We start from the raw sequence: 138,298 nt of genomic DNA, 5'->3' as shown, positions 1-138,298 counted from the left end.
AACAACATAAATTCTGCAGTGTAACATCCAACAAAAACCATTTCACAATTGTTTGTAATATTATTCACCAACATAATAACCAAGACAAGACAACCATTATAATAACTTGATTTATTAATACCAAAATACAACTGGTCTATTTGTCATGCTACATTTAGGACATAACAGAATAAAATGACAACAAGCAACTGTTGGTAACTTCCTTTGCTAGCCTCTAAGCTATGCCCTCAAGAGGGCGTTCCCTACTGTGTAATTTCCTTTAACCTTAGCTTTGAGGGTGTTTCCTAACATGACATTTTCTTTGGCTTTGCAACTAGCTTAAAGTGATAGAAGGAAAACACAGAGTTATTCATTCTCAACAAAAGTCAAAGTAAAATGTTATTTTCATTTCATTAAGTTAATTTAAAATAGTTCAATGTAACTTTTAAGTTATTGAACACAAAAAGTAAGTTGTCATCACTAAACTACATGAATTAAGTGGGATTAATGTAAATAAGTTCATAAGATGAACTACAGCCAAAATCACTTTTTGGCAGAGTGCAGAGCTCCAAGTTAGCGTTTTATTGGACCTGGTAGTAACGGGACTTAATTTGCAGGAAGCCGTCCAGTACCTGCAGTCAGTCCGCTGTCTGCACCTACAAGCTGTCTGACATCCAGCAAGTTTTCAGAGGAAACTTTATGACTGAGACTGATTCTGGCCCCTGGGTGAGGTTCACAGGATCATATACTTCCCCTTATCCTCGTACAGTAAGCACCAAGACCAGAACAATATAAGATGGTAGTGAAGAAAACAATCGACCACACATGATCTCTGATCTGTATTGTCAGTGTATTAATGATGAAATGCGAGCCAAAGGTGTGAGGACTTCTCGGGACGTCCTAGACTCAGACCTGATGTTTGTGAAGAACCACCCTCTGATGGAGCAAGTTGTGACACCGATCACTGGGAAGCCCCTGCTGGTTGGGTCTGCGGCCCAGTTCTCCAGAATTGTTGTTGACAAAGTAACCTCTCTGGATGGACAGCAGCACAACGTCATGTTTATTAGCAACAGTAAGTAACTGGATCATATATAATCACTTAACGCATCTTGGCGTTGTTAGCAGGATCAGACTGGAAAATGGCTGTATTGACCAATGAACAGGAATAAACTGCATGCAGTTTCACTGTGAATGTAAGAGAGATGTGTGTGGTGCTGTTTGTATACTTACACTGTAAAAAAATTACCAAATTACTTTTCTTTTGTTAGCTTGTCATAGAGAAAAAAACAGCCATATTTTTATTAGGTTATTGATACAAAAATGTCATAGTTCCAAATTTAATATTTTAATTCACAGACTAAATATGTAACTTGCAAATCCAATCTTTAATTACATAGCTAAATATTTAGCTAACTAAACCAGAACATTGCTGCTGGTATTCTTTTTAACTTTACAAACATCACCCTGTAGAAACCAGAGTTAACCTCTGGTTCTGTCCTCTAGACTCTGGTTGGGTGCAGAAGGCGGTGTGGTCTGATGATGATGGAGGGCGAATCATTGAGGAGTTGCAGCTGTTTCAGGATCCTCAGCCCATTCGCTTTCTTCAGCTCTCCTCTAGAAGCGTATGTTACAGCTGCATGTCTGTATACTAAATGGACCTGGAGCTAACCTTTGAACTCTGATGATCTGCAGGGTCAGCTGTACAGCACAACTAGAACTGCTGTTGTTCAGCTCAGTGTGAGGGACTGCAGCCGCTACACATCCTGTATTGACTGCCTTATAGCCAGAGATCCATACTGTGGCTGGGACCGTCGCACAGGCCTGTGTGCTGCTGTTGCTGGTGCTTCAAAATTCTCCATGTATGTCACACTAACTAAGACATGTTCATTGTGTGCTACGTTTATAATCAGAGCATTTCATTCATTTGTGGCAGGATCCAAAACCTCATTGATGGTGACGTTGGAATTTGCCCAAGCTCTCATTGCAAGTATTCCCCACATAAAGCTCTTTACACACATTTACCTTAACGAGGAGAGCAGTAGGAGAATTTTTATGGCTGTTTTGGCTTTTCTCACAGTGCCAAAGCAGATTATCGACATCCACCTCACACTTGACGTCGCGCAGTTCCTCCCCTGCACCCCTGATACCAATCTCCCCATCAGCTGGAACTTCTCTGGTAGTATCCTTGAGCCCAGTCCCCGACACATTCTGTTCAGCCAGGGACTCATTTTAACACCTTCCTTCACTGATGAAGGCCTTTACACCTGTGACACAGTGGAAGTAGTTGAAGGCAGAGAGCACAGGAAGGCAGTGATCCAGTACAACGTCAAGATTTTAGAGGGTGAAATCTTGGGTCGGGTAAACTGGTTTCAGGGTGTAGTTGTCTATATTTTAGGTTCTTTTTGTTTGCTGTGTGTAATGCTCATCATCTACATGTACTGGAAGCACAAACCTTAAAACCAGTTGTTGGCAGTACCAGTGTGAGTTATGCTAGCACTGAGCAACCAGCGCAGAAGACAGTGCCCTGCAACTGCTTTAGTGATCCTGATACCAAGAGAAGGCAAAATCTACCATTTAAAACAGATTTATAGTTTGATAACAGCACAACCCACTTCTGTTACACTTTGTGCATCACTGCCATCAACTCTGTAACAATAAAAGACAAAAATGATTCAAGTGTGGTTATATATGTTTGTAGCGAGGGCTGGGAATGAGGGCTGAAACTTTGAGACTGAGCAGCACGTTAAAATTAGCCACTAAGGCTATGGAGATTAGAACAGTGGTGATATGATAGAATTAAAATATAGCATAATGGTGCAGAGTAGCCTTTAACAGTCAGACTGTTTGTAGTAAATGTTCTAGTTTATCTTATGAAACTGTGAATCACGTTGCAGCTGCATATGTTTTTGTTTCCTTCCTTTTTACCCTTTAGAGCTGAATGTAATAGGGACGTCTTCTTCATTAAAAAGAGAGTTGCGGCGGAATGTGTTTTCAGAACGATATGAGATTTGTAACTGGAAACACATCTCTGTCCATTTCTCCTCACAAGTTAAAAGAAACTAACCCTCCCCTGTCTTCCCTTGTGTCTGTATGGTCAGGGGTGGGCAACTCCAGGCCCCGAGGTCCAGTCTCCTGCAACTTTTAGATGCTTCTCTACTTCAACACACCTGAGTCAAATAATGAGGTCATTAGCAGGACTCTGGAGAACCTGACTGCACTGAGGAGGAGATTCAGGTGTGTTGGACCAGGGAGACATCCAAGAGTTGCAGGACACCGAACCCTCCAAGACCAGGACTGCCTACCCCTGGTCAAGGTGCATAAACCTGACACAATATTTAAGAATAAACTCACTTAAGAACACAAAGCAAACAGTTTGTTTGGCAAAGAATGAATAAAGATTAATAAAGGTCTTTCAATTAGCATCTGGAAGTGATTTACAGCTCAACTTAAAACACTTTACCATAAAACATGCATGTCATGGTTTACATATTTTATACCACAAGGGGGCGCCAAGACACCAAAACCATCTCTGCAGGAAATTGAAATGTGGGAAACTAATACATAATTCACAAAAAGTTTCTCATGTTTGAACATTTTTAAAACATTTTTATTTAGACTTAAGCTGCTAATGTTTACAGATAAAACAACTACATGATTTAAACAGCACAAATATGTTTAAGAAGCGTATTATCAAACATAGTTAATTAAGACATTTAACCTTCTACAATAAAACAAGATGTGATTGTTTACCTGTTTTTGGTTGTTTTTTAGAAGCAATTTATTTCCGATGTTGATGAGAAACCAAAATATGTTTATTTTTAAAAACATTATGATTCTTAAAGGTGAATAACTCTTTTTTTAAAGTAATTACAGTTTCATCATGTTCGATCAGCTCAAAGATCTAGAACATCATGAAAACCTCAATATTTCTGTCACTTATTCAAAAAGGTGAAACAGATTTATTACAGGAAAATATTTCAAGCCATTGATCCTCAGAAATGTTTTTATGTTATGGAAAAGTTCTAACACATTCATAGAAAGTTGAGTGGAAGAAAAAAGTGTGAAGGAAAATTAACACAATAACTGTGATAACTGCAGGACCAGCAGGCTTTTCAAGCAGAATCCTTTCAAAAGCCAAAGGGAGTGTATGTGGACTGAGGCCCGAGTTAACAATAAACATTACATGATAATAACAGTTTTGTTTTATTTTCAAACAAAACTGTTTTTTGTTTCAGTAATTTTAATTAAAAATGACTGGTTCAGCAGCTCTGCTGCCTGTTGTTGAGTCTTTGGAGGTACAGATATGATCAGTGGTGGTTTCTGACATGGGCGACGTGGGCAACTGCCCAGGGTAGCATCTTGTAGGGGTGCACTCCCCTATTTTCACCCCACCACACACGACCTGCTGATATAATAGGAGGACCTGAATGCCAACTGGACATCTGTGCTGCTGGGTTCGATTCGACATCGAATCGTGCCTCGTGGCAGGTAGAGACCTGCTTATATGCGGCAGCCAATATTGGCCTTAAAGTGGCAGGGTACCATTTATGCTGCTTCATGTATAAGCAGGTGAGTTTGACATTGTCGGAAAGTGGAAATTCAGAATGAATTAGACGGATCTTACTTGAGATGAAGATAGACTTTTGCTAGATTTTTTTACTGATTTTTTTTCTCAGCATTTCTGTTTCAGTTTCACTGATGGATTTGGGATAAATTTTCTGTTGATCCATGCTTCATATTTTGAACATATTGACTTCATAATACTTTGTTATATAGTGGATCCCCAATTTGGTAATGTGTTATGCAACATTGCACTTCTGTATTTCAGCTTCCCAAACTGCATTTTCTTTTCTTTACCGTAAAGTTTAACAGGAGGGCATGTTGCAAGGCATAGTAGTTAGACTGGGTACCCCATATACAGAGGCTTTATACAGAGGTCAGACATTCATATGGCTGACCTGAGTTCAATTCTCATCCTCGGGTCCTTTGCCACATGTCTCTCCTCCTCCCTCACTGCCCTTTTTCTGTCGGGTTACTGACAAATAAAGGCGACCAGTGCTAAATGATAATAAAAATGAATGGACCTGTAGTAGAATTTTCCAAGAACAAAATGGCATTATGTTTCAATAGAGAATCTCTGAAAACTGAACCTAAATCTATCATAATGGGTCCTACTTTCTTTACCCACGTACAGAACACCACCAGGAGAACAGATTATCAGAAAAATAAGTTTATTGCAAAGCGAGACTGTATAGTTCTTGTCGTTGGGGTTGGAAACCAGGGTTGTCTGTATTCTGAAGAGCAGAGAGACAGAGATGGTGAGTTTGAGGTTGTCGGAAAGTGGAAATTCAGAATGAATTAGACGGATCTTACTTGAGATGAAGATAGACTTCCGCTAGGTTAGTAATACCCTGGTTTCCAGGGTATGGACTCTGGGTGTTCTTGAAGTGATCCAGGTTCCAGTGTGAGATCTTGACAGAATGAGTTCCTTGCAGGTAGATGTAGAGGCTGCGGTGGAGGGCGGACAGGTCAGTTCAGGTGTGGAGGAATGAGGAGCGAACCAACTGCCAGCTGGGAATCCAGGAATGGTTTATTGAAGATGCAGAGGCAAAGAAGGGACTTGGGCAACCAGTGGGTAAGGGTCCACGGCATTACAAGGGAAGAAATCCAGAAAGCCAGGACTCGGGCTTCACAGGGGAATTTCCAAGACATCACAAGGAAACACCTGAGAGAGCGAGGCAACAAGGATTAATTACTAGAAGTAATGTCAGAGAACCAGAGAGCGAGCTTGGAAGGGCACAGAGTAACATAACTGGCAAACACTCAGGCGACGAAGTGTGGGCAGCCTTCTCCTCATTTACTCCTGGATGATTGGGTGATGAGTAACAGGTGTGCCCAACTGTGTCAGCAGGCATGCCCTTCAAGGTGTAGCAGCCTCTAACACCATCTAGTGGATGAAGAGGGGAGCAGCAAGCAACAGAAAATCCTGACAAAGAGCCAAGACCTTAGTTCCTAACAAAATCATTCACTTTCCAACACCGCATTTGACAGTTGGTTTGGGCCTTTGGTATGTTTCATTTCCAGAAGTATGATTCTGCAAACCTCTCTACTCTGGTCTCATCTGTCCACAGCACTTTGTCCTAGAAGTCTTGTCTTTCATTCACATACAACTTTACCAGTCTGGAGAGAAGAAGCTTTCTTTTTTGTCTCCATACATGTTAGGTGTTTTTTTAAGTTTAAAGTTTAAATTTTAATATTTGACTTGCTAATGGAGGTCTGACATGGTGCCCCAGCTTTACTGTGAATTGTCTGGATATTACACATTCAGACTTTTATATACTTTTTTTGGGACATCCTGAAAATTCAGCAGCCAAAAAGGAAGACTGGCTCCTGTCTCAGCCATTAAATATTTCCCACTTGGGAACAATCTTTTTTAGCTCATGCATTGCACACCTGTAAGTGAAGGGTGGAAAGGAGTAGGTTATGGGAGATCTCTAAAGAGCTCTGGCAGGAGTTCAGGGTAAGTTTCTGTATGAATTGGGTAAGCACTGACATATTTTATTCTGATGTGGTAGTCTCTCCAGTATACCAAGTTAATGTTTTATTGGACCTGGCAGTAACAGGACTTAATTTGCAGGAAGATATCCAATGCCTGCAGTCAGTCTGCTGTCTGCGCTTACAAGCTGTCTGACATCCAGCAAGTTTTCAGGGGGAGGTTTATGACCTCTACTGATTCTGGCCACTGGGTGAAGCACCCAGGAGCAATGCTTAACCCTTACCCTGGTTCGGTAAGCATAAACCCCAAACTCATATGAGATGGTGGTAAAGAAAATGACCTCACATGGTCTCTGATCTGTATTGTCAGTGTATTAATGATGAAATGCGAGCCAAAGGTGTGAGGACTTCTCGGAATGTCCCAGACTCAGTCCTGATGTTTGTGAAGACCCACACTCTGATGGAGCAAATTGTGACACCGATCACTGGGAAGCCCCTGCTGCTCCAGGCCATGGCCCAGTTCTCCAGAATTGTTCTTGACAAAGTAACCTCTCTGGATGGACAGCAGCACAACGTCATGTTTATTAGCAACAGTAAGTAACTGGATCATATATACTGACTTAACACATCTTGGCGTTGTTGGCAGGATCAGACTGGAAAATGGCTGTATTGACCAATGAACAGGAAAAAACTTCATGCAGATTCACTGTGCTGTTTGTATTTAGTTAAATACATATTTAGAATATTTAGTTGGGACTTCCGGTTTGAACGTCATCGTGATGGCCGCGCTGTGAACGGGCTCCCTAGAGAACCTAAGAAATTGAAATCCCAACCCCACTTAAACGACGAAAACATACCTATAAAGGTGAAAAAGATCTGGGGTGAGCGAAATACTTCAAAACCGATGCTTTGTAACGCTAATAAGCGGACGTTTAAAGTCGAGAAAATATTGCTAGCATTTTAGCTAATGCCAACTGCTATTCATCTCGAACCTCCGGTCTGGAAAATTACCGCTGCACTTTCTGACTTGAACTAAACAAACAACAGTGATACTATGGCTGAATGGGAGACGGTATTGCAGGAATTAAGAGGCTTCCGACAGGAAAATAATGCGCATCTGGGGGAAATAAAAGAAGAAATTCGAAAGATGAACACCAGACTAGATGAGGCTGAGGATCGGATTGAAAAAGCGGAGGAGAGGATTTTAACCACGGAGGACGCCGTCTCTGAAATAATAAAGCTACAGATAAAGCTGGAGGATAAACTAATGGACCTAGAAAGCAGACACTACGAAGAGAGAATATACGCATTTATGGGCGTACCGAGGCGGCAGAACGGGACTCGGCGTCAATGGGTGACTTTGTGGAGAAGTTGCTCCGTGAGGGCTTGGCGCTGACCCAAGACGAGCTCGACATACACATTGAACGGGCCCACCGCTCTCTAGGCCCTTCGCCTCCAAGCGACGCTCCCCCGCGATCTATTGTTGTGAAATTCCTCAGTTTTAAAACCAAAGAACTTCTCCTTCGCAAAGCATGGCAGAAAAGAGGATTTACCTGGAACGGCAAGCAAGTGAATTTGGACCATGACTATCCCCCTCTGATTTTGAAAAAACGAAGAGAATACGCAGACGCAAGATTCTGAAGGAGCAGCAAATCCCCTTTCAGACTCTCTTTCCTGCCCGGCTGAGGGTGAAATATGGAGATGAAACAAAGATCTACAATACAGTGGTGGAAGCTACTGAAGACATGTCCAGTAGAGGCTACGCTGTGCGGGTCGTTAAGTCACCAGAAACGGCCCTGGAGCATCTGAAGCAGCTGACCTGGACCAGAGTACGCGGCGGATCGGGGAGTGGGCCAGCAAACAAGAGGCGGGACCCCGCAGCCGGTTACAAAGAAAAACTCAGAGCCTTCAAGAGGTCTTCTCCCACGCATAAGGAAAATTAAGGTTTATTCACTCTGTTACTAACAATTAAGATTTGTATTTGGTTTATGAAGTACAATAAGTAAATAAGACAGGTTTCTTACGGTGCTCTCTACACCGAAGCCATAGCCACCAAGGGCCCCTTCATCAACCGATGAAGAAGCTGCCTTCGGAGGTGAAGCAGGGTTCTCATCCGAGACCCCCACCTTGGAAGTCAAGAGTTCAGTTTGAGTTCTGTTTGTTCTTAATGTTGATTTCTTTATATGTTCTATGTTCAGTGTTTTTTAGAGTGAGCGGGGAGCCCAATAATCTTTGTGATATAATTAAGAAATATAAGTTAGATGAGTAGCAGGTTGATAAAATTGGTGTCAAACAACATTAATGGCTTACATAGTCCAGTAAAAAGGCAGAAAGTCCTATCTAAACTTAAGAGAGATAAAGCCCAAATTGTTTTATTGCAGGAAACACATCTACCGGATAGCGAGCATGTTAAGTTAAACAAGATGGGTTTTAAACATGTGTTTTTTTCGTCCCACAAGTCTGGGAGGCGAAGGGGAGTGGCAATTTTGTTATCTGGAATTCTCAACTATCAACACATATCAGAGTACAAAGATAAAGAAGGTCGCTACATAATGATTACGGGCAGGATTGATGGTATCATGACCACCATCCTGAATATATACATTCCACCGGGCAGCAAATGGTCCTTGTATAGACAGATTCTCGAAATTGCAACAACGAGGAGTCAGGGAACTTTAATATGCGGTGGTGACTTCAATATTTTATTAAACACCAAATTTGATTCTTCTAGTGGGAAAGGCGATGGACGAAATATTGGCAAGAGGATGGGACACCTCATGGACGATTTAGGATTAGTGGATGTATGCAGAACATCACCCAACTAATAGAGAATATACCCACTTCTCCCATCCTCATAACTTATATTCTAGGTTAGATTACATTCTTACGTTCAAGAATGATTTGTTTAAAATTAAAACCTGCGAAATCGGTCCATGTACAATCTCTGACCATAATCCAGTTTACGCTGATATTTGTCTGAATGGGAAAAAGAGATCTACATTATGGAGGATGAATACAAATATTTTAAACTATCCAAACATTAAAGAGAAGTTAAAAAAAGAAATAGAAAATTATTTAGCTCAAAATGATAATGAGGAGGTGTCACCAGGAATATTATGGGACGCAATGAAGGCGGTGATTAGAGGGAAAATAATTAGTATATCCACCCACTTAAAAAAGGAAAACATACAAAAACGTAAATACCTGGAAGATAAATTGTTAAAACTGCAACACGAACACTCTGTGAATATGAACGACAGCATTAAATCGGATATAGCAAAATTTAAAAAAGAATTAGACGACTTAAACATGGTTGAAGTACAGAGAAAAATAATTTTTAACAAACAGCAGTACTGTGATGTAGGCGGGAAATCATTAAAACTTCTTTCATATAAACTCAGAAAGCAGCAAGCAGAGAGGACGATACACAAAATAAGAAATCCTTTAGATGGCCAATTAGAAACCGAAGAGGAGAAAATTCAACAATGTTTTCAGAACTATTACAGAAAACTTTACTCCCAAAACCATGTAGATAACAACCAAGATGTTAATATTTTTCTATCTAATTTGGAGCTACCAACAGTGACAGAGGAACAAAATAAATTGTTAGTATCCACAATAACCAGAGAAGAAATTCACTCGGCAATTAAAAGATTAAAAGGGGGTAAAATGGCAGGATCAGATGGATTTGGCCCAGAATGGTATAAAATAATGCAGGATCATTTGACTCCCATCTTGCAGAAAACATTTAATTGGGTAATGAAGGGAAAAATTGTACCCCCGTCATGGAAAGAAGCAATAATCTCTATAATTAAAAAAGAAGGAAAAGATCATCTAAATTGTAGTAACTACCGCCCAATCAGTGTATTAAATATTGATTATAAGTTGTTCACTTCCATCATCTCTAAGAGACTTGAAATTATCCTACCAGGACTAATACATAATGATCAAACAGGCTTTATTAAACATCGACAAACTCAAGATAACATTAGGAAAGTTTTACATATTATGAACCAGGTTCACAGACAAAAATAGAGACTTTAGTGTTAAGTTTAGACGCCGAAAAGGCATTCGATTCCGTGAGGTGGCCCTTTTTATACCAGGTCCTTGAGAGATTTGGATTTGATAAATCTATAATAGATACTATATCTGGGTTGTATGATAAACCAACAGCCAGAATTAAAATTAATGGAGACCTTACTGAATCATTCATACTCGAGCGAGGTACGACAGGGCTGCTGTCTGTCGCCACTCCTCTTCGCCTTGTTTATAGAACCATTGAGCCAATGGATCAGACAAAGACGGGATATAACTGGAATAAGGACCATTGGAGGAGAGCAAAAATTGGCATTGTTTGCTGATGACTTGTTGCTTGTTATATCTCATCCTACTCAGGCTCTCCCCAAGTTAATGAAAATCTTATCAGATTTCGGTCTATACTCAGGGTACAAGGTTAATGTGAACAAAACACAAGCCTTAACTGTGAATTATGACCCACCAGCTGAAATTAAAAATAGCTATAAATGGAAATGGGAGGCAGATAGTATTAGGTACCTGGGGGTGGTGATCCACCGTGACCCTAATGAAATGTTTGAAGCCAATTATGCCCCCTTGAACACAGCCATAAAGTCAGATATCCAAAGATGGAATGCCATACCTTTTTTAGACCTACACTCCAGGATTGAGTCAGTTAATTTAAACATTCTCCCCCGACTTTTGTATTTATTTCAATCCCTACCAGTTCCCGTACCGTCAAAACAATTTGTAGAATGGGATAAGATGCTGTCCAAATACATTTGGAAAGGGAAAAAAGCCAGAGTCAAATACAAAACTCTACAATTAAAAAAGGAAAAAGGGGGTTGTGGGCTTCCATGTTTACGAGAATATTTCTGTGCAGCTCAGTTGAGACCTTTGATATGTTTGTGTTGTCCGGATTACACTGCAGGATGGAAAAATGTGGAAGGGGAAACGGTCAAAACAATGCCGATTAAAGCCATAATAGCTGACACAAAATTACAGAGTAAAATTAATTTGGCAGATGAACCAATATCACAAGTAATGATATCTGCATGGAACGAAGCAATTAGAATTTGTGATTTAGAAAATGCCTCTAAACTCTTAAGATGGTGCGCTTACGATTCGGATTTCCCCCCAAATCAACAGGACGATAGATTCAAGAAGTGGATTTCAAAAGGCCTAACTAATTACTATTCCTTTCTCCATAAAGGGACGTTCCAATGCTTTGAGACCCTGAAAAGAAAACATGATTTATGTGCAGATGACTTTTTTAGATTTTTACAGGTCAGAAATTATTTTAATAAAGAGCTAAAAGTACATTTACATAATTTGAGATTTGTGGAAACGTTTATATTACTAACTAAATCAAAACCAGGTAAAACAATTTCCAGGTTATATGACGCCATCCTGCGGTGTAAGAAGGACAGCACTGTTTACATTAAAATGAAGTGGGAAAAAGAAGCCAGCCTGACAATTTCAGAAGAAGATTGGGGCCACATCTGTAAGATTCCATGGACAACAACAAGATCGAAGGTTTGGCGTGAATTCTGCTGGAAAAATATTATAAGATTTTTTATAACCCCAAAGCAGAAACGATACCAGGGAAGGGGTTCTACCTGCTGGAGATGTGGAAGGGATGACGCCAATCATTTCCATATTTTCTGGGATTGCCAAACCATTCAGCAATATTGGTCTCAAATCCATAATCATTTACAGAACATCTTCACGGCTAATTTTCCTTTAACTTTTGAATGCATATTTTTATGTAACATACCGGTTGACAAACTGAACTACAACGATCAAAAACTTCTGTTCATTTTACTGGCCGGGAGCAAAAAGGCCCTCACAAGAAAATGGCTTAAACGGGAACCTCCAACAACTGAAGACTGGATAAATGTAGTGAAAGAGATCTATATACTGGAGAGACTATCTTTTTCCATTAATGTGCAGAGAGATGCTTTCTACAAGATATGGTCAAAGTGGACAGAATATGTTAAACCTGTTGTGTCTGATTTTTCGTAAACCTTGCTGTCATTCAGATTTATGCTCTAACTTGATATGTCCATTATTGGTCGGTACTCGGGTTGCCCCGCCGCTCCCATTTAAGTTTGTTTTGTTTTTGTTTTTTTGTTTTTTTTTTGTTTTTTTCTTCTTCCTTTTTGTTTTCTTTCTTTCTCTCTTGTCTAAACTTAGAAAATAGAGGAAGCATGTAACAATGTGAATGTATTCGGCGCAATTATATAATTGTATTGTAATGTGCCTTCTCAATAAAAATTGTTAATAATAAAAAAAAAAAGAATATTTAGTTAAAACCTAAAAAATTATATTTGAAATGTAATGTTTGTTAAGCAAGCTAAATATTTGGCTTGCTAGCTATTTAGGAGGCTAACTGAATACTTACTTAGACCGCTTAATATTTAGTTAACAAGCAAAATATGTATGCCCAAACTAAATATTTAGTTTGGAAAGTAACTATTTAATATGTCACTTAATAATTAGTTTTAAATGTGACATTTATAAATGAATGAATCAGATGGTAAAAATGATTTAAAAAATGAACCCCTATTTTCTTTCTCTGACTGGCTAATAAACCAGAACATTGCTGCTAGTATTCTTTTTAACTTTACAAACATCACCCTGTAGAAATCAGAGTTAACCTCTGGTTCTGTCCTCTAGACTCTGGTTGGCTGCAGAAGGCGGTGTGGTCTGATGATGATGGAGGGCGAATCATTGAGGAGTTGCAGCTGTCTCAGGATCCTCAGCCCATTCGCTTCCTTCAGCTCTCCTCTAGAAGCGTAGGTTACAGCTACATGTCTGTAGACTAAATGGACCTGGAGCTAACCTTTGAACTCTGATGATCTGCAGGGTCAGCTGTACAGCACAACTAGAACTGCTGTTGTTCAGCTCAGTGTGAGGGACTGCAGCCGCTACACATCCTGTGCTGACTGCCTTATAGCCAGAGATCCATACTGTGGCTGGGACCGTCGCACAGGCCTGTGTGCTGCTGCTGCTGGTGCTTCAAACCTCTCCATGTATGTCACACTAACTAAGACATGTTCATTGTGTGCTACGTTTATAATCAGAGGATTTAATTCATTTGTGGCAGGATCCAGAACCTCATTGATGGTGACGTTGGAATTTGCCCAAGCTCTCATTGCAAGTATTCCCCACATAAAGCTCTTTACACACATTTACCTTAACGAGGAGAGCAGTAGGAGAATTTTTATGGCTGTTTTGGCTTTTCCCACAGTGTCAAAGCAGATTATCGACATCCACCTCACACTTGACGTTGCGCAGTTCCTCCCCTGCTCCCCTGATACCAATCTCCCCATCAGCTGGAGCTTCTCTGGTAGCATCCTTGAGCCCAGTCCCTGACACACTCTGCTCAGCCAGGGACTCGTTTTAACACCTTCCTTCACTGATGAAGGCCTTTACACCTGTGACACAGTGGAAGTAGTTAAAGGCAGAGAGCACAGGAAGGCAGTGATCTGGTACCGTGTCCAAATTGGAAGACGGGGAGGAAGATACTTCAGTCCACACCTCCACCCCTACACCCTTATCATTGTTTCATTTGGTGCTCTTGGTGTAATTCACATATACAAACACTTGACACAGAAATCTCCAAACCATGTTCAGTCTGACCACTGTGGGAATGATCCTGGTGCTAATAGAACCACAGCATCCAGGGGGTAAGAGAGGGCAGACTCTACCGTTGCAAACAGATTTGTTGTTAAATGAAAGAACAACCCAGTTCTGCTAAACTCTGAGCAGCATTCCATGCAACGCAATGCAAAAATAAATGCCTAAAATGATTAATGTCTGGCTAACTTGCACTTAAGACTTACACCTACTTTATTATCAGAGAATAGAGACGTGACAGTAACATGGCATTAACAGCCAGTTCCCCTTGGGAACAGGACAGAACGCCTGACTCCCAACAAATTATTATAAAACCTCCCGCTAACTTTCCCCAGTGAGTGGAAGTTAAACACCGATATTTTTCAGTCAGGTAATGTCTAAAATGTTTGGTTTACTAAAGTATTTCATTTATTACTCTCACCGGTTCACATTTCATGGACACTACAGAGGATACCATTGGTGTAGCACTGAACCACCTGGAGCAGCCACAGAGCTATGTCCGGACGCATTTGGAAAAGTCTTTAGTCTTTGAATTCAGACAGGCCCTGTTGCCATGCTACGATGCAATCAGCCCACAGATCTGGCCTTCAAAGGATGCAGCCCCTGCTTTTAAAAATAAACATGTTTTGGCTATCAGAAGTAAGTTGCCTCTACATAATCACCCATAACAGGTAAGCCATCACAACTTATATTATTTTGGAAAATGAAATGTTCAAGAATGCCCTTCTTAGACATACATGCTTTTAAAATAATGTAATGCAGAGCTTTACTTGCGTGTTATTGTGAATTGTTTTACTTAAGCTGTAAATAGTTTACCAATGCAAAAGATGATAATCAAAAAACCTGAGGACAATAGGATAATTGAAATGAGATTCATTTCATAAATTATAAATCCGTGATGTTGAGCTGAGATCTTCTAGCTATCAGAAGCTGTGATGTCCAACTATAAAACAGGAAATAAACTGCTGTTTCCATAACATCTGTCATATAAAATATGTTTTTTCTTCATTTCCTGTCTGAGGTCATGATGAAGAGTCAGGTAGCGCTCCTTTATGTCCTGATCATTATGAGCAAAGGATCAGCCCAAAGCATGAAACCCCGCCGGAGCGTTTTCTTCTCAGGTGAGTGTTGCACCTGGACTCTTTTTTTGGAGGGGGATTGTCTCAAATAACCAAAGAAACAGAGTTAAAATCAACAGTCCAATTTATTAAAGCAAAATAAGTATTGACAATGTGTAAAAACAACAGAGAAATAGTTTACCGTTTCGGCGTTAAAGCGGATGCCAAGCATCCTGAAGGCAGCAAACACAAAGTGGCCTGAACAACGGGACTAAACTCCTTTTAGGCACCTAACCAAGTCATGCCCTAAAGAGGACTTTCCCTGAGAAGTCAGCTCCAACATTATGTGTGCATGTCTATGCATAGATAAAAAACAATTTTCAGATAAAAATATTTTAACAATATATCAATAAATGTGATCTGATTAAAATAACATTTAAGAAAGTAAAACCTTAAACATGAAAACACAATCCTATAACATGAGGCAGCTCTGGGATGTCATCCAAATCCAGATGCTTGCTAATTAATAAACTGAGTCCACATGAGTGTCAATGTCAAAAACATTAAGAATAGCATACAGTAACATCACACTGAGGTAAATATCTGTTCTATTTCATCCCTACTGACCGCCAGAGGCGGTGCTTCAAGCACTGAATGATCATTCTTGCGCATGCGCAGGTCGAGTACTACTGACAACAAAGTCACTTGTGACCTGCCGGGGACCCACGTGACTCTATATAGTCACATGGCACCCGGCATTCAATCCCTTTGTTCTTCTCACGCGCGGGTGTGTTGAGTACAGGTGTGTGGTCGTGTGAAGCTGGTTGCTTCTGTGTGTACCTCTATTTTCCTAGCTGCTTGTTATTAGTAGCTCCGTGACCGGGTTTGGTCGGAGCTGCGGCTAAGTCTCACCCTCCAGGGGCTGCACAAGCTGCTTTCACCTTACCAGATCTGCGGTCGCCGCGGCGACTGGTAAGTTTTTGTTCTTTTCTCAGCAGTAGTTTACTGTTGGCTTTGATTTGCCACGTTAATTTTTGTGGCTCTTTTGACTCACGGTAGCGTTTCTGCTCGCGCTGAGTTCATTTTCAGTTTGTTTATCTAAACTCACCAGTAGCATCTCTGCTCGTGTTGAGTTGTTTACCTCAACTCACCAGTAGCGTTTGTGCTCGCGTTGGGTTCTTCTATAGTTTGTTTGCCTAAACTCACCAGTAGCGTTTTCTGCTCATGCTCAGTCCATTTTACTTTGCTGTTATTTATCTGACTCACCAGTGGCATCTCTGCTCGTGCTGAGTTCATCTTTGGTTGATAATCGATTTGTCAGTGGCGTTTCTGCTCACGCTGAGTTTGGAACCTCTACGGGAGTTTTCCTACAATGGAGTCGCCAGTGGCGTTTTCTGCTCGTGTTGACTTCTTGTTGGTGGCGGGCTAATCACGCCTTTCAGCAGTATGATGCTGGATAATTTTTGCTGCTCGACCTGTCTGGCTCCACTTCAGCCCGACGACGGGCATGACTTGTGTCCCTCCTGCCTCCGTGTGGAACATCTCCGGGAGGCACTGTTGGATAACGCTTGCCCCAACTGTTGCGTCATGCCCCAGTCAGTCAGACTGGATCGGTTGGCTGCACTGGGCAGGCGCTGCGCCGCATAGTCAGTTGCCGATGGGGAAGGCGATGTGCAAATGATCTACTGTGGCTGCACCTTCGGTACCGGCAAAGCGAGCCAGACAGACCGATGCAGGGAGGTTGTCCACGAGAGTGGATCATCTCACTACTGAGCTGGCCCAAATGAAAGCCCTCCTCCAGTCCTTTCAGACTGCTGGTGATCGCGGCGCGACTCTCCCTCCCGAGCAGGATGACATGTCAGCCAAAGACGACGATGCTATTTCTGTGGCGGCCTCTGGCACCCATTTCTGTGAGGACCGGGGCCTCTGGGTTGGACTCCATTGCCTCCCAGGAGGATATGGGGGAGTCTGCGACATCCGCTATTCGAACGGCTCTTGCCCGTTTACAGATTAGTGTTCCTCAGGCCCAGCCTACGGCTTCCAGCGCCTTCTTCAAGCGCAGTAGATCAGAGACTGCCTTTGTGGTTCCTCCCTCGGCGGAGTATGTGCGGGAACTACATGCTTGCTGGTCAGACACCAAGGCGCTTTCACGTCTGACAACATATGGCAGGGTCCTGGCAGCTATGCAGGAGGCACCCAGGGTTGGCTTGGGGCAGATGCCAGCAGTGGAACCGGGCATTGCCTCTCTTATTATCCCACCTGATGAGGCTTTGCGGCCCAATGCCCGTTGTCCGCGCCCTCAGTGCCGTATTACCGACGACCTTCTCTGCAAGACCTATGACTCTGGGGCCCACATGGGCCGGATTAGGAACTCTCTCTCCCATCTTATGCTGGCCCTGTCTTCCTCCTTGGAATCTGTTCCACTGGACCATGCCACGCCAGGCCTGGTTGATGCATCTCTGCAGGCCTTTGCTCTTATGATGAGGGAGCTTGGACGCACACTCTCCACACTGGTTCACGCTTGCCGCCAGGTCTGGTTGGCGCAGTCACCACTTACTGAGCCTAGTAGGAGGACCCTACGGGCCCTGCCTGTGGTTCCGGGGGAACTTTTTGGTTCTGCGGCACTGGATGCCTTGGACCGTACAGCTCAGGCCTCTAGAACAAGGCAACAGCTGGCAGGGCTTCACAGATGTGATCGCCAGCCAGTAAGCACCTGGGCTGCTGCGGGTCCTTCACGGAGGTCCTGAGGGCCTTCTTCTTCCACTGAGCCCCAGGGTCTGGTACCAGGTCAGAGATCGGTCCAGAAACCTGCGCCAGATCAGAGAAACAGAGCTCGAGACCAAGCTGGGACAGGGTCCTTCATCCCTTTCGAGCCACACAGTCTGGCCGGTGTCCTCCCAGGCCTTCAAAGGGCTGGGGGGCCCACAGATGATGCCTTAGGGCCGGCCATTGGTTATTTTACCCCGGGACAGCTCAGCTTCTGGGCTGCCCACACCCCGGACTTTTGGGTGTTGTCCACCCTGTCCTGGGGGTACCGTCTTCAATTCTGCCGTCGGCCACCTATCCCCGGCCGGGTCAGGATGACTGTGATCTGCAACCCGGTGAAGGCACAGGCACTGAACCAAGAAATCTGCACCTTGCTGGCCAAGGGTGCTATAGTGCCTGTGGACCCCCTGGTGGATCCAGGGGGCTTTTATTCCATGTATTTTCTGGTTCCGAAGAAGACCGGGGGCCTGCGTCCAGTCTTGGACCTCAGAGGCCTGAATGTGTACTTGAAGGTCATGCCTTTTAATATCCTGACCACCAAGGAAGTGTTGCAGGCGATTTCCCCGGGCGATTGGTTCACTTCCATAGATCTCAGGGATGCTTATTTTCACGTTCCAATCGCTCCGCTCCATTGGCGGTTTCTTCGTTTTGCTTTTCAGGGGAGGCATTTCCAGTTCAGGGTCCTCCCGTTTGGACTTTCACTGTCTCCCAGGGTGTTCACCCAATGTGTTGCGGCGGCCCTCTCTCCTCTGCAGGCACAGGGATTAAGGATCCTCCCATATCCGGACGACTGGCTCATTTGTGCCTCGACACGGGACCAAGCGGTTCGAGATACTCGGTTAGTGCTCCATCATGTGGGATGCTTGGGCTTGCAGGTGAACATGGAGAAGAGCAGTCTGACTCCCTCACAGGAGACTGTCTTCCTGGGCATTGCCATGGATTCCATCTCAATGACTGCTTGCCCATCACCCCAGCGGGTGGACAGTATATTGAGCATGCTCCCGGAATTCAGGTGCAGCATGGCACTGCCTCTTGTGCGGTATCTTCGACTTTTGGGCATGCTTACAGCTGGGTCTGCCGTAGTGCCCTTGGGGCTGCTGTCATTGTGGCCCCTCCAGATGTAGTTGAACAGCTTGAATCTAGATCCCACACGGAATACTCATCGTCTCAGAAGACTTCGGGTGGGGCCTCAGTGTCTTCAGTCTCTGTCCCAATGGAGGGTGAGGTTGTTTATGACCACAGGGGTCCCGCTCGGTTCCTTCCCGTGTCGTCGGGAAGTTGTGTTTACGAATGCATCCTCCATGGGCTGGGGTGCAACCTGGCGGGGTCAAATGGCACAGGGGACATGGTCCCAGCGGCAGAGCTGGGAACACATCAATGTCCTGGAATTACAGGCTGTACTTCTGGCTCTTCAGAGCTTTCTTCCAGGCTTGCAGGGGAAGCATGTGCTGGTGAGGTCAGACAACACCATTGTGGTTTTACACATCAACCACCAGGGGGGAACCAGGTCAAGGAAACTGTTGTGCTTGACTCAATGGCTTCTGACCTGGGCAGCTCCATACATGGCCAGCCTCAGAGCAGCCTACATCCCAGGGCCGGAGAACGTGCCAGCAGATTTTCTATCCCTTCAGAATCCGCTTCGAGGGGAGTGGAAGCTTCACCGAGAGGTTGTGGAGTGCATCTGGAAGGTCTTTGGCAGGGTGGACGTGGACCTCTTTGCCTCAAGGGACGCGTTTCACTGTCCCCTTTGTTTCTCATTGGACAACAGCAGCCCTCTGGGCCACGATGCTCTGGCACACGACTCGCCCCGGACCCTCCTTTATGCCTTTCCACCATTCAGCCTACTTTTTCAGACTCTCCTCAGGGTACATCAGGAGGGGCACAGGGTTCTGCTGGTGGCCCCCTCCTGGCCAGCGAGGACTTGGTTTCCTCTACTGTGCGAGCTCAGCTCCGGCTCGCCAATGCGTCTCCCCTCCAGGAGGGATCTTCTTTCCCAGATGGGGGGTCAGATTTTGCACCCCAAACCGGACCAGCTCCAGCTCTGAATTTGGCCCCTGCAAGGCCGGGGTCCACTTTCTCAAGATACACTGGGTCCATAGGGCATACAATGGCTAATGCATGGGCGCCGTCCATGCGAGCTGTCTATGCTAACAAGTGGACGGTCTTTGCGACCTGGTGCCGTAATAGAGGGCAGGACCCGGTGCACTGTTCAGTTTCTGACATACTGACCTTCCTGCAGGCATTACTGGATCAAGGATGGTCTCCGTCTACCTCAAAGGTGTATGTGGCTGCCATTTCCTGTTGGCATGTCGGGCTGAATGGTTGTTCTGTGGGCCGAGACAAGGACGTTGTGCTGTTTTTAAGGGGTGCTCGGCGTTTGCACTCACCCAACCGCCCTGTGGCACCGGCGTGGGACCTTTCTCTTGTGCTTGAGGCTGTTCGGTCCCTCCCATTTGAGCCCCTGGCATCGGCAGACCTCAAATGGCTCTCACTGAAGACAGCGTTCCTTTTAGCTATGGTTTCCGCAAAACGTGTGGGAGAATTGCAGGCTCTCTCGATAGCCGAGCGGAACCCTGATGGCTCAGGCGTTACACTGTGGTCTGACGTAGCATTTATTCCTAAGGTGTCACTGGCGGCAGGCAGTACCCAGCCGCTCCATCTTGCCCAGTTTGACACTGGAAGCCCCTCTGAACCATTGTGTCCTGTTCGTGCCCTTGAGGCATATATCAATGCCACGTGTAACAGTTATGGGCTAGGCAGCTAACTGCGGCTACTAAAGCAGCATCAGAAGAGTGTTCTTTTAGGAGCCCGAGGTGTGGAGAAAACAGGAGGCAGTGTTTTTAGTTTTGGTGAATATATATTAAGTGATTTGAATAAAACAACAATTACAACAACACAATGAGACAAGACAATTGACCCAGAATAAATTAATTGCAAAATCATTAAGTTCAGAGTTCTTTTCCTTAGCTCGCCATCTTCAAATCCTGATGAGGATCTGATCCAACCGGAAAAAAAAAAACCCGACCTAAAAGGTCAGAAAATCCATTAAGCATTTTATCAAAATAACAATTATGTACAAACATAATACAAAAAAAAAATAATTCAATTTAAACATTTAGTTTGTGCAAATTAAACGTAACAATTAGATTTCTAATAATTAGACAAACATTTCAATAATTAGGTTAAATTAACCATAATTTAAATAAAGTAAAACAAAAAATATCAATCATGATTCAAGTTAATCAATTCAAAGTTAAAGTCAAAGTCAAAGTTAAAGTCAAAGTCAAAGTTAAAGTGCACTTCCAAAATATCAATCAAGGAAAATAATAAATTACTTCTCAAATACTCAAGCAGAGTGAGGGAAAGAAAAAAATAAGTAAATACCTAAGTTTATTGTGCAATATCATATTTAAGTGTAGCTACATTCTGTTCTGATAAATTTTATTTTAAAACTTCATTGCCTCAGCATCAATATAAACGTGTCAGAACATACACAAAATTCAGCAACAGATTACCTTATCAAGAGAGTGGGCACGCCCAGCCACAATCAGCTGTGCCAGAACCCCGGCGACATCCAGGTAACACCGCCAATAATTCTAATAAAACAACGCTCCAATGAGCAATCAAACCAAAGTTTCACATGTAAAAGCAACACTGCTTTCAGATAATAAACTCACCAGGCAATCAAATCAGTGGGCTTAAAGATTTTGATGACTCCGTGAAGAAGACGCCAACAACAAGCCACAGCCACAGTGGAAACAGGTGAGGATCTTTAAACTGCGCTGGAGGCGTGGCTTTAAATAAGCTAGCGGAGTTTGGGGCAAACAGGAAGTGGGCCCGCAAAAATAAAAGTCCATTACTAATTGCAGGTTACAGGTTCCCCCTAAACTCATATGCGGCCTCGTACATGCAACGGCTGGTGACACACCACACTGTCACATGATGTAGAGGTCACAGAGGTCTCATCCAGTTCCAGAGCAGATGTAAAGACTGTACTGAGTCCTTGAAACAGGGTTTGGATGCTCTGCAGAAGTGGATGCCCAAGTGTTGAATACTGCAGACGAGTTGGTGGGTGACGTGTTCTGGTAGAGCGTCTGACAGATGGTTCAGGATCTGGGCTGGAGAGTTTTACAGCAGAAGAATCACTTAACATGCTGGATTGTCCTGGATAGGATGCAGATTCTGGGTGAGGAGAGACAGGTCCTGATTGAGAGGAGGAGTTGTCCCCAAGAGGCTCTGAGTCAGCAGAATCTGTTTCATCTTCAGCTGTTCGTTCCATGTCCAGTTCAGCAATAGGTTCAGGTCCAGACTCCCTTCCTTTCCTCACCAACCTTCTCTTCTAAAGAGCTCTGGGGATGCTGGCCAGGCAAATCCACAGGTATAGGAGCGATGGTAGATGCAGGAGCAGGTAAGTCAACCTCAGTTGTAACTCTGGTGACATAGGAGCTGGAGTAATCAGATAAATCAGGTAAGAACAGTTCTTCATTTTCAGGGTCTAAAAGATCTACATTTTCTGAAGTCACGGGTGCAATCGCTGTTTTCTTCCTCTGTTCTGGTTTAGAGGCTGGGGACAGGTAGCCACAAGGCAACAGCAGATCACGGTGGAGAGTCCTGATGGGACGATCTTTGCCTTCTGGTTTAACGGTGTATACTGGAAGAGTGCCGGCTTTCTTCTGAATAATATACACGTCTGATTCCCACCGGTCTGCGAGCTTGTGCTTGCCTCGTAGTTTGACGTTTCTAACCAGAACTCTATCTCCAACTGAGAGTTCTGCAGCTGTGACTTGCTTGTCAAATCTGAGTTTGTTCTTCCACATGACTTTCTCAGAGTTTTCAGTTGCAATTTTATAACTTTCTTTGAGGTGTGACTTGAGCTTTTCAACATACTGTGAATGAGATGTAGATGGTTTTTCAGACACAGGCAGTCCAAAAGCTAAGTCAACAGGAAGGCGGGGTTGCCGACCAAACATCAGTTCATATGGGGAGTATCCAGTGACATCATTTCGGGTACAGTTGTAAGCGTGTACCAATGGCTTCACAAAATCTTTCCAGTGAATTTTATCTTCTTCTTGCAGAGTACCCAACATGTTTAAAAGGGTTCGGTTGAATCGCTCCACAGGATTTCCACGGGGATGATAAGGTGTGGTCCTAATCTTTTTGATTCCTGTGATCTGACAGAGCTCTTTGATTGTGTGTGATTCAAAATCAGTCCCTTGGTCACTATGGAGACGCTCTGGCATTCCATAATGGACAAGAAAATTCTCCCATAACACTTTTGCTACAGTTTTAGCTCTTTGGTTTGGGGTTGGCACTGCAACAGCATATTTTGTGAAATGATCGGTTATCACTAGAATATTTTTGTGTTGCTCCGGTCTGGTTCTATTGAAAGAAAGTCCATGCAGACAAGTTCGAGTGGTCTTGAAGTTTTAATATTAACAAGTGGTGCAGCTTTCTCAGGTTGTGCTTTTCTTCGAATGCATCTTTCACAGTTCTTGAGTTTGCTACAAACATCACTTGCCATTCGTGGCCAGAAGAACCGTGATCTGATGAGGTCCAGAGTTCTTTCTGTGCCCAAATGGCCCATCTGGTCATGCAGCTGGTTGAGGACCTCAGCCCGCCATTCCTCTGGAAGTACAAGTTGGTAAGTAAGCTCACCTCCAATATTCCTTCTCCTGACGAGAACATTATTATGGAGCTCAAGCGTGTAAGCTCGCAGAAGTAGTGGCAGATCGGGAGCTGTTCCTCAGAAATGGCGGTGGGTTTTCCCCTCGTTCCATTTGAGCGATGATGTGCTGAATGACTGGATCGGCTCTTTGTTTATCAGCAATTTCACCTTCAGAGAAAGATGGCACAACAAGTGAAGAGAACTGTACATCATTAACAAAACTGTCTGGTAAACTGTCAGTGTTAATGGAGAGGGTTTGCACAAGAGCAACAACCTGGTCCAGGTTGGGTGAGCTGTACACCAGTTGTCTGTCACATATTGCTTGGACTGAGTGCTGGTCAATGGAAATACAGGATGGATGTTCCAGATGTTGTTCAGTAAACTTCAATATTCTTTCTTTCTCCTTAACGGATAAAGGATCAGCCACCTGTTCAGCATGAGGTCGACGAGACAGACCATCAGCATCTGCATTTAACCTGCCAGCCCGATAAATGATCTTAAAAGTAAAAGTTGAAAGAGCAGAAAGCCATCTATAGCTTGTAGCATCCAATTTAGCAGAAGTTAGCAGATATGTCAATGGGTTGCTATCGGTAACCACAGTGAAATCAGATCCATACAGGTAGTCATAGAATTTTTCCGTCACTGCCCATTTGAGGGCTAAAAACTCAAGTTTATGGGCAGGATATCGACTTTCACTGCGGGACAGACCTCTGCTAGCATATGCAATCACCCTGTTCCGCCCATCATGTTCTTGGTACAAGACTGCACCAAGGCCAGTAGAGCTAGCATCTGTGTGTAATATGTAGGGTTTACCTGGGTCTGCAAATGCAAGAACTGGTGCTGTACTAAGCTTCTGGATTACTTCTTCAAAGGCCTGCTGGCAAGCAGTTGTCCAACGAGAAGCAAATGGTTCTTTGGGGTCAAGGTAATGTTGCGACTTCATCTGTTTTGAATTTTTCCGACAGGGTGGATATCCAGCTGTTAACTCGTTGAGAGGTTTGACCACTGATGAGAACCCTTCCACAAACCGGCGATAATACCCTGCGAAACCAAGGAATGATCTGAGCTCTTTTAAATTCTGAGGAACTGGCCAAGATGTTAATGTGGAAATCTTGTCTGGATCCGTCTCCACTCCGTCCCTTGAAACTACATGTCCAAGGTAGCGAACAGATGTCTGAAAGAAAACACACTTTTCAACTGACAGCTTCAATCCAAATTCTCTCAAGCGTTGAAGAACTTTCTTCAACCGGAATTCGTGCTCCTCTAGAGTTGGTGCAAACACTATTAAATCGTCAATGAAAACAAGCACTTCTTTTAAATTCATGTCTCCCATGCACCGCTCCATGAGGCGTTGAAAGGTGCTAGGAGCATTGGTTACACCTTGAGGCATGCGGTTAAATTCATAAAATCCAAGTGGACAGACAAATGCAGTTTTATTTTTGTCTGATTCATTCATCTCAATTTGGTAGTAACCAGATTTTAAATCCAAAGTGGAGAACCATGTTGAGCCAGACAGTGCTGAAAATGTGTCCTCCAGCTTTGGCAAAGCATATGCATCCCTGATGGTCTGTGCATTCAACTTCCTGTAATCAATACAGAGCCGCACAGCACCATTTTTCTTCCGCACTACAACTATGGGGAAGCAAAAGGTGAGTTGGATTCACGATAACACCAGACTGCAACAGTTCTTGAATGTGTTTACGTACAGCATCCACATCTAGGGGTGAATGGGTCTTGGTCGCTGTTTAAAAGCAGTGGGATCCGACAGCTTGATCTCATGCTTGACCTTATCTGTACGAAAAAATCAAGATCAAGCTTTGAAAAAACATCTGACATACTGTCGAGCATGATTGTTATACGTTGCTTCCATTCAGTTGAGAGCGGAGAGTCTCCAAAATTGTAGTTCAACTTAGTTGGATTTAGCTCTGAACTATGGGAAGGTTGATGCACACTCTGTTCTTTATAAAGTATGGTTTGGATTGTACTGACTTCAGCGATGGCGGCTCTAGCTGGAATCACAATGTCATGGTCAGATTCATTAGTGATCACCACTGGCAGAGAAGCAGGCTGTACAGGAGGTAGATCAAAAGGCTAGATTTACCATTAAACCACCAGGTAGAGAAAAGGAGGTTGGATGCTGAATAATTACTTCTTTTCACCTTGCAGTAATGGGCATATAAGAAGAGCATCCAACACAGCAGTTCTCTGAGCAGGAACAACCTGGGGATAGATGACTGCATTTTAGAATGCCATGATAGTCATCAGTTGTTAGTTTGTGCCTTATCTCCAAAATTTTATGCACTGCTCTATATCCAAAAGGCACAGGATGGAACTCAGACTGTGACTGACAGCACTGGTTATACACAACATCCAAAGTGTTGGTGCCAATCAGAACAGGGGGTTGAGATGATCGCAGGTCTGGAACAACCAAGGCCAAGGTGTTTATGTCCATCTCTTCTCCTGTGAACTCAGAGGAAATGTCAAACAGAGTTCCACATATCCAATATAAGGCACCCTCTGACCATTTGCACCTTCTACCTCCAAAAGATCATTTATGGGTTTTATTTTATGATCCGATAGATGGGTGTTATAGAAGGAATGTGAAATTGTGGTGACTTGGGAACCTGTGTCTAAGAGGCAATGAAAATTGATCCCTTTAATCTTCACCTCGCCAGTACTCCTTGTGCCCACTAACCCTTTAGGTAATGGAAAATAAGAAGATGAGTCTTGAATGGGGGGACATTCATTGGTTGCAGCTCCCACTTGTCCCTCAGTAAGAACTGCTTCTAGTTTGATGATTTACTTTTCTCCCAGGACTGCTGTTTGTGTTTAAGCTGGCGACGTTTTCTTCAACCAAGCTGGAATTTGGCTGACTGGAACAGTTGGGAGCAATGTGACCATCCTGTCCACACTTAAAGCAGAACCAGGGCTTTGGCCTACTACTAGTTTGGCCAGATTTTAGTTTCTGTTTTTTCAGCTGATTTTCTGGTTTAACAGAATTAGAGTCCTTAGACAGCAAAGCTGACATTTGACTCTGCAGCTTCAGCATTTGCTTTCTCAAGTCTTCAATAGCACCGAGTCTGATGGATGGCCACATGAACATGCACTAGTAGTGTGAGCTTGTACATTGACACGATGCTTGACTGATGGAATATGTTTTTTCATTAACATCTCTTTTGCCAACTGCCTATCTTCTTCTGTTCTAAGTGTTAATAAAAGCTCTGAGAAGGGAGGTGGTTGATCTTTTTTCTTTTCTAGTCGCAGTTTGTTTATCATACTATTATCCCAGCAACCTCTACAAAATTGTTTTAACAAATATTTGTCCATTTCAGTGGCTGGAATCCCACCACGCTTCACCACTGTGCTGAGAGCCAATTGGAGTCTCTGCAGATAAGAAGAAGGTCGTTCTCCATGGTCCTGAAGTGTGTTTAAAAATTTTGCAAACAATTCTTCTCCATCCTCAACAGTAGCATATGCAGAATCGAGTACCTGCAAAAATGTGGCAGGCAGGGCATCAGGCCCCAAACCCTTCACTAGGTCAGCAGCTGGAGGGAGTAAACCTTCCAAAATGCGCCTTGTAACATGTAAGGGTGCAAGACTTGGATCTGCATTTAAAAGTTCTATTTGAGACCTCCAGGATTCATAATCTGCCTCATGCTGAGGTTTTGGAAGTCTTCCTGAAAAGGTACGTAGTCTAAATGAAGACAGAGGTTGAAGATTTACATCATCTCTGCGCACAATGTGTTCCACAACAACCCTTTGGACCCCAGAAGGATTCAGATCATTCCCCGAAAGGAAAATTCTTGGCCCCACATTTGTAGTTGGATTTGGTTGAGTTTGTGGTCCTTGCTGGTAGGTGGTGGACTGATCTGATTGATTTGAGGGAAGAGTAGGTGGCGGAGTCTGACTAGACTCTCTTTCAGTGTTAAGTACTTCAACAATATCCTCCTCCTCATCATCCCCTTCATCATCTTTATCAGGCTTCCCTCCAGTAGCTGCTATTCCTAAATGAGCACTTATTTGTTCAAAAACTCCTTTCAAAACATCATCAAATGATTGTCCACTCTGCTGGGAAATACGTTTCAGTTCATGAAGGTAATCGGGAGGTAGAGTTGTGTCCACTGTGGCTGTGGCAGGGCACTCTCTTGAAAGTAATTTAACAACAAATATAACATCTTCTGTAACCTGAGATGGATAAACATATGGTAAAAGCGATTTTAGCTTTTCCAAATCTGCAGAATTACTGAATTCAACGGCCAGGTTTTTATAAAATGGATTCTCACGTGCAGTAACAGTGAAAACCTTAATTCCACCATAACCACGTAAATAATTGATGATCTCATCATCTGCTTGAGTGTTCGTTACACCACTAATGATGACAGAATTTGCAACATTGACACCAATTTGGTCAAAGAAATCCATATTTCAATACAAACCACAAAACACATCCACCAAAACATTCACAGTATCAGGCTCCTGGCTAGCTCGCCAACAATGTAACAGTTATGGGCTAGGCAGCTAACTGCGGCTACTAAAGCAGCATCAGAAGAGTGTTCTTTTAGGAGCCCGAGGTGTGGAGAAAACAGGAGGCAGTGTTTTTAGTTTTGGTGAATATATATTAAGTGATTTGAATAAAACAACAATTACAACAACACAATGAGACAAGACAATTGACCCAGAATAAATTAATTGCAAAATCATTAAGTTCAGAGTTCTTTTCCTTAGCTCGCCATCTTCAAATCCTGATGAGGATCTGATCCAACCGGAAAAAAAAAAACCCGACCTAAAAGGTCAGAAAATCCATTAAGCATTTTATCAAAATAACAATTATGTACAAACATAATACAAAAAAAAATAATTCAATTTAAACATTTAGTTTGTGCAAATTAAACGTAACAATTAGATTTCTAATAATTAGACAAACATTTCAATAATTAGGTTAAATTAACCATAATTTAAATAAAGTAAAACAAAAAATATCAATCATGATTCAAGTTAATCAATTCAAAGTTAAAGTCAAAGTCAAAGTCAAAGTTAAAGTTAAAGTTAAAGTTAAAGTGCACTTCCAAAATATCAATCAAGGAAAATAATAAATTACTTCTCAAATACTCAAGCAGAGTGAGGGAAAGAAAAAAATAAGTAAATACCTAAGTTTATTGTGCAATATCATATTTAAGTGTAGCTACATTCTGTTCTGATAAATTTTATTTTAAAACTTCATTGCCTCAGCATCAATATAAACGTGTCAGAACATACACAAAATTCAGCAACAGATTACCTTATCAAGAGAGTGGGCACGCCCAGCCACAATCAGCTGTGCCAGAACCCCGGCGACATCCAGGTAACACCGCCAATAATTCTAATAAAACAACGCTCCAATGAGCAATCAAACCAAAGTTTCACATGTAAAAGCAACACTGCTTTCAGATAATAAACTCACCAGGCAATCAAATCAGTGGGCTTAAAGATTTTGATGACTCCGTGAAGAAGACGCCAACAACAAGCCACAGCCACAGTGGAAACAGGTGAGGATCTTTAAACTGCGCGCTGGAGGCGTGGCTTTAAATAAGCTAGCGGAGTTTGGGGCAAACAGGAAGTGGGCCCGCAAAAATAAAAGTCCATTACTAATTACAGGTTACACACGGCATCCTTCCGAAAGACAAATAGCCTTTTTGTTTGCTATGCTGGCTCATGGAAAGGTCAGGCACTTTCTAAGCAGCGACTTGCACACTGGGTTGTGGATTTGATCTCCAAGGCTTATGCCTTGCAGGACCGACCACTGCCAGCAGGAGTGAAGTGCCACTCTACAAGGGGCATGTCGACATCGTTTGCTGCCATGACTGGAGTGCCATTGGATGTTATATGCCGTGCAGCCTCCTGGAAATCACCTAGTACCTTTACTCAGTTCTGCAGGGTGAATGTGGCTGCGTCCATCTGCTTCAAGGAGTCCTGGAGCAGCATACCTCTACATCACATTAGGATGGGTGGTGTAGTCGTTGTCCCTTGAATATTGCTGATTCCTCGTGACCTTGTTGATATGAGTGATCCAGTGCTTGAAGCACCGCCTCTGGCGGTCAGTAGGGATGAAATAGAACGAAAGTTACTACCGTAACTACGGTTCTATGAATCCCAGATGACCGCCAGAGTGCTTGGTCCTTCAGAATCTCTGCTTCTCGTTAGAAGATTGAGGGATTGAATGCCGGGTGCCACGTGACTATATAGAGTCACTTCCAGCAGGTCACAGGTGACTTTGTTGTCATTAGTACTCGACCTGCGCATGCGCAAGAATGATCATTCAGTGCTTGAAGCACCGCCTCTGGCGGTCATCCGGAATTCATAGAACCATAGTTACGGTAGTAACTTTCGATTTCAAAAGTAGCCTGAGGATGCCGGTTGGATTCTTTCCCTAAGATGTTAACCTGAAGCTGTTTAAGGAGCCTGACTTTGATGGTTTGAGCTCCGTGCTGGTCAGAGAAGACATCGGTCAGCTCTTCATCGGAGCCAGAGGAAAGATCATCACACTCAGTTTGGATGACATCACTAAAAAGACCAAAGAGGTAAGAACTGGGCTTGAAATGTCAATGAAATGACATAAAATTTAAAGGAGACTATGGTAGGCCGTTTGTGGAGTTACACAGTCAATAATTAACTGTAAGAATTTGAGTTATTTAGCTTGTCATGGCAGGAAAAAATGGGCATCATCATCATGTGCCTTGATCACAGCCTATCGGTGCCGATCTTTTCCTCATCTCCTCCAATCATCAACCACTGTGCCCTTGATAAGGTCCAGCATCTCGTCTTCTCCCGCTCCTCGGCCGAGCTTCGACCATTCATCGTCTGATTCCATGTCCAAACTTGATTCTGACAATTTCATCTTGGAGGTTCTTATCACAAAGCTTTTGCTTCTAAAGCCACTTGAGTTCAGTGTCAATCTGGTGTTTGCTTAGATTGGTCTGTTCTCAATACCGACAATTCTCCTCATGCTCACCCAAGCTGTCTCCTGTTCCTCCTGCGGCTCTGTTGGCCGTCAAAGTTTATTCTGTTCTCATTCCACTGCTTCCTACTCCTCCTGTCCGACATCAACGTCCGGTCCCTTCTAACCATCAACTCATGAATTGCCGCGGAAGAAGAGTTCAGGTCTTCAATAAAACCTCCATTTATACTAACTTTAATGAAAGCTCCTGTTCATTTCATGTTTTTCTTGTCTGCAGCCTGTTCAAGGAAGAACAACCCAAGTCAGTCTGTCCTTGCCGTCCATCCTGCAAAGGCCGTCCCGGATCCGGGACTTGATTTCCCGTTTTCTGACCCTATTATCATCCCGGAATTAGCTTTTCTCCTCAGGCACCATGGAGATTGTTCCTTTGTTAACTTCCTGCTTCCCTCAGTGTCTCAAGGTTTCAACCTTGGTGTGCCCTCCCCACCTCTGTTGCCCTAGTCTGCCCCAATCTCTAGTCTGTACACCAAAGCTGGAGGTTGTGACTAGATTACTTCAGTGGGAAGTTTCCCAGAGTTATATTATTAGTTCTTTTAAGTTTTTGCCCTTTTCCCTCTTCCATGTTAGCCTGTTACACATCTCTACTCTCAAGTACTCTGGAAAGAAACGCCTCATCCTCATTCCAACCCACATCTGACCATTAACTGTCTCATTCCCAAAGCCCCCATTGTCATTTTACTATGTTTCCATCAATTATGCCATTTCCCTCATAAAAATCACGGGTTGTGGTGCTTGGCTTGCCAAGCCTGATATTACCGATGCCTTGAAGGTCATGGCTGTGCGTCCTTCTCAGTGGGACTGAGAGTCAGGCTCACCTTCGGGGTGCAGGAGTAGTCCTAGCCTCTTCAATAGCCTCTCCGAAGCCCTCTGTTGGATTCTGCTCAATATCTCTAACCTACCCTCAGTCCTGCACCTGCTCGACTTCCTCCTCAATCATCCTCCTGCTGCTTCCCCTAAACCTTTAGGTATTCTCCAATAATTGTATCATCATGTAAGGGTTCCTTTGTCCAAGGAGAAAACCACCGGGTTTTCTAGGCTTCACTCAAGACTCTGAGTTCATGGTAGCCTCACTTCCAGCTGAAAAGCTGTCCTGCATCCGTGAACTCTCAGTCTCAGATCTCTTCTTTGTCATGAACTGTGGTTTTGATGAAGAGCAACCCGAATTTAATCTAGGTCGAGGTAAAATAAGGTCCTTCTTTAATGTCAAACACTAACCAATATTTGAAACCAAGGGTCGAGGACAGGAAACACAGAGAACACCATGTCTGTCAATCAAGGCCTTGCAGTCTCAATCTTTTACTCGTTTCACAGACTCTCGCAGTCCGTTTCTCCTCTTCCACCTAAGCACACAGTTTATACCTAATTCTTACCTCAGCAAGTATGCCCAATCTCACTCTTCTATAAACCTCTGTAGTTTTATTCAGTTCTTAAAGTCAGTAAATAAAGTCCCACTGATGTTATTTACTTTTTTTTATTTATTTATCCTTAAATAGAGCTATTTGTCTGTAAATAAATGCAGATAAATTCTCTAGTCTTCATACAGATCTTCATTCTTTCTGTCAGAGGTTTCTATTGCCACACTTTCCTCCTGGGTCTGAGTGCCAAAGACTTTCATTTGTCAAGTAAAACCTTTTGATACATATTCTTTCTGTGTGTGTTTGTGAGTCTCTCCAGGTTGAATTTATTGGGGCCTGCCATGCAAAACAATGGCAGGAACCTATTGTTATACACCTATTACAGTTAATGCACCTCGAACCGCTGAATGGACCCCTACAAAAGTGGTATCAAAACGTGTGGCTTGATCATAGCATTGGAGCTATTACTTCTGGTGGGATTCTGAGTTAATATGGCGACAAAAAAAGCAAAAAAACGCTTTTTGCCATTGTTGTGTATGGGGACAGATTGAATGAGTCATCACAGCTGCCAATTCATGACTGACAATTAAATACCATAGCAACAGAACGATCAGCACAACAGCTCAGACAGTCCTCTGGTGCGTGTCTCGTGATTGGTTGAGAGAGGAGGAGGAGGGAGGAAGAAGGACAGCACGAGTGGAGAAGAAGTGAAGAAAGCAAGTTTTAGCTCATACGCTCATTTTAACATGCAAGTCCGTGTCAGTTGACGTTGTCGCGATTCTCCTCATACCGTCGATCGCGCTGCAGCTTTCTATGGCATCGACGCTAACTTTCAGCGTTGGAACACCGGGTCCAGACCGATGCGCGCGCTTTGGCAGGCCCCCTTTAAATTTCTTCAGAAATTTTCTAGTTTTTCTTCTTACTGCAGACTAAATAACCCAAATTTTCACTGTCAAACTTTTACCGTGTATCTTTACAAAATGTGCCCCTTATGATAGATATTCCTCTTTTTATATTCATACCTCATGATGGAATTTCACAAACATCTCCCCATAAACATGTTGACTTCCTGATTGGTCTTTTTGTCAGATTAACTGGATTGTGACCTCTAAAGAAAAAGCCCTGTGTCAGATGAAAGGCAAGAGCATCGAGGTACACTATAGCACATTGAAATAAGGAAATGTTATATGTTCTCCCTCATCTTAAAATAGTCTGGAGAAATAGCTGTTCTTCTAACAGGTATGTGACAACTACATCACGTTGATGCACACTCTGAATGATGGCAGAATACTGGTTTGTGGAACCAAAGCATTCGACCCTACCTGCACACACCTGGTACGTTCCTCCCATAAATAAGGCTTGAGTTGTTGTCCTGCATTACCAGAACCATTTACTGGGTATTTATTGTGTAGGAAGAATTAGAAGTATAATTTCTAATTATAAATATTTTTTCAGATGTTTGAAGAAGGAAATGTGACCATGGAAGACAGTTTTGAGAATGGCAGGGGGAAAGTTCCCTTTGACCCCAACGAAAACTTTGCCTCCTTGGTGAATGGTTGGTACAATAACTTTTATCTCCATACTTAAATACGGAGCAGAAAAGGCGAGAATCAGAGAGAAAATCTCTGCCAATATTGATACTCATCACTAGGTTGCTCAGAGAGTTTGGCTTGTTTGACAGTTTGGTGTGAAAATTAATCTCATCAGCTGACGGTCATAAAAAATTTAGCAATTTTGGTCTGCAATCCATCCGAGTTTACCAGGCTGTCAGGTGGGAAAACAGCCTCACTGTGTCCAACTTCTCCAGTGATGGAGATTCCTTGTTTACCAAGACAAGAAGCTTTTTGTCTTCAGGAGGTCCTGACAGCATAATGCTGGATTTATGCAAAGGTTTTCGGTTTCAGGGTTTTAGACTTTTATCCATCCATCCATCCATCTTCTTCCGCTTATCCGGGGTCGGGTCGCGGGGGTAGCAGCTTCAGAAGGGAGGCCCAGACTTCCCTCTCCCCAGCCACTTCTTCCTGCTCCTCCAGAGGAATCCCAAGGTGTTCCCAGACGAGCTGAGAGACATAGTCCCTAAGCACACAGTTTACACGCGACACTTTGTCTGGTCCCTCACCTAGGACCTGTCTGCCTTGTGTGACCCTACCAGGGGCATGAAGCCCCAGACAGAATAGCTCCCAGGATCATTGGGGCACTCAAACCCCTCCACCACGATAAGGTGGCAGCCCTAAAAGTTTTAGACTTTTAATCATCTGATAAACAGTCTGAGTTTAATTCCTTTTACCTCTTGCTCACTTTTTGAAGCTGTTCCTAAACATGGCTCATACTCTCCTGAACAAGATTCGTGATGTCAGTGGATCCCACTCATACTGAAGGAATGTTTTTGTAGTGATTTGCTTCAGAAATAGTCAAACTTTTCCTCTGTTCTCCACAGGAAACACTTTATATACCGCTGGTACCATAAACTTCCTGGGAACAGTAAAATCTTTCCAAAGACATGGAAGGAATTCCTTGATGACTGAACAAATATGGTCTTGGCTCAAAGGTGAGGTGGCCGCTTGACCCAGTTAAAGGTTCTTTATCTTTGAAACCTTCTTGTCAAACCTAACAACATATTTTAAATGATTTGATATCAGGACCCAACATGATTTCCATGAAATTTGCTGAAATTAGCAAACATTCATATAACAACGAGGACGACAGCGTGTTCTTGTTCCTCACAGAGATCGGAATCGAAAATCAACGCAACCACTTGCGACTGTCAAGAGTTGCACGAGTGTGTAAAGTATGTCTCTAAATGTTAAACTTCCCTTAAAACACCACATGAATCAGTATTAAAGTCTGATATGTGTGCGGATTCAGAGCGACATGGGAGGTTTGAGAACTTTGCAGAGAAAGTGGACCTCTTTCCTGAAGGCCTATCTGGACTGCCCGTTTGGAGATGAAGGTTCAACATCTCTGGTGCAGGACGTCTTTTTTCTCCAAGATGAAAAGAATGTGTCCGACAGCATCTTTTACGCAACATTCACCTTGAGCCCGTAAGTCAAGTCAGTATGCAGAATGTAAGGTTGACTTGTGTTAGCAAAACCCAGTACTGGGGCTGTCGTCAATCTGTCAATCAATGTGTCAAAAACAGATTGACACTGTGCAGTCCACCTTTCTTAATGAAAGGTTGCTTTACATTATGGCTTTTTGTTGTGATGGTTGCTTTACTGCTACGTTTAAGGGTAGATATGTACCCTTTCGTTCGGTCATTTAAAGGTTTAGCAATAGCAGCATAGTCATTATTGAATCTACGATAATAACCAGCGAAGCCATGAAATGTTCGTAATTCTTTTAAAGTTTGAGGAACTGGCCAGGATTTTAAAGCACTGATCTTTTCCGGATCTGTTTCAACCCCATGTTCAGAAACTACATGGCCTAAATAACACACAGAAGTTTGGAAAAACTTTCATTTATGTGGGGATAATTTGAACATTTTCAAATGTATCCAATTAAAACAAATCACAATCAACATTTCTGACAACAACATTTCTATTGCTATCAGAAATATTGTCCAGTGACTCTTTACTTTTCCCTGTTGATTTTTTGCAGTCAGAAGATGACATACTTAGTTATACGATTTCATCATGTCCAATTTATTCCTGTTGCACGTGAAGTCATTCCTGTTCTCTCTAAACCAGCAATTAGTTTAGTTAGTAAGTCACATTCCAAGCTGGATGAGACAGTCTACTAACCTGTCTGCATTTCTTAAAAAATAATAATAATTCAATAAATTCCATCTACTTTAAGCCAAGGCTGAATTCTGATTGCTGCTGATCCATTATATTCATTCCCATATTGAAGTAAAATTACCAAATTAATTATAACCTCAACATAATATTTCAATTTAGATTTGAGTCATAAGTTGAATGTTTTGTAACAAATATAATGAACTTTAAATCAGTCTGATGCTGTTTTATAATTTGCTACTTAAATCATAAACCCCATCCTACATGTCTTGTAACCTTCTTTTAAACAACTTAAAATGACAAATTTGATGGAAAAGAAATCTTGTTTTGTTGCTTCCAATTTGGCACATTTATCAGCTTCCTGCAGACATTGCTCACAAAAACAGAAGAAAACAAAAGAATGACACAGTCGTTAAAGTTAATGATGAACATATATGGGATAAAATATATTTACAGTTCTAACATGGTTTTATACAAAACATTTACTCTTCATGCATGGTTTGAAAATAAGAAACGTATCGCTACATCTATTCACTAAAGGTTAGTCAATAAAATGACGTCAAGTTTCCATAGCTCTTCTTATAACCCCTCAAACACTCCCCACAATAAAACCAGTTGACCAAAACTGGTTGGGTTTTACTGACCAGTCAACCACCTAATAAAAGAACACAACTTTCTTCTCAGTGTTTTAAGGTACTTTTCACATCAGTTGATCTTTAATTTTCAAATAATCCATCCAAATTACATCTTCTTAACATCACCCAAAAACATCACCCAAAAACATTAAATCATTTAATTATTTCACACCAGTTTAAAAGATTTGTTTAATTTTTTTTGTCACACTAATGTTGGAGATAAAGATATTTGTTAGCCGTAAATTTAGAGTTTCCACCTGCTGCATCTCTCAGTTGCATCCTGTGGAGGAAAAGAAGAAAAAATTGTAAATTTGTATATTTTTTCCAACACGAAACACAAAATACAAAGATCTTGAAAAACCGGTTTACAACAGTGGTTATTAAAAGAACTCCTAAAGAACTCCTTCAAATGAAATGGTCACTGATTCCCCCGCTTTGCTCTCTACTCTGCCCAGACCTGTGATGACATCCAGGTAATCTGCTGCTGTTATCTGAAGACGGTGGCAAACAAAAGCATTTATTAGTGGCCAAAAAGCAAAGATGCCTGCGCAGGGAAACATCTTTGATCTGTAACCTGAGACAAAGTTATATGGCTCATCCAGTTCCTAGCTTATTGCCTGCTTCCAAATGGCCACCCCTGGTTCATATGCAAAGCAATCTCAAAAGCTATCAAGGGGGAAGGAAAGTCTCCTTTGCCTTGTCCTTCAGAAAGCCATGTGCTCCACAGAACATCCATCCATCCATCTTCTTCCGCTTATCCGGGGTCGGGTCGCGGGGGTAGCAGCTTCAGAAGGGAGGCCCAGATTTCCCTCTCCCCAGCCACTTCCACCAGCTCCTCCAGAGGAATCCCAAGGCGTTCCCAGGCCAGCCGAGAGACATAGTCCCTCCAGCGTGTCCTGGATCTTCCCCGGGGCCTCCTCCCGGTGGGACGTGCCCGGAACACCTCACCAGGGGGCATCCTGACCAGATGCTCCTCAACTGGCCCCTCGATGTGAAGGAGCAGCGGCTCTACTCTGAGTCTCTCCCGGATGACTGAGCTTCTCACCCTATCTCTAAGGGAGAGCCCAGCCACCCTACGGAGAAAACCTATTTCGGCCGCTTGTATCCGTGATCTCGTTCTTTTGGTCATGACCCAAAGCTCATGACCATAGATGAGGGTGGGAACGTAGATCGACCCGTAAATCGAGAGCTTCACTTTTTGGCTCAGCTCTCTCTTCACCACGATGGATCGGTACAGCGCCAGCTTGATGGCAGACGCTGCGCCAATCCGCCTGTCGATCTCCCGCTCCCTTCTTCCCCCATTCGTGAACAAGATCCCGAGATACTTAAACTCCTCCACTTGGGGCAGGACACCCCCCCTGACCCGGAGAAGGCACTCTACCCTTTTCCGGCTCAAGACCATGGCCTCGGATTTGGAGGCACTGATCGCCATCCCAGCTGCTTCACACTCGGCTGCGAACCGCTCCAGCGAGAGCTGCAGATCACTTCCACAGAACAAAGGACTTCATATTTTTCCTGTGACTAACAACATAAATCCAGCAGTGTAACATCCAACAAAAACCATTTCACAATTGTTTGTAATATTATTCACCAACTAAATAACCAAGACAAGACAATCAAACAAATATGTAATAAAGCATATATCACCTCTAAAATCAAACTTTCTCAGACAGAAACTCTGCAGGGGTCCGAGGCCAGGACATACACATGCAGTCTCCTTTCAGACTAAGACACTGAACAGCAGCGCATCCACAGACCACACAAATATATCAACAAAAACTCACAAAATTCACAGCTGGATGCACACATGTTCCTTTCTCTCCATGTACAGACAACAAGCATACAAACCTCAAAGCAAGCTCTGAGGTCACTTCAGAACAAAAAGCAAGCAGTGATGCAGAAAAAAGGCTTCTGCATAAGTTAAAAAAGATTCAGGTTCATGAGGTCAGCACGCTCATGTTGAGTAATGAAATAAGAAATGTGCAAACTGAAACAAGTTGTGCACAGAGGAGATAGATTGGCGGGGTCAGCATTTCCCTTTAACTGATTGGGGTCAGCATCCCACAAAATCAGTATCAGGGCTTCCCAAGAACTCTATAAAACTAGAGGGATGTCGGAGGGACGTCTCTAATACTCTAAGTTGGAGTATTAGAGTGTCCATACTCCACATTAGCCTTGTAGCTGACCGACTCCTCGTCAAGTGTGCCGGTTATGTGAGATGCAAAACTCAGATGCACCTTTTTCCTTTTATTCCATGAAATCCTTACTTCACCATAAACTATACTCTACTCTTCAATTTAGGAGCAGAACACTTCAGACACCAAATCTTCTCAATTTAGTTATGTTCAATTACACAAATAAAAGGTTCTATTTACCTTTGTTTCTGTTGTTTTGTTTTGTTTCTGTTGGTCGACCAAGAGTTTGGCGTCTGCTCAATTTCCCAATCACTAACCTCCATGCCTCTTCACTGGGGCCTCCATTTTGTGGAGAAATATTTGTCTCCTTGCTAAGTTCTTGATGAATGGGGTTGAAGAAGAGTCAGTGAGTTGAATACGTGAATTTGATTTATTAATACCAAAGTACAGCTGGTCAATTTGTCATGCTACGTTTAGGACCTAACAGAATAAAATGACAACAAGCAAATGTTGGTAACTTCTTTTGCTAGCCTCTAAGCTATGCCCTAAAGAGGGCGTTCCCTACTGTGTCATTTCCTTTAACCTTAGCTTTGAGGGTGTTTCCTAACATGACATTTTCTTTGGCTTTGCAACTAGCTTAAAGTGATAGAAGGAAAACACAGAGTTATTCATTCTCAACAAAAGTCAAAGTAAAATGTTATTTTAATGTCATTAAGTTAATTTAAAATAGTTCAATGTAACTTATAAGTTATTAAACACAAAAACTAAGTTGTTATCACTAAACTACATGAATTAAGTGAGATTAATGTAAATAAGTTCATAAAATGAACTACAGCCAAAATCACTTTTTGGCAGAGTGCAGAGCTCCAAGTTAGCGTTTTATTGGACCTCGTAGTAACAGGACTTAATTTGCAGGAAGCCGTCCAGTACCTGCAGTCAGTCCGCTGTCTGCGCCTACAAGCTGTCTGACATCCAGCAAGTTTTCAGAGGAAACTTTATGACTGAGACTGATTCTGGGCCCTGGGTGAGGTTCACAGGATCATATACTTCCCCTTATCCTCGTACAGTAAGCACCAAGACCAGAACAATATAAGATGGTAGTGAAGAAAACAATCGACCACACATGACCTCTGATCTGTATTGTCAGTGTATTAATGATGAAATGCGAGCCAAAGGTGTGAGGACTTCTCGGGACGTCCTAGACTCAGACCTGATGTTTGTGAAGAACCACCCTCTGATGGAGCAAGTTGTGACACCGATCACTGGGAAGCCCCTGCTGGTTGGGTCTGCGGCCCAGTTCTCCAGAATTGTTGTTGACAAAGTAACCTCTCTGGATGGACAGCAGCACAACGTCATGTTTATTAGCAACAGTAAGTAAATGGATCATGTATAATGACTTAACACATCTTGGCGTTGTTAGCAGGATCAGACTGGAAAATGGCTGTATTGACCAATGAACAGGAATAAACTGCATGCAGTTTCACTGTGAATGTAAGAGAGATGTGTGTGGTGCTGTTTGTATACTTACACTGTAAAAAAATTACCAAATTACTTTTCTTTTGTTAGCTTGTCATAGAGAAAAAAAAATATATTTTTATTAGGTTATTGATACAAAAATGTCATGGTTCCAAATTAAATATTTTAATTCACAAACTAAATATGTAACTTGCAAATCCAATCTTTAATTACATAGCTAAATATTTTGCTAACTAAACCAGAACATTGCTGCTGGTATTCTTTTTAACTTTTCAAACATCACCCTGTAGAAACCAGAGTTAACCTCTGGTTCTGTCCTCTAGACTCTGGTTGGGTGCAGAAGGCGGTGTGGTCTGGTGATGATGGAGGGCGAATCATTGAGGAGTTGCAGCTGTCTCAGGATCCTCAGCCCATTCACTTCCTTCAGCTCTCCTCTAGAAGCGTAGGTTACAGCTACATGTCTGCAGACTAAATGGACCTGGAGCTAACCTTTGAACTCTGATGATCTGCAGGGTCAGCTGTACAGCACAACTAGAACTGCTGTTGTTCAGCTCAGTGTGAGGGACTGCAGCCGCTACAGATCCTGTGCTGACTGCCTTATAGCCAGAGATCCATACTGTGGCTGGGACCGTCTCACAGGCCTGTGTGCTGCTGCTGCTGGTGCTTCAAACCTCTCCATGTATGTCACACTAACTAAGACATGTTCATTGTGTGCTACGTTTATAATCAGAGGATTTAATTCATTTGTGGCAGGATCCAGAACCTCATTGATGGTGACGTTGGAACTTGCCCAAGCTCTCATTGCAAGTATTCCCCACATAAAGCTCTTTACACACATTTACCTTAACGAGGAGAGCAGTAGGAGAATTTTTATGGCTGTTTTAGCTTTTCCCACAGTGTCAAAGCAGATTACCGACATCCAGCTCACACTTGACGTCGCGCAGTTCCTCCCCTGCACCCCTGATACCAATCTCCCCATCAGCTGGAGCTTCTCTGGTAGCATCCTTAAGCCAAGTCCCCGACACACTCTGCTCAGCCAGGGACTCGTTTTAACACCTTCCCTCACTGATCAAGGCCTTTACACCTGTGAGACAGTGGAAGTAGTTAAAGGCAGAAAGCACAGGAAGGCAGTGATCCAGTACCATGTCAAGATTTCAAAGGAAGAAATCGTGGGTGGGGTAAACTGGTTTCAGGCTATAGTTATCTATATTTTAGCTTCTGTTTGTGTGCTGTGTGTAATGCTCATCATCTACATGTACTGGAAGCAGAAACCTCAAAACCATGTTGGCAGTACCAGTGTGAGTTATGCTGGCACTGAGCAACCAGCGCAGAAGACAGTGCTCTGCAACTGCTTTAGTGGTCCTGATACCAAGAAAACCACACCAACTAGGGTGGAAGAGAAGGCAAAATCTACCATTTAAAACAGATTTATAGTTTGATAACAGCACAACCCACTTCTGTTACACTTTGTGCATCACTGGCATCAACTCTGTAACAATAAAAGACAAAAATGATTCAAGTGTGGTTATATATGTTTGTAGCGAGGGCTGGGAATGAGGGCTGAAACTTTGAGACTGAGCAGCAGGTTAAAATTAGCCGCTAAGGCTATGGAGATTAGAACAGTGGTGATATGATAGAAGTAAAATATAGCATAATGGTGCAGAGTAGCCTTTTACAGTCAGACTGTTTGTAGTAAATGTTCTAGTTTATCTTATGAAACTGTGAATCACGTTGCAGCTGCATATGTTTTTGTTTCCTTCCTTTTTACCCTTTAGAGCTGAATGTAATAGGGACGTCTTCTTCATTAAAAAGAGAGTTGCGGCGGAATGTGTTTTCAGAACGATATGAGATTTGTAACTGGAAACACATCTCTGTCCATTTCTCCTCACAAGTTAAAAGAAACTAACCCTCTCTTGTCTTCCCTTGTGTCTGTATGGTCAGGGGTGGGCAACTCCAGGCCTCGAGGTCCAGTCTCCTGCAACTTTTAGATGCTTCTCTACTTCAACACACCTGAGTCAAATAATGAGGTCATTAGCAGGACTCTGGAGAACCTGACTGCACTGAGGAGGAGATTCAGGTGTGTTGGACCAGGGAGACATCCAAGAGTTGCAGGACACCGAATCCTCCAGGACCAGGACTGCCTACCCCTGGTCAAGGTGCATAAACCTGACACAATATTTAAGAATAAACTCACTTAAGAACACAAACAAACAGTTTGTTTGGCAAAGAATGAATAAAGATTAATAAAGGTCTTTCAATTAGCATCTGGAAGTGATTTACAGCTCAACTTAAAACACTTTACCATAAAACATGCATGTCATGGTTTACATATTTTATACCACAAGGGGGCGCCAAGACACCAAAACCATCTCTGCAGGAGATTGAAATGTGGGAAACTAATACATAATTCACAAAAAGTTTCTCATGTTGGAACATTTTTAAAACATTTTTATTTAGACTTAAGCTGCTAATGTTTACAGATAAAACAACTACATGATTTAAACAGCACAAATATGTTTAAGAAGCGTATTATCAAACATAGTTAATTAAGACATTTAACCTTCTACAATAAAACAAGATGTGATTGTTTACCTGTTTTTGGTTGTTTTTTAGAAGCAATTTATTTCCGATGTTGATGAGAAACCAAAATATGTTTATTTTTAAAAACATTATGATTCTTAAAGGTGAATAACTCTTTTTTTAAAGTAATTACAGTTTCATCATGTTCGATCAGCTCAAAGATCTAGAACATCATGAAAACCTCAATATTTCTGTCACTTATTCAAAAAGGTGAAACAGATTTATTACAGGAAAATATTTCAAGCCATTGATCCTCAGAAATGTTTTTATGTTATGGAAAAGTTCTAACACATTCATAGAAAGTTGAGTGGAAGAAAAAAGTGTGAAGGAAAATTAACACAATAACTGTGATAACTGCAGGACCAGCAGGCTTTTCAAGCAGAATCCTTTCAAAAGCCAAAGGGAGTGTAAGTGGACTGAGGCCTGAGTTAACAATAAACATTACATGATAATAACAGTTTTGTTTTATTTTCAAACAAAACTGTTTTTTGTTTCAGTAATTTTAATTAAAAATGACTGGTTCAGCAGCTCTGCTGCCTGTTGTTGAGTCTTTGGAGGTACAGATATAATCAGTGGTAGTTTCTGACATGGGCGACGTGGGCAACTGCCCAGGGTAGCATCTTGTAGGGGTGCACTCCCCTATTTGCACCCCACCACACACGACCTGCTGATATAATAGGAGGACCTGAATGCTAACCGGACGTCTGTGTTGCTGCTACATGTTAGCATTCAGGGGCTATTTTAGGCTGGATAGCTTCACTGATAGGCTAAGTGCTTTTAGCACAACTTGCACACAACAATTGTTTTTTCTTGTGGCACTTCAACATCCTGTGGGACCGTTTGACTGTTACAATCATAAGAACATATTTTGGTTTTAATAAAATAAGAATCTTACTGTAAAAAGTTTATATATATCTCGTTATGAGAAACTTTGTTGTTTTAACGAGAAACTGCTCTTGAACTAATTTCCTGTTCCTGGCATTTCAGGGCTTCCGTAGATCAGTGATGCTGGGGTGTTGTTTTGGTTTTCTCTGAATCAGATTAGACCACGCCCCTATAGATGTTTGGCCACGCCTCCTTCATCAGACGCTGTTGTGTTGGTTTCCGGCATCAGGAGGTTGTAGCTGCAGGTTCATTAGTGTGTGTTTGTGTTTGTGTGTGTGTGTGTGTGTGTGTGCGTGTGCGTGTGTGTGTGTGTGTGTGTGTGTTCGTTAACGTGCCAATCTTCGGATACTGTCACCGCTTTGCACCACAGCCGGACCGCCGGGCATTCATGCCAGTTACCGCCGAGGCTCCACGGCCGTTTTCCCAGCGATGACCGAGAGCCCCGAGTCCAAACCTGCCAGCAACGGGGAAGTGTGTCCGCATGCGAGGAACGGGCTGAAACCGGAGCGGAACGGCTTCCTAAAGAGCCTCCACCGGGACCGGGACCGGAACCGGGAAGAGGAAGAGGTGAGGCCCGGGATGGGACGGCGGAAGAACCGCTGGAAGCTGCTGCTGATGCGGTCTGAAGATCCAACTTATGCGGTTTTGTGTCCGTGTGTAACGCAGCAGCTCCAGGAGCCTTTCCCAGTTTTCTGGTTTAAAGTTCGGACCCAAAACTCCATTTGAATTACTCCTGATTATACATTTTGAAGTCATTCTTCAGACAACACCCCAAATTAAAGGCAGACCTGAGTGAGTTTTTATCCCCAAGCGCTGCTGTTTAATTCGGCTTACTTTCTGGACCGGGTCGACCTGCTGGGTGCCGCCCTCCCAGCGGCTTAAGGGAGCGGCTGCCATGAATCTGGACCTGGTAATGAAATCTGGTTCTGTTTAGTGCATACTGTCGGTGCCGAATCAAAATCTGGGCATTTACACATGCTCACACTGGGATCAGCAAAGAAAACCTGTAAGGGAGTATAATATTTAGATTTTAATTAATTAATTAAGTATTGCAGTTCCACTTAAAGACAACAACCGAGTGATTTAAATGGGAAAATAAAGGATTTAAACAATTGAAATGTCCAGTTTAAATGCTTGAATCCAGTCTTGGGTCACATCGACTGCATAGTTAAGCTGTTTATAGTTGACACAGGTGATGGGGCCTCGCTGTGCACCTCTTCATTTTTCTAACTTTTACTCAGACTTCTATCTGTTCAGCTGTAACATAAATTCACAACATTTAAATGGGACAAACATCAGATTAAAGTTTACTGAAATCACTGTAAATTCAAGCCATAAAATGGTTTAAATCAACTTTCTTTTAAAAGGAAAAATATTTTCATAATTTTGTTTTACTCTTGTGTTTTTTTTTTGTCAACTTTAAAGTCTTTGTTTTAATAACACAACTTTTAAAAATGCAATATGACTAAGAAATAAAAATTGTATGTTATTTTTCTATAAGTTTAAGATCGTAGAAATGGAGGTGATGTTCTGCAGGAACACGGAGTGTTTCCTGGCCGATTAGCTTTCATGCACATGACGGGCTTCCAGCGCCCTCAGGTGTTTGATCCACAGAGGCATGACGAGTCACATGCTGCAGAGGAGATCCAGAAGGCAGCAGAAACAAAACGATGTTGTCATAGAGAGCTTTTTTTATTTTAATAAGACGACAGCGAGGAGCGTTTTACGGCCTCAGCAGCTCCTCCCTCCTCTGGCAGCCAAACGGAACCAGAACTCAGTTCTCACAGATTGAACCAGAAATAAAAAAGCTTCTGGTTTTTGTGGCCAGTCAGGCTTTAATTTATCTTTTTTTGCTCCAATTTCAGAAGATAATTGTAGAAATGTTGTCAACATTGTGAGACAAAACAATATTTTTGTGCAGATTTCCCCTGGCAGGTAGAGCTGAGCTTCTAGCTGCAGGTCGACGATTCACTGATAACTTTGGTGAATCAATAGAACAATAAATTACTGAGTAGCTGACGCCCCGGGAGCTTCTGGTTTAACCTGCTATTGTGTGAAATATCTGATGCATTTTATGAGTTCAGTCAGAGCCACTAATGGATTTATACCTTTTGTCACATTTGTATTCTTGACAGCCATGTTCTCACCTCAACAGGCATTACTGGCGACTTCCCAACAGAGCAGGTCCAACGTCCCTCCTGGTTTCCTAACTTCAGTAAGTGACTGTTTACCGGCGAGGTTTTCATTCTGCTGCCATGTTTGAGCTTCAGATACACAGAAGATCTCGTCATCGCTTTGAGTCAGCTGGTTCTGTAACTTGGTAGTGCTCTGACTCTGGTTCTGAACAACCTTTTGGATCGCAGTGACTAAACCTTGTTGCCCTGAAAGCAGAATATTTAATGAGCTTCTATTAATGGGCTCCTGTTTGCCATGAAACAGAGATCTAGTAATTAGGAAAAGGTTATGATGTTTGTTACTCACGGTTTCACTCTGGAGGACGGAGATGATGGAGCTGCTCTCATGAATAACAACAGAGTCTAATCCAATGTTTGCTTAAGTCGCTGAGGATGATGAAGTCTTTGTATTGTCTTGTTGCTGAAAATGTGCTATATAATTAAAATGACCTTCACCTTTGTCTCTGCAGGTCCAAGCAGCGCCGCATCATGGCGGCTTGTACAACCGGCCCTTCCTGGAGTCTTTTGAGGAGACGCCCATGCTGGTGGCCGTCCTCACCTACATGGGCTACGGCATCCTCACCGTCTTCGGCTACCTGCGGGACTTCCTGCGCCACTGGAAGATCGAGAGGTGCCATATCGCCAGGGAGAAGGAGGAGCAGAAGGTGAGGAGGAGCAGGAGAAATTCTCCTGTCCGCCTCGGTTCTGAGGTCCGGATGCCAATTTGCAGAGTCGGGGTTAAAGCGACACGTCCAGCTGTTACTTTGATTCGACCCGATAGTTGAGATTTCTCCGCCCAGACGAGTTCCTCTGTAGATTTGTGTAGCAGCAGTGAAGCTCATGTAGTCGGTGCCTCAGCCTGTTGCGTAGCGTCTCGCGGTGAACGGCGTTGTTTCAGTTGGAAGGTGAGTGGAGACAGGAAGCTGCTGTTGACACAACGTTACTTAAAGGATATGATGTCACCCCATGATTTCCTCTAGAAACCAAGTGGATAAAACTCCAGTTCCTGGTGTTGACCTCCTGCAGGCAGTGGGTCCAGATAAGACCTGGCAGCTTCCAGGTCTTATCTGGACCTGGAAGCTTTGGGACAAAATTGCTTCTGGTCCTCCAACTCCTGCTCCGTCTCTTTCCCTTCCTCAGGACTTTGTGCCGCTCTACCAGGACTTTGAGAACTTTTACACCAGGAACCTCTACATGAGGATAAGGGACAACTGGAACAGGCCCGTCTGCAGCGTCCCAGGACCCAAGATGGACCTGGTGGACCGGGTGTCCCACGACTACAACTGGACCTTCGAGTGAGTGGTTTTGTTCTGCAGTGAGGATGTTTCTGACCCGCGACCTGGTCAACTCTGTGGACGCAGCGCCAAACTGGACATTTATTTTACAAACTGAATGTTTAGCTTGTAAAATAAATATCCAGCTAACTCAGAGTGAGTATTTATTAAGCTCTGAGTTAAATATTTAGTTTCAAATTGCTCATTTGGTTTGTGAACTAAATATTTACTCTGAGTCAGATATTTAGTTTTTAAATCAATATTTAGCTACAGTAAGCTAGCTAAATATTTTCTTTACAAATTAAATACTTAGCACTGGGCTAAATATTTTGGTTTTTAACTCAATATTTAGTTTTTAAAATAAATATTTAGTTTGCTAATTAAGTAGTTTGAAGTTATGATATTTATAAAATAATAACAGTTTTAAAAAATAACCTTCCACGCTACAGGACCCAAATTATTGCTGTTAATTTTTGGCTGTAACCTTTCAGCCTGGCTGCTGTGGCTGAAAGAGAGGCATGACCAGTCACATGTTTGCACCATCAGAGCAAACCGGCTGGAAACAGGAAATAACTCTGAGAGCCCAGTTTGGCCCAGAGAGCGATCCGCCCGTCTGAAAACAAGCCGCATGGCTAATTAGCATAGCTGCAGGAAACTCATGGCTGACGATGCTGGTTTGTCTTCAGGTCAGAGTTCACAGGAGCAACAAGCCGGCGCCTCGTTAGCATTCGATCCAGTTAAGACAACATGGATCAGAAGGAAGAACATTAGGTCCAGTTTGTAAAGGCATTCGGTGGAAAGCATTGAGCTGCAGTCTGATGAGTCTCACATTTTACTGTTTGGACATTTTGACCATTTTTAAATCTGGAGGAGAAACTTGAAGCCTGATAACGTCCCACAGCTCCACTCCTTCCCTCCTTCCCTCCTTGTTCCTTCCTTCCTTCCCTTCACCATCGTGCCCTCCGACCTCCTCAGGATACTTCCTGTCTCTCCTGTTCTGAGGTGTAAGGCGCCCAGTTTCCTTCACCGCCTCCCCTCTGTGTCTGTCTCCTCCCAGATACACGGGCCGGACCGTGAAGGCTGTCATTAACTTGGGCTCGTATAATTACCTGGGCTTCGCTGAGAACACGGGCCACTGTGCTGACGCTGCAGCCGAGGTCAGCATGGCGTACGGCGTTGGAGTGGCGAGCACCCGGCAGGAGATCGGTACAAACACTCCTCCAGAGCAGAGTTTTAACCACGCTGCAGGGAAAACCCTCCAGGTCTGACCAAAGATTTTAAATCCTCGGAAAGCTGCAGCAGAGGTTTCTAAACTAAGACCTGGACGACCTTTGACCTTTTAGTTCCAGCTTTCAGTGGCACGTTTCCTACCTTTCTTTCTTTCCTTTCTGTTTCTGTTTTTCTTTCTTTACAGTTTCCATAGCAACCAGATTCCAGTTGACTTGATGGTGATTTGTGTCAGTTTGGAGTTTTTTTAAACCGTCAGCAGGGTGAGGCGTCTCCTCTGCAGCGGCCAGCTGGTCATTCAGATGCTTTTTAAATGTTTGTGATTCAGGGAACCTGGACATCCATGAGGAGATGGAGAACCTGTTGGCCAGGTTTCTGGGGGTGGAGTCGGCCATGGCGTTCGGGATGGGGTTCGCTACCAACTCCATGAACATCCCGGCTCTGACTGGCAAGGTGAGGCCGCTCTGCTCTTCGTCTTCCACATTTCTTCTCATGTTTACAAGAGGAACGGTGGGTCCTGAACCTCCATGGCTTTAACTCTGCAGGGCTGCCTGATCCTGAGTGACGAGCTGAACCACGCCTCTCTGGTCCTGGGAGCCAGGCTGTCCGGTTCCACCGTCAGGGTCTTCAAACACAACAGTGAGCCACAAATCACAGCTCACATTTAAAGATCTTCCTGTTATCTGCTGAAAGCCTTGCGCTCTCTCCCCATCTAGCAGCTGAAATGATCTGTCAGTCGTCTTCCACAGGGAAGCTGCTAGAGCTTCTGTACCCTTGGGCAAGGCATTTTTCCCCCAGAGTTGCCTGCTGATCTGTGTATTGGTGTGTAAATGTGTCTGAATGCCTGAGCTTTGATTGGCCTAGAAAAGTTCCGTATTAATTCAGTTCTTTCACCGTGTGGTTCATTCACTGAGCAGGAGAAAGTCGGCTTTTCACAGCAGAAAGTGGCACAAAATGGAAGTTAATTGATATTAAAAATAATCTGAGTCTCAATCGCTGCCTGAAGTCCAAACCTTACAGGGTGTAATGATAGATTTGTACCTGCGGGGGGCGACATGGACATCAACATGGTTGAACTCTGATTTAAAATATTTACAATCAGGTGTTTTCATCCTCACCAGAGGAGCTGAATGTCTGGATTTAAAGGGGCAGAACCCTAATTCATCTGATCCGGTCACCGACTCATTTTAACAGCCTCCCGTTCGTACATCAGCTGTCTGCTGGATCCTTCATGCTGATCTGTTTCATTTGGAGCGGTTCTGTCTGACAGATATGCAGAGCCTCGAGAAACTGCTGAGAGAAGCTATAGTTCACGGCCAGCCGAGGACCCACCGGCCCTGGAAGAAGATCCTCATCATGGTGGAAGGCATCTACAGGTGAGGCCGGCCCCTAACACTCCCCTCCTGTAGGGCCCCTAACGCTCCCCTCCTCTCTGGCCCCTAACGCTCCCCTCCTTTAGGGCCCCTAACGCTCCCCTCCTCTCTGGCCCCTAACGTTCCCCTCCTGTAGGGCCCCTAACGTTCCCCCCCTCTCTGGCCCCTAACGCTCCCCTCCTGTAGGGCCCCTAACGCTCCCCTTCTGTAGGGCCCCTAACGCTCCCCTCCTCTCTGGCCCCTAACGCTCCCCTCCTGTAGGGCCCCTAACGCTCCCCTCCTGTCGGGCCCCTAATGAGTGAGAGATGCACTGAATGTGAAATATAAAAGCGGGTCAGAGGTCAGTCCTCGTCTCCAGTTGGTATCACAGTTTGTAGGAAAGGCTGCATTTGGCTCCAGATCATGATTCAGTTTTTCAACTGAGATAATTGTGAGATCTGTGAGATCCACATGTCTGCTGTAGGGGCCTCAGCTGCTGACCGTCTCAGGATTTTACATTTCTTGGCCAGGAAATAAGAGAATTACCAGCAAAGATTTAGTATCTGCATCGAGTGGAGAGTCTGGAGGCTGATCAGTAGGAACCGTTTACCAACCATCTCTGGTATCATCAGATGAACCGATTTCCAGAAAATGTTTATAGAGTTACAAAACCAAAGTAAAGAATAAATGTTCTCCTTTGTATTTTGCTTTTATTCAAAGATGTGAAGCATCGTTCTGTTCATGTAACCGAGGTGCATTTGAGGAAAACCCAGTTACTGGTTTCCTCCCAGTCTGCTGCAGGTCCGGCTCCCACACCAGCTCCAGAACCTGAGGAATCGGAAAATAAACTACAAATATTCAACCCATTTCTGTCGGCTTCATTTTACTCCTTCCTGTTTTTCTGTGTTTGAGCCACTGAAGCTGTTGGTGTTTTGATAACCAGTCATCTGTGTTTGAGTCAGGACTGTTGACCTCTCCTCCTGTTTGCTCCTGCAGCATGGAGGGCAGCATCGTGCGGCTGCCGGAGGTGATCGCCCTGAAGAGGCGCTACCGGGCCTACCTGTACCTGGACGAGGCCCACAGCATCGGCGCCCTGGGCCCCAGGGGCCGAGGCGTGGTGGATCACTTCGGCCTCGACCCGCGAGACGTGGACGTCATGATGGGCACCTTCACCAAGAGCTTCGGAGCCGCAGGGGGTTACATCGCAGGGAAGAGGGTGAGGTTCTGCAGGAGACCCGACCGTCTGAGCAGAACTGGGTCCGGTTAAAGCTGCTTGGTTTGTGCTGCAGGAGCTCATCGACTACCTGCGCTGCCACTCCCACAGCGCCGTGTACGCCACCTCCATGTCTCCTCCTGTGGTGGAGCAAATCATCACTTCTATGAAGTGCATTATGGGAGAAGACGGAACAACGATGGGTACCAATTATTTATGCTTCTCTCCCGTTTACAACGTCATTTATATCATTTTCCTCCTTTCAGTGCAATAAATGTTCATTTTCTAACTCCAATAATAATAATTTTAATATTACAATTATTTTATCACTAATAATTTTCGGAGCTGTCAGAGCTCATAAATTAAAGAAAGAAAGTTTTTTTATTAGGAATGTTTTTCTTCCAGCATCAGCTCCTGCAGTCTCACTAGAGGCCACCAGGGGTCAGTACAGCGCAGTAAAATGAGGAACCATCTTTACTTCACATCTTTTTATCACCTGCCTGGTGGTTTTGTCCTCAGAAGGGTTTTTTTTTTTTTAAATGTGGCCCAGCTGGAGAGTTTTAATGTTTCAGGTCCAAACCAGCTGAATTCACGAACCAGTTCCTTTTACCTGCAGAGCTGAACACAATGACAGACATTTACAGACAACCATCTCCCAGAGCCCGACTCCCAGACAAATAAAATATACTTCCATCAAAGTGGGCGTGGCCAGGTGGCCCTGGGGGGCGTGGCCAGGTGTGTGGATGAGTGCAGGTAGTGGTCAGGAAGACATTGTTACTAATATTTCCACTTTGCTGCTATATTTAGCAACTTTTCAGACTTTTAGCAGCAAGTCTAGTGAAGCTTGGTCACTTTTTACAGATGTATGTAAACATGCATTGAAATCTGGCTTCTGAAGGACGAGTCCAGCAAAAATCTGACAAATATGCCACTTTTTTACTAGTGAAAAAAATTATTTGGGGATTTAGCAAAAAAATTTTTTTACAAATAAAGACACAACATGGAATATAAAAATAGAAAATACACACTTTAAAAATCCATAACCAGCAATACAGAAAACAAAATAACCCAAAACTAAAATCAGCATTTCCCGTGGGGTCAAAGGTCAGGGCAAAGAAGAGTCTTAAGTGATTTAAGTGACATTGGTCCGATCTGCTCTGACCTTTGACCAGAAACCTGGACAGAACCAACCGGACCAGAAGGGTCTCCAGATTTAGCTGCTCTTGTCTGTTCTGCTCCAGGTTCTGACCGGATCCGGCAGCTGGCTGAGAACACCGCCTACTTCCGACGGAGACTTCGGGAAATGGGCTTCATCATCTACGGGAACGACGACTCGCCCGTCGTTCCCATGATGCTCTACATGCCCGCCAAGATAGGGTGAGGCTGCCGCTGCTGACCTTTGACCTCAGGCCGCTGGGCGCTGACGTTTCCCCGCTGTGTGTCCCGTCAGAGCGTTCGGCCGCGAGATGCTGAGCAGAAACATCGGCGTGGTGGTGGTGGGCTTCCCGGCCACGCCCATCATCGAGTCGCGGGCGCGCTTCTGCGTCTCGGCGGCTCACTCCAGAGAGCTGCTGGACCAGGTGAGGAACGGCGGCGGCCGAGTTTCATCCATTCCTACACAGGTTTCAGGTTTCTGAGCAAATCCTCTGAAGTTAAACCTTCGGCTTCCACAGAGTCCAGGTTCAAGAGCAAACCGCTGAAGAGGAAAGTCACATGACTTTACAAACATCTCATTTATTGATTCCACTGAATAGTAGATATGGTTCAGCTGGGTGATTGAAACATAAAAAGATTCAAAAGCTCGTTGAGGTCTCCCACCTCTTTTGGTTTTTGATTCTGTTTGTACTGGGAATTCTTCTCATATTTCACGTTGATTCTGGAGTAGAAGGACGGATGTTCGGACGGCTCTGGGCTTGTTCCAGCTTTAACACTCATTGTCCTTCTGATGCTGAGACCTCACACACAGGTTCAGTCAGATCCTGTGGATCGGGTCGATCTGTTCAGATGGATCTGGAACATGTAAACCGGTATCAAACCCGATTCTTTCTCCCTTGTGAAAACAGCAGAGAAAGACGAGGTGAAGAGGAAGAGCGGCTTCGTCTTCCTCTGCTGAGATCTTCGTTTTCTTGATCCACATGAACACGTGACCCCGAATCCTTTTATCTTCATGCATCTCCTCCTGCTGGCCGCTAAATGTGTTGACCTTCACATGGAGAGGTCGGCTGCTGAGAAGGTGGATGGAGGCTGTAAAACGCAGCAACCTGGCAACATTTTATCTCTTTATTGTATTTTGGGATAAGCTTTATCTTCACGCTGGTTGGAGCTTTTTCCTGTTGCCAAAGAAAGTTAAAGTCAGAGATCAGACCAAACATAAATGTTCTGGTTTGGGCTGGAAGTCGTTGCTAAAGAGGCTCGTTCTTCAGAAAGCTATGGAAAGTTAAGTGGAAGGACAGTGCTGGCTTCTTCTGCAAAAAGAAAGCCTCCTCCACTGGTTATGCAACAGTTTTAAATTTGGTACGACTACCGAGCCACAGCATGCGGGTCGGGTGAACGAGAAGTGATTTCTGATGATGTTCAGTCTGACGGGGAAAACGAAACGATGCGTCTGCAGGTTTTCCTGCTCAGATCCAGAGAAGGAAACTCTTGACTGTGACGTCCTGTTGGTTCCTCTGTGATGACGCGCTGAGCAAATAACAGTCAGTCCAGACAATTTCAATATTTGTATTGAACCAAAAAAATAAAATATTTGGCTTAGATTGAAAAGTAGAAGCTGATGTTTAGATGGTTACATTTCCTGACTGTAACCATGTTTCTGTGTTTGTTGCTTCGCTGTTTTAGGCTAAAAGCTGAAACATTTAGTCATAAATGTCTCCGCAGGCGCTGAGTGCCATCAGCGAGGTTGGTGACCTTCTTCAGCTCAAGTATTTGCGTCACAGGATCCAGCCGTCTGGGGCGCGACCCTTTGATGACGGCGTCTACGAGGACATCGATGACTAACACCAGGTCACAGGTCAAGATGCATCACAAGTCTTCCATGACGACGGAGATGTTGCACAAGTCCCTGGCTCACGATAACACCCCACCCAGCCACATCCTGGCCTCTAACTGTACTCTGCCTTAAAGCTGCAGCATGCTCGAAAGAAGCGCCTCTTCGTCTCATTCTGTGTTTTTATGAGTCTCTGTGAGGCTTCACCTTACAGAAACCAATGATATTATCACTTAACCACTAATGATGGTCTCTTCAGCTGAACGTTCTGGATTTTTTCCAGCTGAGCTTTTTCATCTGTCTGTAAAATATGATGTTTGACCAACAAAATAGTTTCCTGTTGCTTTGTTTTGCTCGATGTTTGACGTGTTCATATCTCCTGTCATCTGGTTGGTCTAAAGTTACATCGTTCAAGATCTGGATGTTTCTTTTCATGGTGGTGCTGAGCTTTTGAAGGATGAAGATACTTGTTCCAAAAAAAAAAAAAAAAAAAACCAGCAGGCAAACATCAGATCAGAACCTGCTCTTAAGGTTCTGCTAAAAAGCAAAGAAATCTCATTTCAGTTTTTGGAGTTTTCATTCTTACACAGTTACTACATCCCACTAACTGATCTGGTCTTTCCCCGATTTACAACAGTTTCAAGATAACTAGAGCAAAACCTTATGTCAGATTAGGATGCTGGAGGGCGCAGGATCACTAAGGGCCTCTAGGGGGCAGTGTTTAGCAGGATGGGACAGTTCAGGTATCTTTTATGTTTTATGCCCTTAATGTCCACATCTGAAGCTTCAGAGGCAGAAACTCTGAAGGCGACCGACTCTCAGACGAGTTGATCGATGGTTTGGGTTCAAACGAGCCCAAACCATCATTCCTCCACCACTGTGCCGGACTGTTGGCCTCTGGTGTTTGTCCTGATTTCCTGTCTGGTTTCCTCCATCTCGGTTCAGATCCAGACATTCTCCTGTGGAATTTAGTGCCTTGAAGTCATTTTTTACAGATTTGGAAAATGTTGAGCATCTTTATTTTTGGTCTTCACCAGAAGTTGTGAGCGCTGGATATGTTTCTGTTGACTAATGCTTTGCATTTCATCATCTAAAACGCTCCACCAGAATCACTGCATCAAGCTGTTAATATAAGAGCTGCCACATTAAAACCATACAGATCTGGAGATGCCTGCGGCCTTTTTATTACAACTGTTCTACTGCATTATTCCCAACATTAATCTGTAACATTGGAAACAGTTTCATGAGATTACAGCATGTTTGATAGATTAACCGTAACTTCACCAAGAACTGCAGCTGGACGTCCTCGTTTACACAAACATTTCCCGAGCTGCTCAGACAAAGAGGACGATTGAAAAATCAGAAATACTTTACCCGACCAGAAGCTTTTTGGACTTTTTCTGAATGCATCGTGTTGTCAGTCTGCGCTGGACAAAGCAACCAACCAGGCAGCCGTTCGTACCAAGAGGACGTTTACAGCAGCTAACTAACCCAACAGTCGGGCTTTTGGTCTGTGGGACGAAGCTGTGCTAACTCTAGCCTTTCACAGACTCCACAGTGGGATTTGAACCCAGAACCATCTTGCTGCAAGGCAGCAGTCCAAATCTAATGAGACACATATAAACATAAATTAAATAGGGAGATAAACTCAAAACGGTTACACAGATGGGGCCCAGATGGGCTTTCCTGCAGGTTCCTCTGGGCAAAACCTGTTTGAGTCGCAGGTTGATGGAGACCCATCAGTGAAGCAGAACCCATATGGGGCCCACAGACACACTGACGAGACATTTTCTTTATATTCACATTTAAAATCCAACCAGTCATGTTTCCATTAACATTTTCATGCATATTTCGAAGCATTGCGTTGGAACAGATGGATAGAAACTCTGTTGGAGTTTTTTGTTCCTTACCAGGGGCACAAAAATAGAAACACAAATTCACATTGTCCTTTTTCTTCTCCTTGCATCATTTTAAAAGTTTGCTCCAAATCTACTGACATCTGGATGGAAATGAAGTCAGTATTTTATGTGATAAAATCAGGTGAATTAAAGTAGGAAGAGATGGGGCGTGCTCCGGTGGCGTAGAGGGCAGCGCGCCCCACGCTTGGAGGCCCTCAGTCCTCTACGCGGCCGTTGTGGGTTCGATTCCCGGACCCAACGACATTTGCCGCATGTCCTTTCCCCTTTCCTGTCAGCCTACTGTGGTATAAGGAACACTAGAGCCCACAAAAAGGACCCCCTGGTGAGAAACAAAAAAAAAAAAAAGTAGGAAGAGATATTCATCAGTCTGGATCAAAGCAGTTAAAATGTTGCAGCAATAGAAAAATGTTTTAAACTCTTTATTTCCATAGTAAAAGTGATGTGGGGTTAAAGGTGAACAGGTGGAAAGAGAAGCAGTTGGAAGGCAGCACATTTGTTATTGTATAAAATAACAAAATTATGCTTTATTTCTCTTATCTTTTCTATAAGTGGTGACTTACAGATTCAATGTGTTGAAAACCATCCAGAGAACCTCCCCCCATCTGCACAGTTGCATAACTTCAGCTTCAGCTGCAGGATTTCAACCCAACTGTTCGTTCCTCCAGCAGCTGGTGCAAACCTCCTGGCTGTTTAACTCTGTACAAATGGCTACAGCTGGTAAGGTAGGTCAGATTTTCACTTTCACAGCACCTCGACATACATCTGCAGTTTTTTCATGTGTAGGATAAACTTATGGTTATGGTTTGCAGTAGAGCAAAAACATTCGATCGGCGACAGAAGTCGACAAATTTCCATCAAACTGCTGAAGATTTTAAATCTTAACGTTTTTCCTGATTTGCAGAGAAAAGAAAATAATGAAACTCATCTGTGGTTTGAGGTATTTTGACTTGGTTTCAAATTATCCTGACAGTTTTACGCAACTGCAGATATTGGCAGGCGTTAAGCAGCGAGAGGCCAGAAAGGGGCGAAGGGAAAAAATGTCAAATATAATGTTGAACGAATGTCCACAAGGAAAAATATTCATTTACTCCGTTTTACTCTGATGATAGAATAAAATATAACTAAACTGTCTTAAAAGAATGGTGTGTACCATGGAAAACATGAACTTTGATCAGTTGTCTCAGTTCATTTTCTCAGAAATGGTTTTATTCTCCCCTGAAAGTGAGATTTAAACATTAACTGCTCAGCAGAGACACTTGAAATTTTACCCGACGGCCTTTCGGTTCCAGTTTGTCAGGAACCTTCCTGAGATTCAATTTGAGAGCAGAAGCTCAATTCCAGCTGATGTCAGTTCTGCTTTAGGTCATCAGGTGCAAGGCAGCGGTGGCCTGGGAGCCCAACAAGCCCCTGGTCATCGAGGAGATTGAGGTTGAACCTCCTCAGGCCAACGAGGTTCGCATCAAGGTGAGTCAGCCACAAACACGAGCCACGCTATTCAGTCAACATCGTGTCGTCTGGGTTCAGATCCCATTTGGGCTCTTTCTGCAGGTGTGTGTCCTCCAGCTTCCTCCCTCCGTCCAAACACATGACAGTCAGGTTCACTGTTTGCTCACAGTTAAACTGTCAAACATTAACAGCAATAATTTGAGTTATTTCGCCTGTCATAAGAGAAAGAAGTCATAAATTTCTAGGTCTTAGTTTGACCATAAAAGTGCCTGGTTGTTTGTCCTGTGTGATGCGTGGCCGACTGTCCAGGGCCCTGCGGCCCTCTGACCAGCCACCACCTGGAAACTTTCCATTTGAAGAAGAAAGAACATCTGAATGTTTCACATCTACAAACTAATGGCATCCCATAATCACTTCCATGGTGTCATAGACGTGCCTTGAAGGGGATTTTCATACGTTCACGCCTCATGTTAATGCCCCACCTGGAGGCACCCATGTGCTTATCCCAGATAAGATCCCATTTAGGGGCTGGTGTCACCTTACTGGTCGGATCCATAGAAACCATGTGTTGCCGTGTGAACAGCTGGAACATCTGCAGCCACTGCTTAGGTCTGACGTTAGCATGGCTAACAACGCAGCCTGGTATCTTCGCCAAACGTCAAATATTGTCAGATTCAGTAATGAATTAAGCTGAGTGATTTCCCCGTTTGCAGATTGTGGCCACAGGAGTCTGCCACACAGACCTGTACCACCTGTTTGAGGGGATGCACAAAGATGGCTTCCCGGTGGTTCTGGGACATGAGGGAGCTGGCATAGTGGAGAGCGTTGGGCCCGGTGTCACCGAATTCCAGCCAGGTGAGTCAAACCCAACTCTGAGAGCTGGTTGCTGCTCTTGGCGCTGTGTGTCAACCAAAGTCTGTACAATGCCACGAAGTTACCTGGAAAAAACCTTTCTGGAAACAAGATGGCAGCAGGACATAAGTCTGGAAACCCAAATCTGGGAGAAGGATAAGACTTCTGGGCCGATGTCCTCTGGACGGACTGGAGTAGAGACCAGCAGGTCTGTACCCACTGTGAAGCACGGTGGTGGAAGGGTGATGCTGCCCCCACAGAACCTGAGCACCTTGCAGGCATTGAAAATAAAACCTTGAACCTGGATCAGTTCATGTTCTCGCTGCATTTTCTCCTCAGAAAACAATAAAATTCTTCACCTGCAATTAGAGTTTCCTCTCTGATCCTGACTGACAAGCCCAAAGAAAGTGTCACATCATTTCATCTTCGTCCCACATTAAAAGGTTTATAATGTCTTCTTTAATATTCAGGGGACAAGGTTATTCCTCTGTTCATCTCCCAGTGTCGAGAGTGTCGCTTTTGTAAAAGCCCAAAGACCAACCAGTGTGTCAAAGGATGGTGGGTTGATTTCTTTACTCATGAATTCATCACATCTTCAATATTTTTACAGTTTACAAGCCAGACAGTCACTTTTGTTCTCAGGGCCGCTGACCGCTACGATGTGATGGCTTTAGAAGAAAGCAGACTGAGCTGTAAGGGAAAGAAGCTGCTGCAGTTTTTGGGGACCAGCACCTTCTCTGAGTTCACGGTTCTTAACCAGATAGCAGTGGCTAAGATCGACCCGGCCGCCCCGCTGGATAAAGTCTGCCTGCTTGGCTGTGGGGTCTGCACCGGGTTCGGCGCAGCAGTCAACACCGCTAAGGTCGTACCTGGAAGTCTTCCTTGGCAGCATGTGGATATCGCAGCACGATGCATTAAGCTAACGTGAGCGTGTCGTCCTGCAGGTGGAAGCGGGCTCCACCTGCGCCGTGTTCGGTCTGGGAGCTGTGGGCCTGGCTGCAGTCATGGGCTGCAAGTTTGCCGGAGCCAAAAGGATCATCGCTGTTGACATCAACCCAGAGAAGTTTGAGAAAGCCAAAGTGTTTGGTGCCACTGAGTTTGTGAACCCCAAAGACCACAGCAGACCCATCAACCAGGTGCTGGCTGAGATGACTGATGGAGGAGTGGACTTCTCCCTGGAGTGTGTTGGAAATGTTGCAGTCATGGTGAGGATCATCTGGTACAAGCTTAAAAATAAATCAAGATGTCTGACGCGCTCTGCTCCTCTGTGCAGCGCAGCGCCCTGGAGTCTTGTGTGAAAGGTTGGGGTGTCAGCGTGCTTGTCGGCTGGACAGATCTGCATGATTTTGCCGCCCGACCCATTCAGCTCATCGCGGGCCGAACATGGAAGGGGACCCTGTTTGGAGGTGAGACCAGAAGAGTCGATCTGAGTGTTTTAAGACCACAGGAAGCTGACCCCAACAGACACTGAAGTCCTGGAGCCATCCTGGCATTGACCCGGCTTCAAGTCAGGCTGCCGGGTCCAAACCAAGATGAGACGTGTGTTTGGGATCCAAACCACGAAGTAAAAGCACAAGCGGGGTCAATGTGACCCTAAAAATGACCAGATTCCTTAAAGGGTTAGGGCAACTGAATCTGGTTCAGTTCTTGAATCTGGATCGGTTCATGAATCTGGATCGGTTTATGAATCTGGATCGCTTTATTAATCTGAATCGGTTCATGAATCTGGATCGGATCATGAATCTGGATCAGTTTATGAATCTGGATCGGTTTATGAATCTGGACCGGTTCATGAATCAGGACCGGTTTGTGAATCTGGATCGCTTTATTAATCTGGATCGGTTCATGAATCTGGATCAGTTTATGAATCTGGATCGGTTCATGAATCTGGATCGGTTCATGAATCTGGATCGGTTCATGAATCTGGATCGGTTCATGAATCTGGATCGGTTCATGAATCTGGATCGGTTCATAAATCTGGATCGGTTCATAAATCTGGATCGGTTCATGAATCTGGTTCGGTTCATGAATCTGGATCGGTTCATGAATCTGGTTCGGTTCATGAATCTGGATCGGTTCATGAATCTGGATCGGTTCATGAATCTGGATCGATTCATAAATCTGGATCCGTTCATGAATCTGGTTCGGTTTGTGAATCTGGTTCGGTTCATTAATCTGGTTCGGTTCATGAATCTGGATCGAGTCATAAATCTGGATCCGTTCATGAATCTGGTTCGATTCGTGAATCTGGATCGGTTCATGTTTGTTTCATGTGCCTCAGGGTTTAAGAGTAAGGACGGAGTTCCTCAGATGGTGAAAGCTTACCTGGACAGGAAGGTGAAGCTGGACGAGTTCATCACTCACAGCATGACTCTGGAGAAAGTGAACGAAGCCGTGGAGCTGATGAAGAACGGCCAGTGGTACGTTCTGACCAACACCAGACAGAATCTCTTCCACTGTTCAAACCTTCCAGTTGTTCTTCTCATCTCTTCTCGTTTTGCTGCAGCATCCGGACGGTCCTGAGAGTTTCTCCTTGAGTCAACAAAGCTCCTTTCCAATGTTGGCGTTTGTTCACAATCTGGAGCAAATAAAATCATTTAACCAGAGTGTCGTATTTGTTAAAGCCAAGAGTTGTTCTTTGTTCTGTCAGCTATTTTTCCTTATCTGAATTTGTTCTATTTGTCCAGCCCTTCACCACTTTCACATCGTTTTCTTTTTATATGCATAGAATATTAAGTAAATAAAACACATCACTCTTCAGCAGACAAATGATGCACAGTCCTCCTGTTTCCCTTCCTTAGTAACAAAAGATGCTTTCTGGTCCAAGTAGCTGAAAGTGTTTATTACATTTCAGCATATATTTAATCTGAAGATGGACCTGTTAGAAAAGGGAATTATTAATCTACATGACTCTATTTCTGCTAATAAGTCTTTGTGTAGCGTGTTGATGTTAACAAGTTGTTGCAACTGATTAACAAGAAACAACCAGACAGATGTCGGCTCAAACAGCAGAGAGGACCTGAAACACAACAGGAAGCTCGTTGTTCCCGTCAGCTGAGGTTGACGTCTGAAGCAGCAACAAAACATCCAGGAAGAGATCAAAGATCCTCAGCAGAAAGGAATCTGGCTTTAAAAAGCCAAATACTCGGGCGTGCTGTGGTGGCGTAGGGCATAGCACGACCCAAAATACACATTTGGAGGCCTTGAGTCCTCGACGCGGCCGTCACGGGTTCGATTCCCAGACCCAATGTTGCCGCATGTCTTCCTTCCTTTCTCTCTCCCCTTTCCTGTCAGCCTGCTGTCATATAAGAGACACTAGAGCCACAAAAAGACCCCCTGGTAGGGAAAAAATAAATAAAATGCAAAATACTCGACAAGAAATCAGAGGCAAATGAGTGGACGGATGGATGGACGGCCTGAAGTGGTGGAGAGCATCGGACCCGGGGTCACAGAGTTCCAGCCGGGTCAGTAGAACCAGCCGGACCGCCTGGTTCCTCAGGCTGAACCTGACGGTGTCCAGGAGACACGGTGATCCGCTGTTCGTGCTTCAGTGCTGTGAATGCTGCTTCTACCAACATGTGTGTCTGCAGGTACGGAGCTCTTCGTTTTCCCTTCACTGCATCATCACGTGTTCATTAGGCTGCAGGAATGAATTCATGTCCTCCTCGGGATTCTGGGGAGATCAGATGTGGACCAGCAGCTTGTCTGAGTTCAGCGTGGTGGAGAAGATTTCTGTGGATCGACCCGGCTGCGCCGCTGGACAAACTGTCTGACTGACGCAGCCTGTTGGTTTTATGGAGAACAGAGAAATGTCAGATTATATCTGATGAGAAATGAAATTGTCACATTTTGACGTGTGTTGATCTTTGTCGCCTGAAGGCCTCCAGCTCTGAACGACTCACTTCTGGCAACGTTTTTATTGTAAAAACCTTTAGACCTTTTGTGTATAATGCAACAGAGATAATCTGAGCAGGTTAAAGTCCCAGCCTCCATCTGAGCCACTGGCATTTCCCTTCAGCAGGACAGATGGCCACAGCTGGAAAGGTAAGCATGGCCTCAAAGTTTGACCATATTTAGGGTCTCAATCATTTTGACAACTAGTTTTAAAGTTTTCAGTAAATATTTTTACGGCTGGGTCAAAGTTTTCATCCTGTTTTGTTACATGATGCAATGTTTGGATAAAACATTTAAAACTGTTTCAAATGTTTTTTAAAGAAGCAAAGTGAGAAATCCTGAAACAAAATGCAGAAGTAAAAAAGCTCAAATCTGCATCCAGTGAAATGATGTTTACTGCTGAAAGCTGCAGCAGTAAAGCTAATATTTGCTCTGATGAGCCAAAGTTAAACTCCAGGTTGAGTCAGAGCTTGTCTCGGGTTCCTGGTGTTTGGAAAATAGATTTTCCATCTAATTTTTTAGTAAATGAGCCAACCTGCCATTGAGGGGAGTTTATAATAAACCTTGAATTTTGCACAAAAATGTGTAAATTTTGTATTTAGTTCAGTTTTACTTTGCTTCTTGTGAATAAAACTGGAATCGTTGCAGCCCCTGTTCAGTTCTTCATCAAGGAAAATGCAAAGAACTAAATCGACTTTAGTGAAATCACTTCAAATCATAAATCCGACATAAAAAAGGACAAAAAAAAATAGCAAACAAAACAATTAATGAAGTTGGATTCAAAGCCAGGGTCACAAGAAAAAGGAATCTGGCTTTTAGATTTTTAGGTCACATATTTACAGGAAGCTGCACAGTGGAGCAGTTGGTAGAGCTGCTGCCCTGCAGCAAGAAGGTCCTGAGTTTGATTCCCAGCCCAGGGTCTTTCTGCATGGAGTTAGCATGAAGTTAGCATGAAATTAGCATGGAGTTAGCATGTTCTTCCTGAGCATGGTGGGTTCTTCCTCCTACAGTCCAAAAACATGACTGTCAGGTTAATTGGTCTCTACAAATTCTCCTTAGCTGTGAGTGTGTGTGAATGGTTGTGTGTCCTGTGTGTCTCTGTGTTGCCCTGGCGATGGACTGGCGACCTGTCCAGGTGACCCCGCCTCTCAGCCTCCTGATGGGATAAGGCTGGAAGATGGATGGAAATTTACAGGATATAAAAGTGTTGAATAAATTAGTTTACTAGTTACTAGTTACTTCACCGCTAGCTGCTGATGCTGCTAACGGCGGTGAGGTTCAGAGGTTTTCGCCTGTCTGCAGGTCATCAGGTGCAAGGCAGCAGTAGCCTGGGAATTCAACCAGCCTTTGGTGATCGAAGAGGTTGAGGTGGCGCCGCCTCAGGAGAAGGAGATCCGGATCAAGGTCAGAGCAAATGAAGCAAAATGTGAATAATAAAGCTAGAATCATCTGAGCCTTAAATGCAAATCAAAGCTCTTTTTGAACTCTGACTGTCGTTACGTTTATTGTGTCGTTTCCTCTGCAGATCGTGGCAACAGGAGTGTGTCAGTCCGATCTGTACTTCCTGTGCAAATGTCTGAATAAGGTGACGCTCCCTGCAGTTTTTGGCCATGAAGCAGCCGGTGTGGTGGAGAGCATCGGACCCGGGGTCACAGAGTTCCAGCCGGGTCAGTAGAACCAGCCGGACCGCCTGGTTCTGCTTTAACTCTGCTGAATCTGACATGTTTGTGATCCAGGAGACACGGTGATCCCGCTGTTCATGCCTCACTGTCGGGAATGCCGCTTCTGCAAAAGTCCCAAGACCAACCTCTGCGTCAACGGGTGTCCGCTCGTCTGCCTGTCATTTCCAGAACTTATTGGTGTTTTTATTAGTTTATAGATCAATATGAAACCAATGGATCATATGTTGTGTTCAGGTCGCTAGGTCAAATCAATGAGCGGAGCTTTGAGCAGTCCAGGATCAGCTGCAGGGGCAGGAAGCTGCTGCAGTTCCTGGGAACCGGCACCTTCTCTGAGTTCACCGTGGTGAAGGAGATTTGTTTGGCCAAGATCGACCCGGCGGCGCCGCTGGACAAAGTCTGTCTGATCGGCTGCGCCATCTGCACCGGGTACGGAGCGGCCATCAATACCGCCAAGGTGCCCCAACACGACACTCACTGTCCAGACCGCTCAGGTTAGAGAGGGAAACCGTCAACGGCTTTAATCCATGGCCTCCAGGTGGAAGCGGGCTCCAGCTGCGCCGTGTTCGGTCTGGGAGCCGTGGGCCTGGCTGCGGTCATGGGCTGCAGGGCGGCAGGAGCCAGCAGGATCATCGCCATCGACATCAACCCGGAGAAGTTTGAGAAAGCCAAAGTGTTGGGAGCCACTGATGTGGTGAACCCCAACGACCACAGCAGACCCATCCAGCAGCTGCTGCAGGAGATGACCGGGGGCGGAGTGGACTTCTCCTTCGAATGCATCGGGAATGTGGAGGTCATGGTGAGGTCATGGTGAGGGTCAAGGTCTCACGGTGTGGGAATGACGCCGGTAATGAATGCGTTCACATGCAGCACAGCGCCTTGGAGTCGTGCGTTCCTGGCTGGGGGGTCAGCGTGATCGTCGGCTGGACGGACATGCAGAACTGCAGCGCCCCGCCCATCCAGCTCATGACCGGACGGAAATGGACGGGAACTCTGTTTGGAGGTGAGGAACGGACCTCGATCAGAACCAGCAGCTCCTGCAGTTAGCATTAGCATTAGCTAACCGCTCCTCACATCAGGTGACACTGATTAACCAATCAGAAACTCCCGAAGCCATGACATCATCACTGTTTTAGTGAATCATAATAATAAACTTCTGCATTAGAAACAATTTAATGCAGAATTTCTCTAATTATTTTTAGCGCTTGGCAACAATAAATCATTTTGTTGAAAAACAGAAAAAGTTTGGAGCTTTGAAGGTGTATGTAAATATGTGGTTTCAGATTTATTTTGGTTATTTCACGGCCCTGTTGGGACGGTACCTGATGATGCTTCCTCTGCTTCAGGGTTTAAAGGGAAGGACGGCATTCCTCAGATGGTCAAAGCTTACCTGGACAGGAAGCTGATGGTGGACGAGTTCATCACCCACAACCTGAGGCTGGACCAGATCAACGAGGCCGTGGAGCTGATGAAGAACGGCCAGTGGTACGACCCGAAGCCACAGATCTGCACTTCATGGGTGAAACTGACCTGACTGCGTGTTTGTGTCTCCGCAGCATCCGGGCCGTGCTGAGCGTCTCTCCTCAGTGACGTCATCGAGCGTCTGAACGGGAACGCCTCCATCCTGTTGCCAGATGTTAGAAAATAAACGAACTGATCTGGATTCTGCCTTGGACTGATTCTATGTTTCTAGTTCTAGTTTGATCTTTTGCAGAACGTATCTAGAAGCTGATTTCTCGTTTTGTCTTCAGACAAATCTTCGATATAATAATCCTGTGAACAGCTCAGTCTGATGATAATAATCTGATGACGACGTCCTAAAAGATGAAATGTACGGAAGAGGAAAACTGAGAAAAAAAAAAAAAAAGAATTCTGAGATTAAAGTCACAAAGTCACAATTTTTTTTTTTTTTTTTCGGTGGCCCTAATCCTCTTCCGTAGAAATGTGATCTTTGTCAAACCAATAATAAAGTAAAACTTCTTTTAATTTTTGATTATTGAATCCAGCTATTTGTTACTTTTTTCTTTTATTATTGCTGCTTTGTTATCATAAAACTGTTGGCTCTCATATTATTTGGACTTTCTGTTGTAAAACTTCATTCTTGTCATTTTATCACTTAATTCTTCTTTCACTTTTTCCAGCATCTGACTTTTTACTCATTACAACTTTATTTTACTTTTTCTTTATATGACTATTATACAACTTTATTCTAGTAACATTATGACTTAATTCTCATATTTTTTTCTTAGTCTTGCCCTCAAACTCTGTTATACTTAATATTAATAACTGCTGTTAATGTGTAATAATATTTTGACAACTTTAGCAAGAGCTGCAGAAATGCCTAAATTATCTTTAAATCAGAAATATATGAAGATGATTTTCCAGCTGTGAAGTTTTTCCAACCAGTTTCTCCTCAGCAGTTGCAAAGTTTGTTTGTGCCTTGGGCCGGCCCAGCCCCTGCTGTGAGGTCATAAAGCAGAGATAAACTTTCCCCTGGCTCAGAAATAAATTATTTACAGACATTTTACTCTGTCAAGCCAAAGTGCATCTCCTCAAACCTGATAAGCAGCAAAGTAAATTAAATCCTCATGTTGATCAGCGGAGAGAAGGATGAAAGTAAAAACTCATTTAAAATCCTTCACATGTAAACAAGATTTATTGTTTTAGAACGGCTTCGTTCCTCACCGAGAGAAAATAAAGATTCACCCAGCAGATCAAATTAAATGTCTTGTTTAAAGAATCACGTTATGACTTTAATAATCTGATGGCCTTGTTATGAAAGTCTGACCTCTCCCCGCCAGGGTTAGATACTGTTTACTGCAGCGGCTCAGGAGCCCGTCTGTTTACTATCTGGTAATAAATTTATATTTTATTATCGTTTTGTTCTCTGAGTCTCACTAAAAGCTTTAATCTTCATGACTTCCTGATCTTGTTTCTTGTTTCATTCTGGTTTTAAACAAACTCCACTGATTTTCTCCAGACTGTGACAGGAACACATTTTCCTCCAAAAGAGTTTTTCTTCCTCTTTCTTCTGCAGCGTCTCGTGTGAAGGTGAGACCCGACCGGACCGGACCGGTCCCGACCCGCCCCGCCTGATAACAGCTGCAGGTTAAAGTCCCTGCTCGTTCCGCTGTGTGCCAGATTGTACAGATCCTCTTCTTTTCCTTCGCTGCTGAAACTCTGGGTTGGGATCAATCCATCATCTCTGCAGGAAAAATGTCCACAGCTGGGAAGGTGAGAGGATTCACACACACAACGCCGTCCGGCGGTCCGTGTGAACAAACGGGTCACGAGCGCTCAGTTTGGATTTTTATGATTTCATTTCTGACAAACGGTCTGACCCGGAAGTTCTCTCTGCCCCGATCACTTTGTTTTTGTAAACTCGTCCTACGCGGTAGGATCATGAAGCCTTCACACAGAAAGCCTCACTCTGGAGATAATGGCTTCTAAATGCAGCTTCAGATTCAGTAAATGACTAAAGGCCTAGTCCGCCCAATTTTTACCAGCCTTTAATCTGCTCTGGTTTGAAAAGACGCTCAAAACATTCTGCCAGTCATTCAACCCTATAGTTTTTCCTTTCTGAATAGCATTAGCATACCAATTATTATCTGGTATGTCATGGACAAGCATGCAGAAAAGGTTAATTATCCAAAATATACAATAAAAATGTATCTATTTCAACCAGGTGGGAAATATTTGAAATAATGTGCCAATTAGATGATTAAAAGCTTAAATAAATAAATGTTTGCTTACGGAAGAGGATTTGTCATCATTCTGATGTTACATATTTAGTTTTTTTAGCTAGCTAACGAAATATTTGGTTTGAAACTAAAAACATTTATAAATTAATAAAAAAAATAGGATTAAAATATGCAGGGCTGCACAGTGGCGCAGTTGGTGGAGCTGTTGCCTTGCAGCAAGAAGGTTCTGGGTTCGATTCCCGGCCCGGGGTCTTTCTGGGTGGAGTTTGCATGTTCTCCCTGTGCATGGTGGGTTCTTCCTCCTACAGTCCAAAAACATGACTCTCAGGTTAATTGGTCTCTCCAAGTTATCCCTAGCTGTGAGTCTGTGGTTGTTCGTCCTGTTTGTCTCTGTGTTCCCCTGCGACAGACTGGTGACCTGTCCAGGTGACCCCGCCTCTCGCCCAGAACGTTAGCCGGAGAGGCAGCAGCGCCTCCCGACCCCCCAAGGGACAAGGGTGTAAGAAAATGGATGGATTAAAATATGCCTGAAAAATGAACCTCCATTATTTCTCTGACAGGCTAAACCGCCCAAACACTTTCTGTAATTTCGGAGAGTTTTTACAATCAGCAGCTCATCTGCACAGGAACACAGAGATGATGCTTCATAACGGATGTTTCTGTTGGGCCGTCAGGTCATCAGGTGCAGGGCGGCGGTGTCCTGGAAACCCAACACGCCGGCCGCCATCGAGGAGATCGAGGTGGCCCCTCCTCAGGCCGGCGAGGTCCGCATCAAGGTGGGAGACGCCTCTGCGTGTCACCAGGAGGTCTTTCGTAACGCTAGCGCCCCCTGACATGGCCGTTGTCATGGTTACTTCCTGGCGCAGATAGTGGCGACCTCGGTGTGCCACTCGGACCTGTACCACCTGCTGGAGAGCATGACTGAAGACGGCTTTCCCACGGTCCTGGGCCACGAGGGCGCCGGCATCGTGGAGAGTGTCGGACCCGGAGTCACAGAGTTTCAGCCCGGTCAGTCCGAACCGTCCACACGGTGGACAGGAAGCTGATGTTTATGTGACAACAGGTCACCTGCTGCTGCCTCAACACGCTGCATGAAGCTTCTTTCCTTTCTCCATCCTGGAGAACCGGCGGGTTTCTGCCCAAAACCCGACGTCCTTCTAGGAGACGCCATTTAAAACTAACAGTCATAAATGTACATCAATAATTTGGGTTATTTAGATCGTCTCGTTTGGCGCCATGTCAATCATTTATTACTGTATAATAGTTCCTAAATAAATGTTAAGTTTGCAAGCTAAATATTTAGTACACAAATTAAATATTTAGCTTGTACCTAAACGTATAGCTTCAAAGTAAATATTTAGGGTCTCCTTTTGGTCTCCTAGGAGACAAGGTGATTCCTCTTTTCCTCTGCCAGTGTAAAGAATGTCGGTTCTGTAAGAGTCCAAGGACCAACCAGTGTGAGAGAGCATGGTGAGACTCCTCATCCTCTTCTGGTGGCATTTTTTTCATTAAAGAACAAACACAGTTCTTTACCTCATAAACTATCTTGACCAGGACCAGAATTCGTCAAGAAATTATGGCCGGAGTGGAATCCAGGTTCACCTGTAAGGGGAAGAGAATCCACCAGTTCATGGGAACCAGCACCTTCTCTGAGTACACCGTCATCAACCAGATTGCTGTGACTAAGATCGACCCCGCGGCTCCTCTGGACAAGGTCTGCCTGCTGGGCTGCGGGATCTGCACCGGCTACGGAGCCGCGGTGAACACCGCCAAGGTGGGAGAGCCGCTAACGGCACAGAGAAACTTTTACTTAGCGCAGTTAGCTTCCCCTAAATTACACTTTCCAGATAAATTCTAAAGTACTAATTAAATCACCTGTTTTTTTTTACTTTCAGTTAAATAAAGTTTAACATTAGTTAAAAAGTTTAATCATCGAAAAATAAAAGTTTTTGTTTCTTGGTTTTAAAGAGTTAAACTGGAACGTCTAACTCTTAAAGTACGTAGACGTCATGCTTTTACTTTGAAGGGAGTCAAGACTTTACATAGCAGGGCGATAATAATGATGCGACATCCTGGATATCAACAAGGTGTAGCTTTAGCTTCTACTAAATATCGTGATAGTATAGTACCTTAGTGTTTGCGTAAGCTAAATATTACGTTGGTATAGTACTTTATCATTAGTTTACACTAGCTTATGCTAATATGTTGGCAGCATAAGCTATTAGCATATTTAGCTTATGCTGAATAATGTACTTGGGCTAAGCTAACACATTAAATTTTAAATGATTGTTTTGTCCAATAACAGACCACGAGATTAACTCTGTTCGGTTTAATCCGCTCCCAGATTGCAGAAGTTTGGGATTACTTTGTGTTTCCGTATTTCAGGGGTTCTCCGTGTGTCCAGGTGGAAGCGGGCTCCAGCTGCGCTGTGTTCGGTCTGGGAGCCGTGGGCCTGGCTGCGGTCATGGGCTGCAGGGCGGCAGGAGCCAGCAGGATCATCGCCGTGGACATCAACCCGGACAAAGCGGAGAAGGCCAAAGAGTTGGGCGCCACCGACTTCCTGAACCCAAACGACCACAGCCAGCCCGTCCATGAGGTGATCTCTGGGATGACCGGAGGAGGAGTGGACTTCTCCCTGGAGTGCGTGGGTAACGTGGAGGTCATGGTGAGGGACCGATGATCTGTGTTGGTCTGGAGAGCGGAACCGGGCCGGTGACCGTGTTCTGCTGGTCCGTCCAGCGCAGCGCCTTGGAGTCCAGCATGGAGGCCTGGGGGGTCAGCGTGGTGGTCGGCTGGACCGACATGTTCGACATCGCCATCCGACCGCGACACCTGATCTGCGGGCGGACCTGGAAGGGCTCCATGTTTGGAGGTGAGCCTGTCGCTCTGCTGCGGTTCTGGTTCTGCTCATGGAGTCATGCTGATCCCAGCAGCTGTTCACGAGTCTTTCACCAAATTACAGTCAGCCTCAGATTAATATCTGGATTGGCCAAAATATCCTCCAACTAAATGAAGATAAAACTGAAGTTTTAGTTTTTGGGCCAAAAGAACCAGTTAAAAACGGTGTGGTTTAAAATGCTTTGACTAAGCCATGAATCTGTGGGGATCAGGATCATAACCTGATTCTTCACAACCAGATCAAATTTATCATAGAGACAGAATATTACCAGTTAAAAATATCACCAGAATTAGACGACTCTCCCAACAAGATTATGAAAATTTACTTCATAGCTTTGTTTTTAGTATTCAATTATCGCAGCATTATTTTAACTGGATTAGCAAAACAAACAAACAAAAAAATGACAATAAAACATCTTTTGTATAATGAGTCCTGACCAAATCAAAGATCAGAATCAGTTCAGATCTTTCCACTTCCTGCTGCTCACAGAACATTTAGTTTTATTAATGGTTTATGAAGCACTCGCTAATAAAAACCCAGAATATATTTCTGATTTTCTTCCATTAACCACTGAGGCCTTTTATAACAGCAGAATGAAACCGAAGCAGAGCTCCCGTTCTGTCAGTAAATCAACTCCGGTTCCATGAGTTCATTAAAACAAAAAACATTTTATTTGCATGTAAAACGTTACTTATGTAAATCTGTTTAAATTGAATCTGTGTTTTATTGTTTTAACTTCTTTCTAATCGCACCTGGAACCGTCTCTGGCTGAAAGCTGCTGTATAAATAAATGTTGCCTGGTGCGGTTCTGATCCATTTGGATGGGATTCTGTGGCTCAGGGTTTAAAGCTAAAGACGGCGTGGCAGAGATGGTGAGAGCCTACCTGGAGAAGAAGGTGAAGCTGGACGAGTTCATCAGCCACAACATGGTTCTGGACCAGGTCAACGACGCCATAGAGCTGATGAGGAACTCCCAATGGTACCGACCCGGTTCAACACAAACATACTCACACAGCAGCAGCTGCTCAGTTATTTCTGTTTGCTCCACAGCGTCCGGGTCGTCATGAAGGTTTCTGCTGAGTAGAACCGGAGCCAGTTCTGATGATTGGTTTAATTCTGGGTTTTTATCTGTCAGGTTTACTCCGACAGACGTCCTCTGATACTGGAAACGTATAAAGTTAGATTAAATTGGACGACGGCAGAAACGTCTCAGAAGAAATGATTCCATTAGAAAATTAATTTAGTCTTTAATCATCAATAATTCACCTGAAATGAACCGTTTCCCAGAGAATGATTACACATTAAAAAGATAAAACATTGAATTTGTGTGTTTGAGTTGGAATTCGTTCATACAACTATGGAGGACTGATCCTGCCACAATTGGCAATAAAAGTAAAAGGCTTGATAATGTAATGTGACAAATACTGCATCCAAAAAAACAAAAAAAATCTCAACTTTGTGCTTGGCTATAGATGTTCACCAATAGGAGAAGCCTACTGGATTGAAAACACAAAATCTAGACAAAACTCAATGTAAAAAAAAAATTAAAACAGAATATTAAGGAAAATAAATCAAGGAAGCCAATTAATAAAACAATATTGGAAATAAAGTGGAAAACTGAGTAATATTGATAATTTAATACTGTTGAAAATGATGTATAATCAAATCATTTATTTCCATTTTGTTTGGCAATTTTGACAGGATTGGTTCTCCATATAAACATTTCACAACGTATACTTATAAGTTGGTAAAGTTTTTATTTATTTATTTGATGCTCTTTATTCCAAATTAGTTGATCTAGTCATTAATTTCTATTTTGTTTGGCAATTTTGACAGGATTGGTCCTCCGTATAAAAAATAAAATTAAAATCTCTTTACGTTACACTGTATAATCGAATTAAGTTGGGAAAGTTAGAAGCTGATGATAAATCCTGGTTATTTCTCCTGGAGCGTCGCCTCCAGCCTGCCGGTCCGGTTCGGATCTCAGGACAAACCGAGCCACACGGAGCTACAGAAGAGTCATTTATTACTCCATCAGAAGTACAGAGTGCAGAGAAACATCGACGGCATCCAGGTGACACAGGATGAAGGTGAGACGAGCAGGTCAGAGGTCACACTTCCACACGTTAAGGCTCGTTCTGCTATGCCAGAGCTCACGGTACCAGAACCTCCGTCATGCAGCAGCTGCATCGTAAGCTAAGCTAGCTCAGGACGGCCGTTTGATGATGGTTTGAGTTAAAGCTGCAGATCTGCGCCGCATTCTGCTCTGGAAATAAAGATTTAAACTCTGCTGATTCGCCAAACCTAAACTCCTTCTTTTGGGACTTTTCCAGAACTTTCCAGGAACTTTTTCTACCTGGAGAAGAACCTCGAGGAAAGTTCTGGCAAAGCGTGGGTGAACTTTATAAATATCTGCTTCCTCCAGACGACTCGGACCAAACTGAGAAAACTTTACAGACACATTCCAGAACATCCACTTCAGGAACCCATTTTAATTCAGAGTTTCCTTTGAGCTGTGAGTGAGTTTGCGGTGCCGGGCGTCTGGTCGGGTCCAGTCCTGGGCGCTGGTTCTGGCGGCGCCTACATCTGGGCCAGGAAGTGAGCTCGGCCGTTGTCCTCCAGGCGGCGCGTCAGAACCTCGCAGCCCGTCTCCGTCACCAGCAGGGTGTGTTCAAACTGGGCCGACCGCTTCCCGTCCCGGGTCACCGCCGTCCAGCCGTCGGGCCACGTCTCGTCCTGCCAGCCGCCTGGACACACACACACACACAGCGGGTGTTAGCCAGAGCCGGACCACCATCCTGAAGGCGACCCGCAGCATCACTCACCCTCGCAGATCATTGGCTCGATGGTGAACACATGACCCGGCTTCATGACCCCGACTGCTTTGTTTTCTGGGGGAAAAATCAGAAATGAGGGTGATGGAAAGAGTCCCGACCAGATTATCTATGGCAGGCCGTTATAACATAAAATCCACTTTATCACACATTCCAGAAATCAAACATGTTAGTTCATTAAAATTAAAACATCTTCTTTTGTATTTTAAAGAACAATCCAGTAACTATGTTACTCTCAGTTATTATAAAAATTATGTAAATATTGAATATAACTTGAAATAAATTTTACTTCCCGATTTAGCACTTTAAATTGGGCCTCTGTCTCAAGGGCGTAAATCCCATCTCATTTTTGGGTGGGACCATAAACAGAAAAGTTTCTTAAGACCAATTTCGGGAGGATCAGCAAAGTTAAAAAAAACATTTATTCTTATTTTTTACTGAGATAAATGACAGATATCGGGGTTTTTTCACCTTTTGCCTTTTCGTAATGATATTATTTAAATGAAATCATTTCTTCAATGATTTTTTGGGGGGGGACAATTTTAGACTTTTTTAAGATTGGGAGGATCCAGATCTGGAGTGGTTGCCATGTAAACAAAAGTATTTCTCAAACATGAAAGAATCAAAGAAACACTGCAGGTTGTTTTTGTTGAGGGAAAAACATTAAAATACGATGGAAAGATCAAAAAGTTGATTTTACATGAGACTAGCCCTTTAAGATGTTTTTAATTCTGGTTAAAACAAGAAGTACAAATGTAATCTTTTTCAGCTCGAGGAACCAGACTTTAAAATCTTGAGAGTGAAATTAGTGATATGAAGGGAGAGACAACATAAAAGCATTCCTCTTGTATCCATCATGTTTTTTACTTCAGTTTCATGATAAACAGGACAGAAAACATCCAGATTTCTGGAGCAGTCTTCAAGTTTCTATATGGTGACATTTTCAGACAATTTTATGCAGAAAACACAAAATTCTGCAGGCAACTGATCGGACATCTCAGTGCCATCACATGGGTTTTTCTTAATTCCTATATAAAATAATCATGGCCGGGCTTTTAAAGTATTGAAGATTTTAGCTCACTCACAACAAAAGTTTTTGAACTGAAGATGTTGCATATTTTGATTAAAACGCGTGTAGTAAAATTCTTTTTCAGATCTGTGGAATATGGTGATTTTATGTTAAACTGGCTTTCCGTAGTTTCCTGCTGCGACTTACTGGCGTAATGTGGGACGTTGGGCGCCGTGTGGAAAAGCCTGTGGATGCCGTGGCCGCAGTAGCTGCGCACCACGGAGAAGCCGTTGGCCTGAGCGTGCTTCTGGATGATGTTCCCCAGCTCCCGGTAGCGCACCCCGGGCTTCACTGTGGGTGGGGGCGACACTGGGGTCAGACGCCATCAGACACCAAACACACGGCGGCGGCGGCACGCCTTCATACCCGAGTCGATGGCTTGCATCAGGCATTCGTACGTCGTCAGCACCAGCCTCTTGGCTTCTTCCTCCACCTCGCCCACGAAGAAGGTCTCATTCAGGTCGCCATGGAAACCGTTATGGTAGATAGTGATGTCCACTGCAGAAGACAAACATCTCTGACTCAATTAGGGCAAAAACAATTAACCAGATCAATCAATTACTGGAATAACTGTCGACTAATTGATCGTTAACTGGAGGATACAGACTGTAAAAACATAGTCAGCATCCTTTGCAACAAATTATTAAATGTTTACTAAAGGAATGCTGTTATAAAATGTTTTTTTCTCATTTAAAAAAGGAATTATTTGTTCATTTGCATCTTTTTATCAGTTCCTCCTGTAGTTTGGGATTGTTGTGATTTTTTCCAGTCAAACTCTCTGATTTTGTGGTTCTACATTTCTACTAAAAGTGAATTTTGTAACTTGTCATTTAAAGTCAGGCTGAGACGGCAGAGTTGTAGATTAAATACTGCCACCTGCAGGTGGGAGTTAGAGTCCATTCAACCCAAACTTTTGCAATAAAGTCAGAATTAATAATTCTGACTTAATAATCATGATTAATCAGAATTAATAATCATGACCTAAAAAATTTAGCCATCAGACTGAATAATATATTTGTTATGTATAAAAAGGCTCAAGAGGAAAGTTAAAAAAAAAAATCTGCAGAATGTGGAAATCTTTTATCTGATTAATCATCAGAAGCTGCAGCTCCAGACTGGAGTTTAGCAGAAACTGTGGGGGGGTCTGACTGAAGGATAATGAAACGATCCGTCTTGTCAGAGCGGAGCAGCGGGAGCCGAGTGGCAGCAGAAAGAGGCTAAAACTGGATAAAACATTCATCATCAGAGAGAAACCGTTCATCATTAATACCCCCCGGCCCCTCTAATGCCCCGCCCAGCAGACCGTTGAGGATGTCTCCGTCCTGCAGAGCTCTCCGGTCCGGGATGCCGTGGCAGATCACCTCGTTGACAGACGTGCAGCAGGACTTGGGGAAGTTGTAGTAGTTGAGAGGAGATGGGTAGCACTTCCTCGCCACGCAGGCCTGGAACACACAGAACCAGCAGCTGGTGGGCGTCGACCCAGAACCAGCAGCAGAACCAGCAGTGGCTGCATCAAAGCAGAGCCACGTAGAACCGATCAGAGCTTTCTTTACAGATCAGCTGTTATGATGACGGCGCTCTGTGAGGCTCTTGGCAAACGGATAATGTGAACATAAAGCCGCTGAGACGTTAGCAGGTTTCCCTCTGGGGAGCCGTCCAGCTGCAGCCTGAAGCCAAACGCTGTGAAAACACCGGGCAGCTGACGCTAATGATGCTAATGAAAGAGTTTAGCTGCTACAGCTGATTCACCTGGTAGCTGGGGAAACGCCTTAGCAGCTTCTCTCTCCCTCTTCATTTCCAGCATGACCTGAAATCTGCTGATAGTTTTCTATGATTCTGTCTTGGTGTGACTCAGCAGAAGGAAATCGTTCTGCTCTGCGTGTTTCTGCTGCCATACCAGATGAACAGCGTGGTCGATCTCTTCCGTCGTGACACCCGGCTTCACCATCATGGCGGCGATGTCCAGGACTTCCCGCGCCAGCTGCAAAGAGGTCAGGGGTCAGAGCACAGCTTCACACATTGAGAGGTCAGAGGTCGGCGGAGTTACCTTGCACACCACTCTCATGGCTTCGATATCCTCAGGAGACAGGATCTTGATCTGAGACGTCCCCTTCAGGAACTGTTCGGACTCGGACATCCCTGTGGGACGGAGACAGCCGCCATCAGTCACATGACCTCTGGACGACCTCTAAGAGCAGCTGCTGGTCGTCCTCACTGACACAGCAGCCCATTAGTAACTCTGACTCCATCACAGCTGAAGGACTCATCATTTACACTGTAAATAGACATTACAATAAAATCTTTACTGAGTTTTACCTTCTGTGGTGTCTGACTCCTGCAGGCTTAGAGAGGTTAAACAGTAATTAGAGACCAAACTACATGAACTACAGCATAAGCAGGAACTACCAGAAAGCAAAGCCAGGATCCCTACAGGCAGATTTCCTACCGGAACCTGAACGCAACACTCTGCAGTTTCAACCTTCCAGGCTCAGATTTTAGTTTAATCTGTTTTTCAGACTGAAATGTTTAACGTCCCCCTGATGAACCAACAGAAGACAAGACGGTTTCTATGAGTTCATCATTCACTGCAGCTCAGTGAATGATGAAGTCCGGTCCGCTTCAAACCAATTCTGGGCATTCTGGGTAAATACAACCAAAACTAACATGCTAGCCTAGCGCTAGCAGCAGAAATGTCTCCTGGTCTTTAGCCAAAGACTAAAGAGAAATCCTCCAACACTAAAATCGACGCCTCCTTCTAGTGAAACAGGAAGTTGCTCTCAGTGTCTTCAGAGGTTTTTGTGTCGTTTCCTTCAGTGGTTCTTGGTGCAGCGCCCCCACAGGCCAGGAGGGGAACAGGTAGGTTTGACTCAGCAGAGAGAAAGAGAACCACAGCAGCTGGAGGTGGAGCAGAGGATGGAGTTCTGGTTCCAGTGGAACCGGATCTACCGGACCATCAGGAGGAAAACAGACCGAGTCCCTGCAGCTTTTCCTGTCTTCCAGCTGTAGATTCAGGAAACGCTGCAGGAACCACGCTTCCTGGGAGCGCTTTGGGATTATCCTGGTAGGACAGGCGGCTGAAGAGAGAGAGGAAAATCTGGAAAGGTGACATGAAAATGAAGTCGGGTCTTTGTGTTCTGGGAGACTTTGAGACGTGGAACTGTTCAAAGACCAAGTTGAAACCCTTCATAAAGCTTCAGCAATTCAGAATGTTATTAATATAATATGAAGCAGGAAAATCAAAAGAACTGTTTCAGTTTATAGTTCAGAGATTGTTGCAGTGTGTTTTCTACAGGGAGAAATAATAATATGTCTTCTAATGAATGCAGAGCCAACAGAAAGCGAGCCTCAGCAGACAGAGCTTATAGCAAGCAAGCGTCTCGTTGTGACAGCTTTTCCAGCCCGAATCCTAAACAGAAGAAGCATGAAAGGTTCCTGGCGGGGCTATGAATAACTGGCTGCTCCTGCAGGGCTGCGCTCAGCTGCAGCTCTAATGACACTCACGCTGCCGAGTCCGACTGCGGCGGGAGGAACAGGAAAACATGAGCAGTTTTACTCACAAAACAGCCGTTTGGCCCAAACGGGCCTCATTAATCATTGATTACGTCCAGCGCCTAGCAGGACGCTGCAGGTTGAGCGGTTGCTTAGGAACAGAGCGCTTCGGAGCACCTGCATGTAAAATACGGCCTCGTAGCGCTCCCGCTGGCTTTCTGAAACGTTAGTCCGCGTTAACAAACAGTCGGCTCCGAAGGGAGACGGTAACCATGGCTACCTGAGTACGGACGGATCTGTGGGTACAAAGGTTGCCACGGCTACGGCTCAGCCAATAAATAAACCCAACATGAGGCGACACAAGATGGTCCGGGCAAGACGAGGAAACCAATCAGAACCACAGGGAGAGGCGCAGTTCACTGTCCTGATGGAGAACACCGACCGGATCCGACCCTCTGATACCAACCCAACTGGACCCAACTAAATCCAACCGGACCAAACCCTCTAATACCAACCCAACTGGACCCAACTAGATCCAACCGGACCAAACCCTCTGATACCAACCCAACTGGACCCAACTAGATCCAACCGGACCAAACCCTCTGATACCAACCCAACTGGACCCAGGACGCTGCAGAGGAACTGTGCAGTTCCATCTGGTCCGCGTATCCGACCAGAACCAGGACAGTTCGGTTAAACTGGTTCGGTTCTGAACCCAAACAAATTACAGCTAACCCCCTTGGCGTGGCCAAGAGTGGGTCCAGTCCGAATGACAGAAGCCCTTTTGCCAACTTAGCAACTTTGTTGCTATACTCAGCAACTTTGTTTTCTTTCAGAAAAGCAACTAGAAAAAAATCTAGCAACTTATCAAAAAATGGGGCCAGTTACAGTTTAGAGTCTGAGCACCAGGTTTTAACAGTCCACTTAGAGCCCAACGGTCACCTTCAGAGGAAAAGACCTCAGTTGGGATGATCAACAACCAGGAGACTCTAATCAACTGGAAACCAGTGGATCTGTCCACAGTAAAACCAGTTATCACCACTGTGGACGGAGGCAGTGCCACTGCTCTGACAAACACCTTAAAGCTGGCCTGATACCTGTTCTGATTGTGTAGAACCATGAGAAAGTTCTGTTACCTCTGGGATGATCCGCATAGTCGGGTCTTTGGATGTCACCAGGAACCGGCCGCATGGGGGTCTGGCAGAGGAACCGAGAACACAAGTTAGATCACAGCAACAACAACCAGTCCGCTTTAATCTAACTCCGGTCCGGTCCAGCCCGACTCCGGTCCGTTTACTTAGAAAGTCCGGTTTGTTTGGAGAAGTGTGAATGCTAAACGAACTCTGGTCCACCTGTAATCTGTTCTGGTTCGGTTCAAATCCATCTGTGACTTTATTCTGTTATATTCCGAATTTCTGTCCAACAACAACTTTAATCTCATATTATGTCTTCATTATTTAGAATATTTTTTTGACTATTATATGACTTTTTTCTTGCAATATTATGACTTTATTCTCATTATTTTTTCTGAGCCTGGTCCTAATACTCCGTCGTAATAAAATCTGCAGATCAAACTTTGTGACGATTTTCTCTTTGCTCTTTTGGAAACAATACAGTAATGAACAGTTTCCACAGAGTTTCCCCCAGTAAACCTCCTCAGCCTGCTGGTCGGCGCGCCGAGGCGTCCATCATGTTTTTGTATTAAAAGATGTTAAGTTGGAAAAGTAAAAATATTACTGGGTAATTATATGTTACTGGAAAACATGGCCAGTGAAACAATATTAAAACCCACAACTAGTCTTAAAACCAACAAATAAAAAAATATAATTAAGATGAATATCAATTATTTGCACTTCTGTTTAATCCAAATTAAGTCAGCGGCTCCATGAGGCCCCCAGGGCTTCAGGGGCCAAAATGATCATATTTTAACACAAACCACAGATACATAAATGTAACATTTGTTTATTGAGATGATCAATGCTGCTGAATTTGATTTAATGGTTTCAGCATTAATTAAAATATTTTAAATTAACATTTAAATGTACGGTTTTGAGGATCTGGCAAGTTTACTTTGTAAAAGTACAAACAACAATCTTCATGGTTAGATTGTTTTGTTACCATAGCAACAATCTGATGCTGTGAGTTTAATCTTTGAGTTTGAGCTGTTTTTCCACAAATACTAATTATAACTGGTTGTTTTTTTAGGTTGGCTGGTTAATCTACTCCCTCTCTCCCAGATTAAATCAACACAGAAGCTGTTAGAGGTGCTGATGTTTTTAGCAGCAAGAGGGGCCCCTAAGTCAGATTCTGCTCCAGGCCTCATGCAGCCTTGGACCGGCCCTGCAGGATGAGTTAAATCCACAGAGATGAGCAACAGGAGATTTAATTCAATGTTGCTAATGTGGTTTTAGCAGCTCTAACATTTCTGTCTGTTGAGTTTTTAATAAGAGTCACAGAAACTGTTTTGGTTGGGTCAGTTTATGGGCGAGTTTTTCAGATCTCTGCGCGCATTAACTCTGTCTAAGTGGACAAAGCATTTGATATGGCCTAATGCTTCATCTAACTGGAAAAATAATACTAAAATAAAACCAGTGTGATGAGCGTGAAAGCTCCTCACCGGCTGAACCTGCATCATGAGTTTAGCGCTGGTTCGTTAACCCCTAACACTCCGACCAATTGGGAACACAGACATGAACTTTACAGGGAGGACAGCGCCACACGCTGGGCAGCATGTTGGAATGGAAACGCCCCATATAATAAATCATTCTCACTGCTCCTCTGAAAGCCACTACAAGTTATTCCTGCATAGAGCTGCACAACCAGAGCTAACATGGTGGGTTTAAACTCCTACCTTGATCAAAAACTCTGGAAAGAAACATAATTCCTCACAAGGGGTTGATGTAAATATCTCTGCAGGTCAGCCTGTGTCCAGTTTGAGTGAAAGGAGGAACGAGGGATCTGTGCTAAAGTTACATAAGGCCTTCAGCTGCTGCACCGCCAGCAGTGTGATTGATCCGGCTTTAAATGCATAAACTATAAAGCTATCTTCTATAAACATATCTTTTAGAAATAATTCTGCTCCGCCAGTGAAACGCTCAGAGCAACAGAGACGTTCGCAATCTGGCTAAAAAAAAAAAAAAAAAAAAAAAGCATTTTTTTATTTTATTTTCATAAAAACATAAACAAGAAAGGCTTAGCCTGGCGGTGGGGCTAGTAAAGCATGGCGGGCCGCCAGACCTAAAATACACTGGAGGAAACCCTGTTCCATTACGGTCGTTTCCATGGAAACACTTTTTGTGTGATTCATCAGGGGACTAATAATCCTGAGCTTAACTGGATGGACGGATCATTTAGACAACGTTAAAGAGAAAAACTGGAGGTAGAGTTTTCCAGATTATTTTGTCCTCCAACAGATGATTCCTAAGTCAACTTCCAAACTTTCCCAGACAGTTGAGGAAGTTTGCATTATTAAAGAGTGAATATTAGAAATGGAGGGAGAGTTCACCAGTGGGTAGTGTGGCCGTAGTTTGCCTGTGTAGCGGTATCCCAGCCAGGGATCTGTGTTGGTGTCCTGCTCCACGCAGTTCTTAGCTTCAGTCTGGTGCTTGTCTTCCTCTGGAAAAACAAAACGGACTCAGGTGACTTCGTCTGGACTTTAACAGGACTCCATGAAGCACAGAGCCGGGGAACATACTTGCTTTTTTGTGGAGCAGCTTGTGAGACGTCCAGCTCCCCTTGAAACATTCCTGCAGAGAGAAACATGTTCAACTGGCTGAAATATGCAAGGATCATATCTCCTACTCCAGCATCTCTCTGCCTGGAAAAGAGGTGGATAAGCAGAGCTGGCTAACAACTGATCCACCCAGGACACATGACTGCAGAATATCATCTCTGCTCAAACCTGTCAAGTTTTGGACTTGAGAATAAATGAAATGTTGCCGTCTGGTGTTACTGTCAGAGCGGAGGGGAAGCGACACAAACGTAAAGGGGACGAGTAACTAACACTACTGTAAACGTGAGGAGGGAGACAAGCTAATGTGAGAGCAGGGGGTGACGCAAGTAATGTGAGCAGGATGGGGATGAGCAAAATACGGGATATTTACAGAAAGATATTAATACGGGAGGTAAAATACGGTACTTTACCGGAAAAATGGGAGACTTGACAGGTACGTCTCTGCTACCTGGATAATGAGCTGCTAGCATGTTGGTCATGAGACCTTACACAGCAACAGTCTGCAGTCAGAGGCCTAAGAGATTGGCTGGAAGACTGACTGCTACTGGAGTCACAGCATCACCATCCACAGCAACTCTTTGAAGAATCTTGGGTGATATGATTTTGATGCACGATAAACTGGCACAGAAATTATTGCAATAAACAACAATATTGTCACTTTCATATTTAAAGGCATATTAATGCAAACACATCCTCTACGATAAAAAATAAATATTTAAAAATGTAACATTGGAAGTGGAAAAAATCTTAGATATCCAACCGAAACGAAAAAGGAGACTTGCACAGGAAAGCAGCAAAAGAGCCGCTTTATTAAAAAAGAAATGCAAATGGAGCACTTCTTATTGGTTGTCAAATCTTTGCAGCATTTTTCAAAATATCGGCTTTTCAATTGTATTTAAAATTGCAAAATTGTATTTTGTAAGAAACATTTCAGCATCTCTTTATGATGGTGATCCAAATTGAAATTATGGAGCTCGTTTTATGTTATCATGCAATTAATGGATTAACAGCTTCTAGTGACAGGCTTAACATTTAATTTCCCTTTGGGGTGAATGGAGCATCTTTTAAGTTTAATTGAACAAACAGCAGGTTCCGGATGAACAGGCTGCGATCAGCAGAGCAAACTCAGGATATTATCAATGAAGCCTAAAATCTGTCCATTTTGGACGATAAAGAACCAAAACAACAGATCCTCATCTGATCGCAGTGATGAAGAGTCCAGTGTTACCAGTAAAACCAGTGACAGCCTCCCTAAAGTTGCATTCACATGTCTGAGAGGGGTTTGGTTTCGGTAGACCAAGCAGTGTGGCTCAGCAGAGAACCCTGTTAAATGCTTTAATGTGTGGTTTTCACACAGCGCGTCTCTTTTAATAAGTAATGCCAGCCTGTTGGCTCTTCCATCACTCACTATAGCGAGTTAGCTCGCCAAACGTCTGTCCTGGGCCTTAAAAATTTAAGAACAACATAATACAACCGCTCACCGGCACACTGAATATAACTGCCAGCCTTTATACAATTAAACAACTAAAATATGTTAACAAACGTTGTCTAAATAAGTTTTTAAGCAACCTGAAGACACGTTAGCAGACTAACAGCTGAGTTAGCAGCCGCGTGATGTGACAGCGGGCCCGGCCGGCCGGGGGTCTGTGGCCCCGGTGAGGGCGTTCCCGACCGGGCAGAGCGGAGAAAAACAGCCGTACCTGCGAGCAGAAATAGGAGCCTTGAATACCGAGCTTGATACATGTGGGACACTGAAGTTTGGCGTCCCTGCTGCAGCCCTCCGTCTCACACTCCCTTCTGGCCTCCGTGCTCGCCATGCCTTCGTCTGCAGGACAGGGGGGAAGAGGCGGAGTGCTGCAGCCCAGTCACGTGGCACAGCTCGGACCAATCAGCGCGCACTTTCCTAACAGAGATTTGTAAGATGGCTACCGCCGAACCGGTGAGTACTTCTCTGTGAGGAACGTTTCAAAGCATATGGAGGGTCTTCTGGTCTAAATTAGAGCCTCAGATTAGACCCAGAGCCGACCTGGAACCTTAAAAAGCGTTTCCACGCTGGGGAATTGAAGTTGCTATGATTAATCGGGTGTTTTGGGGAGTTTTAAAGCTGTTGTCTATGCCACGACCTGCTGGGCGTTGAGGAGGAATGTGGAGATCTACCAACTTTGAGCGAGCGGACGAGCAGCAACATGAGATCCCTTCTGAACATTAATCTCTGCTCAGATGCTGCATGTTGCTTTAAAACGACGCACACTTCGCTGTTCGAACTATTCGCTGATTGAATGCCGTCAAAATGTTCGTGTTGCTTCTTGTTTAAAGTGTAGGAAACATTTCAGCTGTCACAACTGGCCTGCACTGGTCCGAGCTGACCCCGGGATGCTTTCAGCTCCAAATGCCCCCCAACTTAAAGGCTTTTGGCTTAAATTATATGATTTAGGATATATATTTTTTATTTTAAGATAGCTCCTAATTACCTTTAATGTAATTTCACTTTGAATTACTTCCAACCAGGAGTATTTACAATGATGTGGGCCCTTGGGCTGACCTCACTGTTGTTGCCCCATCCACAAAAGAACATCTCTCTTATTAATGCAAATAACAGTAGATTAATAGCTAGAACTATACATCAGCGGCTATGAATTGATGCATGGTTGGTTTAATACATCCCCAGGGAAGGTATCACTATGTTGATCCCAAAATGTGCTATACCTACAGTAAATTACTATTAAATACAATTTTAATACCTAAATATTGTTTATATCCATAAAAATCCCAATATATTACTAGAACTCCTATGAATTTTATATAAATATACATACAATGTTTACAAAACTTTCATTTGTGAAAAAAAGTCATCAGAATCACATTAAAGTAAAAAAAAATTAAAAAACAGAAAAATATAAAGGACAGGACAGTGAGTTATTTTTATAGCACATTTCAACAACAAAGCAGTTAAAAGTGAAAATAAGGGCAAATTTTACAACGTAAGGAAAACAGTACTATACAGTTATTAAAAATATAAAATTAAAGAAATGTTCAACTCTATAGCATATAGGTAAATTTTTAAGAAGCGCATAATTTTTTATAGAAAATATCAACAGACTGCAGGAAATTTAAAGAAACCATAAATATCACCAAGGCTGTAAACCCCTGAAGCAGTGATGGTTGTAGAGTCTGACAGCTGCTGGGAGGAAGGATCTGTGATGACGCGCCGGTGTGCATGTAGGATGCATCCATCTGGCCTTTAGAAATCACACCTGAAACATAGCAGAAACTGAAAGTTTTTATTACCCAGCATGCTTTCAGCCTCCAATATTTATGCAAATCCCATAATAAAAAACCCATAACAGCTGATATAATTCACTGTGGTGACACACAGAGAGATCTGAGTGCTGCTTAGTTAAATTATGTGTAATTTAATAAAATATAAACTGTTAGATAGAAAAGTAGAGATTTTATAATATTAGAACATTTGCATGAATGTACAGAGATATGAAAAAATAGTGTAAATGAAGCAAAAATAGAATATCTGCTTTAACAAACTATTTGCACTTTTTCTATTTCCATACAGCAGCAGACAAACTATTGATCAGTTGATCAAACTCATTGATTAACTGATCGCCACCTCTGAGGAAGCAGGATTTGGTTTTATGTTGTTTGCTGCTCTGAAACTCAAAGGCAGATAACTGCAACCTGGGAAGGGTCAAAGGTCACGTCCATCAGAGAGGAAAATTATTCCCAAGAGGAAAATGTCTCGGACGTTCCAGCAGATTCAGACCAGGAAGTCCATGTCAGACTCAACAGTCCTCAATTAGCAGGTCAAAGGTCAAAGGTCATGACCCTGCAGCAGTAACTACAGCAGTGGCTACAGTTTCTCTGTAGAAACAAGATGGCGGACGGGAAGCTGCTGCTGGGTCAGGGTGTGTAGAGCTGCATAGAGTCCGTTCACTGGTTCTGCCTGTCTGTTGCCTAGGAAACCAATCCGAGTCCGCCCCACGCCGAGGAAGATGGAGCCGAGGATTCTGGGAAGGAGATGGTGAGCCCAGAGGCCTACATCAAACATCCGCTGCAGAACAGGTCAGCTTCTGCTCGTCACACACCCACAGGTTCACAGCCATGATGTCACGGGTTCAAAGGTCACTACAGGGAAGGACGTGACGAGGAGGCAGAAACAGCAGCGACCTTCTATAGAGGAAGAAGAGCTGCGTTTAAATATTCCAGATTTCCTCTGGAATCTGATTTTATTCACAAACACAAGATCAGTTATTATTATTAGTAGTATTAATAATAATAAAGGCTTATTTCACAGAATATAGATCAGTTAGAGCTGCATCATCCAACTGTTCATCCATCTGATCCATATGTAAAAGTCTTCCAGTTATTAATCCGACCTTCTGACCTTTCAGATGTTTTGTCGTGTCTTAAAGGGCCAGTCATCTGGATGTTGAACTGGTTCAGGATCAGTTTCAGAGTAAAGATGGAGGAATTAGCTCAGATTACGGCTTTAATCTGTCCTTCTGTTTGGTGGCCGTTCACTTTGCATCGTCTGACCGTTTCTGCCCGTATTCACCTTCAGTTTCAGCTCTGCTCTCATTTTGACTCCAGTTTCAGTCCTCATTCTTCAGCCTGTCGCCGTCTGGGCTGTAGAGAAGACGCAGCGTCACATTTTATTCAACTAAGAGTGGAAATATGATTCACTGAGCAATTTCCCTCCAAAGCACCCAGCAGATCCATTCAGCAGCTCTCCCCTGTTTTTTATTTCCTGCTCCAACAGATGGTCTCTGTGGTTCTTCAAGAACGACAAGAGCAAAACATGGCAGGCCAACCTGCGCCTCATCTCCAAGTTTGACACGGTGGAAGATTTTTGGGCGTAAGCAGCAATTAATGTCAGCTTCTCCTCCGGTGATGGAGGGATTTCTAACGGCTGCTCTGTGTTTCAGCCTCTACAACCACATCCAGCTGTCCAGCAACCTCATGTCCGGCTGCGACTACTCCCTGTTCAAGGTCTGTGGCTTCACCGCATCATGAGCTGAACCTACAGGCCAGTGGAGCAAAGTTACTAAAGACAGGGAAAGTGATTATGAAGCATTCTCAGTGACTGCATTTGTTTTTCCTTTGATTATGCTCCGTATGTTTTTCAGGTCATAATTCATTCATGTATGAAAATGTTCAGCTTCTTCTCTAGAAGTGCGATATGACTTTTCTTAATTTCAGCTATTACACTTTTAGAAAATTTTATTCACAATGCAGCCGTATTAAAATAATTTGAATATCATTGAAAATTCTACAAAATTCTGCAAAAGTTTTGACAGCTTTCTACTTCTGCCTACAATGCAAAAACACAGAGTCTTACCAAGTCATTTGGATCTAATTTCTATTGCATATATTTTATTTCACTTTAAATGAGGCAAAATTTACTTAAAATAGAGAGGCTTGTTTTAAATAAATAATTTTTTAACATTGATGAAAAAGTTCCATTCCATTTGCAGATTATTTCATTTATAACGAGACATTTTTCCCATTAGTTAATTTATCTGACAATAATCAGTGACAGATTAAAATCTGGGACAATCTGGAATCATCAAACAGAAACTGGATTAAGGAAACCAGTTTTCAGCTGTGATCTGAATGTTTGAACTCGGATCATTGAAATCTGTGCAGCTTTTCTCAGCAGTTTTGCTGATTTTTTCAAAGTTTAACTGAAAATCGTCTCGTTGCTGCTGAGTCTCTGCTGTCAGCTGTAGATGTGTGAGTGGAAACATGCTGATGTTTTGCTGCAGGACGGCATCGAGCCCATGTGGGAGGACGAGCAGAACAAGCGTGGCGGACGCTGGCTGATCACGCTCACCAAGCAGCAGCGGAGATCAGACCTGGACCGCTTCTGGCTGGAGACCGTAGGTGGACCTGGGCCTCCCTGGAGGACGGCAGCCATTACCTGCTGGACTCACTGTTACAAACTGATTCTCTGCCGTTCTACTGGTGGGTGCAGAAATGGATGATTTCCCACGGAGCCACGGATCAGAGGCTTTTAGTGGTGCTGCTTTCAGTCTGATGCATGTCTCTCACAAAGCAGCCGGTTCTGGTTCTGTTTAAAACCAGGGTTGAATATTGTACCTGGATCTCTGGATTAATTTACTTCTTTTAATAGTTTATAAACTGTTCAGAATAATGCTTACAGCAGCAGGTAACATGAGTATTAGACAGAAATCATGATGAGAAAGAAATCCATCAAACCTTCAGACCTGGGAACTCTGACAGCAGCTTTCAGGCACGGCAGAGGCAGCATAATGCTGAGAGGAACTCAGATACGAGAAGCTTGTTGATGGCAGCAAAACTGATTTGATCAAAGTCCAACCAGGGAATTTAACCAAACATTAGGGGGTATACTGATGTCATTAACCCCAGCAGTGAGCACCGCTAACTAAAAAGTTAAGATACGCTAACGCTAAACCGCTATTCATGAAGATTAGTTCAGCTAAAGAGCTAATTATCAGTAACAACTAGTTAACGCTAACCACTATACCAATATGGTATCACTAAAGAGAAGTACCAACGTTATATTTAGCGTGAGCTAAGGCTAACGTGCTACACTAACATGACAATTAGTGGAATCTAATGCTAAACCGCTACATTTATTTATGTTGAAACCATTTCTGCATCTCAGCTGGACAGGAAACAGACCCACTTCAAAATAAGAGCATGAACATAAACCTGTGAATTCTTGAAGAATGTTTTATAGTCGATGACTAAAACTGCAACACAGATGCAAAACTTTATTCAACGGAAAGTTGAAAAAACTGAGTAAATTAAAAGATTAATTTGGGGGAAGCTAAGCGCTAGCACAGACTTAGCGGAGGTTATCTCAGTCAAAAGCGCTGACTCATGGAGTCTTTTCCTTCCTCCAATCAGCTGCTGTGTTTAGTCGGAGAGGCTTTTGACGACTACAGCGACGACGTCTGTGGAGCCGTCGTCAACATCCGCAACAAAGGGGATAAAATCGCCGTGTGGACCTCTGACTTCGAGAACCGGGAGGCTGTGACACACATAGGGTGAGGCGGGCCGCCACACTGAGCATGTGCAGACCTGTTTCCACGCCGCTAACGCTTCCTCTCCCACAGGAGGGTTTACAAGGAGCGGCTGGGGCTCCCCATGAAGATGACGATCGGCTACCAGTCTCACGCCGACACGGCCACCAAGAGCGGTTCCACCACCAAGAACAAATTCGTAGTCTGAGAAAAATGCCTTATGTGCCTTTTTTCATTTTCCTTGTCTTATTTGTTGGTGTTTACTTTGCTACAAAGATTCTGCGAAACGCAATCTGGAGGAGGAGGGAAGTCCAACCTACATGCCAAAATAACCAGAACCGGCCCGTCTGCGGCGGCCATGACACTAACAGAGAGGCATCGAGAGACGCAGAGCTGCACTCTGATCAGTTAATCCTTTGATTTTTAAACATGTTTTGTGTTGAATGGCAGGGAATCCTGAACACGTTCTGGCCTCTGGTTGCTGTAATCCTTAATGACATTAAAACACTTTTAATTTATTATATTAATCCGCCTGCACATTATTACTGACTTAAACCTTTTGATTGTGCTTTTTTGTGCCTTGAATTGTTGAAACCTTTTTAAAGTATTTCATGACTCATATCCATTTGAGTGTTAATATAAATAAAACTGGTTTTGCAATTATTCCCAGCGTGTTTCTGTTTCTGGATGACATCATCGCTCTGAGGAACCAAAGTGAAGCTGCTAGGGCTGCTGCTGCAGCTGCTGCTGCAGCTACTGGAGCTATGATAGAACAGATATTCTCTTTTTTGCCTCTCCTTTGTTTTTTTCCTGAATCAACATCTTGCCTGTATCTGTAGTAAAGCAGGACTGAATCAATCAGCTGATGTGTTTCAGTTCCATGAAGGTTTCAGAGACCTGAGTCATTCTGGAACAGTTCAGCCAAATGTAGTTACACTTCCTCCACAAGAAGTGAAAACCTCATAAAAACAATCTGGTCTATTAAAATGAAGATTTCTGCATATGATAGAATTTCCTCATTTATCTGTGTATCATCAAAATGTTTTAACTTGCCCATCATGAAATCACCCAGATTAACAGAGAGAGATTTTTATTCTTTTTATCTCATTGCTTACAGCTTTAAATCTGCAGCTTCTGATGCCAAAAGGCTGATTTAGCAGCTCACTGTCACACACACACACACCTCTTATGTGAGTGTCTGCTTTATTCCTTACCTGCAGCTTTGATGCTCACAATTCAGTAGGGAGAGAATTTAAGTTATAGCAGAAACAGAATGAATGGATGGATGGATGGATGGATGGATGGACGGATGGATGGATGGATGGATGCAGAGGCCTGGTCCAATCAGAAGCCGGCTCTCCCTGTGGATTAGCCTGTTAGCTCAGATTAGCCGCCCAGGCTAATGTAGCCATTAGCTCCGCGGTTCCTCTCAGAGGGCTGCTCTGGCTCTTCTTAACAGTATTGATCGTTAAATTCCCTGAACAGTTGTTCGAGTCGGACTGCTGACATCCAGCTTAGCAGAAGTAGCGTATTGTCCTCCAGTTAGCCCCCAGCGGAGCGCAGGATTGATTCTAACATTTATTGATCACCGTCTGAGGGCAGCAACTGGTTATTTCTCTAAACTAGATGTGGGACCCAGAGGCAGAGCCGCTCCAGCTCATCAATGCCATGAAATCTCATCAGAGTAAAGGATTGCTCAGGGATCCGCTGCACATATGAAACACTATATATATATTGTTAGTCATCAAATGGCCTTGAGTCTGGCTTCATTCCTCATTCTCTCTGTGGAAATCTGCACCTGGTAACAACATCTCCCTCTGTCCTCCAGCTCTCCGTCTGCTGGCGGCTTCTTCAGGAACATTATAGAGACTCCAGTTTATTTAGTATAGTAGAACTAGATGGTGTAGAACCGGGTGGTGTCTCTATCCTCCTGGTTCTAGTCAGAACTCCAGCAGCAGCGTTCTGGACCGTTGGGTTGTCAATCAGACCTGTGAAGACGCTGCAGGAAACAAAGTCACTAAAGAGAAACTAAAGCCTGGATGAGTTTCTCTGATCTGAGACTTTAGTCCTCTGGTCCTGGAAATGTTCTGCAGCTGTGAGAAGGTCCACTCTGGAACCCAAGGGTCAGGTCAGAGGTCAGAGGTCATGAGATTTTCTGGGTTTTTTTTTTTTTTTTTTTTTGCTGGGTTATTGTCTGCTGCTGTGAAGGACGCAGAAAGTCTGCTGGATTAGTGTTTGGGTTGATTAGCTGTTAGTGAAATATGAATATGTGAATTGTTGCATGAAAGGTTTCATAAAAACAAAACATTGTTACATTTTTAAAGTAGGTGAGGCTCAGTGTGGCTTTTTCCAGATAAATAAACCCACATTTCTTTAATGTTGGAAAATCAGCAATTGGCTGAAACATACCCGTGAAATTTAGCAGCTTCTCAAAAAAAAAATTGGTATGAGTTAAAAATGGGAATCAGAAAGTCACAGAATAAATTATTAATTAATTTGCTAATATAAAGTAAAAAAGCTATTTTTAGGCAGAATTTCTCCTTGGTTTCTAATTGAAAAATCATCACCAGGTCATTAGTTTTGTGGTTGTTTCTTTTCTGTCCTCAGGTTGCCACATGCTGCCACTAATCCCTCATCCTGGTGGCTAATTGCAGCTAATTACGTTCACCTGGCATCCTGGTGTCAATTAGAGGCTGGAAGCCAAACCAGAAGCACAGAAAATAAATGTTGTTTCTCCTCAGACCAGCCGGTCAGTGAATACTTTAAAATAGCCAATCAGTAGGATTTCTCATTAAGCGCAGCTCTGCATTCATGCAGCTTCCAAGGCGAGGTCACAGCTGGCAGAGTTCAGGTAATTAGTGCTTCCTCCTCTGCAGCTCCTGGATAAAAGGGAACGGTTCGCTCTGTCCCGTCCTCCCCGTCCTTCCTGTCCCCGTTCCCCTTCATGTGAGACAAATGAGACTCGGCAGTCACGGTTCATTCGTCTTCTCAGGTTGGTAATGTGAATATTCTCCAGTGAGACGAAGGACAGCCGATGCTTTTTGGGTCAGACGCACTAAAACAGGACAAGAAGAAGAAAAATGTTTTTATTGTGACACATGAACCAAATCTGCAGGTTTATGAAACATTAATTATAACAATTTATCAACATCTCTTAATGATCACTTAGTGATTGTGTTTTGCTAAATGGAGGATCTTTTATTTCCACAGATTATCTGTGAAAACAGTAACATTTTAAACAAAAATAAGATATTCTTAAAGTTCCATGAATGGATTTTAACCACCAACCATCCATGAAGGAGAGGACTTTGTCTGGAAGTTGTGTTGGACTTTCTGACCTGCAGGGCGGCGCTGTCAGAGCTGCTGCTCCCACTCTGAACACCTGACAGGTAAAATAAATCCCAGCTTCATTACATCATCAGCTCTAAAAACAGCAGTAATTAGTTATTTTCAATAACTTTTCACTAACTGCCACAGTTTCAAATCAAACCTTTAATTAACAAGCTAAATATTTGGCTTGAAAACTGTTTATGAATGAACGAATTAACATGGTGAAAATGTGAATTAACATGGTGAAAATGTGAAACATGAACCTCCAGTTTTTCTCTTATAGACCAACTAAATAACTCAAATTGTTGCTGATCATTTTTCACTGCAACATTGCAAATGGCTCCACAAACTAAATCTAAATCTCTTCTTATAGATCTAGATCTAGAATGATGAATCAGTCCTCAATGATGGATCTTTCCAGTGGATCTTCAGCTTTTCGTCAGCAGATCTGGTTCTGACTTTATGACTTATGATGTGTGACTATGACAGCGATCTGCATATTTATGAGCAGGCCTGCAGGGAAACCTTAACCTTACATCGTTGCACTGTGCTCTGTTTGCTTATGCAAACACTCATTCATTTATTCACATGTTTATTCATGATGCTTTTAATTTGGAGAGAGAGAGGTGGATAACAGAAACATGTCTGAGTTTCTTTTAGCTCTCTGCTCCTCATCCAGCTCTCAGACTCACTGTGGCGTGAAGGCACAGCGAGAAGGCAGCTTCCTGTTTTTATTGCTTTAGTTGCTCCAGCCTGACAGAATAATCTGACTGTAACTCAGGAAAACCAGCAGGAACGGATTAGTAATCCACCTCTCTGATTCAACTGGGACAACCTTCATGAATCCACCAATCTGCTCACTCAGCATTAATGTCCCGTTTTTCAGTCTGGAGCAGTGATGGTGATCTGATGATGTTGAGCAGGTTCCTCCTCTTCTCTCTGTTCCCCCCTCTGTTCCTCCTGTTCTTCCTGTTCCCTCTGTTCCATCCATCCACAGTTCATGCAGGTTCAGCTGTCTAAAGGTCAAAGGTCTTCTCTGTATCTGAAGTCGTCTGTTTTTAGGTTCTGTCCCTGTCAAAGTAACGGGTTTAAATCTGTTTCTTCTTCTGTGGTGGACGTTAAAACGTCTCATCGATTCTTTCTCCTTTAAAAGTCAAAGAGAGAAAAGAGAAAAATAAATTGTCTCCCTGAAATGTCAGTGGGACGCAACGTTTTGGCCTTTTGTCAGACTATTTCTCTGAAGCTGTGACCTTTGACCTGCGGCGCTCTGACTCAACCCCTGGAAAGCAGCAGCAGCATCATGGAGCGCCGGCTGTCACAGCCGCTAACGTCTGAGGCTAACGCAGCGATGAGTTTCAGTTGACCTTCATCATCGTCATGGTAACGCTGGTGTTCTCCCAGAGCCAGCTCACTCACAGCGACCTTTGACCTGATGCTGCTGCTCCGTCTGCCTTTCTGCACAGTGTTTCCGTGACAACGGGTGACATTAAGATGGCGGCCAGATGTTTGTGACCCGAGGCTCCTGAGGCAAACTGACCGGCCGACACCTGGCTCTCGGTTCATCCGTTTTCTCTTCAGACCTGCAGAAACATTTCAGAGCAACGCTCAGCGAACCGGCATGCAGCGTCTGGACGTCGTCCTTCCACTCAGTGAAACACGAAGCTGCATCTCAGATTATTTCAGCCTATTTAAAGTGGAGAACTTTTTGTTTTAACATGTTCTGATCCATAATTACAGAGCTAAATTCGGCCATAAAGCATGTTCAAAACATTTTGTCAACTGAAGGAAAGAAAAATTTGTAGTTGAAAAAAATTTTTAAACAAAAAATAAAAGAAATTGGAAATGAAAAAATTAAAACAAAATTAATTGAAACTTTAAAAAATTAAAAACTCTTTTTGAAACTGGAAATGGCTTTAAAACATTAATATTGTGTTTAATCAATAGATTTTCAAAACCTGTCACTGAGGAACATTTTGAACAAATTTATGGCCCCAGTTTAGCTCCATACATTATGGTCCTATGACCACTGCAAAGCATCATGGGTAATAAAGTGACTAGCTGTGCTCATGATGAGGTAGCCGTCTTGTTTTTATGATCTAATCGTTTTAATGCAGAATAAAACATTTTAGTGTCAAACTGGGTTTATTCTGAATCCGCCTCAGATTCCAGTTCATATTTCTCTCGTTTTTTCTGGTTCCTGTTTTCACGTCTTCCTCTCTGGTTTCCCGCAGCTTCGTGGCTCCTTTGCTTTGGTTTCCTAATTTTCCATTAAGTCTCAGTTCCAGTCTCAATAAACATCGGTAAATATATGTTTTATTTACATGCATATATACTAAATGAATGGACCTGTTGTAGTTGGTTATTAGTAAAAATCAGAGGAGATGATTTGCCTCTTAGATAAGTGCTGATGGCTCACCAGATTAAACCTAAATTATTCATAACTTTTATCTCTGTGAGACTCTAATTATGTTAATAATGCAAAGGTGAAAAACATTTTATTTCAGCGCTGATTACTAAATACTGAGATCAGGAGGGACCTCTAAAGGTTTAGGATGTTTTTATTCATTTTCATTTGAAGGAAAGAATTAAAATAATTCAGGAAAATAACACCTTAATTTTCAATGTTTTCACCATTTCATTCATTCATTCATTTATCAATGTCACAGTTGCCAACTAAATATTTAGCTGGCTGACTAAATATTTAGTTTTGAGACTAAATCTTTATCAGGCTAAATAACCAAATTATTGCAGTTAATTCTTGACAGCTGCAGGTTTCCTGTTGTCACAAACATAAAGTGTTTTTTATGGAGCATTTTGATGAATTCATGACTCATCCATTCATTCATCTGCAGTGAGCCCATTAACTGAATTCCCTGATGCCTTGCAGGAAGGTTCCTGGTTCCTGGTTGTTGGTTTGAATCCTCTCTGCAGGGAGTTCTTGTTCTCCCTGTGATGGACTTTAACCGGGACAGATCAGGTTCTGTGACGGTGAACCCGGTGTATACTGAGTTTTATCAGAACCGTTTGGATCAGCAGCACCGCAGTGTTTTTAGGTTTGTCTCCATCATGTTCTGCTCGGCTCGGTCGCCATAGATGCCAGAACAGATTCAGAATCTCTCTGGTCTCCTGATCAGTCTCTGCTGCTATTTTGGTCTGGATCTCAGTCCAACATGTCAGGGAGGGAGGAGGTCCGGTGAAAGGATGAGGACCGGTGAAAGGATGAGGACCGGTGAGAGGGTGAGAGGATGAGGAGGACCGGTGAAAGGATGAGGAGGTCCGGTGAAAGGATGAGGACCGGTGAGAGGATGAGGACCGGTGAGAGGGTGAGAGGATGAGGAGGACCGGTGAAAGGATGAGAACCGGTGAGAGGGTGAGAGGATGAGGAGGACCGGTGAAAGGATGAGGAGGGGACCGGTGAAAGGATGAGGTCCGGTGAAAGGATGAGGTCCGGTGAAAGGATGAGGTCCGGTGAAAGGATGAGGACCGGTGAAAGGATGAGGACCGGTGAGGGGATGAGGAGGACCGGTGAGGGGATGAGGAGGGGACCGGTGAGGGGATGAGGAGGGGACCGGTGAGGGGGATGAGGAGGGGACCAGTGAGGGGATGAGGAGGGGACCGGTGAGGGGGATGAGGAGGGGACCAGTGAGAGAATGAGGACCGGGGAGAGGATGAGAGGGTGAGGAGGGGACCGGCTGCAGAGCAGCGGTGGTCCAGCTGCGCTGCAGAGGGGAAACTGAAGGTCGGCTTGTCTAGTCAGAACCCCACTGAGACGATTCCCTCACAGGTACATGCTAATAAAGACAGGCAATCAATTTTCCTGTCAGCCCTTCCACAGCGACACACACACACACACACACACACACACACACACACACACACACACACACACACACTCTGGCTGGTTTGATCTGTTTTTTGGGTTTTTTGGTTTTAGTCTCCAGATGCTTCATGTTTTCCGTCCTGCTGCTGGTTATTCTTGTTTCTTGTTTCCCAGAAAGATTCATGTTTTTTTCCAATCATTTCTGTTTTTTATTATGGGATTTATTACACTTTCATGCCATTTTTATAAAGTAACTAAACTGAAATTAATGTAAAGAAAACAGAAGAAAAGTACAGAATGAAATTAATATTAAGTCATAAAAATTATGTTTTAACAACACTGATACTTTATCTAGGCTTTAGAGCTGAAGGATTGACAGTTTATTTTATTTATTTGTACATCTGCATTTGTACTTTTTTCATCTTTGGATTTATTTTTTATTTGATCTTTTTAATCTGGATTTTATTTCTGAGTGTTGATTGTAGGGGGGCTGTTCAGTGTTTGAATGTTTTCTATGTTTTCTATTTTTAAAAACATATTTTAATATGCCACCATTTCACTGGAAGGTGAATAAAAGCAGCAGAATGATGAACAGAACCAATCTGAGCCGCTGGTCCAGAAGGGAGCAGGTTCTGGTTCTGGTTCTGGGGAAGAGAGAAAACAACAAACGGTTTATTTTTCACCAATAGAAACCAGCTGTCCATGCTCATGCTTATTATCTTAATGTAAAGCATTTTGGGAGCAGATATGAAGGAAACCTGAACTAGCCTGAAGTTCTGTTAGCACTTCAGGCTAGTTGTTTAGCATCTCAGCCTCTCAGCATCCTGTTTCTCTCTCTCTCTCTCTTCGTGTTGGTACGCCCGGAGCGCCAAGGAGCCGCCAGCTAAACATGGCCTCCTGTTCATTCTCTGAGGGTTAGCATCGTTACTCCTCAGAGACACCAAGACGCATAGGCGGGACATTTTTAACTGAACTGCAGTGGTGAGCACACTAGCACGCTAATTATGGAGCTAATTGTTAGTTTAGTGCTCTTGCTAACTTTGAAAACATTTAGCGCTGTAGCTGAATATTTTAGCTTCCACTAAATAATATTTAGGGTTATTTCTCAAAAACTGCTCCATTGAAAGCATCATCTGCTGTGTGTGGATCCACAGCAGCAGAACCGGAACGTCCGCCCAGACGGCCGTGGGCTGCTCTCTGCCATCTCCAAGTACCTCCACAGGTTCCTGTCTTTCCTGAGGCAGGAACATTTAAAAGATTCCTCACAGTTTGTTCCAACTGCTGCCATCTGGCTGCAGATGCAGGAGCATTGGAGCCAAACAGTTTATACCCTGTAAAGGGCATTAAATACCATCTAGTACTATTTATCACCCAATTTCAATATGATCCATGTAATTTTATTGCATGGTTTCTATAACGGCAATAAACATTACTATTATTCAATAAATTTTTCCAAATAAATTATAAACTATATTTTAATTGGCTGTTTCAGCTGAATAAACTTCAACATCTGTGTTGAGGTTTTGGCTATAAATGTTTATATTCATGCTCTTATTTTGAAATAGGTGAATGGTTTACTCGTCAGTTCAGTTTCCTCTCTTTATGTGGTTTCCCCAAAAACTTTATTTAAAACAAGAAACATTCAGGAACAAAATAAAACACAAAATAAGACAGAAACAAGATATGTTACAGAATAAAATTATAACGTCTAAATGAACTCGGTGCTCCAGGATCATCGCCTTCTAAAGCAGAACTGATTTAATGTTAGCGCTTTAGCGTCAGTATGTGTACTGTATGTCAAACAGCGCTTGAGATCAAAATGTCACATTGGCATTAGTTCAGAGCCCAGCAGGCTGGTGTCTCCTGTGGTTCCAGAGAAACTCATCAGGTCTGAGGATCCGGTCGATATCCGGATGATCCCATCTTTCCCTCCATTCATGGAGCGATAACCTTAATAACCCTGCAGCTCCGCGGATCCTGGTCTCTCCGGCCAGCAGACAGGAGGAATGGCTGTTTGTGTTAAATATTTTTCTGGGTGTGTTGGCAGTAAACTCTGGTTCTTTGGGCTCAGATGTTGTCCGTCACTCTCCGTTCTTCCTCTGCTCTGCCTTTAATCTGTATTCATCCGTTATCCGTCTCCAGCCTTGGCCCTCGTTACTTATGAGCCGTTCCTGTTCTAATCTTCAGCGACCCGCTGCCACCTGTAACCGAGCAGCCGGAGAAGCAGCCGCAGGTCACATAGCAAGATGAGCAGCGAGTTCCTGACTCGTCGCCTTGGGACAAAAAAGACAAAGAGAGGAAGACAAGAAAGACGAGGACGATGGGGAACGAAGGATCAAATGAAGAGGAGACGAAAATCCAAACAGTTCAAACCTGAATCTGCTGGCTTCGAGTTAGCTAACAACTCAGACTGAAACCAGTTTCCTTACAGTGCATGCAGCTTTATTACATACAAATAACAATAGATTATTATTATTATTATTATTATTATTATTATTATTATTATTATTATTATTATTATTATTATTATTATTATTATCATCAAACAGGATTGTCTAGTTTTTATGTTTCATCCCAGATCAGACTTTGTTTAGATCGTTTCCTGTCCTGGGATGCCTCTGCCAGAATTATTTCAGCATCAACTGGCTCAGCTTATACAAACCAGCAGCGCCCTCTAGCCGATGGAGGCCAAACTACAACACGGAAGAAACTAATTTAAACTAATAAATCATTTATCAAGAATTAATCCTCAGTCGATCTGTCTGTGGCTGTGGGTTGTTTAACTGAAGGAGGTAGTCGATGTTTTAGAGGTCAGAGCTTCAGCCCTACAGCATGTCTGAAGACTTTTGGAGGTTTAAATTCTGAAATGAAACCAAATCAGAACTAAAAGTTTAGTTTGATTTAAACTTTGAGCTGAAAGCAAAAAAAACAACAACACATGGATCTTCATCAGCGCCGTGACGAAGACTCTCTTCCTGATTTACTGTAAATCATAAATGATTTCACTGATTTGATTAATTCAGTCTGCAAGCTTAGCTCTTGACTTTGACTAGGCCATCCAAACATATGAATCTCTTCTGACCATATTTATTTTAGAGCTAAAAATTTATCTCGAGAGTAAATGCTCCAGTTTCAAACTAAATATTTAGTTTAAAGCTAAGTGTTTAGTTTGTTAACAAAATATTCAGTTTAGGATGAAGTTATCAAGTTGCAGCTTTTATTTTGACAGTCCATCTACCGGTTAGAAAATTAAATATGTAGCTAGCTCGGAGCTAAATGTTTAGTTTGGAGTTCATATTTTTATTTAACTCACTAATGAAACATTTAGTTTGAAACATTTATAACTAAATTAATAACGTGGTGAAAATATGACTTCATGTTTATTCTCCTAAATATCTGAAATTATTTCTGCTTCTTTCTGATCGCATCAGATGAAACTTTTATTTTGTAACTCTGTACGTTTACGGTCTTTTACTCTGAAGGTTGACTCATCCAGTCTCTGTGAAGCTGCGGGCTTGACGCATCTTCATCCTCCTCCTCCTCCCCCCAGCACCTCTGTCACGTTGCGCGGCTCCGACTCTTCTTTCAACCCGGAGCCGTGAGGCGGGACGCGGCGGCCGCAGAGTGAGCAGAGCCGCGGGTGAAACCTCCAGAGAGGAGCCGACATGTTCATCTGAAGGGTTTGTTTCCATGGAAGAGCGGCTCCGCGGAGGAGAGACCAACCCGGAGAGCAGACTGCGTCCTCAGCCGCCGCTGCGCCTTCCCGCCACAGCGCGCGCCTCGGACTGCCATGTGAAGCCGGAAGGTGGATGTGGGCAGGTGGAGGAGCAGGTAAAGGTAAGAATCTGACCGGCGGGCTCCACCTGCAGCGGGCTTCAGTCCGCGCACTCTTCACCTGATGACACCTGGTTTCATCAGCAGCACAATTAGGCGGAGTCCCTTCATCTGGGAGCGAGAAGGAGGAGAGAGGAGAGAGAGTTTAGATCTGGTTTATTCCTGATTTAGACCTAATTTAAACCAGGTTCAAACCGAGTTTGAATCTGGTCTAAATCAGGTTTTATTCTGGTTGTGTTCTCGTTGTTCTCGGGCCCTGAAGCTGTCCGTGGTGCTGATTGGACATGGAGTCCAGCTGATGCTGTTGAACACTTTGTTTTATGTCTGCTGCTGGAGGTTTGATCAGGATGAGAAAAAAACTCCACAGGTTGGGCAGGGGGGAGGGGGGGATGAATGGGTTGTGTGTGTGTGTGTGTGTGTGTGTGTGCGTGTGTGTGTGTGTGTGTGTGTGTGTGTGCGGGGCGGGGGGGGGGTCTTTTTGAGCTACTTCAAAAAATCCCAGATTTTCCGTCTCATCCTGATCCTCCACTACATGAAATCTACCTGAATTATAAATGACTCCTCTTCCTCCTCCTCTCTGTTGTCTCTCTCTCTCTGTAAATGTATTCTTCCTGGTGGGGAGCAGAGTTGAGGGGGAAACCCTCCTGAGAGCGATTCGAGGCGATGAAGCGACTTGGGTCGTCGAGTTCCGATCGTTTTGAGACTCGAACCGAGTCGACAAGTTCTCCGAGTCTTTTTGTTTTTCTGCGTCGAGCCGTTGGAGGCTGATGGACGGAGGAAGCTGCTGCCGCCACAAAACCCGGAGACTGAAGAGCGTGTGTGTGGGTGCGTGCGTGTGTGTGTGAGGCGTTTCCATGGCAACCTGTTAGGGGTGTGTTTGGTCCCTAGAGGAAAGAAGCAGAGAGAGAAGATGAGAGGCGAGGAGAAAGGAAAGAAAGATAGAAAGTATCTCTCATTAGGGGGGATCATCCCCACCCCGGTACCAGATCAGCTGCATCCAGAACCGACCCAATATGTTCCAGATTTCATCCTGAAATCCAGAAAAATTAAAGAACTTTCGGTTCTGCTCGGTTCAGATCTGCTTGGTTCAGTTCTGCTCGGTTCGGTTCGGTTCTGCTCGGTTCTGTGGTATTAACTGGATCAGAGCGGACAGGACGGCAGCTGATTCCAGAGGAAGCGGCTCCACATGGCAGCAACAAGTGGCACCAGAAGGAGGATTTTATTTTTTCTTTTATTGATCCAGAGATAAAAGCAAAGCTGCTACTGTATAAAAACCGGGCCGGGTTCTGGTTCTGGTCGTGTTGCTTCTGGCGGAGCGTTGGATTCGCCAACGTGACAAATAAAAACTCTTTACATCATTTTCTATAATCGTATTAACACCAGGCTGATTTCACTGATCATATTTAGAATCAATAATCTGCGATATTTACACTGGAGGAAACATCAGAATAAATGTGATTCATCCGCCGCTACGGCAACACCATCAGGCCAAAACTGTGAATCATCACAGCACGTGGTGGGGAGGTTTCTGCTCGGACTGGACTATTAAGCATAGAAATAGTATTTAATTGTTGTTGGCCAACAGTTTGAGTTTTTACATCCTGATGAACCTCAGACTGAGTTCAGTTTGAAATTATATTTTAGTTTTTAATTATTTCCTTTTTGTTCCTTGTTTATAAAACAGAAAAAAAATGGTTGGAGGAGTTTCATTTCCTCCACAACGAGGAAATGAAACTCCTGAACTTTTTATTTATAAAAGGAGGAAATGAAGAGGAAGTGATGACCTCTGGCAGAGAAAAGATCAAACAGTGGCAGCATCATGCTGTGCAGACAGAGGCTGATTTGATCTGGTTTTTATTTTATTCAGTTTTTTGTTTTTTGTTTTTCAGATCATGATCCTACATTGTGCAGCCAGGATTTGACTAGACTGGATATTTAGATCATATCTGACCTTTTTTATTCTTAAATGTTTTATTTTGGTCTCCATGGTAACCCAACATTATAAAACTCCCACATGGAAACTTTAATTACCTTGTTATTCTACAGCATCAATTATGAATAAAATAATATTTATGTGGCTGAATTGACCAGGATTTTAGTGTAAAACATTAGAAACGTTTTGTGTTTCTACAGCAGAGTTTTAATAATCTGGAAGGAGAAAAACAAATCATAACTCCAAAGCAATAAATCAAACCACAGAGGGAATAATTAAGAGTTCAATCTTTGCTCACCTTCTTATTGAAGCTTTATGAGCAGAAATGATTCACATTATTTTCATTTAAAGTTAGAAAATTATTTTCTCAATGAAACAGAGCTAGGAAAATATTATTTAGATTTTATTCATTTGATTTAAAATGGCATTTATTTTTTTATTTCCAGCAGTCAGTAGAAAAAAAAAGAGAAAAGATAATTAAACCTAAATCCATCAGGGTGTGAATACTTTCTGTTTTTGGATCTTTGGCTCTTTAAGACGTTTAATTTTAAATCTGAACATCAGAAACAGATTCAGCTCATTTTTATGAAAAGGTTTCTTTTTATTCATTAAGAAAAAAAAGTTTGAGGTCAAGTAAACGTGACTAAATCCAGTCAGAAGACGATCAAACACCAACATCAGTGATTGGACTCTGAAGTTTAATCTGGATTATTTCAGGATTAATAATAAACAACGTTAAACATCTTAATTTGTTCTGCAGTCAGATGAGAGGAACGGTCAGCTGTAAAGCACGGTGGTGGAAGTATCATGATGTGGGACTAGTTAAAGGAAATAAAGAGTCAGAACACCAATAAACTAAATCAAACAAACAATGATCTGAGATTTCTATCTGTGATCAATCAAGAATTTATCAGCAGAACTGAAAATATCATTCATGATTTTTTTGTTTAATCACATTTTCTCTGATTTTATCTCCATAAAAACACAAATTTATGACATAGAGGAATCAGAAGCAGCGGCCATATCAGAGCGGCTCCACGGATCGGACCGGTCCGGTTCTGATCGGTCCGGTTCTGACCGGTCCGGTTCTGATGCAGCAGACAGTTGCAGATGATTAAACTCAGATTCTGGTTTCTGTAGGCGCCGATCCTAACGGGCTAATATTAGCACTAGCATTGGCATTTCACTGCCCCCACTGCATTAGCATTAGCCTTTCCCTAAAAAACGTTTTTAGCCATTTCTTTTATTTATTAGCTGTGCTGACTGGAGGAGGACAATGTAAGACGACATGCTAGTAATAACCACTGACAGCATTTAGGCTACATTAGCATTTTGGCTAATTTTAGCTTACACACTAATTTTAACATACTAAATGGTGTAAGTCCATATTAGTCAAAATGTTGGTGATTCTCCACATGCTACTGACTACATACTAGCTAAGCTTTTTAGCATCAGAACGCTGGGATCCAACCGACAGGCACACTGTGGCAGGACCCGTTTAAATTTCTTCAGAAATGTTCTGGTTGTTATTAATCTCATATCAGACGTTTCCTCAGTGTGACATCTGCTCCTCAGATTTTGTTGTTTTAAAAATGTTTAACATGATTCAATCTGGAAAAACTGTTCATATGATAAATATCAGAAAAATCTGCCAATATTCAGGAATATTTATGTCAGATTCTCAAAGAACGTCATTGTTTCACAGTTAGTGGAAAACAGTGATGGTAACGAAAGTAGCCTATATCTATAGATATATCTAAAATATATCTTCAATAAGACTTAATTAGAATCTATTTATTTGGTAAGTTATTCAACCTGCTGCTGAATCTTTGAGATGAATTCATAAAAGCATATCGATTTTCCTCTGACGGGAAAAAGACGTTTGTGGCTGAAATGCTGCCGGCTGCCTGTCTGACCGCAGCGTTGGCTCCTCTGATGACGGAAAATAATAAAACTGTTTCTGATCTGCTCTGGATTTAATAAATAAAATCATCACCAGTTCAGTCCTGAGCTGCAGAATCGACCCAGCAGCCGTTTCACGTCTCTCTGATCAAATGATGGGAACTGTGACGACGCGAAGTACGGGACCCGGTCTCAACTCAGCCGGACTGCCATGAAGGTGACATCTTAGAGCAGTGATCGGAACCGTGGAGGGGAAGCCTCTCATTTGAAGGCCTGAACTGGTTCTACTGGTCTGGTTGGGTTTTATTCCAGTATGAAGTTCATTACAGATCAGTCTGTCAAAACAAGCAGGTTGCCATGGTGACATGCAGGAAGCATCGGAAGAGGGAAAGTCAAAGTGTTTGAAGTGACGACAGGAAACGCGCTCAGCTTCCAGCAGAGGGAGGGGCTGAGAACGGCCACGCCCACTGAGCCGCAGCGGGACTAGGATCCGGATCCGGATCAGGACATTTCTGATGCTGGGACCAATGCTTCACTATCAGGGTTCTGCAGAACCGGTCCGGTCAATAATTCAGCTTCATCAGCGCAGAAACATTCATACATTTACAATCTGCTTTCTGCAGCTTCCTGATTTGTCTGACTGGCCGTCATGAAACCAGGACGTTTAGAGTCACTAACTGGATCAGAACGTTTGAGTTTCCTGATGAGGTCAAACACATGAAATGGAAATAAATGAAGATTTGATCATTTGACTGTTGGGATCAACAGATCAGAGAGAAAAAAGGCCAAAACGTTTCAGAAGATTTTTTCCAAACCGGCTGAGATTTTAACTAAAACGGTTTACTTTGGAAAACTTTGAGTCCAGCTGGATAAAGAGTCACTGATGATGCGTCAGCGGCAGCTTCCTTGCAGGAAGTCGGTTACCTTTAAAGATCCGCCATCTTGTTTTCATTTTGGAGTTTTAAAATAAAAAAATCTTTTCAAGAAGAAGATGGAAACATTTTCTTTCATGGGAAAGGTGTTGATGTTTATGTAAAGTCAATTTAAATGGATGTTGCTGGGACTTTTAGTGGCACGCAGTGGTGGTTTAATCAGGGCAGCTGCCCAGGGCGGCATTAGAAAGGGGCAGAGCGCCAAGAACTATAAAATGAAACAAACTGGATCTCATCTGACTGAATATGTTTGGTATAAATGCAGTGGATTCCAATTGACACTGGGAAAAACCTTTTTAAATCTGTATATTAGGAGCTGAATTTTTCTGAAGCAGATTATTGTTTTACCTTGTATTTTTGCAATATAATATCTACTATAATTTTAGCTCTGCAAATTAAGCAAGAAGTTTTAGTGATTTTTGTTCCTTTTACATTGAGTGTTGATATTAGTGTCACTTGTAGAACAGATTTAATCTGTTTTAGTTCCACTTTTAACAGATAAATCTTTCAGCAGTGCAGACTCCGCCTCTTCCCGGCTCAGATGATGAAATGTGACAGAAGCCAAAAGTCAAACTGGATCTGAGCTTCACCTGCTGGCCCAGCCCTGCCCAGAAGCATGCTGGGAGACGAGCAGGATTTGACTAAACCGGAGCGGAGAAACAGGAATGAGGTCAGAAGTCAACAGGATGGTCTTTGTGAAGCCGCTCTGTAAATGGCAGCGGGAAAGAAAAGAGAAGCTGGCAGAAAACTAAAGGTTTAAAATCCGCTGGTTCAGGCTGCAGGATGCGCAGCGGCTCCAGTTTCATCTTAATGAAAATGGAACTTGATGGTGTGATGTCACCGACGCTGAGCGCCGTCTTCCTGAGCTGCAAGTAACTAACAGCCTCATCCAGATATTTAGCAGACGCACTCAGCTGAAGAGCCTCAGATCCGAGCAAATGAGACGTAAACGGACTTCATGGTGGGATTCACTCACAAAATATCCTGCAGCTCCACAAACGTAACATTATCATTTGTTTTGGCAGCAAATGTGCTGCAAACATTCCTGCGATCCAGCAGGCCTGAATAAATCAGAGCGCCTCGCTGATCATTTAACGCAGCGAAGCACAAAAGAATGTCAACGTCATCGTCATGACAACGACGTTTATAACGATACAGAAAAAATCTAACTGAAATAATTTGGGTTATTTAACCTGACAAGAATGACTAACATTATTTTCATCATGTTAGTCATTCTGTCACAAATGTTACAGTTTCAAACTAAATATTTAGATAGTTAGCATCAAACTAAATATGTAGCAAAAATCTACATATTTAGTTAGCAATAAGCTAAGTTTTTAGTTATTAAGACAATTCTTTACCTCCAAGTTAAATATATAGCTCAGAGCTACCTTAACTAGCTCACACTTTGAAAATTGGCTTTCCAATAAGCGGAAGTGGACTATCAAAGTAAAAGCTGTCCTGGTTCACTGTTGCTGCGTTTCAGGTGCTAATCGTCGGTGTTGCCTTTCAAACGGATCGTTTTTTGTTTTAAGCTGAAATGTTGGGAAAGAAAAGAGGAAAAATTATCATAAAGAACAACATGAGATTTTAGTTTTACTTCATCGATAAGTAGATCCGCCTATTAGCTAAATGCTAACTGAATATTTAGTTTGGAACTGCGACATTTAAGGAAAAACACGATGAAAAATGAGTGCCATGTTTTCCTCTTAACCTGTTCTGGTTCTGATGGGCCCAGAACCAGAACAGGTAAAATGACCCAAATTATTGCTGTTAATTTTTAACTTTTAAAACAGAACTGATAGCAGTTTGCATCGAGTCGCTCCTCCTCCGCATAACGGCAGGCTCTGGTCGTCGTGTTCTGGTTTCTGCTTCGGCTGGTCATACTGGACCGGTTCTGGTCCCATCAGAACCGGCTTGCGATGAGGATCCGGCCGCCGGTGGTGGTCTCTGCGCTGCGGTTTGTCTCTGGGGTCGTCGGGGTCGCCCTGCTGCGGGAGGAGCGGCGTCCCGCTAATGGACAGTAATGGACATGTCCTGTTGGACGGCCCGTCTCTGAGGACGCCTCCTGTCAGCGCTGACATGCTCGCCTTCATCCGACTTCATGTCGCCGCACGGCCAGGGCCCGGTGGATTCTGGGAAAATGAGTCAGACGTGGTAGAGCGGAGGACTGCCGTTATTAAAATGTTCTGACCAGAGAACCAGAACCAGAAAACTTCCGATACCACCATAGCAGCAGAACGCTTTGTGTGAAGTACAAAGATATCCTTTAAAGTTTCTGTCCACTTTATTAGGTACACCTTGCCCGCTCTGACACCAGCTTTTTCCTTTATAACTGACATTTAATCATTTATTCTGGAAAAAACTCTTTATGGAACTTTGTTAAAATGTTTAATCCAGTTTATTTCAAGGTCTATAATTGCTAAATTGCATTTAAATGAGAAAATTAGCTACATTTTCAATTCAAAACCAATTTTATCTGCTAAATAATTGAATAAAGTATTAATATGAACATATATATATATATATATATATATATATATATATATATATATATATATATATATATATATATAGTTTTTAATCTTCAGGTTCTTCAACCGTCAGATTGGAGAAAAGTTCATCTTTCCAGAATTTCTCTGATCGTTCATGGAGCTTCTGTAGAAATGTGGACGCTGACATTAGCATTAGCTGCTACATTTTAGCATTGAAATGCTATTTTAACTTCGCTGCTAGGCTAACTGGTTTTAGCACAACTTAAACACAACAACAGTCTTTTCTAGTGTCCAATCAGATCGTTTAAAAACAGAAATGAACCCAGTGGGACCAGAGAAGCAGCTTGTTGTTAGCGGATGTCAGTGTGTGTCAGATTTACCGTTGTATCAGAAACACGTGACTACAAAGTTCTGGTCGGATAAGTAAAAATTGTGATTAACTGTGTTAAAATCTGTGACTGATTAATCGAAATGAAGGCGTTACAGTCAGCAACAGAACCTGTACTTCCAAAGGGAAGGATTATGAAATAAATTAGTTCTGAGATTTATTTTATGGACTCAGTGAGTCAGTAAACACCAGAGATCTGTTGTTCATAATAAACTCTCATTGTTGTAGTTGGGAGGAAATAAAGCGTCTTTCTGTGATTTGGGGATTAAATCTCCGGTTAGCTGGAGCAGCTGCCTCTCTTTGTGTTTCTCTGATGGAAACGAGAATGCTGCTAATGACGTCTGCTAATGAACGCGAGCGGCCCGCTGTCCTCTGGACCGCAGCTGCTTTGTCCGCCGTGACTTCTTATTGATTTTCTGGCACATGCTGTTTTCTCTGAATGCTGTAATTTGTCAGACTTATGACGCGATGCAGCTCTGATGATGCATTCAGTTTGCCATGAAGCAGGTGGCTGAACCTTTCTGTGCTTCCATCTACCAGGTCATTATTTTCTGAATCAAGCGCCGCCTCCCAGAGGATTTCACATGTCAGAGATAAACCTGGAGTTCTCCTCCTATTGTGACTGATTCAGTGGAAAATTTCTATTGTGACTTTACTGAGGCGAATTCGTCTCATGCAGAGTGCGTCTGATTGTCAGTGCATGTGTGTTAATGCGATTTATCGTGGGATTTTACTGCTTAAATGGTCCATATCTGCTCCGGTCCCAGAAGACGCCGTTTCTCTGGCTGGCTGCCGGGTTGCCAGTTGTGCACAGAGCAGGTAAACAGCATGGGGAAGCGTTCAGCTAGCCCACGCAAACATGCTCTGATGTGATGCTGTTTCATCAGCTGTCTGGGTTTACAGCGCGGCGCCTCGGGCTTTCATCAGGACTCGGCTTTAAATGAACACAAACTTCAGTGACTCTGCTGGATAAAAACGTCTTCATAAAGAATAATTCATTCAAACTATTCTAAAGTGATTCACTGTGGATCCTGTGGCTTTCTGCCCAAGGTGACGCGTCACACGGGGAACCATGCAAAAAATTTAAAAAATAGTAAATGCTGTAAGGAAATCTTCCAGCTGATGATCAGGCCTGTTGCAATAAATCAGTTAATTACATTTAAAACAAGATCAATAATTTCTATTTTTCTCTTTCTACCAAAAACTGGACAATAAAAGTTTTCTTTTTGTCTCAACTAGTCATTTTTTTAAGTTTTGTTTAGAGACTTCAGAATTAATTTTACTTGTTGTTTCTGTTTGTTGTTTATTTATTTTGGATATTTAAAATGTCTTCCAGCTCCAGAGTTACATTTTTTTTTAGAATTTAACGTTTATTGACCTTATCAGGTAAAATTTATGATGTCAGAACTACTAATGAGGTTGAAGTTGGTGTCTGATTTGTAGCAGAAAATATATCAAAATATAATTTCTTTCATTGTTTTGATTCTCTGAGAGTTTCTAGTTGAGTTTTGAACACATTCAGACTGATTTGACCAGAAGTTGGTTTATCCTAACTAAAAACTAAACTTTGTGTTGGTTCAATCTGGCTGTGAAAACAAAAACTGGCAGCTTCAGCTTCTTCTATTTTCATCTCCAACCTGGATTACATAAACCGAAGGCTGTAAAATCAGATTATTTTAGTTTGTAATGTTCCTGATAAGTTGGATGATAAAAACTGGGGTTTGTGTTTGAGGTCGGATCTCCTCAGAGGTTCTGTTTGGTTCTGTTCCTTACAGAACCTGTGGTGTTGGTGAGGTCATTTTGACTGCTGCTGGCTTTTCTTTGCAATAACAGAAGAAAGTGTTGAACCTGATTGTGAAGTTAGACGGCCTGATTGGCTCAGAGGTCTGATTCAGGTGTGTGAGTGACGGAGCTGAATCTCTCCAATCCATTAGCATGTTGAGTATCATCTGTGGAGCAACATCTTCTGATCGTTTCTCTCTGAAGGCGCTGATAAAGTGAAACATCCCGTTTGCGTCAGAAGACCAGTCAGACGTTTCATTCTCTCCTACTGGGAGCTGAACTGGTCTTGGTCAATGGGAGGAAACCAAACGCTGAGCTGGTCACAAACTCTTTGACTGACCTCTGACCTCTGGTCCTCCAAACCTCGGCCTGGGTTCGGTTGAAGTAAACTCTGGTTCGGGTTAAATGTGAACCGGAAGCCACTCCAAAAGCAGGAAGTGGACTACAGCGCAGGGCATTCTGGGTAAAAACAATCGAAACAAGGGCTTGTTAGCTTCAGTCTCAATATTTAGTTGGTTTAGTTAGCTAAACTGTTTAGATAAATATTTTGTTATTTAACTAACATTTCTGAGTTAGTTAAATAACGTTTCCATGACGATCCTCTCCTCTGATTGGAGGAACTCCATCAAACTTTAAATGCCTGTAAAGAAAAGCCTCAGTCAGATATCCACGTTTTTAGCCTCTGATCAGTTTAATGTGAAAACACTGCAGAAGGTCGACCTGCTCGGTGTTATCCGGACCGTCGGGCCGCTCGGCGCCGTCAGCAGAACCGACTGTTTCAGCCCAAAGTCACCTTGTTCCTCAGGATGACTGGAGGGGTTTGGAGCTCGTGTGATTCTCCAGAGCGATAGCGGAGATTGCTAATCCGTCAGACTGATTTGGTGACAGGCGGAAGTGCTAATCCTGCGGTTTCATTCAGTTCCAGTGAAGACCGCCTGACTCCCCGCCGAGGGCCCAACAGTTAAAAATACAACTTATTTCCAGGAAAATCATCAGAAAGCTTCTGGTTTGGACCCAAATACCCACAGATCGGCTCTGACTGATGGACGGGATCCAGTCTATTAATAACCTTCATCACATTCAGCAAAACAGGAAAAGTTACACCTTCATATAGAAAACGTTCAGACAGATCAGTAAGAAGAGTTTAAAACATTTTGAGGCAGCGCCGGCCTCGCTCAGCATGGAGCAGAAAACTGAAACATTTCTGAGAATCAAATGTGGCGGCTGGAAATGGACAGACTGTGAATATTATTCCTCCTGATCCTCTGCAGAATAAAACGCTGAGTGCAAGTGAAGCTGCCGCAGCTCGTTTCTCTCCCCGCAGAACCCAACAGAACAGAACCGGAGAACAGGCTGCAGCACCAAACTCACGAGTCCAAACATCTGTCTGATGAAGGAGAACTTGTGATCTCGGTTCCAATTATTGTAAAATAATTAGTTGAGAGGAGAAAAGGTTTGAGTCCAGAACTGACAGAGGAGAATAACAGAACCCAGTTACATAAAAATAAAAAAATGCAGTTTATTTCACTATTTGAGACCAAACCGTTCAGGACCTTAGACTGATTTCACCATCCAGTCGAATCCTTTGAGCTTTTATTACCAGCGTTTTGAATTAGAAGTCATTTTTAGAAGTTGATTCTGTTTTGAATTTCTGAAGCTAATTAGCAGCTGATTCTGAAAGTCCTGCTTTGTTCTGCTCTGCTTTCATGTGGATGAATCATTTCATTCTGAATGAATGAGCTCCACATCACCACAATCATAAAACATTTTCAGCTCGTCTGGTCCAAACCCATAAAATCTGGATGCATCACTTTCAATAAAAATTAAAGTTTATTAGATATTAATTTCTGTGAGCAGATTCCTGCAGGTTTCCCCTCAGATTTCCATCATTTATCTGAGGTAATAATTAGATTTGGAGCTTGGAAGGGCTAATCTTTAACTCCCCACACTCATTCTTTGTCATATTCTCTTTCAGTCGGTACTTGGACTGGGTCAGTACTTCCATTCAGCAGAAACAGCTCTGCTCATCCACCTCCTCTTTAAATGTGTGTAACATAAAGAGCTGTGGCTAATTATGCGGAGATTAAACCAATCAGAAATATATAAATGGTAAACAAAGCCAAACCTAGCTACTTTGCTACCTGCTGTTGTAAAAACAATAGCTTGTTGCCACGGTTACACATCAAGACATCTGCCAGTAAGAAAGACAGCAGGAGGGAAAAATCTAACTAGATGATATAGTGGAGCTAACACAGCTGATCTAGCATAGCTGAGCTAACATAGCGGAGGTAGCATCGCTGAGCTAAAATAGTGGCGCTAACATAGTGGAGCTAGCATAGCTGAGCTAACATAGTGGAGCTAGCATACCGGAGCTAGCAAAGTTGAGCTAACATAGTGGAGGTAGCATAGCTGAGCTAAAATAGTGGAGCTAACAGAGTGGAGCTAGCATAGCTGAGCTAGCAAAGTTGAGCTAACATAGTGGAGGTAGCATAGCTGAGCTAACATAGTGGAGCTAGCATACCGGAGCTAGCAAAGTTGAGCTAACATAGTGGAGGTAGCATAGCTGAGCTAAAATAGTGGAGCTAACAGAGTGGAGCTAGCATAGCTGAGCTAACATAGTGGAGCTAGCATACCGGAACTAGCAAAGCTGAGCTAACATAGAGGTGCTAAGAGCATTATGCTAGCATCAAGTGATTTTATTTTTGTCCTTGTATTTCCAGACAGAAGCTAATATTTCTAAGCTAGTGCTACATTCATTTCATTTTAGTGGTTCTGCTGCTGTTTCCAGATGAAAGCGTCCTCCATCACTCTAATGTGGAGCTCTGGTTCACATCTGATTGTCTTCAAATGGAGAATAACTCCGGATCAATAATCAGATCAATATGGATTCCACATAACAGCAACAGGCTGCTATTAGCACAGAGCAAACGCCTCCCAGCAGCTCAGAGGCATAAAAACCAAAGACGGAACAGCAAGGAAACCCTGCTACCAGAGAGGAGACGGTTCTGGTTCTGGTTCTGGTTTTACAGTGTGCTTCTGAAGTGAAGCAACATCTGTTTGGAAGATTTTATCATTTATGTCAGGCTTTGAGCAAAGCTGGGGATAATCCTGACCTTTGACCCCCTGCTGAGAGTTTAGCTCCATAATAAAGCTGATTTGCTTCAGATTACACAGAAGTAGTTTTATTATTTAAACGTGGCGGAACGAAGCGCTGTGACCAGCCGGGCCGGGGAACCGGTACCATAAAAAATGGATGAGTTCCTGAGACTAAAATTAGACAGAAACTGAAGCCGGTGAGTGACCTTCAGGTAGCAACAGGCAGGAGGAGAACCACCAGAACCAACCGGGTCCTGGAACGGGTCAGAATGTCGCTCCAATCCTCCAGCAGCAGAGATTGATATTCCCTGATAAAACAGAAATTAAACGACTCGTTCATGAATATAAACTTTGATCATAAATCAGTGGTGCGTCTCCCACAGGGGCGCCATTTTAAATCTAAATCTAGTCCAGGTTTGTCGTTTATTGAACGTTCAGAAACTACGGTGGCTGTGATGAGCCACAGCGAAGGTAAACAAAGGTAAAATAACCTGAACAGGTGATCAAATCAAAACCACTCTACCTTTTTACTCTGCCTCTCCTTGTCGTTTTAGCACACCTGTTGCCTTGGCAACCGGCTGCGCTCCGCAAGCCAAGCAGAGTTTATGTTAAAACCATAACATTCACTCCGTTACGATATCAGGTTTCCAGGCTTGATATTTATTTAGCGGTTATTAATAAGCGCTCCCTGAACACAGCGGTGGTTGATTAGCCAATTTAAACTCCTGCTCTGCTCCTCAGTCGATCTTTGAGTCGCCTTTTTATTTTATTTTTTTTTTAACTGAGCCGAAATGCACTGAATTGTGCAGCTCCTTGTTGGAACAATAATTACTGAGATCATAAATTTTAACACATTTTGTAGAATTTTTTTTGTACTTTAATAAAGTTGCAAACATTTTGGATCTTTGAATATTTTGATAAGCGTGTCAGAAGAGCAGGCGCTGGTTTCAGCCTCTTGGCGACGTTCAGTTTATCATCTGCTGCCGAGATCGAGTGAAAACCTTCCGCCATCCACCAGTCTATTGCGATTGACGTATTGATCACCCCGCTCTAGATTGTTCCTCTCTAGAGTCAAAGATAATAACTGCAGATTAGGTTTTAAGCCAATTTATTTTCATAATTTCAATTTGATCGATTCTATGGCTTATGGAAACGCAGCAACTTTTTATCATCCAGACAAAGACATTGTAGCAACCTCCCTGACCAATAAGTCATGCTGGGATGCTGGGGGCTTGATGGGGGCTGTTACTGGGGGTTTGGTGGCAGGGCGCCGCGGCCTCAGAGGCAGCAAGAGCAGCGAAGCAGAAAGCAGCTCTTTAATTGGCAGACAGGAAGCAGAAGCTCTAATTAACCAGCAGGAGCACGGATTCGGATTGAGATTCTGCTGCCAGAAAACTGAAGACATTTGGAGGAGAGAGAGAGAGGAGGTCCTCCATACTGCAGGATTTTGGGTTCTGCTCCATTTGTTCATGTCTCGGTCTCTGTTAGGATGGAGTCCCAACTGCTGGACCCAACAGAATTCTGAGGCTCTGGATGTTTTCTAGTGAGTCCAAATATACGGTTCAGCTCAGAGAGACGGTTCAGGCTGCGGCGGCCGGCGAACGACGGTCATCAATCTGTGATTCCTCCAAAAGCTGCTTCATGGTGAAGTGGTTGGAGCTGGATCCTCCTCTGGATCCACTGGGATCCAGTGACTCCAGCGAATTCACTGTTCCTCTGTAGATGGAAACCTCTTTCTTTTAGATCTGATCCTGTCTATGGCAGAAACCCATAAATAGCCGATAAAACAAAATGGCTTCATTACCCTGATGACTGAAGAAACGTCCAGAAAGTTGAGTAGTTTCTGAAGTTCCAGTCAGAAATGAATAATTTGGATTATTCAACCTGTCATAAAACACAGCAGCTCATTTCTCAAAGTTACATTTCAGCATATTATTCTGTTATTCATTCATAAATGTAGGTTTCAAACTAAACATTTCATTGGTAAACTGTTCAGCACTGATCTAAATATTTACCGTAGTTTGATGCTACATGTTTAGTTAGCAAGCTAAATAGTTAGAAACTATTTAGAAACTTTTTAAATTAAAGTTCTTAGCTTTTATAGATTAACATTTCCAGGTGCATGCTTGTTGTTTTATTGTATCTATATTTAAATTACAATATCACACTTATGCATATATTTTTAAATACTTTTCATGCCACTTGTAGTTATGTTTGTATTTATTATTATTTAACACTTCGTCAACAAATAAGCTATTTCCCCTGAGGATCAGTAAAGTCTGTTCTATTGTGCATGTTTAGCTAGCTCAGAACTAAATGTTTAGCTAACATGCCAGTAAGAGGAAGTGGACTTTCAAAATAAAAGCTGGCTCTTGAGGTTTTGTGTATGAACTCCAGCTGGTGCTTTGCTGACGCGTCTCGGTTGCTGTAAATGTTTCATTCTTTGTCTTAATTGAGTTTTGGTAAAAATTGAAACGTCTGAATAAGATGGAGGAAATGTGAGCGGATCAGACGACCCGTTTCTGCTCCACCAGGCTGGACAAACCACTGCTCCCAGTTTGGTACTGTGTAACTTTGCTGCGCTGCTGGTTCGTGTTTTTGGTCAAACGAGTCTGAGCGTCAGACCTGGAAGATCATCGAGGTTCTGTTAATGTTCTGCTGAACATTATTGGTTCTGGTTCTGCTGATTCTTCAGAACCAAAATATTCTGGGATTTTCCTGAGCACAGGAAACCATCTTCTGGTTTCTCAGAAGCAGATTGTTTTTCTGTCTGAATTATTTGGAGGCAACCATTCCCGGCAACAGCAACCAGCCTGGTTAGACCTGAGCTGCTTTAAGTTCTGTTTATGTTCTGTTAGCGTGTTGCTGCTGGTCATCAGCGAAGCATCCGTAGAGGAAAAGTGACGGCTGAGCCAGCAGCAGATTGGATGGCTGAGGCATCAAGCAGAGCGCTGATGTTCAGACGGATCAAAGCCTCGTCATTTTCAAGGTTACGCTCTCCGACGTCCCTGGGACGGATCTTCAGTCCAAGGACAAGTTTTCCCGTCTTTGGAGAATCAGCCGATCCTTTGAAGTGACTCAGCAGCCGTCAGATCGGCTTCAGTCTCAGAATCCACCAAAACGCTTCTTATCTGCTGCTGCCGTGAAAATAAAAATGTTTCCAACGTCTGACATGTAAGAGCCACGTCTGAAGAGTTAAACAGTCAGAAATGAGCAGCAGCCTGTCATTGGAGAACAATGAGAGTTAATCATTTATGAACTAAACATTTAGCTAAACATTTAGCTAATATAAATGAACTAGCTAACAGAAGTGGATAACCAAAAACAGATGGTACTCTGAGTGGTCAGCAGAGCTGTGACGATGATGGAGGCAGTAAAGAGGGTCATTAGCATCATCGCCATAATCTAACTAACTCACTGTTATGGACGTTACTGTCAGATGAATATTAGGGTCAGTAGTAAATCCTGCAAGATATTCACTGCCAGTAGTTTGCAAAATGAGCTGTTGTCGTTTAATTAGCAGCAACCAGAAATGAGATTCTCTCTGCAGAGCCAACTGCCTCTGCTCACATCAGGAGGTTTTTCTTTAAAATGAGGATTTCAGAGCGAGCCAGGTAAATCTGCTGGCAGTTCCAAGTTCACCACTGCAGCAAACAGGAAGGGACGGGATGGACCGCTGTCAGTCTAAGACCTTATTTGGAAATAGGATGATTGCACTCCAGAAGTGAAGGGGGCGCTATTTTCTACATTATTCGCGGTCTCCCGTTTTTATTTTCTTTTAAAACCTGTGATATATCGTCATCTTTAGGAAGTAGCTGTAGCATTCAGTGATATTTAATAGCATTCAGTATTATTTAATAACATTTAGTAATACTTGATAACACTCATTGATATTTAATAACATTCATTAATATTTAATAACACTCAGTTACATTTAATAACATTCAGTGATATTTAATAACATTCAGTAATATTTAATAACATTCAGTATTATTTAATAACATTTAGTAATACTTGATAACACTCAGTGATATTTAATAACATTCAGTATTATTTAATAACATTTAGTAATACTTGATAACACTCAGTGATATTTAATAACATTCAGTAATATTTAATAACATTCAGTATTATTTAATAACATTTAGTAATACTTGATAACACTCAGTGATATTTAATAACATTCAGTATTATTTAATAACATTTAGTAATACTTGATAACACTCAGTGATATTTAATAACATTCAGTAATATTTAATAACATTCAGTGATACTTGATAACATTCAGTGATATTTAATAACATTCAGTAATATTTAATAACACTCAGTGATATTTAATAACATTCAGTAATGTTTAATAACATTCAGTGACATTTAATAACATTCAGTAATATTTAATAATATTCAGTGATATTTAATAACATTCAGTAATATTTAATAACACTCAGTGATATTTAATAACATTCAGTAATGTTTAATAACATTCAGTGATATTTAATAACATTCAGTAATATTTAATAACATTCAGTGATATTTAATAACATTCAGTAATGTTTAATAACATTCAGTGATATTTAATAACATTCAGTAATATTTAATAACACTCAGTGATATTTAATAACATTCAGTAATGTTTAATAACATTCAGTGATATTTAATAACATTCAGTAATATTTAATAACACTCAGTGATATTTAATAACATTCAGTAATGTTTAATAACATTCAGTGATATTTAATAACATTCAGTGATATTTAATAACATTCAGTAATATTTAATAACACTCAGTGATATTTAATAACATTCAGTAATGTTTAATAACATTCAGTGATATTTAATAACATTCAGTAATATTTAATAACACTCAGTGATATTTAATAACATTCAGTAATGTTTAATAACATTCAGTGATATTTAATAACATTCAGTAATATTTAATAACATTCAGTAATATTTAATAACACTCAGTGATCTTTAATAATAATTCAGTAATGTTCAGTAACATTTAAAGTGTAATCTCCACCCGAACCTCCCGCTGGGTCTGGTTGTAGAAAAGCTAAGTTGCTGAACGTTTAGGTGTTGCGGTTCGGTCCGTAATTATTCATCCGGTGAGGCGGTACCGGTACCGCAGGACCAGACGACAAATGGGTCCGAATGACCCGGTTCGGTTCTGATTTGCTTCTTCGGAGGAGCTGAAACAAACCCGTTACGTCATCCTCCTCCTGGGTTGTTGGTTTTGTTTTTTTTTTGTTTTGTTTTTTCATTAATTTGATTGGCAAGCAGCGGACGGGAGTCTGGGTTTGTGGTTGCCGTGGCAACGGCCTGCTCTTTGTTAAAAGGCTACGTTGCTGGCATCTCATGTGTCTGCGCTGCGATCGATAATAAACCCGTCCAGAACCAGCAGAACCTCCACACCACTCAGCCTGAGAGGAGGAAGAGGATGATGAGAACGATGATGTGGCAACAGGAGGAAGGAGAAATTAGATGGAGATAGGAGGAGGAAGAGGAGCGCTGCTCCTTCTGACTCATCCGGGATCTTTTCTCTGTCATTCACTTTGATATTAAAGTAAGGTGTGTGTTTCTGTGTTTGTGTGTCCGTTACTCTCTCTCTCTCTCTCTCTCTCTCTTTGTCTCTCTGTTCGGCTTCTCCTCCATCAAGATTCTGGTTCGGTTCCGTTCTCCTCGCTGGTCTAATTGGTACCGATGTCCTCCTGCTGAATGTTGATTTTGCGGCTATTGAGATCAGCCCAACAACCTGTGGCTGCTCGGAGGTTTTCCGGCTCCAGAACCGAACCCGAATCCCGAACCCGCCTCTTCCTCACATCTGGTTTAAGAGCCGCAAATTGACAATAAGCTTCCAGCTTTAAGGACTCTGAAGCTCCTGTTAATCTGTGCCGGGCTGCGCGCGCAGCTCGTCATGACGCGCCAATCAGTTTAAATGAGTTTATTATGGGATGGAGACCTGTTGCTGAATCATGAATCATGCTGAAGAGCAGCTGGAGGCTCGTTTCCATCCTGCAACTTCGTTGTCAAAGATGAACAGCAGTAATTTGAATATTATTCTGCATTTGAAACGATAATTGGGTTCATTTTTTTAGTCATTTTTTCACCGTTGTTCATTCATTTAGGATGTAAATATTTAGCTAAATTTTTTTTAAAATCCGCTCCAAACTAAATATTTGATTTAAAATTGTATTTAGCTAAATATTTTTCGTTTGAAGGTTTACAAAATATTTCTTTTAAACTAAAATTGGAAAAACAAACAAACAAGAAAAAAATTAGTTGGCTGAAAAGAGTAGGCTACTTTATTTAGAAATCTAAACATTTTTGTTTGAAGCTAATAATTAACAAGTTTAATATTTAGCTGCAATATACTCAATATTTAGTTCTGAGCTAGCTGGTATGCAAATATTTAGCTACCTCAGTGCTAATTGTTTAACTAATATGTTAATTCACTAACAGATGAACGGATGTTGAGTTTCAAAATAAAAGCCGGTAGTAATCTACTATGTGATCCATTGGGAAACGTCTGTATTGATCTTTAAACAGCTGAACTGTAGGGAGAACAACCACATGTTGGGTTACGTATCAGGTCAATCACGTGGTCCAGTGATATGGTTCCGATATGGGCGATAGGGCGCCATCTTGTAGTGGACTAATCCTGAAGACTGCTATTAAAGCACCTAAATATTTAAATAGCCCTTAAAAACCTGCTGTTTGTATTTATTCAGGTTATCTTTGTCTCATATTGGGATTTATTTTATCTGTAAAACATCTAAATATGACAGGAAAGAATCTTCAAGGTGTTGAATACTTTTTCACAGCATTTTTTGTAGCAGAACTGGAGAAAATTCCGACATAATTTTTCAAATGTTTCCAGTGACAATTATGGAAACAATGGATGACTTATTTACCCAGAGGTTTGCTGGTAAATCTGCTGCAGGGTTTAATAATAGCAGCAGCTTATTTTAGGTTTGCAACCAAACACACACACTCACACACACACACTGAGTTATCCTGCGAAGGGCGTTTAGCCTGGCTGCAGCTAGCAGGGGAACATTTTAATCTCATGAAACATTTTGCTCCTTGCCTCAGATTCTCCTCTGCAGGTGAAGAGAAAGACGCTGAAAATGGAGGAATGTATTCAGACCAGGGTTAGAATAGTTTGGGGGTTTTATTATTATACTTTTATTTCATTAAGATTTTCGTCTAATTCAGTGTTTTCTTGTTTTATTTAGCTACATATTGCATCATTTTAGTTTAGCTTTTATTAGTTATTTAGAAAGGTCAGAGTATTGTTTTGTGATCATGTGAACATTGATTGGGTAATGAACACCCAACAGAAGGAAAATGTATTTAATTTTTGTCGAACAGCTGATCAACTCTGGAGATTTATCCAAAGATTTTCTGTTGCCATTTTGCAGACAAACGTACATGAAGCAAAAATAATTTACAGGCAGCAAATCATGGTTTGTGTGGGGAAATAATTAATTTCACATCAGTTTGAAAGGCTGATAAAAACAAAAAATATTACATCTATAATTTCAATATGTTCTGGTTATTTTTATGAACGCAGGATATTGTTCCAGTTAAGTTTTTCCACATTAATTACAGTTTTTATTTATTTTAGTTATTGAAAATGTTTTCTTAGTATTTCATCAAGTTTTTGTTATAGTAAACATTTTCTGCGTTTTGTCAGCCTGGCGGGTCACCAGGCTTTACTTCATCCCCGCCAGTCATTTAATTCTGAATAAGAGTGTTATACATCACTAACAGTCCCGGCCAGGTTCACAGTCTAAATACATTGAACTGGGAATGCACCAGCTGCACCATCCCTGCTGTTGCCCGTTAGCATCACACCCTATTGTTTCCAAATCGTGATGAAAGTTGTTCACCTCCATATTTTGGTAACTTCTGACATTGTTTAGCTCAGAAACACGGTGGACTGCCTCGGCACCACTAGCACCAGGATAAGCAACTTTTCTGGGAGAAACTCTGACTGCAAATGCAAAATAGTTTATTAATTTATTAGAGTATAGACAAAGATCTGCAGTCTTTTGTTGCTATTGATCAACATATTGGACGTTTATTTTCATGATGGAACTCAACAAAGCGTAATGCCTCAGCTGGTGATTGTATGATGTTTTCATGACTTTTTATTTTTATATTTTTATGATGGAAAGCTCTTTGAACTGCCTTGTTGCTGAAATGTGTGATGCCAGTAACCCTGGCTGATAGGTTCATTGATCGATTGACTGACTGGTTTCCTGCTCTGCTTTGTTGCAGGGCTTGTTGGTGATGGTGCTCTGTTTACTGTGATGGTGGGTAAGAGAGCCATGCAGCGCCTCCTGCTGGCCGGCGGCCTGCTGCTGGTCCTGGCCGGCTCCGCCTCCAGCTGCCCCGCGCGGTGCGAGTGCTCCGCACAGACCAAGTCGGTCAGCTGCCACCGCAAGCGGCTGGCCAGCATCCCGGAGGGCGTCCCCATCGAGACGCGCGCCCTGGACCTCAGCAAGAACAAACTGCGCCTCATCAACTTCTACAACTTCTCTTCGTTCCTGCAGCTGGAGGACCTGGACCTCAGCGACAACACCATCAGCGTAGCCGAGCCCGGCTGCTTCCACTCCAACGTGGCGCTGCGCTCGCTCAACCTGCGCAGTAACCAGCTCATGCTGGTGGCGAAGGGCGTGCTGGCGGGCCTGACCAACCTCACGCACCTGGACCTGAGTCACAACCGGCTGGTGGTTCTGCTGGACCACGCCTTCCAGGACCTGCACCGGCTGACCTTCCTGGAGGTCAGCAACAACCAGCTGGTGTTCATCTCCCAGCGAGCCTTCACGGGGCTGCTGGGCATCCAGAGTCTGACCCTGGAGCGCTCCAACCTCACCGTGGTTCCCACCGACGCTTTGGCCCACCTGCACAACCTGCTGGAGCTGCGCATGCGCTTTCTGAGCATCAGCTTCCTCAAGCCTTTCTCCTTCAAGCGGCTGACTCGCCTGCGCCACCTGGAGGTGGATTCCTGGCCCCTGCTGGAGAGCCTGCCGCCACTGTCGCTGCACGGCCTCAACCTGACCACCCTGTTCATCACCAACACCAACCTGTCTGCCTTTCCTGGAGCGGCGCTGCGCAACCTGCCCTACCTCACACACCTCAACCTGTCCTACTGCCGCATTCAGCACATCCAGCAGGGGGAGCTGGGCACCCTGCCGCAGCTGCTGGAGCTCCGCCTCCAGGGGGCGCAGCTGCTCTCCATCGAGCCCTTGGCCTTCGCGGGCCTGAAGTCCCTCCAGCTGCTGGATGTGTCCCAGAACCGACTGGACTCTCTGGAGAGGGCCGTGTTCGCCTCGGCGGACTCCCTGCAGCGGCTCTGCCTGGGCGGCAACCCGCTGGTGTGCGATTGCCGGTTGCTCTGGTTGCTCAGCAGCCACAAGCCGGCTTCGCTGCAGATCCTGGACCTGCAGCCGGAGTGCAGCGCTCCGCAGCACCTTCTGGGCAAATCCCTGCGGGACCTCAAGGAGCCGCTGGTGTCGAGGTACATGACTTGCACCAAGCCGCGGGTCGGCCCCAACGCCACGCAGCTGCTGATGGCCGACGAGGGCCAGCCGGCGCGGCTGAGCTGCACGGCGGAGGGAGCGCCGCGGCCCTCGGTGGTCTGGATCACGCCGCACAGACGTTACGTCACGGCCAAGAACAGCGGCCGCGTGGAGGTCCAACCGGATGGCAGCCTGGAGATCAAGGCGGCGGAGCTGCATGATAGCGGCGTGTACCTGTGCATCGCCAGCAACCCGGCGGGCAACGCCAGCCTGTCCGCCTCCCTGGCCGTGAAGAGCCTGGGGACCGGCGACAGGCTCCACTACAGCAACCGCAGCTCCGGCTACCTGACGGAGTCCAACGGCACCTGGGGCAACGGCACGGTGCTGTACAACATGACGGTCCCCATCGACATGAAGACCATCCTGATCTCCGCCGCCATGGGCTGCCTGTCCTTCCTGGGCGTGGTGGTGTTCTGCTTCCTGCTGCTGTTCGCCTGGAGCCGGGGCAAAGGGCGACACAAGAACAACTTCGACATCGAGTACGTCCCCCGGAAGTCCAACGGCGGCGGCGCAGACGTGGCAGAGACCAGCGGCCCGCGGCGCGTCAACATGAAGATGATCTGACGGCTGCGGCTTCAGTCAGAAAACAAAATTTCTGTTTGTTTTTTTAATGACAAAGTGGATTTGTGACAAACGAAAGTGATGTACTGTTTAGTGGCTGTGGGTCTGACGGTGGTCTAGTGATCAGTGGACTTGTGATATATGATGTTCATAATGTACACTCAATATAAATCTATAACCGACATATCAATATGGGACTGGCATCGTGCTGCGAGTGACTCAGTGACGTGATGAGTAACGACGTGGCATCAAGGTGAAGGAGGGACAGACTGCAGCGTCACGACCGAACCGTCCCATCTCAGCTGCAGCCTGAAAGACGTATGTGTGTGTGTGTGTGTGTGTGTGTGTGTATGCGCGCGCGCGCGTGTGTGTGTGTGTGTGTTTCTTTGTGCATGTGCACGCATTGCCTTTCTCGTGCGGTGGAGCGACTAAGCGTTGAGGTCCAAAGTGTTTTTCTTTCTTTCTCGGGTTTTTCTACCAGAAGCAGGTGTTTGTATGCAAATGAATCTCTACTGACGAAATGCTGCAGAAACTGTAACATAGATCAGCCCCTCATCCCATTCCCCTGAAGAAGACACTTCTGGTTTTCTAGACTTGAAAAGGGTTTCAGGAAAACAGGTCTGCTGCTCCTCTGCACAGAAACAGAAAACGGAAAGTCGTGTTGAATTTTATATCATAATAAATCAAAGGCAGACAAATCCCTGGATATGACAGGAAAGAGTTGGTGGCAAAGATTTACGGCCGCCGGGTTTCCTGGTACCTCTGCAGCTTGATCCAAACGTTTAAACCTAGCCAGGGGGTTTGAGGGCAGTAAGGAGGACTGGGGGGCAGTAAGGAGGTCTGGGGGCAGTAAAGAGGACTGGGGGCAGTAAGGAGGTCTGAGGGCACTAAGGAGGACTGGGGGGCAGTAAAGAGGACTGGGGGCAATAAGGAGGTCTGGGGGGCAGTAAGGAGGACTGGGGGCAGTAAGGAGGTCTGGGGGGCAGTAAAGAGGACTGGGGGCAATAAGGAGGTCTGGGGGGCAGTAAAGAGGACTGGGGGGCAGTGAAGAGGACTGGGGGGCAGTAAGGAGGACTGGGGGGCAGTAAAGAGGACTGGGGGCAGTAAGGAGGTCTGGGGAGCAGTAATGAGGTCTGGGGGGCAGTAAAGAGGACTGGGGGCAGTAATGAGGACTTGGGGGCAGTAAGGAGGACTGGGGGCAGTAAGGAGGACTGGGGGCAGTAAAGAGGACTGGGGGCAGTAAGGAGGTCTGGGGGGCAGTAATGAGGACTGGGGGGCAGTAAAGAGGACTGGGGGCAGTAATGAGGACTGGGGGGCAGAGTGGAGGTCTGGGGGCAGTAATTGGATCCTGGGGCAGTAATGTTCCAGGTCTGACAAATTTATGGGTATATAACAGGAGGACAAAGTCTGGAGTTACATTGTTATTATTTATTAAGGATTTAATTTAACTGTTGCACCTTGAGGACTGCAGTAATGAGGACTGGTCAGAGGACTGGGCAGTAAGGAACTGGTAATGAGGACTGGGGCAAATCAGTAATGAGGTCTCAGTAAGGAGGTCCCAGTAAGGAGGTCTGGGTCTTTCATAAATGGACGTTTTGAATGTTGTAGTTTCTCGTTCTCATTTAGTTTTGTTCAGATTTTCGTTGACGATGTTTTAAATGTTTACGACGGGGAAAATAAATAATTAACCCTGAAGGGCAACTATTTGTAAAGGTGGGGGAGGGCCAGAGTGGGGGTGGGGGGTATTTGTGTGATCCTGTTGTGATAAAATGTTCCAGGTTGTATAATCGTTTTCATATGACAAATTTATGGGTATATTTTCAACAGGAAATAAATTCAACCCCAAAGTCTGGAGTTACATTGTTATTATTTATTAGGGATTTAATTTAACTGTTGAAACTCTGATATTCACTGCAGACACCAGCTAGTGATGCTGAATGTAGACGACCCCACCGTGACCTCTGACCTCTAACCTGCTGCCTCTGCTGGTGAAACTGAGTCTCGTTTGTTTTTCCTCTGTCTGAGTGTAGACAAATTAAAGTTGAAGCCAGCTGAACAGCAGTGGCAGGCTGAGTTGAAGAACGTCTGTTGACAGAGGTAAACATCCTGGTGTGTCTGCAGGAGAAAACGCAGCGTTGTGTCAGCAGACCGCCTCACCACAGACTGCCCTCACTGGGAGGCAGTCTGCAGACCTGTCAGTCTGAATGAATGCGTCACTCAGTTGCACAAAATGTAACAAGAACCATCGTCGGATTCGGACTCGGTTCCAGTTTCTCTCACATCGAGTCGCTGTCAGGAACAAACATCTAAACACAACAGCTCAGTTTTTCAGTGTCTCTGATAAACAGCCAGGTTGGATTTAAATTAAATATTTTCCACAAGAAGACTTTTAGTTTCTCCTGAACTTTAAAAATGCATCTGGATGGTCGGACTGCAGTCTGTGATCTGAGGCTGATCTTTAACTAGAGATAATAATCATAATTTATGTCACATTTTCTAATTTTAATGAAGAAATTCAAAGTGAGTGAAATGAAAAACAATTTTTGAAACTTTCCAGCGTGTTGATGCATCGACTGCAGCTGTTTCAGCTTCCAGATGTCTTTCAGTGAATCTGTGAGCAGAGCATCAATTTGCAAGTTTCTGCAGCTTCACTTTAAAATGATTCTTTTCGGTGGGATTTTCTGATCATTTCGTGCAGAAAACCCCCCAAAAATCTAGTTTCATTTTCAGAAATGTAAAAATTTAGTTTTGACTTTAACTTGTTCTTACTATTCATAATGTAAATGCAGATTTCTTAATAGTTAAAATCTAGTTGTCTAGTCAAAGCTAATTTTCAGATATCCGGAACATAATTGCAGATAGTCAGCTGAAACTAATTGTACAGTATAACAGCTTGCCATAACTGGGACTCATTTCCAAATCGTTTAAATGTGTGAAGAAACGCCTGGCAGGAAAAGCGCAGGCCTTGTTCCACTGGCTCTTCTTGGTCTGGGAGGGATGATGCTGCGGGCTGCAGGTCAGCCAGGAGTCAAACAGAGGAGGCAGGAGGCAGCGCCTCTACCGGATGAAGAGGTCAGAGGTCACACAGCTAATAACACAGAGTGAACGACGGGGCATCTCTGGGATAAATTAGCTGAGATAATCCCATGATGCAACAGCTGATTAAAGTTTCATGCTTTTAACTTTTAAACTTGTATGTAAAATAAAAACTGTGCTGCTCTGTTTGGTGCTTCAGTTTGAAAAAACAATGAAAACGTTTCATTTATATGCAGAAAGAAAAGAGATGAGAGGAAACCAGGAAATTTTGGTTTCCTGTGTGTGAAACCAGAATCATCTGCAGCTGAACATGATGGTTTCAGCTCAGCGGAGCCACGTTGACGGTGTGAATCCGTCCAGGTGAAAGCCTCGGCGCCGTTACGTAACAGAGGAACCCAGAACCACATGCTGAGTCTGCACTTCCACTGCTGCCCTCAGATTAATATTAATGCACTGATTCCTGTTCAGATGTGTAATCATGTTCAACTTCATGTCCAAAAAAACAAGATGGAGTCAACCAAGGGCAGGAACTGAAATAAATGAAAAACTTGATACCATAGAAACCAAGAACAATTACAGAAGAGTTTAAAAACCGATGAGGACCAACAGCAGGCTGCAGCGTTCACACACCTGTCCTGGTTAATCCACTTTAACCCGACTCCAGTCCTGTTAATTTCTGCTTATAAGTAACTTTCATACACAAACAAATTTATGTCAGTAATTTCTTACTATTGCTGAAAATGTTTATCTAAGTCATCATAGGACATTTTCTGTGTTTTAACTGAAATAATCTGCCGTTAGAAGAGATTATTTCTCCCTTTTATCTTTTTTTAGTTTGACTTCATGTCCCGTTTATGTTACTAGATATCAGTGAGACACAATTACACTTCAACTGCTGCATGATGTAACTTTTAGAAATGTTTGCCTCTTTACATTTTAGGCAAACATACATAATGTAATATTAATATTTGATGAAAATATTATTTTTTATCAAATATTAATTAATTATTGACTGAAAATCAACTCCTATATTGTGCTGCAGCAGCAGGATGCAGAAACCTGCTGCAGCATGCTTCACGCTGCAGCGCTGGACTTTCTGAGCTGCTGCAGCTGCTCTGTCTCTCTGCTGCCTGCTGCTCTCCAGGAGCCGTGATGCTAATGAAGACGAGCTGAGACTCTGTAACCTCTCAGCAGAAACGCTCAGCCTGCCAATTTGACTCTTTCTACTTAAAATCCCCAATTAGCTGCATTAATAATTTATGAGGCGTTTGTAACCGGATGGATCGTCTGGAAACAGTTTATTAAGATCTGAATATTGTCACTGGTTTAATAAAGCTTGTTGGTTTTGGGTTTTCACTGCACAGACATTTTTAAGTGATTGTTTTCTCATTCCTGCAGAAAGTGCACTTTCACTTTTTCACTGTTTTTATTCATTCTTTACAAATAAATCCAAAGACAAACAATTTTTGCAAAAAAAGTAAACAATTTTCCCGTGTTACAAATTACCTAAGAAGGCAAAAGAAACGACTCGTTATCCTGTGGGGGAAATGGAAGGGCTGATATGATTTCTGTCTTCAACATTAGCACCTTGCCTGTAAAAGATTTCTGTCTTCATCTCCAGTATATTACTTTCCCCTGAGTTTTGGGGAGTTTGTTCCTCCAATTTTTAACTGCCATATTTTTCCCCATTTCAAATCCTAATACCTTTGTTGTCTCATTTTTTCCCATTAATCCCCATTTTCCTTTAATTTTGCAGAAGGTGCAGCCAGTCCGTTTGTGCTGCTTTGTGCTGCAGCTTTGCTTCCTGACATTAGCATCTCCTTGTCTCCGCACGTCTGTTTGTTTCTTCTGGTTTCATGAATTATGGAGTTTTCCTGCCTGGAACCAGGAACACTCTGCTGAATGTTCGTCTGTCTGAACTGCCGTCAGCCTCTTGCATTTTGATTTCCTGCCTGATTTTATCGGCAGGATATTTTCTGGATTTGGTGGCGTTGGCGCCGCCGCTTAGATTTGGTTCCATCGGGTCAAAATCTGCAGCATTTGAGCCACAAACTGACGGTTTCCTCCAGAATCTCCTGGATTTTTGGGTCTGACAGCAAGTTCTGATGCAGCAAAGCAACCCAGACCATCACACTGCCACTGCCGTGTCTGAACCCTGGTGCTGGTTTTACAGCAGAAACATCAGGTCTAAACGGTTCCATGTTTACTCAAAAGCCCCGCAGCTTCAGAGTTTATAAATAAAATCCAAAGTCATGATGGTAAAAAAAATCTGATCAAAACAAATCAGTAATTTTTTCTCTCTAAAAATCTGAAAAGTTTCTCTTAAATCCACAGAAATGAAGATACAGCATTTATAATATAGTAAATGTATTAAATCCACCATCATCCCATCGTTATCATGCCTGTGGAGTTTGTTCTTGATCAGCTGCAAATATATATTACCATCATCCCATCGTTATCATGCCTGTGGAGTTTGTTCTTGATCAGCTGCTGAAAGCTGTGAAACGTTTCATGATGTGAATCTTTGCTGCCATTTTAACGTTTCCGTTCTTCTCTCCATAAATTGGGCTGAAAGGTGAAACAGCCTCAGAGGCAGAATCGCCTCCCACTCGTTTCCAGAGGTGAAGACGCACACAGCGTTAGACGGATCATGAATCGAATGGAAATAGAAACACGGCAGTTTAAAATAACCGCCGTGTGGCAGCGACCAGGAGCTTCTGTCACTTTATGAAATAAATGATGAGGCTGAAAATGACTGAGGGCCGGTAAAGGAAATAAATCCGGTCAGGATGTGTTTCTCCTTTCTGGCTCTTTACTCTGGATTAAATGGAAATAAAGCTGTAAACAATAAAAACATGAAGATATTAGAACATTTCTCCTGATCAGCTGAGCTACACTATAAAATAAACTGCAAAATAAACCTGATAAAATAAAATTAGGTCAGCTACACTGAATTGCAGTGAAAAGCATGTCGTGTTTTAGCTTACAGCAGGATTACATGTCTGGTGCTTCAGCTGAAGAGACAGAAACGAATAAGGAAGTGGAGAAACTCAGAACATCGAAGAAGAACCTGGAGAAGAAATCCTTCAGTCTGCCTGACCTCAGAGTGTTTTCTTCAGAGCAGAATGCGTACGGTATTTATAGCAGTGGGTTGGAGAGGAAAACCTCAGATTTGTGTCCAAACGGGGCGTGAGAAGAGACTGGCTGTGAAAACATAAAGTGCTGGTTGCAGTGAAGGACGGGGGCTCTCAGAGTGAAATCACATCAGCAGCGCGGCCGGAGGCTGAACGCTGCGGATGCTCACTGACCTTGGAAAGTTTATCTGTTTTTGTTTTGTCGTCAGTCCATTTATCGCCTGACTGGTTGGGCTGCGGAGCGGCGATGAAGCTCTCGGTTGAATTGGGGCTGCAGGGGAGAAACTCTGCAGATTTGATTCACTGGGAGGGGAAGGAGGAGAAATCAGGAGATATGAGAGGAAATGTGGTGTGGATGTTGTTATGTGAGCTGAATGTGATTTTACTCTGACTGGAGGGGAGCATGTGGTCACAGACTCATACTCTGCTTATGAAATATCACCCAAAACATCACAGTCTGTAAAATACTCACAAACCTTTTACGTGTCTTCGTTTGCTCTCCCTGTGACGGTATTGGAAGTTAATAAGAACAATAATTCATGATGTTCATCAGTTTCTGTCAGACGGCCTGGAAGTGCAGAATAAATCAGCAGGATGTGGTTTTTACTGACCGACCCGTTTCTGTTTCCTGACAGTCACTGGTCACGTTTTTGTTCCGGAACTTCATCCTGTCTGGGTTTGATCTGACATTATCAGAAACATTTCCATCTTCCAACATCTTCTGTGGCTGAATCAGAAAATGTCTTGAGTTTGAACCGAGTCTTCCAGAACTCGTCCTGCTGTTACCTGTTGGTCCAAACTCAGGTTGGGTCAATAAGGCAGCCAAAGGCCGCTGGGTAGACCAGAGGATCGATTATCTGCTGATCAATCCGCTGCAGCTGATCTAAGCGTCCCGCTGGGAGAAGCGCTGTGCACCAGGAGGGAAGGACTGGACCCGGAGCAGAATGCAGCAGCCGACCCGTTTCAGGGTTCCGGTGAAATCAGCTTGCCTGTCCTCAAGATGAACTGATGAGGACAGACAACGTGGGCTCAGACACCAGGTGATATTATCGCAACAACTGGAGCAGAACCAGGTGAGCAGCCGGGCCGAGGGTTACCCTAACCCTTAACCCTTAACCCTAATAGGAGTCATCATGTTACATAATCTGAGAAATCCAGACTCAGAATCACTGATGAGCCTAAAGCCAGCGGCAGGTAGACAGGAAACAAGTAGACAGGAAGTGACAGGTACACAAGTGAGAGGAGAGCAGTCTCCACCCACTGGTCACATGATCATCGTTTGTTTCCTCCTGCTTGCTGTTATAGAGCAGCTTTTATCCAAAATGGAGAAAACATGAAGCCAACATTGAAAGGCTGAGTAAAAAAGTCATTGCCCCCCCGCTGCTTCCCAAAAGGACGGATTTACGGGTAGCACAGATTAACAGAACACCTGTTGGAACCTTTTGTTCATGTTTCTGGTGTGTCAGTAAATCTGACGTACCGTCACTAACAGCATAAATGGTTTTAAACTGAACTGCATCATCAGGAGATGAACCCTAAAGGCGAACCCGTCCAGTTCTGTGGCATTTAAACCCATTCATTTTGATTTTTAGTTATTTATGGTCCGGGAACTGATTCTAAAAATGACATCATCATGACTCCCGGTGCACCGCCTTGCCTCGACCAGCAGAGGCCGCTGCGCCGCCTGGATCCTGACGTCATGTGACGTACGAGGAAAAGTGAAAACAGCACAACAAACCAGCAGGCAGCTAGCCACCGTTAAACTGGAGTTTATCAGGAGGAACTGGACCCAGCTGCAGTTCGGCGGTTCGGTTCGGAAAGGACAGGAAAGGTGAGTCAGAACCATGTGATCCACTTCCTTTTAGCCTGTTGCTATAACTCTCATTTTGACCGTTTTTACGCTCATCAGTACGCAGGTCACGTGTTTAGGATCCATTTAAATTGAGGCTAATTCAAAGGATTAAATCCAAAATGTTCCGCCTCAGCGGACTCATATTTTCCATCTATAATCTGTGATTTTAATTTGTCGGGATGATGCAGATCATGTCAGCACAGGAACCGAACTGTGTAGAAAAGACTCCGTCTGCTGTGTGTTCGGCTAAATGATCAGCAGAACCGGGAAGTTCTGGTTTTCTTCATGGACTCTGGTTCCGGCTCAGCTGACTGCAGGGAGTTCTCTCTGCTCACTTTCAGTTCCTCTGGGAGCTGCTTTCATTTCTGTCCCCATCCCAGACCTTGCTCTGACGTCACCAACACCTCCATGATGCTCCTCCACCTCCGTCCTCCTCCCTGACTCCTCCCACATCGTCTGTCCAACATCCTGAGCATCTCCTCCTTCTGCAGGACTTCCGTCTGAAGGCCCAGATTTTACTGGTTGGGACAAATATGGGCAGATCTGATAGATGGTGGGACAGAGCGAGATCTGTCCAACCAACAATTTGTCCATCTTTTCATCCATCTTTTTGTCTATCCATGTTGAAGTCTGAACTCTGACACCTGTCTCAGAGGACGGAGACGTTTGCTCATGTGGACATGTCTTCTGCGTCCAACTGATTTTATAATCTTCATTTTCTGTTACCGCTGTAGCTAAATTAGAGGGAGACGTCTCCGGTCAAATGTCCTCCGGCTGTCCCCCCCAGTCCCCGGCCGTAGCGAAGACAGAGGTAGCGGTGGAGGGAGAGTGCCCCCTGCTGGCCGCCACCTTCGCCTACTGGGACAACATCCTGGGGCCTCGCGTGCGCCACATGTGGGCGCCGCGAGGCGAGCAGCCGATGTCGCTGAGCGACGGCGAGGTCACTTTCCTGGCCAACCACACGCTGAACGGAGAGATCTTGCGCAACGCCGAGTGCGGCGCCGTGGACGTCAAGTTCTTCGTCCTGGCAGAGAAAGGTGTCATCATCGTGTCTCTGATCTTCGATGGCGAGCTGAAGGGCGACAAGAACACGTGCGCCCTGTCCGTCATCCTGCCGCAGACCGAGCTGGCCTTCTACCTGCCGCTGCACGCCGTCTGCGTGGAGCGGCTCACACACGGCATCCGCAAGGGACGCATCTGGATGCAGAAGGTTTGGGGAGAGCTTTAGCTTAACTGTCTGTAAATATTTTGTTGCTTTAGCGTTAGCTACCTATAAAAACTTTGTTGCTTTAGCGCTTTAGCATTAGCTGCCAGTAAACACTTTGCTGCTTTAGCTCTTTAGCGTTAGTTGGCAGTAAAAACTTTGTTGCTTTAGCACTTTAGCATTAGCTGCCAATAGAGACTTTGTTGCTTTAGCATTAGCTGACAGTAAACACTTTGTTGCTCTAGCACTTTAGTATTAGCTCCCTGTAAATACTTCGTTCCTTTAGCGCTTTAGCGTTAGCTGCCAATAAACACTTTGTTGCTTTAGCACTTTAGCATTAGCTGCCAGTAAATACTTTGTTGCTTTATCACTTTAGCGTTAGCTGCCAGTAAATATTTTGTTGCTTTAGCATTAGCTACCAATAAACACTTTGTTACTTTATCACTTTAGCATTATCTGCCAGTAAACACTTTGTTGCTTTAGCGTTAGCTGCCTGTAAATACTTTGTTGCTTTATCACTTTAGCATTAGCTGCCAGTAAACACTTTGTTGCTTTAGCGTTAGCTGCCAGTAAACACTTTGTTGCTTTAGCGCTTTAGCGTTAGCTACCAATAAACACTTTGTTGCTTTAGCGCTTTAGCGTTAGCTGCCAGTAAACACTGTGTTGCTTTAGTGTTTTAGCATTAGCTGGCAGTAAACACTGTGTTGCTTTAGCGTTAGCTTCAGGTCAATACCATGTTTCTTGTCTCTGAGTCGATGTTAAGTTTTTCTCCATCGTCCATAAACCAGGTCAGAACCTGATCAGAACTGGGTCGGAACCGGGTCACTGTCCGAAGCTCATGGTTTATTGCTCCCTCTAACTTTCAGGGCTACAACATCATCTCAGTGCTGAGCCTAGAGATCGCCCCCATCATGGAGCTGCTGGCCTCCATGAAGTCTCACTGCGTGCCTGAGGAAATAGACGTAAGCTGAAATCTGGTGCTTGGTTTTGTTTTCTAGCAATTAAATCAGGTTTTCTCTGATCTGGACGGTTTGTTTCCTGTGGAGCAGATTAGAGACACCGTGCTAAATGATGACGACATCGGGGACAGCTGCCATGAGGGCTTCCTCCACAAGTAAGCCTAATGGAGACAGATGACAAACAATGGTCGTTTAACACCCGTCAGCCGCCTGATGATGAGTGATGGCGCTCTCCCAGCTCAGCTTCTCCCCAGAGAAACCGAGACGGAGGAATCGCCTGCTAGTGAGCAGGAGGCCAGCTTTAGATCCTTAAATCATCCTGTGATGATTTAAAAAGTCATTTCAAAGCGACTTTTGGCTCCAGACTGGCATTAACAGCAGGACAAGACCAAATATGTGACCATAGAAGGCCAGCCTGCGATGACTTGTTCCTTTGCTCTGTACATCCAGATCCCCAGACTCACTGACTGCAGTTAGCACTGTAGAATGGTTCATTTGATCAGCAGAGCTAATTGGATACTAACTGGCTCTAATTTTCAAGCATCTGTCTTCCAGAGCCATCAGCTCACATCTGCAGACGTGCGGCTGCTCCGTCGTGGTCGGAAGCAACCCAGAGAAAGTAAACAAGGTGGGTTTACTGGAACCAACCGCATGTAAACACAGCACCAGGCTCACCCCTGCTAACCTGCTAATGCACTAACGGCACAGCTAATTTAAATACCATGTTAGTGTGGCACCTTACTGTTAGCTTCTGCTAAACACCATTTTAGAATAACACTAGCCTTTGCTAAATACCAAGTTATCGTAGCGCTTTGACATTAGCTTTTGTGAAATGCTATGTTAGTATAGCGCTTTAGAATTAGCTTCTGCTAAACACCATGTTAGAATAGCCCTTCAGTTTTAGCTTACACAAAATACTAGGGTTAGTCTCTGCCAAATGCTATCTTGGTATAGCTCTTTTTTTGCTAGATTTCACAGTGTAAGTGTAGCACATTAGCAGAAGTATTGTATATAACAGGTGCCTTGGCGTAGCACAGTTAGCTTTTCAGTTAGCAGTGCTGTGAAAACCCGATGAGAAGCTCATGCTGCTGTTTGTTCCTCTGAATATGAAAGTTTATTCTGAGCTAATCAGCCTCTTTAATGGCTCCAAACAGCAGAAATGAGAACGCTGACAGTGTGAAACGCTGTTCTGCTGATGCTAGCACATAGCCTAGCAGTCGAGCCAAACTGGACCCAGCTGGTTCTGGATGGAACTGGAGACTTAAAAACCTCTGAGTTGAAATTCCTCCAGTTTTCTGAGGTTCTGCTCGTGTGTCACCAGATCGTCCGGACGCTCTGCCTGTTCCTGACTCCAGCTGAGAGGAAATGTTCCCGCCTCTGCCGGGCCAGCTCCTCCTTCAAGTACGACACGGGTCTGTTTGTCCAGGGACTCCTGAAGGTATCTGCTGGCGCCGTGCGGTTCTGCAGGCCCGCTTTGACCCGTCGTCTGACGCTGCCGCTATCTGCTTCCAGGACTCCACGGGCAGCTTTGTGCTGCCGTTCCGCCAGGTGCTGTACGCGCCGTACCCGACCACGCACATCGACGTGGACATCAACACCGTGAAGCAGATGCCACCGTGCCATGAACACACCTTCAACCAGCGGCGCTACATGCGCTCTGAGCTCAACGCGCTGTGGAAGACCGACAGCGAGGATGACATCCCGCCGGAAACTGTGATCCACACGGATGAAACCTTCACCCCTGACCTGTAAGCTCGCCCTAAGCCCCGTCCCTAATCTGTAAGCCCCGCCCCCAGGTGTTTATTTGATAGGTAACCTATGTGATGTTTGTCCTTCATTTCCCAGGAACATCTTCCAGGATGTCCTGCATACCGACACGTTGGTCAGATCCTTCATAGACGAGGTGAGAAGTTTTTATTGAGGGAGTTATGAAGCACGATGGAGAAACATGAAACTGCTGCTGCAAGTTACTCAGCAGGCTGTTGCTTGGTAACCACAAGTTACTCAGCAGGCTGTTGCTAGGTAACCACAAGTTACTCAGCAGGCTGTTGCTAGGTAACCACAAGTTACTCAGCAGGCTGTTGCTAGGTAACCACAAGTTACTCAGCAGGCTGTTGCTAGGTAACCACAAGTTACTCAGCAGGCTGTTTCTTGGTAACCACAAGTTACTCAGCAGGCTGTTGCTAGGTAACCACAAAGCAGGCTATTCCTTGTTAACCAAAGACTGAGTGAGTTGGTTGATTCCACCAACCTCACTTCACTTGCAATGAGAGGTTGAGCAGTTCTTTCCTCTGCCTACATCTCCCAGAATGCTGTGCGGTTCTGGATCAGAGTTCACTAAATATTTTAAACATTAAATCCATGTTCTTCCGGTCTTATCCCATTGGGGTCAGGGCAGAGCTGGTCTCCAGCTGTCAACAGGTGAGAGGCGGGGTCACCTAGACAGGTCACCAGTCCATCGCCAGGGCAACACAGAGACAGACAGGACAAACAACCACACTCACACTTAGGGAGAATTTAGAGAGACCAATTAACTTGACAGTAATTCTTTTGGACTGTGGGAGGAAGAACCCACCATGCACAGGGAGAACATGCTAACTCCACGCTAACTCCATGCAGAAAGACCACGGGCCGGGAATTGAACCCAGATCCTTCTTGCTGCAAAGCAACAGCTCTCCAGAGTGGAGCTGTTGGACACAATCACATCACATGTCTATTGTGACATATATTATTATTAATTGATTGAACTTAATTATAGTTGATAAAAAATAATTTTAACCTCCAGGAGTCAGAAACCATGTTTCCTCCAGAAAAACAATGAACCTGGTAGTTAGCTAGGTGATAATTAGCTAAGTGGCAGTTAGCTAATCACAGTTAGCTAACCCGGTAGTTAGTTCTCATTCTCAGTTAGCTAACCAGCGGCCTACTGTGTTTTGAAGTTAAAAAATTGCTTAAAGTTGGCAGGAAATTGTGAAACACCACCAGGTGATTATGTGTTATTGGAAGACATTATTAATAATATCTAAACACCAGCTATTAAAAAAGGAAAAACACTTTAAATAAATAAAGTAATGCTTAGACTGGTGGCTGCCAGGCTGAAAATCCACTGGGAGAAACCAGACAGGAAAAACATCCATGGGGTGAATACTTTTCACATGGACCTTAAAGGCTCAGAGCTTTTCTGATTGGCCGAGATCAACCAGTTAAAACTGGGAAAACTGGACAGGTTGGAGCTGGTGCCTGCTCTAATCGCCATGGCAACACCAGCCTGACCTGTTGTGAAGGGCAGGAAGTAGAAGCTGCTGCCAAACGAACAGAAACAGTTTGATGTGTTGAACTGAATAATTGAGGCGCTGCTGCCGCTTTCCTCCAGGTGTTCCTGCTGAAGCCCGGCCTGGCCCTCAGGAGCGCCTACCTGGCCCAGTTCCTGCTGCTGCTGCACCGCAAGGCGCTCACGCTGCTCAAGTACATCGAGGACGAGACGTAAGAGGCCGCACGGCGGGGGCAGCATCATGCTGCGGGCATGTCTGAAACCCGGCAGGACGATGACCTGTGACCCTGGTGGGGTTTATAACCTCTGACCGGGGCTCCAAAGTGCGGCTCGTGGGCCATTTGTGGCCCTTGTTTATGCCGCCCAATCCAGATTTGTTCCCCAGCACCTGAAGTTGTAAATAAAAACCTTTTAGGTTTTAAATCAGGACAAACGGATCAGAAACAAACATGAATCTGTTACCAGCAGAAATTATTGATCTTTAGTTATTGAATATGTATTAAGCTGATCGAACCGAGCTGGCCTCTGTTCACAGGCAGAAAGGGAAGAAGCCGTTCCGGGCCCTCCGGAACCTGAAGGCTGACCTGGACCTGAAGGCCGAGGGAGACCTGAACATCGTCATGGCGATGGCCGAGAAGCTGAGGGCGGGGCTTCACTCCTTTGTTTTCGGGAAGCCGTTCTACACCAGCATGCAGGAGAGGGACGTGCTCATGAGCTTCTGATCCCACCAGGTTCAGAACCAGGTTTAACTGGATCGGACCGGGTTCTGATCCAGTATTCAGACGGCTGGTTCTGACTGAAGTTGTTAGCTTCCTTTGTCTCCAGGAACCAGAACTCGGTCTGATGTTAACTTGGATTTAAGCTGATATTTATTTTAAATGTGCTGAAGTTGTGAGACTACTGGAGCTTTTTAATATTTTATCATCATGAATAATTTAAATTATGACGAGTTATTAAACTCCGGCTCAACTGTGAGTCAAACATTTAAAGTTTACAGGCGATAAATCAGCAAATCTGAGATGAATAGCTTCACACTCTGTTCTGCCTTTCTCTGATTGGCTGTCGGGGTTCTCTGTTTTTCTTTGATTGGTTGCCAGGACCTGAGCTGATTCATGTTTTATCTTATTTTGTCGATCTTTTTCTCAGCTGTTTCTGTTTTCTGTCCATCAGAAAGAAACATTTCAGTAATAAAAGTTAAATAAAACATCAAAATTGTTTACTTCCTTTGTAGCTGAACTGAATCCATACATCCAACCAACCAACCAGTCATCCATCCATCTTTCAGTCATTTAATTTTTTAACTTTTCTCCAGTTTAGTCCTCACTGGTTGTGGTTTCCACACAGAACCAGCAGCTCTGAATGCAGAATCCCAATTAGAGGTTAAAACATGAAACTCGTCAGTAATGAAATTGCAGATTTCCATCATCCCTGGCGGACAGGAAGGTTTGCATGAGTCGGGATTTTCTGAGGATTAAAGATGGCAGAATATGAACCCAGCGTCCCTGAAGAGCCGCGCTAAAAGCGCCTCACCTTCCACAACACAACAGCCTGAGTATATTAACATTTCCTCTGAGATCCTTCAGTGCTGCATATTTAAACTAAGACAGGCTCCTAATTATGTAGAAAGTCTGCAGCAGCGACGTCCTTCAGGACTTCAGCAGACAGAAAGCTGCTAATGCTGCTAGCGCTGCTCAGAGCCGGACGTCCGTTGTCCGTCAGGTCTGAAGGACAGCTTAGCTGCTTACAGGTTTAACAAACACCCAGGAGGGTTAGCAAACAAACAGCAGCTCTAAGTACTCCTGTTGATGGACCAAAGATGGCGCCCAAATGCATTTAGGAGAATTTAAACCTCCTCGGGGGACAGAAGCCTTAGCTTGGTACAGAGAAAACACTTAATTATTAATTAAAGCACTAAGCTCAGGCTATGATTCAAATTAGTTTAAAACGTTTCTAAGGAAAATCAGCAGAGCGTCGAGTCGCTGCAGCGTTCACTCCTCCTGGACCACCAGGGGGCGACAGAGTACAATCCCTCATTCTCAGCATGCATGCAGCGACAGCAGAAATAAAAAACTTTGAGCCACTTCAGAGCACAACATCCGTATTTTCAAAATAAGCGACTAAAGACAGAAAAGACTTGCTATATAATGGATACAGGAGTATATTGGTATCACTGCTGCCACCACCTGTTTTGGAGGGGAACTGCTTGTTCCAGAGTTGTGCACCGACTGGCTCTGCCCCGTTACTGGGAAGAAACCTCCAGCAGAACCAGAGCCAGCTGCCACACAAAACAACCCAGACGGCGTAATCCAGGAGAACTTTCTGCTAAAGAAAAGCGAAACATTGGTGGCAGCAGTAGGAAGTAGTTACAGAACGCCACACCAGCTGTAGCTTCTACTGTGAGAAAAGAACAGAGTTGAAATAACAGCAAATGCCACAAAACTGGAGAGTAGTAGGAGAATAAAGTTAAGTCTTCCAGCAGCCTGAGCCTGTTGCCGCATGACTGCAGAAATAGTTCAGGTTAACCTAAATCACAATAACTAAAAGTAGTTATAAATTGCTACTAGAGATGATTTGGCTGCAAAATACGTTTTTACAGTGCTGCAGTCCTGCTGAAAGGGAATATTCTTCATGTTTACAGCAGCTTCCATGATGGCATGAACGGATGAAGATGATGAAGAGGATGGAACCCCAGACAGGAAGGAGGCAGGATCATGATGAGGTTCATGTAACCATGGCAACAGAGAAAACCTGGACACCAACAGAAGGATAAAGTCGTTTATGTATAGAATTGACAAAAATAAAATAACATAAAGTAAAACTTATAAAGGATATGAGCATAGTGTTAATTATAAATTGAAAATCAGCTATGAATAAAAGTATGTAGACTGCAGTTAAGATGTTTAAGTTGAAACAGTGCAAAGGTTTATTTTAAGGTTTAAAGTACAAAGAAGAAATAAATAGAATGATATTATCTCACAATAAAAATATCAAATATCTACAGTT

The 138,298-nt window shown here is 43.5% G+C and overlaps 11 protein-coding genes and 3 long non-coding RNA genes across 31 annotated transcripts in view; 10 read left to right on the top strand and 4 right to left on the bottom strand.

Annotated features, from left to right (window-relative positions):
* The window catches only part of LOC122846442 (semaphorin-4D-like), an 11,541-nt gene extending 8,997 nt beyond the window's left edge, over positions 1-2,544 (top strand). For 2 of the 6 annotated variants that reach the window (XM_044143426.1, XM_044143425.1), the window contains exons 10-15: positions 597-747; positions 829-1,051; positions 1,483-1,601; positions 1,672-1,838; positions 1,913-1,962; positions 2,057-2,538. In XM_044143426.1, the coding sequence (XP_043999361.1) occupies positions 597-747; positions 829-1,051; positions 1,483-1,601; positions 1,672-1,838; positions 1,913-1,962; positions 2,057-2,436 (1,090 nt within the window). In that variant the 3' untranslated portion in view covers positions 2,437-2,538. Of the gene's footprint in view, positions 1-596; positions 748-828; positions 1,052-1,482; positions 1,602-1,671; positions 1,839-1,912; positions 1,967-2,056 lie in introns of all 6 variants that reach the window. The other 4 variants (XR_006373238.1, XR_006373239.1, XM_044143427.1 and 1 more) reach the window with 4 other exon arrangements.
* Positions 2,545-14,710: 12,166 nt separating this feature from the next.
* On the top strand, positions 14,711-41,462 carry LOC122846439 (semaphorin-4D-like). 6 transcript variants are annotated; one of them, XM_044143417.1, is made up of 15 exons: positions 14,711-14,801; positions 15,152-15,251; positions 30,031-30,176; positions 33,058-33,120; positions 33,208-33,303; positions 33,424-33,523; positions 34,406-34,516; positions 34,608-34,756; positions 34,834-35,009; positions 39,388-39,538; positions 39,620-39,842; positions 40,272-40,390; positions 40,461-40,627; positions 40,702-40,751; positions 40,834-41,462. In XM_044143417.1, the coding sequence occupies exons 2-15, from the start codon at positions 15,155-15,157 to the stop codon at positions 41,367-41,369; spliced, it is 2,184 nt and encodes a 727-aa protein (XP_043999352.1). In that variant the 5' UTR covers positions 14,711-14,801; positions 15,152-15,154; the 3' UTR covers positions 41,370-41,462. The 6 variants fall into 6 exon arrangements, with proteins under 6 accessions (XP_043999352.1, XP_043999353.1, XP_043999354.1 ...); XM_044143418.1 differs by having other exon boundaries at positions 14,725-14,801; positions 15,146-15,251; positions 34,608-34,747; XM_044143419.1 differs by having other exon boundaries at positions 14,725-14,801; positions 15,146-15,251; positions 40,846-41,462.
* Positions 20,705-21,831, bottom strand: LOC122846447. Its single transcript, XR_006373240.1, has 3 exons — positions 21,632-21,831; positions 21,470-21,550; positions 20,705-20,979 (listed from the first exon to the last, which is right to left on the bottom strand). It is a non-coding gene; the product is annotated as an uncharacterized LOC122846447 (long non-coding RNA).
* Positions 41,463-43,491: 2,029 nt separating the features above from the next.
* On the top strand, positions 43,492-54,805 carry LOC122846670 (serine palmitoyltransferase 2-like). Of its 2 annotated transcripts, none has more exons than XM_044143752.1 (13): positions 43,492-43,980; positions 45,569-45,628; positions 46,058-46,252; positions 46,728-46,882; positions 47,919-48,067; positions 48,417-48,541; positions 48,634-48,727; positions 49,359-49,464; positions 50,437-50,656; positions 50,730-50,856; positions 51,895-52,030; positions 52,104-52,233; positions 53,531-54,805. In XM_044143752.1, the coding sequence occupies exons 1-13, from the start codon at positions 43,843-43,845 to the stop codon at positions 53,648-53,650; spliced, it is 1,755 nt and encodes a 584-aa protein (XP_043999687.1). In that variant the 5' UTR covers positions 43,492-43,842; the 3' UTR covers positions 53,651-54,805. The 2 variants fall into 2 exon arrangements, with proteins under 2 accessions (XP_043999687.1, XP_043999689.1); XM_044143754.1 differs by having other exon boundaries at positions 43,972-44,323.
* Positions 54,806-56,075: 1,270 nt separating this feature from the next.
* Positions 56,076-60,628, top strand: LOC122846671 (alcohol dehydrogenase 1-like). The gene is made up of 9 exons (XM_044143755.1): positions 56,076-56,280; positions 56,921-57,022; positions 57,718-57,859; positions 58,327-58,414; positions 58,499-58,718; positions 58,801-59,061; positions 59,130-59,262; positions 60,138-60,276; positions 60,363-60,628. The coding sequence occupies exons 1-9, from the start codon at positions 56,263-56,265 to the stop codon at positions 60,391-60,393; spliced, it is 1,134 nt and encodes a 377-aa protein (XP_043999690.1). The 5' UTR covers positions 56,076-56,262; the 3' UTR covers positions 60,394-60,628.
* A 1,140-nt stretch (positions 60,629-61,768) lies between these two features.
* On the top strand, positions 61,769-65,092 carry LOC122846668 (alcohol dehydrogenase 1-like). The gene is made up of 9 exons (XM_044143750.1): positions 61,769-61,900; positions 63,053-63,154; positions 63,276-63,417; positions 63,487-63,571; positions 63,667-63,886; positions 63,968-64,228; positions 64,300-64,432; positions 64,776-64,914; positions 64,986-65,092. Exons 1-9 carry the CDS (start codon positions 61,883-61,885, stop codon positions 65,017-65,019), a joined length of 1,134 nt encoding a protein of 377 aa, XP_043999685.1. The 5' UTR covers positions 61,769-61,882; the 3' UTR covers positions 65,020-65,092.
* Positions 65,093-66,324: 1,232 nt separating this feature from the next.
* LOC122846667 (alcohol dehydrogenase 1-like) lies at positions 66,325-71,351 on the top strand. The gene is made up of 9 exons (XM_044143749.1): positions 66,325-66,663; positions 67,805-67,906; positions 67,997-68,138; positions 68,513-68,600; positions 68,685-68,904; positions 69,535-69,795; positions 69,870-70,002; positions 70,870-71,008; positions 71,080-71,351. The coding sequence occupies exons 1-9, from the start codon at positions 66,646-66,648 to the stop codon at positions 71,111-71,113; spliced, it is 1,137 nt and encodes a 378-aa protein (XP_043999684.1). The 5' UTR covers positions 66,325-66,645; the 3' UTR covers positions 71,114-71,351.
* Positions 71,352-72,038: 687 nt separating this feature from the next.
* On the bottom strand, positions 72,039-82,986 carry metap1 (methionyl aminopeptidase 1). The gene is made up of 11 exons (XM_044143748.1): positions 82,855-82,986; positions 81,116-81,167; positions 80,927-81,036; positions 78,558-78,618; positions 75,980-76,071; positions 75,830-75,913; positions 75,236-75,374; positions 74,299-74,430; positions 74,080-74,223; positions 72,855-72,920; positions 72,039-72,776 (listed from the first exon to the last, which is right to left on the bottom strand). Exons 1-11 carry the CDS (start codon positions 82,969-82,971, stop codon positions 72,610-72,612), a joined length of 1,164 nt encoding a protein of 387 aa, XP_043999683.1. The 5' UTR covers positions 82,972-82,986; the 3' UTR covers positions 72,039-72,609.
* Positions 82,970-88,839, top strand: eif4eb (eukaryotic translation initiation factor 4eb). Its single transcript, XM_044143751.1, is given in 8 exon segments — positions 82,970-82,998; positions 83,000-83,093; positions 85,125-85,228; positions 85,926-86,021; positions 86,092-86,155; positions 86,932-87,045; positions 88,061-88,200; positions 88,270-88,839. Coding segments are annotated over 8 exon segments (756 nt in total). The 3' UTR covers positions 88,385-88,839.
* A 2,050-nt stretch (positions 88,840-90,889) lies between these two features.
* LOC122846310 lies at positions 90,890-93,815 on the top strand. Of its 2 annotated transcripts, XR_006373216.1 has the most exons (4): positions 90,890-91,027; positions 91,169-91,291; positions 91,387-91,565; positions 92,970-93,815. It is a non-coding gene; the product is annotated as an uncharacterized LOC122846310 (long non-coding RNA). The 2 variants fall into 2 exon arrangements; XR_006373215.1 differs by lacking the exon at positions 90,890-91,027 and having other exon boundaries at positions 91,034-91,291.
* A 5,037-nt stretch (positions 93,816-98,852) lies between these two features.
* On the bottom strand, positions 98,853-105,904 carry LOC122846534. Of its 2 annotated transcripts, XM_044143556.1 has the most exons (4): positions 105,700-105,768; positions 105,642-105,663; positions 99,704-100,044; positions 98,853-99,271 (listed from the first exon to the last, which is right to left on the bottom strand). In XM_044143556.1, exons 3-4 carry the CDS (start codon positions 100,014-100,016, stop codon positions 98,853-98,855), a joined length of 732 nt encoding a protein of 243 aa, XP_043999491.1. In that variant the 5' UTR covers positions 100,017-100,044; positions 105,642-105,663; positions 105,700-105,768. The 2 variants fall into 2 exon arrangements, with proteins under 2 accessions (XP_043999491.1, XP_043999493.1); XM_044143558.1 differs by lacking the exons at positions 105,642-105,663; positions 105,700-105,768 and adding an exon at positions 105,815-105,904.
* lingo2b (leucine rich repeat and Ig domain containing 2b) lies at positions 99,037-123,547 on the top strand. Of its 4 annotated transcripts, none has more exons than XR_006373253.1 (3): positions 99,037-99,163; positions 119,975-122,677; positions 123,409-123,547. XR_006373253.1 is itself a non-coding variant. In XM_044143555.1 (2 exons), exons 1-2 carry the CDS (start codon positions 99,136-99,138, stop codon positions 121,840-121,842), a joined length of 1,896 nt encoding a protein of 631 aa, XP_043999490.1. In that variant the 5' UTR covers positions 99,037-99,135; the 3' UTR covers positions 121,843-122,692. The 4 variants fall into 4 exon arrangements, 1 of the variants encoding a protein (XP_043999490.1); XR_006373254.1 differs by lacking the exon at positions 99,037-99,163 and adding an exon at positions 106,137-106,221; XR_006373255.1 differs by lacking the exon at positions 99,037-99,163 and adding an exon at positions 117,043-117,254.
* A 3,783-nt stretch (positions 123,548-127,330) lies between these two features.
* Positions 127,331-129,259, bottom strand: LOC122846004. The gene is made up of 4 exons (XR_006373179.1): positions 128,486-129,259; positions 128,184-128,312; positions 127,863-128,079; positions 127,331-127,713 (listed from the first exon to the last, which is right to left on the bottom strand). It is a non-coding gene; the product is annotated as an uncharacterized LOC122846004 (long non-coding RNA).
* Positions 129,260-129,656: 397 nt separating this feature from the next.
* c9orf72 (C9orf72-SMCR8 complex subunit) lies at positions 129,657-136,514 on the top strand. 2 transcript variants are annotated; one of them, XM_044142642.1, is made up of 10 exons: positions 129,657-129,840; positions 130,203-131,071; positions 131,932-132,027; positions 132,115-132,179; positions 132,580-132,652; positions 133,346-133,462; positions 133,537-133,772; positions 133,870-133,927; positions 135,398-135,507; positions 135,831-136,514. In XM_044142642.1, the coding sequence occupies exons 2-10, from the start codon at positions 130,625-130,627 to the stop codon at positions 136,015-136,017; spliced, it is 1,389 nt and encodes a 462-aa protein (XP_043998577.1). In that variant the 5' UTR covers positions 129,657-129,840; positions 130,203-130,624; the 3' UTR covers positions 136,018-136,514. The 2 variants fall into 2 exon arrangements, with proteins under 2 accessions (XP_043998577.1, XP_043998576.1); XM_044142641.1 differs by having other exon boundaries at positions 129,700-129,840; positions 130,596-131,071; positions 135,831-136,513.
* The last annotated feature ends 1,784 nt before the right edge of the window (positions 136,515-138,298 follow it).

The sequence above is a fragment of the Gambusia affinis genome, linkage group LG16 (assembly GCF_019740435.1).
Source record: "Gambusia affinis linkage group LG16, SWU_Gaff_1.0, whole genome shotgun sequence".
Lineage (NCBI taxonomy): Eukaryota > Metazoa > Chordata > Actinopteri > Cyprinodontiformes > Poeciliidae > Gambusia > Gambusia affinis.
This window is presented reverse-complemented; position numbering and strand designations above follow the sequence as displayed.

What these genes read in the sequence shown, in the direction of transcription:
- LOC122846439 (XM_044143417.1), top strand. Translation starts at nt 15,155, where the DNA reads ATGATGAAGAGTCAGGTAGCGCTCCTTTATGTCCTGATCATTATGAGC. An exon ending in CCGGAGCGTTTTCTTCTCAG is followed by an intron (nt 15,252 to 30,030) that starts GTGAGTGTTGCA and finishes TCTTTCCCTAAG; the next exon opens with ATGTTAACCTGAAGCTGTTT. An exon ending in GGTGCTTCAAACCTCTCCAT is followed by an intron (nt 40,628 to 40,701) that starts GTATGTCACACT and finishes CATTTGTGGCAG; the next exon opens with GATCCAGAACCTCATTGATG.
- LOC122846670 (XM_044143752.1), top strand. Translation starts at nt 43,843, where the DNA reads ATGACCGAGAGCCCCGAGTCCAAACCTGCCAGCAACGGGGAAGTGTGT. An exon ending in GGAACCGGGAAGAGGAAGAG is followed by an intron (nt 43,981 to 45,568) that starts GTGAGGCCCGGG and finishes TCACCTCAACAG; the next exon opens with GCATTACTGGCGACTTCCCA. An exon ending in TACATGCCCGCCAAGATAGG is followed by an intron (nt 52,031 to 52,103) that starts GTGAGGCTGCCG and finishes GTGTCCCGTCAG; the next exon opens with AGCGTTCGGCCGCGAGATGC.
- LOC122846671 (XM_044143755.1), top strand. An exon ending in TTGGAAATGTTGCAGTCATG is followed by an intron (nt 59,062 to 59,129) that starts GTGAGGATCATC and finishes TCCTCTGTGCAG; the next exon opens with CGCAGCGCCCTGGAGTCTTG. An exon ending in GAAGGGGACCCTGTTTGGAG is followed by an intron (nt 59,263 to 60,137) that starts GTGAGACCAGAA and finishes CATGTGCCTCAG; the next exon opens with GGTTTAAGAGTAAGGACGGA.
- LOC122846668 (XM_044143750.1), top strand. An exon ending in AGAAGGAGATCCGGATCAAG is followed by an intron (nt 63,155 to 63,275) that starts GTCAGAGCAAAT and finishes TTTCCTCTGCAG; the next exon opens with ATCGTGGCAACAGGAGTGTG. An exon ending in CGGCCATCAATACCGCCAAG is followed by an intron (nt 63,887 to 63,967) that starts GTGCCCCAACAC and finishes CATGGCCTCCAG; the next exon opens with GTGGAAGCGGGCTCCAGCTG.
- LOC122846667 (XM_044143749.1), top strand. An exon ending in CCGGCGAGGTCCGCATCAAG is followed by an intron (nt 67,907 to 67,996) that starts GTGGGAGACGCC and finishes TTCCTGGCGCAG; the next exon opens with ATAGTGGCGACCTCGGTGTG. An exon ending in AACCAGTGTGAGAGAGCATG is followed by an intron (nt 68,601 to 68,684) that starts GTGAGACTCCTC and finishes TATCTTGACCAG; the next exon opens with GACCAGAATTCGTCAAGAAA.
- metap1 (XM_044143748.1), bottom strand. Translation starts at nt 82,971, where the DNA reads ATGGCGAGCACGGAGGCCAGAAGGGAGTGTGAGACGGAGGGCTGCAGC. An exon ending in GATGCAAGCCATCGACTCGG is followed by an intron (nt 74,224 to 74,298) that starts GTATGAAGGCGT and finishes CCCCACCCACAG; the next exon opens with TGAAGCCCGGGGTGCGCTAC. An exon ending in CAACGTCCCACATTACGCCA is followed by an intron (nt 72,921 to 74,079) that starts GTAAGTCGCAGC and finishes TTTTTCCCCCAG; the next exon opens with AAAACAAAGCAGTCGGGGTC.
- lingo2b (XM_044143555.1), top strand. Translation starts at nt 99,136, where the DNA reads ATGTGGGCAGGTGGAGGAGCAGGTAAAG. An exon ending in AGGTGGAGGAGCAGGTAAAG is followed by an intron (nt 99,164 to 119,974) that starts GTAAGAATCTGA and finishes GCTTTGTTGCAG; the next exon opens with GGCTTGTTGGTGATGGTGCT.
- LOC122846534 (XM_044143558.1), bottom strand. Translation starts at nt 100,016, where the DNA reads ATGGAAACGCCTCACACACACACGCACGCACCCACACACACGCTCTTC. An exon ending in AGGAGTCATTTATAATTCAG is followed by an intron (nt 99,272 to 99,703) that starts GTAGATTTCATG and finishes TCTCGCTCCCAG; the next exon opens with ATGAAGGGACTCCGCCTAAT.
- c9orf72 (XM_044142642.1), top strand. Translation starts at nt 130,625, where the DNA reads ATGTCCTCCGGCTGTCCCCCCCAGTCCCCGGCCGTAGCGAAGACAGAG. An exon ending in ACCCAGAGAAAGTAAACAAG is followed by an intron (nt 132,653 to 133,345) that starts GTGGGTTTACTG and finishes GTGTGTCACCAG; the next exon opens with ATCGTCCGGACGCTCTGCCT. An exon ending in AAGTACATCGAGGACGAGAC is followed by an intron (nt 135,508 to 135,830) that starts GTAAGAGGCCGC and finishes CTCTGTTCACAG; the next exon opens with GCAGAAAGGGAAGAAGCCGT.